A 144,179-nucleotide genomic window follows, 5' to 3' on the forward strand; every position below is an offset into this window, starting at 1 on the left:
GGGCCCTTCATAGTACCCGAGGGATCAGTACGTTCGTCGTCGGCACGATCCACGGTACATTCATAGCATGTAGGGGATGCAAAAGCGAAATTAGGGAATTTTCTCATTGTTTTCGTGTTAGTTAGCCCATTAATATTTTGTTGAACTACCTTTCAGTTCATTTTTCTTTGAAATCATTATGCGACCTTGCGTAGGTACCTGGGGGATTAGTACGTACGAAGTCGGTACGATCCATGGAGTATTCATAACATTTATGGGCAGCACAAGCAGATTTAGGCGATTTTCTCATTTTTTTCATGTGTGTTAGCCATGAATATTTTGGTGAACTGGCTTTCGATTGTTTTGTCTTTGAAACCATTATAGGACCCTCCGTAGGTATTCGGGGGATCAGTACGTGTAGCATTGTCACGATCCACGACGCATTCATAGCATTTAGGAGCTGCATAAATAGAATTATGTGATCTTCTCATTTTTTTTCGTGTATGTTTGCCCATTAATATTTTGGTGAAATGACTTCTAATCGATTTTTCTTCGAAATCATTATAGGACCCTCCGTAGGTATCCGAGGGATCAGTAAGTACGGGTCGGCACAATTCATGATGCATTCATAGCATTTAGGGCCGCATAAGCGAATTACACGATTTTCTCATTTTTTCGTGTGAGTTATCACATGAATATTTTGGTGAATTGACTTTCGATCGATTTTTCTTTAAAATCATTATGGTACTCTTCGTAGGTACCCAAGGGATAAGTACGTGTGACGTCGGCACGATCGACGGTGCAATCATAGCATTTAGGCACCGCAAAAGCGAAATTAGGTAATTTTTAGTTTTTTTTCGTGTGTGTTAACCTATAAATATTTTGGCAAACTGCTTTCAGTTGATTTTTTCTTCGAAACCATTATGACATTCTGCGTATGTACCCGGAGAATCAATACGTGTAGCATCAATACAAACCATGGAGTATTCATAGTATTTAAGGGCCGCACAAACGGATTAAATAATTTTTTTATTTTTTCGTGTGTGTTAGGCCATGAATATATTGATAAACTGGCTTCTGGTTGATTATAATTTGAAACCATTATGGGATCCTCCATAGGTGTTCGGAGGATCAGTACATACTGCGTTGACACGATCAACAGTGCATTCATAGCATTTTGGGGCATCACAAGCTCAATTAGGGGATTTTCTTATTTTTTGTCGGTGTTAGCCATTAATATTTTTGTGAACTGACTTTTGGTCGATTTTTCTTCAAAAACGTTAAGGGACCCTCCATAGGTACCAGAGGGATCAGTACGAGCGGTGTCAGTACGATCCACGGTGAATTCATAGTATTTAAGTGCCGCAAAAGCGAAATTAAGCAATTTTCTCATTTTTTTCATGTGTGTTAGTCCATGAATATTTTGGTAAACTGCCTTCTGATTGATTTTTCTTCGAAACTATTATGGGATGCACCGTAGGTAACTGGGTGATCAGTACGTTCCTCGTCGATATGATCCACGACACATTCATAGCATTTAGGGGTCGCACAAGCAAAATTAGGCAATTTTCTATTTTTTTCATGTGTGTTAGTACATGAATATTTTGGTGAAATAACTTTTGATTGATTTTTCTTCGAAACCATTATGGGACCCTTCCTAGGTACCTGGGGATTAGTACATGCAGCGTAGGCGCGATTCATAGCACATTCATAACATTTAGGCCTGCACAAGCGGAATTAGGCGATGTTTTATTTTTTCATATGTGTTAGCCTATGAATATTTTGGTGAACTGACTTTCGGTCGAATTTTCTTTGAAACCGTTAAGGGACGCTCCATAGGTACCCAAGGGATTAGTACATACGGAGTCGGCACGATCCACAACGCATTCATAGCATTTAAGGGCCGCACAAGCGGATTTAGGCGATTTTTTTATTTTTTTCATGTGTGTTAGCACATATATATTTTAGTGAACTAGCTTATGATTGATTTTTCTTCGAAACTGTTATGGGAGCTACTGTAGTTAATTAGGGGATCAGTACATGCGGCGTCACCATGATCCACGATGCATTAATAGCATTTAGGGGCAACAAAAGCAGAATTAGACGATTTTCTTATTTTATTAGTATGTGTTAGCCCATGAATATTTTGCTGAACTGGCTTTTGATTATTTTTTCTTCGAAACTATTATGCGACCCTCCATAGGCACCCCGGGTATCAATACATGCGGTGTCAGCACGATCCACGATACATTCGTAGCATTTAGGGGCCGCACAAGCGGAATTAAGCAATTTTTTTATATTTTTTTTGTATGTCTTAGCCATGAATATTTAGGTAAATTGACTTCCGTTTAATTTTTCTTCGAAATCGTTAAGGAACCCATAGGTACCCGAGGCATCAGTACGTTCGGTGTTAGCACGATCCACGGTGAATTCATAAGATTTAGGAGCCGCATAAGCGAAATTATGCAATTTTCTAATTTTTTAGTGTGTATTAACCTATGAATATTTTAGTGATCTGGTTTTCAGTAGATTTTTCTTCGAAACTATTATGGGACCCTCCGTGGATACCTGGGTGATCAGTAGATGTGGCGTCAGTATGATCTATGGCGTATTCATAGCATTTAGGAATCACACAAGCGGAATTATGGGATTTTCTCACTTCTTTCATGTGTGTTAGCCCATTAATATTTTGGTGAATTAGCTTCCGATCGATTTTTTTCGAAATTGTTATAGGACCCTCTATAGGTATCCGGGGAATTAGTACGTTCAGCGTCGGTACGATTCATCGCTCATTCATCGCATTTAGGAGTCGTATAAGCAGAATTAGGCTGTTTTCTTATTTTTTCGTGTTAGACCATTAATGTTTTGGTGAACTCACTTTCGGTTGATTTTTCTTCGAAACTGTTATGGAACCCTCCATAGGTATCCGAGGATCGGTACGTGCTATGTTGGCATGATTTTCTCATTTTTTTTCTTGTGCGAACGCCTATGAATATTTTGGTGAACTGGCTTCTGATCGATTTTTCTTTGAAACCATTATGGAACCCTCTGTAAGTATCCGAAGTATCAGTACGCGCGGCGTCGGCATGATCCACGGCGTATTAATAGCATATACAGGGGCTGCATAAGTTTTCACTTATGAATTTTCTTATTTTTTGTGTGTGTTAGCTCATGAATATTTTGGTGAACTGGCTTCTGATTGATTTTTTTCAAACTATTATAAGTTGATATGGCGTCAACATGATCTATGGCGAATTCATAGCATTTAGGGGTCGCACAAGCAGAATTAGGCGATTTTTGTATTTTCTTCAAGTATGTTAGCCCATGAATATTTTAATGAATTGATTTGCAATTAATTTTTCTTCTAAACTATTATGGGACCCTCCGTAGGTACCCAGGGTATCACTACATGCGGCATTGGCACGATCCACGACACATTCACAGAATTTAGGGGCTGCATAAGCGAAATTAAGTAATTTTTTTCGTGTGTGTTAGCCCATTAATATTTTGGTGAACTCGCTTCCGATCAATTTTTTTTCGAAATCGTTAAGTGATCCATAGGTACTCGACGGATCAATACGTACGATGTCAGCACAATTCACGGTGAATTCATAATATTTAGGGGTCGCACAAGAGGAATTAGGCGATATTCATAGCCTATGAATATTTTGGCGAACTAGCTTCCGGTCGATTTTTCTTCGAAACCGTTAAGAGACCATCCATAGGTACCCAAGGGATTAGTATGTGCGGCGTCGGCATGATCCACAGCGCATTCATAGCATTTAGGGGCTGCAAAAGCGAAATTATAGAATTTTCTCATTTTTTCGTATGTGTTAGTTAGCCTATGAATATTTTTGCGAACTAGCTTCTAATAAATTATTTTCCAAATAATATGGTACCCTCACGATCTACCGCGCATTTATAGTATTTAGGAGCAGCACACGTAGAATGAGACAATTTTATCATTTTTTCCATATGTGTTAGTCCATCAATATTTTGGTGAACTGACTTTTGGTTGATTTTTCTTTGAAACCATTTATGACCCTCCATAGATACCTGGGGATTAGTACATGCAGTATCGACAAGATTCACAGCGCATTCATAGCATTTAAGGGTCACACAAGCGGAATTAGGCAATTTTTCATTATTTTCGTGTATGTTAGCCCATGAATATTTTGGTGAATTGACTTTCGATCGATTTTTCTTCGAAACCATTATGGGACCCTCCGTAGGAACCCAAGATATTAGTATATATGGGCGTCGGCACCATCCACGGTGCATTCATAGCATTTAAAGCCACACAAGTGAAACTAAGCAATTTTCTCATTTTTTCATGTATGTTAGCCCATGAATATTTTGGTGAATTGATTTCCGATTGATTTTTTTGAAACCATTACGGTACCCTCTATAGGTACCCGGGGAATCAATAAGTGCGGCGTCAATACGATTTATGGCGCATTCATAGAATTTAGGTACCACACAAGCGAAATTAGGTGATTTTCTCATTTTTTTTCATGTGTGTTAGCCCATGAATATTTTGGTGAACAGGCTTCCGATCGATTTTTTTTCGAAATCGTTATGGGACCCTCTGTAGGTACTCAACGGATCAGTACCTGCGGCATCGGCATTATCCATAATGCATTAATAGCATTTAAGGGTCACACAAATGCAATTAGGTGATTTTCTTTTCTTTTTTCGTGTGTTTTAACCAATGAATATTTCGGTGAACAGACTTCCAATTGATTTTACTTTGAAACCATTATGGGACCCTACGTAGGTATTTGAGGGATTAGTACGTGCGGCATCGGCAAGATCTACGGCGCATTTATAGCATTTAGGGGTTGCACAAGCGGAATTAAGCAATTTTCTCATTTTTTCGTATGTGTTAGTCCATGAATATTTTAGTGAAGTGGCTTTCGAGTGATTTTTCTTTGAAATGGTTATGGCACCCTTCGTAGGTACCTGGGGGATCAGTGTGTACGACGTCGGAATGATCCATTGCGTATTTATAGCATTTAGGGACCGCACAAGCAGAATTAGACGATTTTTTTATTTTTTTCGAGTGTTTTTGCCCACGAATATTTTGGTGAACAACCTTCCGATCGATTTCTCTTCGAATCCATTATGGAACTCTCTGTAGGTACCTGATGGATCAATATGTGCGGCGTCGGCACAATTCACGGTGCATTCATATCATTTAGCGATCGCACAAACGGAATTAGACAATTTTCTTATTTTTTCGTGTGTGTTAGCCCATAAAATATTTTAGTGAACTAACTTCCAATAGATTTTTCTTCGAAACCATTTATGACCCTCTATAGGTACTTGAAAGATTAGTACATGCGGCGTTGGCACGATCCACGTCGCATTCATAGCATTTAGGGGTCACACAAGCGGAATTAGGCGATTTTCTTATCTTTTTTATGTGTTTAAGCTCATGAATATTTTGGTGAAATGGATTCAGATCAATTTTTCTTCGAAATCATTAGGGGACCCTCTGTAGGTACCCAAGGTATCAGTACGTGCAGCGTCGTCCCGATCCACGACGCATTCATAGCACGTAGGGGCAGCAGAAGTGGAATTAGGTGATTTTATCATTTTCGTTTCGTGTGTGTTAGCCTGTGAATATTTTTGTGAATTGACTTCCGATCGATTTTTCTTTGAAACTACTATGTGACCCTCCGTAGGTACCAGGGGATCAGTACATGCGGCGTCAGCATGATCCACGGTGTATTCATAGCATTTAGGGTCCGCACAAGCGAAATTAGGTGATTTCTTCTCATTTTTTCGCGTGTGTTAGCTTATAATATTTTGATTAACAAGTTTCCACTTGATTTTTCTTCGAATCCACAATGAGACCCTCTGTAGGTACCCGAGGGATAAATACGTGCGGTGTCGGCATGATCTACGGTGCGTTCATAGCACTTAGCGTTCGCACAAGCGAAATTAGGCGATTTTCTCATTTTTTTCGTGTGTGTTAGCCAATAAATATTTTGGTGAACTAACTTCCGATCGATTTTTCTTCGAAACCATTATGGGACCCTCCATAGGTACTCGGGGGATCAATACATGCGGCGTCGACACTATCCACGATACATTCATAGCATATAGGGGTCACACAAGCAGAATTAGGCAATTTTCTATTTTTTTCGTATGTTAACTAATGAATATTTGGGTGAACTAACTTCCGATCTATTTTTTTCGAAACTGTTATAAGACCCTCCATAGGTACCCAGGGGATCAGTACGTGTGGCGTCGGCACAATCCACGGTGCATTTATAACATTTAGGGGGCACAAAAGTGGAATTTGACGATTTTCTCAACTTTTTCAGTGTGTTAGCCAATAAATATTTTGGTGAACTGGCTTATGCTTGATTTTTTCTTCAAAACCGTTATAACACCCTTCGTATGTACGCAGAGGATATGTATGTGCAGCGTCGGCACGATCCACAGTGCATTCATAACATTCAGAGGCCACACAAGCGAAATTAACATTTAACATTTAAAGTATGATAGAGATAGTATGCTATGTAGGCTTCGTGTCTGCTTATTCAATTTTATACAAATTTAGGTGTCTACTTTCGTAGACCCAAAATTGAATGAGGTTGGAGTGCCAACATAGAACGAGGCTAAGTTGGAGTGTCAAAATGAAAAATGTTGTCGAAACAGACTTGTGCATGTAAATGACCTTGTTTATTATATTAAGAAATTTTGACACATGTATACCTCCGCCTCTAACTATTCACACCTCCACTATTCCACGAGATATATTCATCATCTCCGTACCTCATCACATAAAGATGTTTGAGTTTTTGACATTGATGAGACTTTGTTATCTCTAGCACCTTTCTTTGCTTCAAGAGATTGGGGGTAAGTAAGTCCATATATAGCTTTAATAATTTTATGTTCCTATTATCTTTACATAAAAACAATTAATGGTCAGAAACACAATTGAACTATTATTTTTTCGCGAGTTTTTTACTTCAACTATCAGTTGTTCTCTTTTTCTACCTAATCTATCACCATCTAGGTATTAGAACAAATCTAAATTATGAGTTGTTTCCTTTTCCTATCTGAACTATCATCATCGTTCAGGTAGGAAAAGGGAATAGTTGATATATAGATGGTGATAGATCTATGAAAAAAGGAACAACTTATAGTTGAAGTGTTAAACTCACAAAAAAGTGATTGTTCAGGTTGTTTCAAGAAGGAAAAGGAAATAGTTGATAGTTGAGGTGTGTTAAAATACATAGATGGTAATACTTCAGGTAGGAAGAAGGAACAATTGATAGTTGGAATGTGAAACTCGCAAAAAAAATCATAATTTAGATGTGTTTTTGACCATCATCTCATACAAAAATTGTTTTTTGGACACATATAGATCAGAGCAACATGAAAGAAAAAAATTGATTTAGTAGCAAGAAGAAGTTCTTCAACTAGCTTTACCAGCAAGTTTAAATTTGTACAATGAGCTTCACCAATTAAGATTCACATTGATTTTGATTACTGGTCGCTATGAATACCAAAGAAAATCTACTGAGAAAAATCTGCAGAATATGGGTTATACCAACTGGGAGAAGCTTATTTTAAGGTAAACATATTCTTTTTACTTCTTCCGTTTCATTTTATGTATCAGTTTGATGGATCACCGATTTCCTATGTTATATTTTACAAATCTCGTGTAGAAAAGGGTCATACTAACTATTGTTTAGGAGTGATTGCGTAAATATAAATGGATTGTTACAACTTGTAACAGGGATCTATCTGAAGTAGACACACCAGCTATTATTTACAAATCCAAAAGAGGAAGGAGTTGGATGATGAAGGATACAAAATATGGGGAAGCTCTGGAGATCAGTGGAGTGATTTAATGGGATTTTCACTCGCAAAACGATCATTTAAACTACCAAATCTTATGTATTATTTTGCATAGATTTTTACTTTCTATATCTCTGTTATGTCCTAGTATCTAAATAATATCAGGAGGTCAGTTCAAGCTGTGGAAACAACTCTTGCAAAAATGCAAGATAGGTTGCGTAAAATAGACCGGCCTTTTGGTTTGTCCCTTCCCTAGACCGCACACATAGTAAAAGCTTAGTGCATCCAGCTGTCCTCTTTTTGTTATCACTATCAATGATACTGTATATGTACCTACTATATCTGTTATGTACCAATTCTGAGGTGTGTGTATATATATTACAACAGCTTCTGATATTATTGATTAGAGTGTTTACTTTTTGCGTCGCAGTTTATTTATAGTTTTTGCAAAACACAAGCATACTAGAATTGTTTTAGGATAAAATTTTAAAAGAATGTCCTTCATTTTCTGATGACGAAAGTCCATTTCTTGGAATAAGCACACATTACTCCATCATGTTTCTGCATATATGTCAAAACTTCTGCATTTATATACCATCCTTATATCATATACAAGTAATTTGAGGGATTTAAGTTTCTCAGTAATATGACGGGCACATTTTTACTTCAAAATCGACAAGTATATAAGTAGATGATCAATTTTGCGCTTATCGTTAAATGCATACAGAGAGAGTAACATTGAAGACATATAAAACATGGCAATGAACCTGTGTGGTGAAAGGTTATCAAGCCAAAATATCTGCAACATCAAAGCAAATGGCCATTCCACGTAAAACCTACAAAATGGGAAGAAAAAAGAACAGTCAGCTACTAAATCATATTGTTGGCTCAAAGTTACCCTGCAACAGCTAGAAACATGAGGGAAATTGATAGCATACAAACGAAAAACGAATTATCAAGGTAAATGATGAAAGCAATATAGCCAGAAGAAAGAAACAAACCATCAAATTGTTGTCCCGCGTTAAACTTCAGAAAACATCTGTCATCCATTCTTTGACGTAGTTAATATAGCCTTCAACTGAGAATGAACTCTCAGCACATGCTCTTAAATTTTTGCTAAAAACTTCAATGACAGCTTCTCTACAGATTATTGGCCAGTTTGTTTGTTTTTGGGTCAAAGATAAAAGATTTTCATTATGCAAAATAGGCAAGTATACACAATTAGCTCTTTTGGACTCATGAAGTAAGTCTCAACAGAAAGAAACTAATACAACAATGAATCAAAATTTGAGCCATGCTTGGTTATCAGCAGACCTCGGGACAGCACCTTCTAGGAAAGGTCTGCCTTTGGACCTCGTCATTTAGCAGCATATAGGTCTAACATTAAAACAACAACATACACGGAGTAATCCCACAAGTGCAGTCTGGGGAGGGCAGTGTGTACGCAAGCCTTACCTCTACCTTGGAAGGTAGAGAGGTCTTACATTAAGCTGGAAAACTATTAAAACTATGAAGAACTTGATTCCGTTTGGTAACTCTCTGGCCAGTGATGTGTAGTTGGAGGAAACTCTCCTTGGCTCTCTGACTGCTGCATTGTGATTTACTTTGAAACCTTCTCATATTTCTTTCAGCCCATATATGGTATACTACAAATGCAAACATACATCCCACGGTCAGATTCTCTGGCTTCTTTCCCTTTAGATTCTTGAACTGCCCATTTTACTTCGTCCAGCCATTTCTCACAAGCTCTATTTATACTCAACCATCTCAACAAGGAGCCCCATAGTTGATGTGAGTGAGACTCAGCTTCATCGATAGTACATAGGACACAGCTCTGAGAAGCATGGATTCCCAACTTAGTCAGTCTATCCACCCTGGACAATCTACCATATATAGCCAACCATAACATGAAGAGATGCCTAGGTAGTATTCCTTTGGTCGGTATTAAATTCTTCCAAGGCACTCAAGGAAATGTAGGAGTGAGTGCTAGGTACGCTCCCTTAATATTAAACGTTCCAGCCACAACAAAACTCTGAAGAGTAGCATAGACAACCCCTGTGCTCACTAGCCATTCTCTAGCATCAAAAATTAACCCAACAAGCTTGCTTTGGCGTGTTCATATACATAACATCCCTCCCTTTCATATAAAAGTTATGTATCCATTTCACCCATAGTCTTTCTTTTGTCTGACTCAAGGACCAGAGCAGCTTGCATATAGCTTCCATGCTCCAGGTAAATAAATTAAAAGAAATGTTTTGCAAATGGTTGTCACTTTGGTGAGGATCCATTTAGGCAGAAGGAAGACCTGAGTCCAGTATGTTTGCATCGCAAAAAGCACACTCTTGATCAATTGAAGTCTGCCACTATATGAAAGAAACTTAGTGGTCCAGCTACTGATTCTACAGATGATACTATAGACAATAGGCATGCATTGTTGAACAGTAAGCTTCTTTGAGGATAACAGGTACCCCTAGATACTTAAAGGGCGTTCCACTCACAGAGAAATTCAATGCTAGCATTAACTGCTGCTTAAATTCAACATAAAGTGAACTCTTGTCCATATTAGCATGAAAGACCTGAAACCTCAGAGAAATGATTGAATGCTTTCATCATGAGGTGAATAGACAAGTTATCAGCTCTACAGCACATTAAGAGGTCATTGGCCAGTTTTTTTCCAAAGCATCACATTGACAATAACAACAACAAACCTAGTGTAATGCCACAACTAGGGTCTGGGGAAGAATAGTGTGTATGCACGAGAGGCTATTTCCGATAGACCCATCACACTGACAATAGTTCAACTAAATGAGGATACTTGCTGATATTAGACAAATGAGAGAATTTTTTGAGCTTTAGATTACATCTGCTTGTGTGAACGTATGAGGAAATCACAATCAAAACTAAACCTTGCATTTTGGATAATTGAAAAACAAACATTAAACAATCAATCCAAATATCTTTTGATGTACCCAAAACCAAAAATGGTACACATGAGAGAAAAGAAACAACAAAGAAAATACAAATTCTACCAATTCCTACAAAAGAACACAAACTATATAATGTAACACAAAACTCCATTTTTACTACAAATTTTTTTAGTTAAAAGAGTCTTCTTTTCCTTCTTCTTTTTCTTTCAATCTTGATGGTACCAAAAAAACTAGGCCATTTCTGTAAATCTTCTTTCAACAACAAACCTACCAATGCAGCACAACAACAAAACCCTAATGCCCAATCCAAAACCCCTCTTTTCCAAACATTAACTGAAAACCCAAAAAGGGTTAAACCCAAAAACCCCCAAAACACATCATTTTCCAATCTTTTCCATAAAATCAACCACAACCCAACACCAAGAATCAAAAAAGAGACAACCCCAAATCCCCAATTCATCTTCTTTTTACTTCTTCCTCTTCCCCACCCATCAAAACCACCCGACCCGAACCTAAACCCACCTCCACCTCCACCTCCACCATTTCCACCTCCAAATTCCCTTAAAATGGCGTCCAATGGCTCTGGCAAAATCTTGAGCTTTGATGCAATGAAGTAAGCTGATTCTAGCATGATTTTGGTTGATCTAACAGACCCAGATGCCTTTTTCTTTTTCCAAGCTGATACAATCGGTTTCTGCAAATGCAAATGGAAATGGGAAAGAACAGCATTTTTGGGAAATGGATCGGAATGGTTCACAGCAAGATTTTTTGAAGGGAAATCGTTGTTTTTTCGAATTGAATTTGATAAGAGGGAAATATACTTTACTTGACTGCTCTGCATTTTCGCTCTAAGAAAATTTTGAAGACCAAACCGCAACTTTACGGTCATTGGCAAAGAAGAGAGAGCAAAAGAAAAGGACCGTTGATAGCTTAACGGAAAGGATTTTGTTTTAATTATTCCAGTTAACTGTTAAAAATATATTTAAATTATCATATTTTACAAGTTTCGTATTTTTACTATTTATAATTTTCTGTATCTATTTATCAATCTACACTATATATTTTCTTTGTATGTGTATAGGCTAACTTAACATCGATGTATGTTTTTAATATAGAATAAATATTAGTTAAAGTATAAGATTCACAAAAAAATGATAATTTAAATGTGTTTTTTAATTATTAACTCAATTATACTCACTATTATGCGCTAGGAATTGACTAAATTTGGACGGGTTGAAAAAAAACGAAAACACATCACATGGATTCATTGAAAATGTTTGTGATCTAGTTCATGGCTTATTAGAAGGGACATATTTTCACAAACGAAAAAAAAAAGTTATAGATACTGCTTCTTTCACTCCGAACAAGGAAGTTTTAGATATGATGTAAAACAACTCTTATTCTATCCTACATTAGGGATTTCTTTATGAGAAATATGTATCGGAGTTTGAAAAAGGAGAGGAGAAAAGAGTTTTTGACATGTACAGAATTTATTCAATCACATAGTTTGAATTTTTAGAATATGACGTCCATTTATTACGAAAAAGATGAGCTCTAACGAAATTGATGATTCAAGTTCTTTGATCTAATTATCGATTAGAAAATTTAGCCTGTATGAATCATTATTTAATATAATAATGATAAAAATAAGTATTTTTTTACTCTTCAAAAAATTCATCAAATAGATTATAAAGACAATTGGGAATCAAAGTTGTAAGATATAATATAAATACATATTTTTTAATTTAGTCTTACCCGATATTTATATTTTCTAACCTTGGATATTTACAAGTAGACGTTTAAATTATCACAAAATTGAACAATTCACGCATTATGTTGTGTAGGATACATGTATTTACTTATACAATTTCGCGATAGTTTAAATGCCTATATATATATATATATATATATGAATCCTTTCCCCTTGTATATTCTATATACCAAACTCCAAACATATATACTTTCTCTCAATTTCTTCCAACCAATAATCACATGCAACTCACGTGACAGCTCCTAACTTGGACATTTCTGTAAATATCCTTAATTCCAAGCCTAAATTATTACCTTCATTGCTCTTATTTTCCACAATTTTGTTCTACTGATCCATTTTCCTCTCAAAGCTCGATCATTGATTCCTCTCAATTCAATCTTCGAAAATCCCCAATTTGCTTTCAATAATCACCGAATTACCCCTTAAACTCTCCATCTCTACAGAATCTCCTGCTTTTCCTCTCTCGATCGATGTAATTTTCACCCAAAATCGTTGACAAATCAATCCCCCAAAAGATTATTTTTTTCAATTTTAGGGTTTAAAATCTTTAACTGCAATCAGTATAGTTGAGTAAGAATCTTGGAAAATGAAGATCGCGTATGGTTTTTGTACAGTTTAATGTTCATTGTAGACCCCCAAGTTTTCGTTTTGATCAATTTTAGGGTTTAAATCTGTAGCTGCAATCGGTTTGTTTGATTGGGTTTTGGAAATGAAGATCGTGTATGTTTTTTTTACAGTTCAATGTTCATTGTAGAACCCCCCCCCCCCCCCCACACACACACAAGTTTTCGTTTTGATCAGTTTAGGGTTCAATCTTTAGCTGCAATCGGTTTGGTTGATTAGGATTTTGGAAATGAAGATTTTTTTCGTCTAACATCAGTTCAGTATTCATTGTAGAACCCCCAAGTTCTTGTTTTGATCAATTTAGGCTGCAATCAGTTTGGTTGATTAGTATTTTGGAAATGAAGATTTTTCGTCTAGCATGTGATAGATTTTTGTGATTTTTGTAAACTTCTGTATTCATTTTAGAAGCCCCAAGTTTTTGTTTTGATCAATTTAGGGTTCAGTTTTTAGCTTTGATCAGTTCAGTGGATTAGGAATTAGTGGAAATGAAGATAGTGGAATTGGATGACTCGTTAATGGATGGTGATGGTAAGTGTGTGAACACTGAGAGACGGGTGATTGTAGGAGTGGATGCTAAGAGAGCGTTGGTTGGAGCCGGGGCTCGGATCCTCTTCTATCCGACCCTTTTGTACAATGTTTTTCGCAACAAAATTCAGTCAGAGTTCAGATGGTGGGATCAAATTGATCAGGTTTACTTCTTGGTTAACATAAATTTACACTCTTTTCCTCAAAAAGAATGGGAGTCTAGAACACCAAAGGTCAATGCATTTTATTTTCCGTGATCCTGACTAAAATTGCATATTAAGGAATTATGTGAAGTGTGATTTCCATAGTTGTAAGATATTTAAAAGATGTTTGAGAAAATCATTGTAGAAAACTGGTGGACTCCCCAAAAAATGTCCTTATTGTCTTTGCAGATGGATGCTTGCCGGATAATGGGTTTTAACTGGTCCATTTTGACAGTTTTTATCTATGGAAATGCAGGGGAAAGAGTGAATTTTATTGGTCTGTTATAGTAATTTTCAATATATTATATGCTTTTGTATAGAGATGAGTTGTTGTGTGCATTAACTTATGTTTTAATTGCTTGCTCCTTTGCAAGTTTGAAGAAGGAAGGAGAGTGCCTCCCCCTGTTCCCCCCTCACCCACCCCGCTCTCAAAAAAGTCAAAAGGGAGAAATAATTAATTACTTCTCATTCGTCCTACATTAGTTTAATATGTTAAGGTCTATGCCTTTGTAACTCTGCTTTTTTGTTTGTTCAGTTTCTCCTCCTTGGAGCAGTTCCATTTCCTTCGGATGTCCCTCGGTTGAAGCAGCTTGGCGTTGGTGGTGTAATAACGCTGAATGAACCTTATGAAACTTTGGTACCATCATCATTGTACCATGTGAGTGATAACTGTGTTGAATATCATTCATTTTCGTGTGATTGATTGTTGTAAATTTGGTTGTCTTTAATTGTATAGTTTCTATAGTCATAATACGTGGGTATTTCTCAATAAGCTTTTTCTCCTGAGAAGCTTTCAGACTATGATGTTCGTTTTTTTCAATAGCTCAATTAAAATTTGCTTAGTTTGTTAATTGGTGTGTGCATATAGTAGGGTATTAGTTTTTGTTTGTCACAAATCTGACATTAATTTTTTTTCTTGTCAACAAGAACAAAGGTTTTTTTTTGTGTGTCCAAATGACATGATAAAATCTTTAGGGTGTTGCTCAGGATACCCAGAATGACATGCAGACGCATACCCTGTTTATAGGGTTGTAAAGATTTCTGTTTTTTCATGAATGATTAGACAGTTCATGAGCATCAAAGAATGCTCTGTCGTTGAAGCTTCAGAGTTTTTATCTCATACAGTATTGATCAATAAATACGTGTTTCTCTATTTCTTATATCCCATATTTCACTACCTGAGGTGGACACCACCTTCTGCCTGTATTATATAAAGACACGGAACAGTTTTCCCCCTTCCTCCCATCATTGCAACTACAATGTGCTGCAGATGTCGGTATCTTCACGAGATTCCTTGATACCCTTTACAATTTGTTTGATTCTTTCTTTTCCTTTTTAATTTGATACTTCTGTTAATGCATAGAAGAAATGGGTTTCCACACGTATTTGCTTTGTTGTGAAGAAGTCCAAGGAGTTATCACTATTCATATTTTTATCTCTTCAGTGTATTCACATCTCCTTTACTCTGATTTCAGGCGCATGGGATAGACCATCTCGTTATTCCAACCAGAGATTATCTCTTTGCACCCTCTTTCGTGGATATAAACCGAGCAGTAGATTTTATTCACAGTGAGTGATTGTCATTTATCTTCTATCTTATTGACTTATTGTGTGGCCCTTCCTCACTTCCTTTTTTGTTTCTCTGCGCAGGGAATGCATCCAGTGGCCTGACTACTTATGTGCATTGCAAAGCTGGAAGGGGAAGGAGCACAACGGTGGTGCTTTGCTATTTGGTAGCAAACTTAACCCGTGTGGATAATGCTTCTTGGCCAGCTAATTTTTTTTTACTATCAAAACTTTTAGCCAACTTTGGATTGTGTGATTAAAAAGTTGATATTTTCACTAATTTAGGTCGAATATAAGCACATGACTCCTGCTGCAGCGCTGGAATTTGTCCGCTCCAGAAGACCTAGAGTTTTATTGGCTCCTTCTCAATGGAAGGTAACTAATGTTTGGGTAAATTTGCTGCTCCATTGTGCGACATGGGAAGTTTCATCTGCGTGTAACATATCTTTTTCATTAAGTAGGCTGTTCAAGAATTCAAGCAGCAGCGAGTGGCATCTTCTCCACTCTCTAGTGATGCTGTGTTGATCACTAAAGCAGATCTTGAAGGTTATCATTCTTCTTCTGACAATAGTCGTGGTAAGGAGCTAGCCCTTGTGCACCGGATCGCAAGAACACAGCCAATGATAGCTCGATTATCCTGCCTCTTTGCGTCACTGAAAGTATCAGGTGGCCATGGATCCGTTACCAGGCAACTGACCGAGGCACGTGCCTGCTAACTGCTGCACACTCATTAGAAGAGCTTCCTTGTAAAGAGGACTGCTTAAATAAGTTCACAGGAGCTTTATATCTTTGAATCTGTGCTCAAGTTTAACATCAAGGGATTATGAAATATGAATAGATAAAAAAACAGTTGAAGAGTCCAACATTGTATAAACATGTGCAGTGTGTATGATTTTTGGTTTCATTTGTAAATATTTGGGTCATGATTATTTCTTCCGCTTCAATTTATGTTACATAGTTTGAATCCATACAGAATTTAAGAAAAAACAAAGACTTTTGAAACTTATGTTTTTAGACATTGTTTTTATAGCATTTGAAGCCAGAAAACTTTGAAACTTGGGACCTTTGAAATTTAGAAGTATCATTTTTTTTTAACGGATTAATAAAGAAAATGCCATATAAACTAAGAGACTGTTTAAGAAATTACTAATCCAGGGTGTTATTATATGTCACCATCTTTTAGGTTCCGTCAAGCAACACAATATTTTCGCTCAAATAACTTGCTTATACTTCGATTAATTCATTAAATATATACTATTTTCCATCAATAATATTTACCTAAGTATAATTTTTATTCTCTAATATAATTTAAGAAAAAAAAGGAAACAAAATAATTTTAATTTTACGACAAATAACCGGTAGCTGAGTAGCTACATTAAGTAAGGGAAGTACATATAGCCAACAGAGACTTTTCATATCTTTATCTTATCTTTACCTTGTGAAAAAGAAGTTTGTATATAATAATATGGAGTTGCCATAACTTTTAATTGTTTTGTAGCAATGCAATAATTTACACAATTTATTACTTGAATAATATATGAACAAATTTATATAAGCAATTATTGGTTGATTCTTTAATATTCTTGTGCAGGTGAAGGAAAATTTATGTGGAGTGTGTAGTTGAGACTTTGTGCTGATTATAAGTGGATTTGAAGGCGTATTAGCGCACTATAATTTCCTATAATTCCCTATGGTCTCATATCTATTATCATTTATTACCTTCATTACTTTTTGTACTTTGATTGCTCTATCTTGCTTTTCTATATCGCTTTGAACTCCTTATTCTTATTCTTATCTGACTTCTTTCTTATTTGATTTTACTGAGCCGAGGGTCTCTCGGAAACAGCCGTCCCACCTTGGTAAGAGTTAGGACTGCGTTCACTACACCCTCTCCAGACTTCACGTTGTGGGATTTCACTGGGTCGTTGTTGTTGTTGGTACTACTTATGTTGTTGTGGGCTGTACTAGAGTGTAATTTTCCCTAGAAAGAGTTTAAACCCAATAAATCATTTGTAAAAGAAGATAAAGTGAGATACAACAGAAAAAGCATATTTGAGATATGTAATATTTATTTATATCGTTTAAGTAGTTATAATATTTATTTTAATACCAACTGCTATTTTTAGTTATTTTATTTTTATATATAATTTTATTGATTAATGTGAAACACACGTGCACTTATATCAAACTAATAAATATTAAAAGTATAAAGGTCCTTAGAAATGTTGTTTGAATTTTTTTTCCTTCATTAAAAAACTTTCCCTAGACAAAATCCTTTTTTCACCATTTTTCTTCAATTATTACACTATTATTTTAATATGTTAATGATATTAAATATTGATTATAATAAACATAATAAAAAATAAATGGAGAAGATTTTCTTATTGTGGTTAAATTTCTACATGGAGATTTTTTTTCCAACTAAAATAGAGTTGATCAAAAAAAAATCAAAAAACTTTCAAAATAATAGACAAAAAAGAATTAAAAAAATATCCAAAAGAATAGTCAAAAAACTCAAAAAAGAAAAAGGTGAAAAGACTTGAATTTCTAAATTTATGAGACACTTCTAAATCAATTAACTTTATATTGTATAAAACAAATTCTAAAATTCTATTTTAAAAAGTCACAATAGACTAGATTAAAGTTTTATAATATTTAATATTTAAAAATTAACTACAACTTTTTTCAGATTTTTTGTGATTTATTCTGGTGAGTTTTCGATTTGATCTGACCTTACTTTGCTTATCTAAGGTGGCGTTGGAGGTAAACATCTTGTTGCTATCTTCACTGTTAGTGATAACTTTACATTTCCTTTATTAAAACCTCTACACAAAATTATCGTTTACAATTTTTATAAATTATTTAATTATTTTTTTAATATTTAAAATTAAAGATTCCTAAAAGGAAATTATATGGTGAGAGGTATTAAGAGAATTAATAATTAAGGAGTTCTAAAATATACGGTAAGAGGAAAATATATGGTAAGAGATATTAGGAGAATTAATAATTAAGTAATCCCAAAATATATGATAATAGTAAAATATATTTTAACTAAATAATCTTAATATAAATATATATATATATATATAGTAAGAGTAAAATATATTTTAAAAAGGGTAAAAATAAGGAGTTTAGGATTCTTTTAGATACAAAGAACAAAATTCAAACTAATTTAGGAATTATGATTATTACAGTATATAATTTAGAAAATAGTTAATTGTGATTTATGTTGGTCTACAATGCTTAAAATTTATCAACTTTTTCTTAGTCAATGTACAAGTATTGTCATTCATGATCCTCTGAGCATCTTTAATCCATGTGAGTTCTTCCGTGTATTTTAACATATTCATGTTTTTATAGCTAATTAATACTTTCTATTATTTGTTATAAATAGTTATGTTATACAATTATGCTAGTTCATTTTTTTGTCATTCTAATCTAGGTCATTTATATTACCTTATTGATTAGAGTGTGTTTCGTGTATCTATTGACGTAATTCTTTCTCCACGAATATTGGAATTGAAATAATTTTGACTTTTTATATCAATGGTGAAATTTTGTTACTATCACACTGATCATGACGCTGCAGATTTGCTCCATAAAGCTGTTAGTCGCTTCCAACTCACTAAATCATGTTGTTTTACCAACACCATTGATTATTACTAATAGCTAATCAACTTCTCTATTTTAATTTTTAAGTGCTTTTAAGCTAAAATAGCTTTTAAGCTCCTCTATTTGTTTGTTTAATAGCGGAATATAATGTAGCAAGGTCTAAAATGATTCTTGTATAATCCTTAGTTTTAGAGAATTCCTAATTTGTCCTTTGAATAGTGGAATTGAATGGAGTTTGTTAGAGTGGGGGAATGAAGTGGTGGTCTTCTTATATAGACTTGAGCAATATTCCCCCCATGAGCTAGCTAGGTAGCTTTTAGAGTTGAGTAAGACCCAGATATCATATTTTTATATTGTATCAGGACCAGATCCATCTCCTTTTGGGCTTTTGATCCACACTTAAGTTGAACCTGGTTGTGAAGAGAGTGTTAGAGTGAGTCAAAGTTCCACATTGGTTGGGAGAATGACCTGGTGGTCTGCTTATATGGATTTGGACAATTTTCCCTGCATGAGCAAGCTTTTGGGGTTGAATTAAGGCTCAGGTGGCAGAGAATTCCTTAGTTGTTGTTGTTGTTCTTGTAGGATCTATCAAAGATGAATTAATGTTTCATAAAGTATTAGATGCACATTAATCTCAAGTTTGTTGCTGTTGTATGATAAATTCCCAAATATTTGGTTTATTTTAAAGAGAAACAATTAAGTGTTTGTCAACAGAAAAAAGTGCACTTTTCCCTAGTAATTTTGCAAGTATCTAAAAGTATTTCTTGGACCTTGGAGGTTTTCTTATTTGGGTCACAAGTGAGAATTTAAAGACAGTTTCTTGTGAAGTTCATTGATGTATTTTGACTGATATTTACAAATAGAACATGAAAAAAAGCAACTGTATTTAGCTATGGTACTGGTGCAATGAAATTTAGGGACAAGTAATTTAGCCAAGGTAATTTACTTAGATGTAATTCATCAATGTACATTCTCTTTCATGTTTTGTTTATTTATTTATCCTTGATAATCGAAAAATCTCAAAAGGTCAGCTGACACAGAATTTGAAATTCGATGAATAATTATATCCACCATGCTATCATTCTCAATATTAGGCTTTTTTAGTTCGTAGTAGAGTTCTAGTGATGTGTGTCTAACCTACACATCATGAGTAGAAGCAATGCTTATTGCATGTATCTTAATGATGTAAATACATGTTCTTTTTTTTCAAACGGTACAAAACTCGGTGAATAGTTAGCCCACCATTGTATCATCCTCTACTTAAATATAAGACTTCTTTGGTCCGTAGCAGAGTTCTCGTGACATGTGTCTAATCTGCACTGCTGCACATGATGCGTTGGGCATTTTCCATTGAACCAAAGGCCTGGTTTTCCAGACTTGTTGTTTACTTAGCTCAGTAGATGAATCGAATATGAACCAAAGGCCTAGGTTCCAGAGAATTCCGTAGTTGTTGTTCTTGTAGGATTTATGAAAGATGACTTGCTGTTTCATAAAGTATTAGATGCACATTAATCTTAGAATGTTTCGCTTTTAGGGGATCGAGTTGGAGCAGTATATGTGAAATTAACAAGTTGTCATATGAAGGTAATTTTTTTTTATCATCTTCGTTATATTTTTCGTACGAAAACTTAATTTCTTAAACTATTTTTACTTATCTTATCATTTGGATCACAAACATGAGGCTGCTGGTGCTTACGATATTGCTGCTCATTGCTACAAAAAGATGAAAAATTTGAAAGGTAGTGTGTTGTCTTATTGTCCAAATCTTGTATGTTGCAGTAATGTCTTATGGATATATGTCTATTTCTTGCAGAGACAATATCATATCTAGAGCAAGCCGCACATATATTTCTGGACATGGAAAGGCTAGATGCGGTCACAGGACATTATGAGGTACAACTCTATTGTCCGTGAGAATTCAGATGTGCTCTTTGATGTTTGTACTGTGAGCTTGGTCAAAATTATTTTCTAGTATAAGATTCGATTTTTTGTTGCATTTTGAAACATACATAACGAATCTCTTGTGTTCAAAAAATCGCTAAATTATATGAACACGAGAACAATTTGGAGCTGGCTATAGTTTACTATCAGAAAACAACTGATCTTTTTCCAGAGTGTGGATTTAACATCATCTGCAAATCAGTGCAGGCAGAAAATTGCAGAATACTCTGCTAAAGTAGGAAAGTAAGATTCGTAGTAATACATTTTTTTTCATTGTTGAACATAGAAAGAATAACTAAATTGTTTTGCGTTCGGTATTTGTCACAAAGATATCAAAGGTCAATTGTGATGTTTGAGGAGATAGCAACATACTCCATCAGAAACAACTTGTTGAAGTATGGAGTTAGAGGTCATCTTCTGAATGATGGTATTTGCCAACTTTGTACAGGTGATGTTGTTGCAATTAACAACGCATTGGAGTGATACCAGGTAGAATAATGTTTTTCTTGTCTTGTCCAGCCTCTAAGAATGATATGTTTTAAGCAAATAATACATCCTAACTTGCAGATACTGGATCCAACATTTTCAGGATCGCATGAGCATATTTTGACCAATTCAAGATGAAAAATAGAGTGCAAATTGTTAATGGTATGCCATAGCTTGTATTAACTCAAGGATCATTATGTGTTCCAAATATGATTATATACAAATAATTTGGGAGAATACTTTTGCAATATTAATAGGGTCTGGCAGCTGCTATTGACAAAAAAGATGTTGCAAAGTTTACTAGTTGTCTCAAGGAATACGATAGCACCATAAAGCTGGTAAATTTAACACATTTTAAATTTGTACTTCCTTGTCTCAATCAACCTTTAACACATTTTACAAGACTTGGATAAAGGCACGCTTCTTAATCCTCCTTGTCTTTTAGAAAAAAAAAAAAGAAAAGGGAAGGTGATGTCCTACGATCAAGTCAAACGGAATCTTTGCGCCGGTTGTTGGAACGACGCGAGCCGGGCCGGGCGTATCTGGCCAACTCCTCGAACTGCTGGGTGCGGCATATTCATGGACTGGCGAATTTTGATTGAAACTATTCATAAAGTTTTGTTCATCAGGATGAATGGAGGTCACCGGTTCTTCTCAAGGTAAAGGACGCGTTGAAGGAGAAGGAGCTGGAGTCAATGGACGGTTCAGCTGGTTATTTTGTATTATACCATGTTCGCTTATTTTATTTCGTATGACCAAAATTAGACTTTTTGGAATAAAAAAGCATTGACACCTTTAGCTAGAGGATTAAGGAAGATGAATCTTACTTGTTACTTCTTTGAGCCTGGTTGTAAATTGCATTGTTTATGGTGTCATTTATTTCTACTTTTTGATTGTTTTCTTATCATTCCACATGGAGTCCATTACAATAGTGGGGTCAGAATTTTCATTAAGATGGTTCAAAATATAAAAAGTAAACACACAAAAAAGTCAAAAGAATAGGTTCAACATTTACTATATATGAAAATACGCTTTGCATAAGATGATCTAAGTGTTAAATCTACCATATTATTGTCATATATCATGAAGATTGATCCATTTTATTCAAACTATAGTACATACACATTGTTGCCTATACATAGACCACAGATTTTACAAGAAGAGTATCCTATCAAAGGGAACATTAATTTACATATAAATAAAATTACAACTTAAAGAGATTTGAAGTCAAAACAAGCCCCATACTACAAGTATGTGCATATTATTTTACAAATAAATAAAATTATTTTTTAACATGAATTTTATGAATTGTGCTTGATATTATATTATATTTATAGAATTAAAATGATGTGAAGATAAAGAGATTTGAAATCAAAACAAGTTAAAGATGAAAGGTTATAGAAGGAAATTAAGCAGATAATTTAATAAATTAAATTTTATAAAATAATATATATGTTGCTGGAATTGAAATTGCAATTGGCCACGTGGCAGCCCATAAATTGCCAAATCAAGTGAAAGCGGCTGGAAATAAAATATGAGACGGGCAATCCAAAACAGACTGTATTTTGGTATCCCAATTTGTTTTGAATTCAGTTATTTTATTTGAATTTTGTAATATCTATTAGTCTCTATGAATCGCACATCCATCCCTATTAACTATTATAAAGATTATATCATCTAAAGATAATAAACTTTCTGTTATTTCTTTGGTCTTAAAACATTTATTTTATAACTCCTGCCCAAGGTCATTTTTTTGGCGTACAAAATATTAGATTTCATTAAGATTGAGAATGTATATATGAATATTAAGATGTGTATTAAAATTTAGAGGTGTGAATCTGAATACACATCTGAATATTAAGAGGTTGCAGTAAAATTGAATACTAAGTAGTTAAGACTATTTGTTTTCTCAACATTTAAATGTATAAAATTTGTTTTTATTTTAAAAATAATTAATATATAATTTAAATAATATATCAAATTGATAATAATATTAAGACTTTATTATATATCTTAATTATTGAAACTTATTAAGACTCATTAAATGGTTTCCTCTTTATTCTAATCTTTCTTGATTTTAAACTCTAGAAACCTAAAGTATCTTAAACCCAAATAAGGAAAAACTAAATCTATATGCACCGCACTTTTTGTTATCTCCCCAAAAAACAATTATTAGTGATTGTGTATAAATCCTAAATAAAGAAAAACCAAAAAATCCTAAACCTGATTAAAGAAAAAGGTCAATTGTATCTACTCGGTAGTTTTGATTTTCTCAACAACAAAAAAAAAGTATTAGTATTACTACTGCTAATATGCTGGTAGTAAAATAGGATAATATTCCTCTTAATTCCTAACGTATATTGAGAAAGTTTCATTAGTTTTAAGAAGTATGTTCGATAAGAAATAGGATTAGGGGTATAAAGGTTGTTGTATATTTGAAGGATATTTTGGTCGATCAATATTTATATTTATATTTTTATAATATATATATAGATAGATAGATAAATAGTCCTTAAGAATAATTCTTGAGAGGGGAGACATAACTTAGAACTAAAAACTTGGGAACTTTTAACCTAAGAAGAGCTAGGAGCCGCCGTGAAGGTCGGAGAATTAAGGTTTCATCTCTTCTTCTCATTTATTATTTATTTTTACATCTTTTCTTTAAATGGTTTGTTGTAATTGCTTCTGTCTATGTGGAGTTAAACTTCTTGTTCTAGGATTATGATAACTAATTAATGATTCTTTAGTAATTCTTGATTCGAATATTTGTTTATCATATTAGTTGTTCTTATATTCTTGTGCTTATTATTTTAATGATTAGCTACAATTAAAATAAATCTATAAACCTTTTGTGAACTCGGAAGACGAAACCTTAGGTTAGAACAAAGGACATAAGGAATGAGATTGAATTTCTAACAAGATTTAGAGATAAATTTCTAGGATAGAGATATACCCAGATCGCCTCATCTGGTTCAAATACGGAAAGATGCGTTATGCTCCATAGTTGGTTAAATCTATCCCCGCTTAATGAAGTAGTTAGATTTTCAATTGTGCAGGGTAGACGGTTATAGGTCGGAAAATCATGACCATATTATCAACAGGGCATAATTAGAGGGCTAAAGTAAAATTTCAATCAGAGACCTAAAAAATAAACAAATTTCATATGTATTTATTTAAAATTTATTTTTTAAAATATTTAGATGCAAATTATTACTTAATATTTTTTTTTATAAATGACTTCTTCAAAACCCCCTTTTTATTTAATTATTAATTTTAGGTAAGATTTTATCAATTCAACATTGAAAACATCTCATTACATCAATTGTTAACATAATTCTATAAATAATAAGTTGACAAACTTTAAATAAAGATAAGAGTTAGAACCATAGAATTTGATTCAAGAAATTGATAACTTGGTATACCCTACTTTAATATGTTTGTTGTAATGTTTGCTTGAAAAATTAAAAAGAAATAAAAAATGTATGTACAATTCACTTTGTTTTTTATTCATATTTTTGACATAGTATTACTCTAATTTATCAAAAGATTGAAGAAGGAGAGTGCAAAAGGAGTAAAAATAAATAAATAATATGAGGGTTAGCGAAGAGCATGTGAGAAGGCAAAATAATATTTTATTGATTTCTTTTATTTGAATGGGGTTAAAGAGAATAAGATAATATAATTTTAAAAAACATATATATACTTTAATCATAAATAATTATTTTTTCATAAAAAGAAAATCACACATAATTTATTCTTGGTAAAAATTTGAGGCCCCCAAGCATATGCCTTAATTTTTGAAGACAAGAGCCGACCCTGATTATCAACCTCGTGAATCAACAATTAGATAATCAAATAAGTTGATGAAATTGATGCTAAACATGATTGTTAGTTAAACCATAATCCTAGTCGATTCATCCATTGGTTGGGTAAAAATCCTCTCTTTTCTTGGTTAATTGTTCATTAGTTTTTTTTAGTCTAGTTAATTTAAATTCACCTTTGAAATTCACCGCTTGAATAAATAATTATAATTAATTTAATTTAGTAAATAGTTAATCGATAAGTCCCTGTGGGTTTGATATCCAATTTCTAAAAAAAGTCACTCTATTACTTGCACGATTGCGTATATTTGTGTGTGCTTTTGAACGCAACAGTGACATGTGCATAATTTTTTTAAAATTGGTGTCGATGTTAAAGGAAGAAAAGATATAAACAAATTAGAGGGAAGAATGAATAATTTCTTGACCCCACCTATAAAATTATATTGACTATATTTTGTTGTTTTTGTAATGAATATTTTTTTTGACCTTTACGGTATTAGGTTTAGCTTGATTAATACAGTTCAAATTTGCGTTCAAGGTAATTTAGTGTTTTTGGTACGAGGGAAAATGTTTTCCACGGAAAATAATTTCCTAGAAAATATATTCTTGAAAAATAAGTAGTTTTTTTACTTATTTTCTAGTGTTCAATAAGTAAGTAAGAAAATATTATCCCAAGAGTATATATTTGTTATCTTGCAAAATACTATGAAATCGGGATGAGATGGAGAGTGAGGATTCAGGGGTGGGATGGTCGGGGGTGGACTCGGTTGCAGAAGAGGAGACAATAAATTTGAAATGTCACTTATGCAATTTATTTTTCTTACTTTCTACTCATTTTTGAAAAAACTATTTTTCTAAAAAATATATTTTTTAAACATTTTGACCAATCAAATATAGAAAATATTGAAAACATTTTTTTAGAAACACACCCTAATGTCCAAAGCTTGTGCAAAAGTTAATCTTGATTGATTGATTTGTTTGACTTAAAGGACTAATTAGGGGAGGTTTCGGGGGTTTGAATCTAATGCCTTGCTAATCTTTTTAGCAAAAGCTTACAATTATTTTTTTAAAATAACTTTCTACCAAATCACTTACAAAAAAACAAATTAAAAAATATATCTTGCCCCAATTGAACTAGTGCCATTTTATAATATACTGCTGGGATATATACTATTAATTATGGAATATATACATATATCATGAGTTTAGATATAGTATTTATTATAGAACAATTGCGTATTCAATTTTACTAAAATTTTAATAAATCATATATTCGTCTATGTGTCCATTTACTTATATAGTAGATGATTTAGTGTATAGAGTTTTAGTATACATAAAGGATTAAATCATCGGTTCTTATAAGTATAAAAAATTTTGTTCACAATCTAAGATGGAAATTGGACAAGCCATAGGTATGATTGTAGCACAAGATTATATGTAATTTATGTTGATTATGGGAACGATATAATTCCAACTTCTTGTGCTATTGTATTTTGTATGTACTGAACGAGACCGAGTAGTCATAGTTGTTTTAGACTGACTGACAAAAGCATATTCTCTAAACTGTTAGATGTACTTATATTCTCAATCCTGATATAACTATTATGATCTGTATATATTAATTATCATTTTGATTTATTAAAAAGTGAGATTTTGATATGGGTCAATATGTCTGATAGATTGGATGATAATAATATATATTGGTGAAGTAATAAGTTAGTTGATGGAATTCATGTCTCGATATAGAGATTGATGATATGCTTTTTTGAGAAGCTTATAAATTTTCATTGTGTCAAAACTTGCAAGTGTATTTATAAATTCGACACATGAAATAAGTTAAGCAGTGCTCTAAAGGAAATTAATCATTAAATTAAATTCGTCGATAATTTAATTTATTGATTAGTATTTGTATTCTTAACATGGTAAGTGTTTAATGGAGAATTTTGAAATATAAATAGAGGAGTGCAATTATGAATTTCTACTAGAATGATTTATAATTTATTATGGTAAGAATAATTCAAATTAATTATTTGGAATTATTTCCACAATAGGAAGCAAATTAATTATGTGCTCCCTACAGTGCTCATATTTAACTAGAACTCAAAATCATATTCCGAGTAGAAAAGGAGAATCATGTTTTCAATTTCAGATTTGGACTAGAAAAAGGTCCCCTACAAATAGGGTCTCCTAGGTTTTCTATGCGATATTTGCCCATCCAAGTATTGAGAGAGTACGGCTGTGAATTGCAGTCTAACTTGTGGATGTGCATATAATTTTTCAATAATTGGCATAAAGAGCTATGCTTGCATCTAAATAGATAAACTATACAAGATAGTATGTATGCTCTCATATATATGTTTCATCATTTTTTAAGTCTTGTTAAAAGCATGTGTTCAGTGGCGTGCCAAACGGGAAGGTAGGGTTCAAGAATATTTTTAAAGAAGCAGAATTGTATACACAGCTTCTCCCTATTATGATAAATATTTTTCTTTAATGCCTTGGATCTTTATTAGAATTAATTATGAGGCATTATTAAGCATATTTAGTATTTTTTTTTGGTAACTGGTACGGGCCAATGTTTCCAAAATCGACCAATCAAATATAGAAATATTGGAAAACATTTTTTTAGAAACAAATCCTAATGTCCAAAACTTGTGCAAAAGTGAATCTTGATTCACTGGTTTGTTTGAATCTAATGACATGCTAACCTTTTTAGCAAATGCTTACAATTATTTTTTTAAATAACTTTTTAGCAAATCGCTTACAAAAAAAAAAAAAAATATATCTTGCCCCAATTGAACTAGTGTCATTTTGCAATATACTAGTTACGGAAAATTCGTATTGTGCCAAGGGTCCAATATTTGTTCACAATTTTTTTTAAAGTGGTGTAAATTAAATAATTTTAAATCATTTCATTAAGTATAAAATAAATACCTAATAAATATTATTAATCATAATAAGTTTTAAGTTTAAATGATTTTAATTTTTTTCTCTAAAGTAAATTAGTAAATGTAAGTAGGGAGTATTAAATAGGATGTTGTTGAAATTTGGTTTAGAGAATCCACTTCACAATGGAGGATCAAATATCAGAGTTGGTGAAGAAAGCTGCTAATAGTTTGAAGCTTGATAAATCAGGTTTGTTTTACCAATAAATATTTTTTAATATTTTTTGTTACTACACACATTAATCATGTCATGTTTGCTTCACTATTATAGTGATTAACTTCTTCACAATGGGAGATCAAATATGGAGAGGAGAAGAATTTGTGAAGAAAGCTGAGAAGAAACTCAATGGTTGGGGAATTTTTGGGTCCAAATACTATGACACTGCAGATTTGCTTCATAAAGCTCTTAATTGCTTCAAACTCGCTAAATCATGTTTGTTTGTTTTACCATTTATTTATTTATTACAAATAGTTAATTAACAATCAATATTTTAGAATGTTAATGTTGTCTTTCAGGGGATAGAGTCGGAGAAGTATATGTCAAATTAGCTAGTTGTCATCTCAAGGTAAGTTTTTGATCCTCTTAATTCCTCATGTTGCCGGTTGGCAAAAAAATCTTACGAAAAATACTTCATCACAAACACTTGTAGGGAATTCTTATGCGTAATGCCTTCCCCTTTAATTTTTCATTCTTTTTCGTATCTTATCAGTTGGATCGCAGACATGAGGCTGCTCGTGCTTACAATAGTGCTGCTCATTACTACAAGAAGACGAAAAAAAGTTCAATAGGTCCCCTGTTGTATAAAATATAGATTCAAAATTAATCTATCAGATTTTACTTTTACTGAAAGAAAAGTATTTTTGTTGCAGAGGCAATATCATCTCTAGAGAAGGCAGCACACATATTTCTAGACATTGGAAGGTTAAATGCAGCCACAGGATATTACGAGGTACGTACAACTATATGTATTGTTTGATGTTTTCAATAGCACTACGGTTTGATTGATTGAAGCTTGGTTGCATTTAAAAGATACATATATAACTAATGTGCTTGTGTCTAGGAAATTGCTAAATTATATGAAAACGAGAATAATTTGGAGCTGGCTATGATTTACTATCAGAAAACAGCTGATCTTTTCCAGAGTATGGATTTAACATCATCTGCAAATCAGTGCAGGCAGAAAATTGCAGAATACTCTGCTAAAGTAGGAAAGTAAGATTCGTAGTAATACATGTTTTTCATTGTTGAACATAGAAAGAATAACTAAATTGTTTTGCGTTCTGTATTTGTCACAAAGATATCAAAGGTCAATTGTGATGTTTGAGGAGATAGCAACATACTCCATCAGAAACAACTTGTTGAAGTATGGAGTTAGAGGTCATCTTCTGAATGCTGGTATTTGCCAACTTTGTACAGGTAATGTTGTTGCAATTAACAACACATTGGAGAGATATCAGGTAGAATAATGATTTTTCTTGTCTTGTCCAGCCTCTAAGAATGATATGTTTTAGGTAAATAATGCATCCTAACTTGCAGATACTGGATCCAACATTTTCAGGATCGCGTGAGTTCAAGTTTCTAATGGTATGCCATAGCTTGTATTAACTTAAGCATCATTATGTGTTACAAAATGCTTTTGTATTTACAGGGTTTGGCAGTTGCTATTGACAAGAAAGATGTTGCAAAGTTTACTAGTTGTCTCAAAAAATATGATAGCACCATAAAGCTGGTAAATTTAACACATTTTAAATTTGTACTTCCTTTTGCTCAATCAACCTTTTAACACATTTTTTACAATGCTTCTTTTTTGTTCATCACACTTAACAGGATGAATGGAGGACACCAGTTCTTCTAAAGATGAAGGACGCGTTGAAGGCGAAGGAGCTAGAGTCAATAGGACGGTTCAATCGGTTAGAGTCAATGGAACGGTTCATTCAGTTATTTTATATTATACCATGTCCGCTTATTTTATTTTGTATGACCAAAATTAGACTTTTCGAAACAAAAAAGTATTGACACCTCTAACTAGAGGATTAAGAATCTTACTTGTTACTTCTTTGAGCCTGGTTGTAAATTGCATTGTTTATGATGCCATTTATTTCTACTTTTTAATTGTTTTCTTATCATTCCACGTCGAATCCAATACAATAGTAGAGTCAGAATTTTCGTTAAAGTGGTTCAAAATATAAAAAGTAAACACATGAAAAAGTTGAAAGAGTGGGTTCAACATCTACTATATATAAAAATACCCTTTGCATAAGATGATCTAAGTGTTAAATCTACAATATTATTGTCATATATCATGAAGATTGAAGGGTAATCAAGATACATTTTTGTTCAAACTATAGTACATACACATTGCTGCCTTTACTTGGACTACAAATTTTACATAAAGAGCATCCTTTTAAAAGGGAGCATTACTTTTTTACATATAAATAAATATTACAACTTGTGAAAGGTTATTTATTTAAAAATTTAATCATCGATAATTCGGAGTATACTGTATACATGCAACTCTCAGCATACTTCACCAAATCTTCAGGCTGGGGCAGACGTGTTGCAATGCCTGCTCGTATTATATAAAACAATCAAATCAATTAAAAGGTAATTATAAATAACTCTATATAATGGACATTAATTTATACTGAGGGTGTAAAATTTTTAGCGTTATCATCGATACATATAACTTAAATCCAATATAAGACGATGAAAAAGGAAGAAATTGGCTCACCGAGTTCATATACTTTAGCAGCAATATGAGCTAAGATCTTTCTGATATTACCAAAAGGAGGGTAAATCATCCCCTTGGCATAGTGCTCCTCAGTTACTTGACTGGCCAACGCTTCCGCTGTTTTGCATAAACATAAATTAAGACTAAAGTTAAAAACGGAGGGAAGGATGTGACATATTGGGTGGTTGGGGAGGCGTTGACTCAAAGAGCGTTTGTTGACTTTGTCCAAATTTGACCCAACTCGCCTATTTACCACCTTTGATGGTCAAATCAGCAAAATTTCTTCTTGACCCTTTAGCAACATGAAGGAGTCCTTCTACTTTTAAGTAGGAGACTTTTCCTTTCCACCACCTATGTGGGATCAAAGCTTATTTAATAAAGCAAGAGAGAACAAATCATTTTTCTCTCCACTTCTTTTTCCCTCAATTTCCCATTCAAACTATCAATTAAACCCAACAGTGTATAGAAGGGGGTTCACTTGAATGGAGGTGAACCTTGGAGCAGTGGTAAAGTTGTAACTATGAACATCCTATAGCTTTGCTCGTATGTGCAGTGTTTGTCTATAACAATTGACGTGGGAACAAATAATGAACACCTATTGAAAGATGAATTCTACATTGGGCTCAGACAAAAGAGAGCTACTGGCGAGGTCAATCTTAAAATAACATCACTCTATATCCTACCTGTTGTATATTACCACGTAGAAATATATATTGAAATTTGTGGCATGTTCTTGATTTTTCTCGTAGGAATACTATGACTTTCTTGACAAATTCATGAAGGCTGTGAAGCAAAACTACAGTGAAAAATTGTGTATGTTGTCTATAGACAGTGGCGGAACCAAGAATTTTATGAAGGGGGTTCAAAAAAAATTAAACATGCTAATTAGAAAAAAAAATGCTTATTAGAATTCGAACCCGCAAGTTGAGACAAGCTAAGGCGAAATATTAAACCCCATTTGCCACTGAGCTAATCCTTTGGCTTATGCTCAGGGGGTTCAATGTTATATATATATACACATAAATTAAAAAATTTATCGTATATATACAGTGTAATTTTTTAACGAAGGAGATTCGGATGAACCCCTCACTTGCACGTGGGTCCGCCCCTGTCTGTAGACAAAGGCCCCTGTGGAGGAAGCGTGTAAAAATATCTGGTTCGTAGACTCAAAGGTTAGAAAAATATACCATTTCCTAAGTTAACAACTTTACTGTTACTTCAAATCAGCAAAATTTCTCCTAAAACATTAATCAATTTTTTATGTACCTGAAGCTCCTGGGGTATAACAGCAGGCGGAAAAAGGCCTTGCAAGTAATGAACATCTCTTTCCTTCTCTGTGAACGCGAGCCCTTTGTTGTAACGTGGATCCCTCAATAAGTTGTAACCACTGATTTTTACCATCACAAAAATCAATAACTATACAACATTTTACAGCCAAGGATGTAGCCTAGCTAGCACCACACTCAAGGTGCATGTGGTATATTGGTTAATGAGGTACGTTGAAAATCATGAAATTTTAAATTTAAATATCGGTGGATACTACTCTCTTTATCCCAACTGATAGGGGACTTTTGGATTTCGACAATCATATAAACTTTTCTTTGACCATATTTTAAATATGCTTTAATTTTAAATAATCTAAATTATTAATTATTATAATTTATAATATTCTTTTTTACATAGTTTTCAATTTTTTATATTTTATTTGAAAATTTTCAAAAGACTTGCAACTTTAATGTCTGAATTCATAATTAAAATTTAAAAATTTAAAACTCTCGAAATAATTCAAAACGATAGTCACATAAATTGAGACAAGTCCAATAGGTGATTTTCTTGCTTCTCTCTACTCCAAACCCACATTTCCCTCTTCCTTTTTCCACTCATCCAATTTCTCCTTTTTTTCACTCCCACAATCTTAGCAGTTAATTATAAGTTTGAAATTCAAATTAGTTCTCTCTCCAATCAATCTATATCAACTTGCTCAATAGGCATTTTTTTTTTCTTTTCTTCAACTTACAGTTCCTTTTTGCTCGTCTCTTTTCACTTCTATATACAGTCTTACTCCATGTCGTTCGTAATTATCATTGGAGATGAATTGCAATCTACAATGTATTGGATTTCCAAATTTTCCCTCATCTCATCTATCTCTAATTCAACGGCAATGGCGGCTTTGAGATTCACAAAGGAAACTGATTGTCCAACAACTATTCCATCACTTTTGTTTCATTCATATATAACTCACCTTGCTTTCCCAAATTTATGAAGTCGCAACAAAATTGATACATTCATTATGTATCAGGTACGAATTGAATCTACTACGAATTTGGGGATGGATGGGGGAGAAGAAATTTTGAATTTTGAATTGTGAGAAGCTGTTAGGAAGGGAGAGATCGATATCAATTAGATTAGCGTGAAAATTAATTTTTACGTTTTAGTTCCTTTATCTCAACTGATTAGTTCATTGATGTATCCGTAATTATGTATCTCGTTTGCACAGGATGTATCCAGACAATCATATTTTGAAGGGATTTTGTAAAATGAAAAAGGATAGGGATAGATTGCAATTAACTCCTTAATTTATAATATTTCTTATGCTTTTTCATAATTTTTAATTTTTAACAATATTATTTCAAGTTTGATTTAGAATTTTGAATAGTCCAATAAAGGTTATATTGCATAAATATTAATAACTCTAATAAAGTTCAAATCAAAATCAAATCAATACTATTGCTAAAAAATAATAAACTCAATACTAAAAATGACAATAATTAATGTTGAATATTTGTTCTTTAGTTATATATTGGTTTAGATAATTAAAATACATAACCTAATTTTAAATTTTCTTTAATGTTTAGTCATATAATTAATACTTCTTAGACTTATTTTAGCACGGTTTAGTACTTTAAAATTATAATCATTTTCATTTTTACTTATCTATTTGCATATTTGTTTTATGCGATTACATTATTATATTTGTTGAATATTTTAGTGTCATCACTCATATGATATTTGTGCTATTTTCTTAAGAAACACCTTAGATAATTGTATTTGGGTAAGATTAAAAATATATTTGAAACACAAGTTAATTATATGTTTGTATGAATACTTTACCGAAAAAATCTGAAAACCCGAGAAACCCGAAAAAATTCGAAAAAAATCTGAGGTCGAAAAGCCCAATTTTTTTTTAGTTTGGTTTGATTTATAGATTTAAAAACCTAACATAAATAGTTTGTTTTGGTAATTAAAAAATCTAATCCAACCCAGTCCATGTACCCCTAATTGAAACAATAGTTTAAACTTCCTCATTAATGTAAAATTAAAATGCAGTAACTCTTTTATGGAACCCTCTATTATATATACTAGTTTCTAAACACGTATTTTGCACGTGTTTCCACAGTAAATTTTTATAGACCCATTAAAATGATTAAAATTCTATGAAAATATGTGTATAATGAATAATAAAATATAATTGTTAAAAGTAAAATTTTAAAAATGTGACAAGAAACATCAAATGAGGGGCATATTTTAATGTTTAAAACTAATTCCTTTTAGGCAACCAACGGTAAATTTTGAACTTTGGTTAGTAGTTAGCAAACTTCTAATAAAGTCACAAATGGCTAATTTCAGCCCAAATAAAAATATAGACTTACGACAATCAAAAATTCATAAAAAATTAAATTAAAGTTGTCTAATAGAGAGAGAAAAAAAATAAAAAGAGAAAAAAATACAACATACACATCCTTCTTAAAATTTTAATCATAATAATATAGATGGAAAAAGAAAACAAAATCAATACATAATTTTTCAAGTTCTTGTCAACACCTTCTTCCATAATCAATTAAAATTAAATTTTTAATATTATAGCATTTGATGATTTTCTTTAATAGATTGGGATGATTCATTAACATTTATATCAATTAGTTTCTAGGGCAAATGAGCTAATTCATTAGTAACATGATAAGGGATCAGTAACGGTTTCTTCCCATTATTATTGCTAATGAATGGTTACAATTTTGAATATGGAAAAATTAAATGCTCAAGTTCATATGCTTCATCAATGATTTGAGAAGCCCAAAGGACCTAATAAAAACTGAAAATTCCAATGGTCCCCATTTATATTTTTTTTCTAATTTAACCTGTACTATTTAAAATTTAATTAGATTTTTAATTATATTTAGATTTGTTTTAAGTAAAAATTTTATCTGGTTGTGGCTCATGTAACCTCTCCCCACGATGATACCAAAAAGTATAACTTCTAACAATTTCATGTACCAATAAATGTGCCCTAACCATCTCACTAGTTTTTGAGGATGCTTTACAACATTTCTGTCATGACCCAAGTCTAGGGCCTAGACATAACATGACGCGCGAAGATATCTCACCCAAGCCACGTGTAATAGTAGCTATTCTCCGTGGCTGGTTACATGCTATCATATAGCATGCACCAACCACCTTTACGTCTTCCAGAATATATTAGGAAATCTGCAAAATAAAACAAAAAATAAATGATGCAAAACATGATAAACTAAGTAGGAAACTGAGCTTGTACCACTTTTACCAAAATAAGGATTTGGTTAGCCAGAATGAAATTCGTCTTTGCGTCTCTTACTCTTTTTTGAAAAATGTGGTTCTTTTCAGAAAAGGATCTCCCAGTCCATTTGTTCATATTCATAGCTATAAAAATAACTTTTGCATATTGAAGTTATAAAGAAATGTCTTAATAATTGAAACTAGTCAATACTATAAAAAAATACATTTTGTGCATTTATCTTTCATTTATAACTTTGGATAGGAACTCTAATACTTGTTGAAATAAAACTCGTTAAAACTTACAAATTTAATCTTTCACTGCATTGATTTGCATATAATGGAGAACGAGGTACAATATTTTTAATTAACAAATAGAGTCTGCTGAATTGGGTTACAAAATTCTATGCTAGTGAAAAAATTAACCAACAAACTCTTAAAATTCTAATTACAAGATATAGAGAAACAAAGATAGAAACTTTTTGGGTTGAAAAATCCTTATGTGACATTTGTATGTTATGGTATCAGCTATGAAGATTACTACAATGTTATCTTTATCTCTGAACCTTACCAATTTGATGCAGTAAATTATTTAGCTAGGGAGCTACATAAAATGTCCATCTTGATATTTTAGTTCTAGAATTCTGATGAATTGGATTTGAGTGGAAAAATTAACCAACAAGTTTAATTCAGTTTTGAAAATTCCTAGTGTTGCATCTCTATGCTACTACATTTATCAGGTTTGTTTGGTTTGACGGATTCTTAAGTATCTCCAATAAGTCTATCCTTACTGCAATAATGAAGAGATCATAAGTTAACCTTTCAAGAATTTCATGAAAACGTAAAAAAAAAAAAAAAAAACATTGACAATAAGATGTAATAGTGAAAATGTAAAAAAAAAAACATGAAAAGGTAAAAATAAAGTTTCTTTTCTGATATTGGTTTTTCTTGATTTGGAAGACTAATAATCACAAGATCAAGAATTTCATTAAGTCTCATAGGTTAAAGTATAACTTTCCACATTTAGTTATTTTCTCACGACATAATTTGACAATATACATCTTATGTAAATATAGAAGTTTTCCCACAATACTTGCTTACCAAGTAATGAAACAGTCAGGCAATTAATTTGGATAGGTATTTATCGAATCAAATTTCAATAAATTTATGGAATATTTTCGTTGCGCATATGTTTTCCAACTGTTTACTGATCCTGAAAAGACAATTATGTTCATGTTGAAGATTTGTTCCAACATCCTGAAAAGAAAAGCATATATACACTAAATCGTCAACACATATTTTTACATGTCAAGACACTTATTTGATCCTCAAGTTCAATAATTTGTGCAATATAGAAGGTGACACAGCCATGACTTTTTGGCTATGTTCCTTTGCATGAAGCTCAGCATGAAGCTTGCAAAGGGCTGCACCTGCAACTTTCCATGCAAAACCACACTTTCTGACGTCGCCTGTAGCTTTTGCATAATCATAAGTCACGCGATAAATCGCAAGTGCATCATTAAATATGTCCGTTGTACTCCTTACGCTCTCCTCCATATCCGCTGCTTCATATAACAGCTGCATGAAAATTTGAAAAATCAAGGTAGAGAAATGAACACTCGTGGTTACTTATGGATTCGAGAAAACATGGGAGTGGAAGGAGAAATAGGGTTGGTGAGAATTGAACTCAGGATTATTGTCTTGAAAATCCAATCGATGCCACTAGATTGTGGTACTCAAGTTTGTTTTCTTACAAGGAAAAACGTCCAAATTTACCCATCTACTATACGAAATATCTAGTTTTACCCTCATCTAATACTTTTAAGTCTTGCCATCAAAGGAGCTCTAGATTGAACCGGGTTATCCTCAGTTAAACTTTAGTTAGGATCCATACTGGAGCTCTGTTGGGGCCAAGGATAAATATGAAACAATTTGCTAACAAGAAGGGTGTGAATGATCCCAAAGTACAACAAAAGTAACACTGAGATATTCAGTATAGTAGAGGGTATTTTTCACCTTTTCCCCTTCTTAAAATGATTGAAGGTTGTTATGGACTTTCAGGCCTAATTCAACCCTAAGAGCTAGCTTATGAGGTGGGCCGATGTGAGACTCAACAAAGAAATTCCTCAAAGATTGATAAAAGAAGGTTTTACCTGTTTGTACTTTTTAATAACCTGGTCAGCTAAGTCATTTTTTGATTCACTGCTGGTGTTCAGTGCCGCCTCCATCTCAAATCTGTAATTTATGTACCTTTCTTCCCATAACCTCAAACATGTCTCAGGGATTCCGACCTCAAAAGCTGAAAGTTTCTTAATTTCTGGACATACAAAATACGATATATGTCAAATGCACAACCAGTAAGCAATTGCAATATTCAATCAGTATATGGATCAAACACTTGCCTACAGCAGCTGGTTCTTCAGCTTTAAATTTCTCAACCCGGTCATAAATTTCTCCCAAGACTGAGGTAGAGTAATAGCTTTCTTTCTTTTGCAAGAAATGCGGAAACTTGTCTACTTTCAACCTCTTTGGGATGTAGACCTGTGGATAGAAGCAAGAGCGGTAAGACAAGAATTTGATAACTCAACAACATTAAGGGTCTGTTTGGAAAACCACCTAGTAATTGGAATTGGTGTAATTACTAGGGTAGTAATTACACAGCCTAGTAATTACATGGTGGCTTTTCAAACAGGCCCTAAGAATATTAACAAAAAAAATACTGAGAACGGTCAAAAACACACCTTAAGTATCCCAATTTTTCAAGTTCCCGACCTGATAGTTTAGGTATGAAACTTTGAAAAACCAGGGTAATTTAGGTGTGTCTTTGACCATTAACTCACAAATGTTCAATCAATATCTACTCTAGCTTTGGAAGCAAAAGTAGATTGTCAAATTGCTTATGGAATAGATGTGTATATTTTCTTCACAATATGATGGTGAATCTGAAGCTTCCAGGCAAGAGAAGCATCAAACTAATAGAAAAGATTTCGGGTACAGAAAAGTAGAAATACTCACTTAAAGAGCACAGTGATTAAGTATAGAATTGTTAACAAGGGAAATATCAAACAGAGATCAGGTTAGAGCAAGTAACCTTATTCCCACTTTTTGGGGCGTCTATAGCGTCATAATACAAATCAATCAACTCAAATAACTTTTCTTTCACGGACTTCGTCTCTTCATTCTCTGTGGTGTTATTTTTCCCCAATATCAGAAGTCTATCCATGAGTGCATACCAGTTAGCAGAAGCATCAGCCATGCTATAGCTGAAAGAGTAAACGAACTCTCGTGAATAAAACCGAAACATGAGCATTTTTTTAAATCAGTAAAAGCCAGAGGTGGATGGAGAGAAGAAGTAATGGGTACAACTGAACCCAGTACTTTTGACACAGAATATAAATATATATATATATATATATATATGTAAAAATCACTTAAAATATTCCAAATAGTAAACTATGAAACCATAATTATAGAAATGCAATGGTTCAATGGTAAGAATTCAAATGTTGAACCCATTAAATGTAAATCCTGGATCCGATCAGCAATACATGAGCATTTAATTCAGGATCTACAGATATTACATAAAGCTTAACCAGGTTAAATTAAAATAACTTATCAAAAAGATCCTGCTTTTCAGAAAAGATTTTCCACCGTCATCCGATGCTCATTAGCTGGGGACTTCCCGACTCCCGAGGATGAGCAACTCTTACCATTCAGATAATGGAACTGTATGTTGCACTCTTCACTGAGGAGACATGTTTCAGACAATATCAAAAAGACTATTCTAACTTTGGAAGGAAAAAAAGGGCATTCTAGACAGAGGTGATATTATAATATATACATACTTTGGCATCCTAGTTTCTAGAAATGTCTGAAAGAGTTCATGCTCCCTTTCCTCCGCAGAGAAGTTGTTGGGCTCCCTATGCAATGCCTTTGGTGTTGAACGGATTCGGCTCCACGGTCTACTTGCAGTGTAATATTTTAACAGCTGAAGCATACAACATAACATGCTCAAATTGGACGGAACTCGTTGAGTATTTTCATTCATTCAAGAAATGAAACGACATAAAAATATGTTCTTTTTTCTTTTCATTTATTGATTTTTCGTTATCATTTCTAGATGGGCATGTAGAGTACAAATGGAGGACCAAATCTGAGGCACTTCAATTAAATCATTAAGCAAAGAAATTAGAACAATTAGCCGGTAGTAGAAATAAAGTTGACCTGGGGGTTTTGAGAGACCCAATATTTATCTCCATCAAAATCACCATTAGCAATTTCAGTGGCTGCGGATCTTGGACCTTTCGTGGAGAAAAAAATACCATACTTAGCATTTCCAACTATGTCTCTGAGGTTCGTCACAGGGACAGCAAGTAATTTGTGGATATCACCAAAATGAAGTCCAGGATTCCTGTATACTAGTACCTCTCCAGATATTTGCCCATGTTCACTGCATAAAATGGCACAGTTTTACTTGGTATGTTTCCAGTTAAAAAATACAGGCTCTGCAACCTTGTCATTAAACTAATTCGCAAATGTGCATTGATGAGATCGATTCTAATAATCAATGGCTTAGTTGATGATGATAGAGACTGAAAGCGGCTAGTATATCTTTGACCAGTGTACAAATTCGTGGTGCATGGTACATGCACCAGCATCAGCTTTCACCAAACTGCTTTAGAGTCGAACAATGGAATCTGATGCCAGATTTCCCATAAGGGCATATCTTTTTTATGACAGAAAGCTGAATGGCTTAATACATAATTAACCCCTTAAATTTGCCAAGATATTCCATCTAGACACTCGAATTAAGCCTTGTTTCAGTTGAACACTTCAACACCTAATAAAGTGTTCCCATTAGACTTTCAGTTCAAATGTGGTTAACTGAACTATCCAATAGACAAATGAAAGCACACGCGAAAGTTTTTTCAGTATTTGACTTGAAAGTGTCTAATTGGAACACACTTTATTAGAACTTGACAACGTCAAAACAAAACAAAAAAGTTCTTTTGGTATAAGATACATTAAAACAGTATACTTACAGAATAACACAGACTTCATGAGGATTTAAAGTATCAGTGGGATCAGCTGTTCCCATTAGATAGAAAGTATCAGAGATAGGAAGTCTTCCTGCCTTTAGCCCATTTCTTTCTTCCTTTGCCAGGGAAGATAAACAACACCAAAGATATGGTTCTGTGAGAGGTACTCCAGCCATTATCATACTTGTGGCAGTAGAGGCATCATCACGATCTCTATGGTTTACCGCAACTGCATGGAGAAAACCAGTAAAACAAAAAAGTAAAGGTCTGATTTGGTAAAGCATTCAACAGAGACTTGGAACAAAGTAATGCATATTAAAATCAATGCAGGTAAGTGAATTAAAACTTCTGTACCAAATCTGCAAAGATGGAATCAGAAGGTATATAGGAAGTGATTTGGTTTTAGGCGATGTTGCTCGGATTCTCCAACAATGTCGGAGGGTGTGTGCCGGATCCTCCAAAAGTAATGCATTTTGGAGATCCGACATGAGTGCAACAACATTTTTGGAGGATCCGAGCAACATTGTTTCTACTTTCTAGGAGTTCATTAGAAAATTGGTAACGGCACCAGCTTGTTAATTGTTCATATAAACATGTCATGCCGTCAAGAGATTATTTGAAATTTTGAGAACAAAGACATCACCACATGCTGAAATTTAATCCAGATTGCACACAAGTTTAAAGTTGTCCCGTAACATCTGAAGGTCAACATTTCTCCATGTACATGCTAGATTATAAACCATAAACAGTTGCAGAGAAACTTAGTTGTATTATCATTTTTTCTAAAACTAGAATTACCTTTTAGTGCTGTCACCTCATCTGAGTATAACCTTTGTGTCTCCTCCAAAGTATTCTTGAGTATATCATAGAAATACTCCACGGGAACACCTCCATAGGTCAGCAGAGCAATAAGAGTTCTTGATAGATAAGTATTCCTAGGTTTAAGACTGAAAGAATAACACAAGGGAGTCAGTTGCAGCAGGTAAGCCCACAAGGACATATATACCTGAAATGTCTGTAGCTGCAGAAATTTTCACAGAAAATTCTGTAATACATAGCATGGAAGAATTCTTTTTAAAAAACAATCATTGGAAGGACGATATGTCCATTTTTAGAGCCAGTCGTAATAGGCAAGTAGATCCTCCAATCTCCATCAAAAAATCCTATGGGTAAACCTTGTTTTACTTTTACTTTTTTATTAGGAAACCTTTTTGCTGTTTTAATACTATAAAATCTCACAAAACAATTCACCTCCCTCACTTGGGATCCTACTGCGACGGATATGACAAATCAGTCCCCTAAGCAATAAAAATGCAGACTCGATTTCTGTCCGTAATATTGTGGTTCCTCCAACTTCTGGAATGATTTTAGTTTGTTTCTAAAATTTAGTTCACATCTGAACTGTAATTACTGTTTGCATTGAAACATAGTCTTTCCTTACTGTTATTTACTACCTACTGAAATGCATAATACCAGATTTTTCCTCATTTGCACACATGTACTTGCAGCTCTTAGTGTTAAAAAAACAGGCTCAACTATGATGTTTCTATAACAAAACTGAAAGGGTCATGAAAGTAGCAATTTCATGGACAAAAGAAGATTCCTACAATGAACTTCTATCTTTCTATTAACTGAAATATTGAATTGACTAAAAAGTTCCAAATACCTGGGTGTATTTATTTCCAATGAGTTAAACATGTGAGTTCTTGACAGTCTTGGATCTGCCTCGACCTTGATCATTGAGGGCCTAATCTGAATTGTGCGTCGTGGCAGCTAATATTTAAGAACGGAACATTGTATCCATCAGGAAGTTGACTTAGAGATCAGAGAAACTAGTTGAATAACCAGGTAAAAAGCTGCTTCAATAATGTCATCGCACGTAAGTATGCAATAAGCTAAAGATATTTGACCAAGCCAATTAAAATAAAACAGACTATGGTCGTCGGTGCTTAAAGGAAGAGAGTACCTTTCTATGGATTAGAAGGGTTCCCTTTACAGCAAGACCATTGAAGAATAGACGGCACTGCATCAACAGAGGCTAGAAAGACAAAGAGAAGCATGAAAACTAATCAGCAAAGAATCAAGCTGACCATGTTTAAAGATAACAAATTGCTAATTGCAGAGGTTTTGGATTCCGAATCAATTAGTAAACATTTACCAGTTCCCCACTCTGAAATTCCGCCTCTCCCAATTCGGATGAATTCTCCCCAAGTTTGACACCATTGGTATATCTCTGAAATGGTTAGTTCAAAATTCAATGAGAAGTTCAAAAAGAGAGATGAAGGACTCTGATACAATGAATCTGTCAGATAGTTTATATCAATACAAGCATGGAAGAGACAATATCTTGTGCACTGCCTAGTGCCTACAACCAAAGAAAATTAAGGAAATAAGAGAATTCAAATGAATTGAGGAAAAAAGAAACTATGAACTACCGACACATTCTTCCAAAAATTTTCTACAATATTCATCTCCTTGCCTGATCAAGAAGCTAGCTACTGGTCCTCAAGTGTTTATGTTATCAAATTGCTCTAAGAACTTTGAAGATGAGCACACTAAAAATTTGATAGGTATTTCCAATGGCTAAGTGACCAAATGCTGGAATAGCAAATATATGTAAGTTCAGCAAGAAATCATTTCTTTGATATTTTTAAGATTATTGATTCCCTCGCTTAGACATTTTCGTTCTTTAAGACTGTCAAGGAATTGCTTTAACTATATTGACATTTAAGCAGTGGCTTCTTCCCAGAGATGTGAACTTGGATACTTTAAGTCAGACGAGAATGTAAAATGCCTCATTTACAAACTTCCATACTAGTAGTGTGGGATCAATTGTGTTGCATGTGCATGGATACCGATTCAATCCGAGCTCTCCATGTCGTTGTTGTTCTGAAGAAAATGGAAGAGGATTTCTGACCTCCAAGCCAGAACTATCTGGGGGGGGGGGGGGGGGGCTGTACTCCAACTCGGTAGCTCATTCTGGATAAGCCATTTGATGAAAGCACTCCAGTCGCCTCCGATGTAGCCAGAGGAAAAGAAAGCAAAAGCAAGTCCCGTAGTAATTAGAAGGATTGCTTCTTTATTGCTCAGGTGAAGAGTTACTGAAATTATATCCGGAAAGACGACACATTTTTTAATAAAGCCAAATTATGTGCTTCTTGGGCCTCTAGTCTTGAAAGGAGAGAACTTACTTCATTGTTTTGTTTTTTGGGTTTTTTTTTTTAAAAAAACTAGTATTGTTGTATTCCTTATTAAGGGTCTGCTGGCCAACTCCAAAAAGTGTTACTCACTCCGTTTCAATTTGTTTGTCTTACTTTCCTTTTTTGCCTGGTTCAAAAAGAATGTCTCTTTCTTTTTTTTGACAACTCTTTAGTTTAAACTTTCCACATGGCATGTTTAAGACCACAAGATTATAAAACATTTTGGTACATTCTACTTATCTTTAGTTTAAGACCACAAAATTCAAAAGTCTTCTTTACTTTCTTAAAACCAAACAAACAAATTGAAATGGAGGGAGTACAAAACTTCATTGTTTAGGTTTTGCTGGCTTTTAATGCTATGCAAAAACATAATCAACCTAAAGAAAATGCTTCGTGAACTAGGTCTAATCAGATTACCTCTAAGTTGGCACACTTATGCTTCACATTGAAAAAATCTTGTGGACACTTTCTTGCCAAGTCTTCTGAAATATATCCAGTCCCATCTGTGTGTATAAGGGGTTTCCCATCTTCATCATAGAGAATTCGTCCATTCTTATCCTACAATTTTTTTCCCAAAGGAAGAGGCAATTAAATGATAAAGAGAATTCATTATCTTGAGACCATAGAAAGAGAAAAAATATAAAGATATGGCATATCAGAGAGCACAGGGAAAAAGAAACAGCAAAGAGTATGCATGATTATATATACACATATATTATATGTTTGATAAGTAATATACATGACAATATATATCTTCAATTCTGTCAATATTCACTGAATTCAGATCAACTTGAAGCTTTACTGTCGTGGATAAAATTAGGGAGAACCTGCATTATCAGAGTAACTATGCAGTTCAGAAAGAAAGACAGCAAGTATGCAATAAATATTAAAAAGTTAAAAGAGTCCAGGAAATAGAAAACCTGGCGATGTATTTAGCCATGCTAGAGACCATGTGTACATGCATGAAATGGCACCTTGCTTCATGGACTATCTTGTCATGCAAAATGTAAGTTTCTTTTTCATAAGGATTAAGAGATTCCATTCGAACAAAGTAGCATTTGACAGAATCGATCTTTTCCTCTTTGTCCTTTGAACTTCTCTTCTTCCCGTCATTCTTATAAACTGCTCAAATACCACAATGACACAAAACCTCATTGGCATCATAAACACTTGAAAACAGAACCTCTCAGGTACTTCCACCCCTGATTTTGAGTATAATAATGAGAATGACACTTCTATTTATTGGGAACATGATAATCAAACAGCTACTTGTGAAAACAGATGATCCACATTGACACAGGCCAATGCGAAGGCCATAAGACGAGAATTTCTTAAATACAAGTTGTTGCAGATAATAAGCGAAAATTTTGCCCTCTAAGTACAGTACTTTCATGTTATAGAAGACCATCAGTGTTGAATGGGAGCGAATGTTGGGCCTTACACCCAATACATCTATGCTGTAGCGACACATATGTTAGATGGATCTACTATCATTCAAACACAGACAAGATTATATATGTTCTTATACTTGTGTTAAAAGAAATATCATCAGCAGTCAAGCTCAACATTAAATGAACTTGATAACCACTATAGCAGCAGCACAAAAGTAGAATAATGTCGCCACATGCATTCCGAAATAAACTTCATAAAATGCACTGTCCATTGGGAAATCTATCTAAAATTACAGAGAGTAAAGGCAAATTCTGAATTTCTTCTTATATTTCCAAGACAAGATAGGAATTTTGAAATACTTTGTCGACATATATAAAAGGTAATTACCAAAAAAGCGATAGCGCCTCAAACCAACAAGAATTCCATTCTGAACAATCTCTTCGGGACACCCTGGGGCATTTTCCTCAAACTTGACAATCAATACATTCTCATCTCCTAACGACTGTTGCAGATGGGTTCTTTCTGCTTTCAGGTAAGGACCCTGAGGAGGAGGTAAATAAAACAAGTCAAGAAATGGATATTAATGCTTAGGGAGGCGTGATGCACTGTCCAAAGTGAATGAATGCTTCCCACTCCTTAATCAACATAGGCATTACAGTTATTGCTTTAGGGATCTGGTATCAGTATCAGGAGACAGTAAGCTTCAGTAGTTATGTATTCAACTTTTGATGCCTAAGAAGCTTAAGTGAATCATTTACAACCTAGTGCTACACAAATTAAATATCTGCATAATACAATGTTTACAGGAGTCCAAAATCTTGTTCAGCCAATTCAATCACAGGAATAACTTACAAAACACTTCAAAGGCTAAAGGAGTTACCTTGAATAATTTTTTATAACAAAAAGTTTTGAACCACAAGAATAACAGACCTTAAAAGTATAGCTTCCATCCGAATGAAAATGGCAATGATAGAGATGAGTCCTTCCTGAATCCCAATCAAGATACTGGAAAACACAGATATAAGGCAATTATTGGATTGGTCATTCAATAGTTTAGAGACTATTATGCAAGTACCTAGACCAAGATATTACTAGTCTCTCATCAGTGGACACTAACGATAAAAACACATCAAAAGAAAAAAATGAAATGACAGAAATATAAAGCCAATGTAGAAGTCTTTAAGTCTGGAAGAACAACATCAGTGGGTTGGGCTCAAGACCTTCAATCCGAACTAACTAACAGATGAAAATAGATTATACCAGTGGTAATTGAATAGAAAAATCACCTGCACCCGTTTATTGTATTCACAAAGGTGGCCATATTTATTCCAGATATATGACTCAAAGTGAGACATAGGCTGATATATCATATCCAAAATGTCACCAACATCATGGGGCATAATAACATCCTCCAACTTCCTCCTGCAACGGATATCAAATCAACTACCAACTTGTAGCAATGTAGAAGTCGACAAAATAAATATTTGAATAAATGCTAACTTTACCTCCCAATGTAGTTTAGAATCAAAAAGAATTTCCTGAATTCAAGCTTACTGAGTGCCAGCAACTGTTCACTTATTCCTCGTGTGCTGGCCCCATCTCTAAATTCAAAAGGCCTAGGATCGTAATGATCTCTTTGAAAGCTAGTTGTCGTTGGACTCATTGGAGGTGATGGTATTCGTGGAGCTGATGTCGGTGAATCAGATGCATCACCTACTATGTCTGCAGGCATTGGAAGACCGTCATTGTAAAACTAGAGTTCTTGAAAGTCTGAGTATGTTTACATGCTATGTTGCTCGGACTCTTCAAAAATGTGTGTTGACAACTCCAAAAGTAGTGCATTTTGGAGAATCGAACACAAGTGCAACAACAATTTTGGAAAGTCCGAGCAACATAGTTTACATGTAGACTTGTAAATATGCAAAAAAAGAAGAGATCACAACAAATGGAAATTTTGAACAAGTTCTTCATTAAGCCTAAACTAATGTCCAGATATATACTCGATTTATACGTGAATAAACAATACGGGAATTATTTTTTAGATATTACCTATTGTAAGGACATTTTCGTCTTTAGATACTCTTATTCATGTATTGTTAATACACGTCTTACTTGTTCCACCTTCTATTCCCCATAAAATAATATATAAATTCTCGTATAACTTGTACAACTATTGGTTATACTATAAATTTGGTTTCCAGTATTTAAATCCCCATATTTTATATGATTTTTAATACTGAAAATCAACTATGGTATAAAGCAAAACCAATTATATATCAAGATTAACTTGGCTTATACCTCAAACCAAACGAACCCAAGTACTTTTCTGTTACTATCAGCATTTTTCTATGGAGTTCAACAAATCTGAAGACATTCATAGAATGGAGGAAAAAGTCAAAATGAGGATAAACGATGCAGAAGAAAAGACCAGTTTAAAACAAATGTTTGGAAAAAAATCCCAAAAGAAAAGCAAGATGTGACAATTCAAGATTACAAGCAAGATGTGACTATTCAAGATTTTTGAAAAGAAGATTACAGTGGAAGATATTTTGAAAAGAACCTCTAATCTTATCAGTTGAAACTTTTGACCAACTTTTCTTTTGTCCAGCTAAAGTAAAAAGGAACCGATGTGAGAAACTTTCTTGATCTTAAAAAAACAGTAAAGGGTAATTTTACATGTATGCCGTCTCATACATCAGTACCACCTACTCAATTAAAGCCTCACATAAAAAAGAGGGACATTTTTAACTGTAAATGGCAATTGAAGTCGAATAGACAGAAGGAGGCGCATTTTTAAACCAAAAAAAAGGGCAACTTCAGGATTCCACAAAGAATGATTAATTTCCAGTTAACAAAGTAAAAGTGTATTCTTTTGTCAAATGCTCGGCATTTAGGCTGATAAAGAGTATAGGGATGCAATTATTAGTATTGACTAAAAAAAAAAAAAGTAGCCCGGTGCACTTATTAGTATTGACTATTGAGAATAATTAACTAAATAAAAGTAGTTTATCACTAACAACTCAAATTTTTAAATAAATAATCACACAATATAGATTTTTAGTTTGAATCTCATAGCCACCTTAGAATTTCCACCTGCTTGACCCATAATAAAGAATCAAGCTCACACGTGGCGACAACAAAGCTAGAGGGGGCAAGGAGGTTCATCCAGGTAAATTATAATAATGTGTTCCCTATTTTGTTGATAACAAAAAATGGCTTCTTTTAAAATTTAATTAAAATAAATACATAAAACATATTTAGTTATAATTTTAATTTAACTTTTAATAATTATATTTTAATATCCTTAGTTATGGTTATACCTCATATAGGATTTTTTTATAATATAGATGTAAGTACTTGATTTTAAAATACAAGGAGGTCGCATATTATAAGGTTGTTTAGCTTAATTAAACCAATTTATTAATGGGATAATTTCAAATATATACAATAAATATAATCATGTTTTATTTATATAAAAAATAGCCAAAATTATATAAAATATACAGTTATTATACAATATAGCTGGCCAAAAGGCATAGAAAATATATATTGAATATACAATATAGATTACTTATACATAAATTATACACTTAATATACACAATGATATGCACTCAAAAACTAAATATAGCTTAACTATACGTGAAATATACACAGACTATACATGCATCTACAGCAATGGCCATTTTTTTTATAATTACTTTGGCCGAATGGCCTTTTCCTGTAATTATCCCTTTATTTTATGCTATGAGTGCATTATAGAAACTATATAGAAGTTCAATGAGAACATAATTGAACCTTTTGCAACAACCTAAAAAATATACAAAAATAGAAAAACATACATGCAAGTATCACTTGTAACAAAAAATTATCACTTTATCATTACACTATCCAAATTTGAAAAGAAAAAAAAAAAGCAGACTTTTGAAGAATATGGGAAACTTACCATAATCTTGAAAAATCGGCCTATTTCTGGGTGAAAAATTGACAGAAGAACAAGATGAATTCGGAGAAGAAAGTGAAATTCTTCGAATCTGAGGCGAATGATAAAAACTTTCAGCAGAAGGAACTGGTTCTTCATAATTTTGCTGCTGATAAAACTGTTGAGTTTCCAATTGATAATATTTTTTCGCCATAAATACAATGAATCCACTTAGGGTTTTTTTGATCTGACATTTTGAAATTTCTTTCAAAATACAAAGCGAACGTTCTTCTCCGATTGCCAGAAGGAGTCTTCGTACTTTATCATCTGGTGATTTTTGTCTCTCTTTTTTGCAGATTTGGTTAATCATTTGTTCTACTGAAGCTGGAAGTTTGATTTCTCCATTGTTATAAGAAGAAAAATCTCCCATTTTTGCTTAAGTTGAAGTGAAGAAAACTGGGATTTTTGAGAGAGAAATATAGAATTGTTTTTTACTATTTTAAAGAGCGTTCCAGTGGGAAATGTTTTGTCTGCTTGGTTTAAGTGCTCTTTAGAAAAATAATATTTATTTGTTTCCCCCATAATATTTGATATTTATTTTGAAATTTAAATTATATTATATTAAAATTAAAGTCGCGCATTAAAAAGCTTATTTTTTAGAGTTAATTTCAGAATTTTTTAAATCGAAAGTTTGATTAAAAATTAAAAAATCTCAACCATTTTAATACAATTCATTATGATTTAAATAGGGATTATTAATTAAAAATGGAGAAAGTATATCACACCAACATGAACTATGGTGAATGATTGAATTTATTTTTAACCACTAATTTTATGTTTGAGTTTTTGTGAATGAAAAAGCTATATAGAATAAAGTATGTTATTTAATTCGATACAACATGCAAAATCTTATTATTCTTTTATGAAAAAAACATTATTTTAAAAAAATAAATCTCATGAACAAATTTAAAATTAATCGAATTATAATATAAATATAAAACAAAAAAGGAAAAAAAGGGAAATAAATCAGAAGAGAATCTTAGAACGGAAGCTTTTGAAAAATAAAGCCAAAATAAGAAATAGAATGCAAAGAAAAAGTCAAATTTTTTAAGAAAAAAGTTTGAAAATAAATCTCAAAAAGGAAAAAAGAAAAAAGAAGAAGTGACAATTCAAGATGTGACCCTTCAAGATTACAGTGATTCTTTTGGACTTTATGTGATGATATTTGCTTGAAGTTAAAAAAAGAATTATTATTTTTTAATTTTATGATCTAAAATAAGTTATTGATATTTATATGGTTATAAATTATCTTATTAAGAATAGAATAAATATTTTAAAATTAAATTGTTAAATACTAAATATTAAAAGGTGATATTCTTTTGAAATTCGATGAAGTGATTAGATATAATATGACAAATATGTACACATCAATATTACTACTATTAGGGTCGTTTGGTGCAAGGAATAACCAGAAATTGTTTTGAGATAAAAAAATAATTCAGGAATAAAATTTTGGTATCATGTTTGGTTGGCACGTTTAAAATAACTTATCCCAACATTTTTATCATAGTAATAAGATAAGTTATCTCGTATACAATGGTGGAATAAGTTATCTCACCATTATCCCAAAATAACTAATCTCAGGATAATTAATTTTGGGATAACTTGTTCCAACCAAACAACCCCTTATTTCCTTAACTTTAGTTATTCTCAATATATACTGTCTATATTTTCCTTTCTTCAATATTTTTATCTTAACATTTGAATCTTATTTCTTTCAAACCTTTTGAAAGTGATTTGCTTCAACCGAAGGTCTATAGAAAAACTCTACTACTTTCTAATATATTGGTATGTTGCTGTTGATAATCTTTTGGAACTGAATAATTAATAAAGAGTGTGGAAGGAAAGAATAGTTATGTTAACCTTATCAAATATGTGTCTATTAAACACAAAAAAGATGTGAGAAAACTGGGAAGGTAGGAACCTATGATGGTGGTTGTTAACCTGCGAGGCGAGTGAGCAACTTGTCTGGTCTTGGGCTTCAGGACTGCTTCAATCGTCACTCGTGTCGTCCAGCGCACTTGACCACTGCGATCGATCTCCAGGTCCGAAGGGATCCAGTGCCCAACTACGCCGGGGTTGGAGCTTCTTCGACCTCTAGCCATGACGCTCTTACAAATCTTATTGTTTTCTTTTTCATTTAAAGAAATAATTAGCTTGTTTATACACTATTACATGAAGAGATTATTTGCTTCCTCAAAGAGCTCTCATTTTGTTTGGTTATCACATTATCTTTGATATGCATTACTTGAACTTGAAGTTTTTTGTAAGGAACCTCATAATTTAATACCCAAGCTAAGAGTCTTTCGGAAGCAGTCTCGCTACTGGAGATATGAGCAAGATTTGGATACACTCTATCCTCCCTAAACCCACTTGTGGATGAAATGTGGTGTTGTTGAAGAGGTCTCACTTTATTGTTGACTTTTGCAGTAGAATTCATCTAATGAGAATCCTATATAAATCACAAGCACACCTTTACTGATAATCAAAGAGGTGAAAACACCCTTCCACAAAATTTCTTCGTATATACATTCATAGCAATGATTGAAATCATTTCCCTTCCTTACAAGGTAAAAGACAATTTCTGGAATTATGTATTCGATAGCTTACACCAAGTGTTCATGTATTGACAATTCCAATCAATGGAGTATCATATTTTGTCAGAAATGCAGAGTTTGTTGCTTACCAAATCCCCCCTACCCCACCCCCCCAACCCCAACAAAAAAAATGAGTGTGTTTGTATTTACTCGATGCTCTCCTCGTCAGTTTTCAGCTCCTACTTACAGTTTCTTTCCATTTTCTGATTCGTCGTAACATGCTGACATTCAATTACTGGAGAAGAATCAGTTGAAATCTGCCTAGACTTTGTTGATGTTCAATTTCTTTTTTCTGATGGACTCATCAGACTGCAGTTACAGTATAAATTACGCTACCTTCCAAATTGTGCTGAAAGCAAACCAAATGCAATATTCCTGCTTCATGCACTTTTGTGATTCCGCGATACTACTGATGCTAAAATGAGATTTGGTTTTATCGAGCAACTCAACAGAGCAGAGAAAACCTGAATGGTCCTCTAGCAGGATGGCTCATGGTAAGGTTTGGTTGCCGAGCCCCATTGATATTGCAACTTCTTTGGATGCAAATGTATCAGCTTGTTCCTGCAATGTCACAGAATCGATAAAATTAAACATTATTACATCATTATTCGCTTCTCTGTCTCTACACTATCATTGGAAATATTAAAAGAAGTGGAGAAATACTAGAGCACGTGCTTCTCTGCTGAGATATTTATATATCATTAGATAGATTGACTACGGAAATTCTAAGAATCAGTAAAACATAAAATAGGCATGAGAAACGTACATGCACTTGTACCTATATGAGAATACAGAACATCATATCCACATACAAAGATATTTTCTGTATAATTTCAAAATTTCAAAACCCAGTCTAAAATGCATGGGGACAGGGAAAGCTGCATTGACATGTACCTTTTATATGCTACAAATGGAAAACAAAGGTTGCACACTGTCATTGTTAAGACCAAGTAAATGGTAAGAGAAGTGGATTAAGAGACGTGTCATTGTCATACAACACCAACAACTATACCTCAATCCCAAGCAACTGTGGGATCGACTGTATGAAAACATAATATCCATTTCGCTCCATTTGGGCCGATCTCATTTCAAACTCAATTATATTTGTTAAGACATACTGGGGTTCTCAAAAAGTAGAGGTACCCTAAACTTTTTAGTGGCATAGAAATCTCTGGACAAACTAAAAACACTCCTAGAAGACACCAGGCGTGAAGTAAGTCCGACACGACTAAGCCTAAATTCCAACTAGTTGGTATCGTATATATGAACTTTTTTGCTATTGAGTTCTATTATTTGCTTTGTATGTATGGATTTTTGAGAGATACCGGGTCTTTTAAGAACACTTCCTTCCATGTAATTCTCGGCCTATCTTATTCTTTTTTAACACCTTCAATCAGCTATGTTTCATCAATTAACACAATATTATCCACAGAAATCATGAACCATGGAACCTCAATAGTTAAGACACTCAACTATCAATCAAACTTGGGCAGAAGCTCAAATAAGCATACCTGAAGGCGATGCAAGAGATACATCAAGAACAAATGGACAAATACCTGTCAACAGTACCATATACCTCGTTAAATAGAAGGTACAATTTTACATCAAGTTGCTTCAAACATTCAACAGACACTAAAGGTTTTTCAGAGTAAATGATCTGTTCTAACCAGATAAAAAAGCAAGATAACTCGAGCAGTTGGATATCGCCAGAGAAACCGTGTTGCCCTGACAGCCCCGGAATCCAGAAGCTTCGCTGCCTTCTGTAACTACACAGGCAAGTTTAAGTCATATACAAAAATAATACAAATATATGGCTCTCTTTCCAGTTAAGTACAAAACTTGTACTCTTTTTTTCATGTTTCTTTTTACCCCTAATGTGGGGAAGGAGAAAAATAGGAAAGAGCTTACCTGTACCGTCGCCCTTGTCATGTGGCGGTGATGTAAAGGGAGAGGCCTGTAATGTTAAATTGTTACAGAAAAGCACGTCATGTTCAGGCTCAGAGGAACTTAACAACTGGGAGGCTTACTTGTTTTCCTATAAATAAGATTTTGGAGACTTACTGAACAGCCTAATGAATTCTGATACTTGTTTCAACTGTAGAAGGCTCATAAAGAAATAATTGGTTTTTTTTATTGATCAAAAAGATTTTGAGGCAAATGAATTAGCCATTATTGTAACATAATTTTTTATATATAACATGACATTTTCAGTTGTCCTTCAGTTTAAATTAATGCTTGCAATGAACTTGAATTTTTTATTTCTTATTTTTTCATTTCTTATTTTTGATAATAGTGTGTCTGACCAACTAACCCACCTCGACTATTCCACTAGATAGTTGGATCCTCCCACTGTGCCCATTTGGTGTATTTATTTAACAAGTTCATTCTAATTCTTTGAAAATTTAGATTGCACCAAGCAATTAATATATTCTTTCCAACCACATTGTTCCTTCCTTCACTCTTTTGTTCAACCAGGTAGGAGATAAATGCAAATTTCTTCAACTCTTTGCACTTAAAAAGGAAAGGCTGAGCTGGAAAAAGAAGGTTCAAGAAACAATTTTAACACACCAATTTCACATTTTTCTAATGGACAAGGGTGGCCGATGTTTAATGGGAATCAGGGTCTGATAATAAAGGCAGAGATTCAAAAGCGTCTCCCAGAAGCATAAAGTAAATTCTTAATAGTAACATACTCAAGTGCTTTGATGTCAGTGTCTTCCTCCCACGAGGATGATGCTCGACGAGAAGCTCTGTTTCTGTCAGCTTCTAACTGTTGTAAGAGAAATTCTTTAGTAACTTAAACTACTTTATCAAACTGCAACTGTAAATACAAGGAGTAGAATGTAATGCAATGCCAAAATACTTATAAATTAAAGCACAAACCTGTACTTCCTGAAGACGCTTTGCTTCCTTCTCCAACTGAAACTCAGCCGCAGCTTTTTCACTGGCCATGGCTTCAAGCTGTGTTTGCTTGTAATACTGAACTTGCAGGCAAGAAATATAGCTTATTCAGTTACTACAAGTAAATAATGGGAACTATATAGAGCATACATGAATTAGTCCAAGTTTACTTACCAGTAGATCAGTTAATTCACGATACCGCTTTTCAAGTTCCACATGTTCCTATTACCAGCAGCAATAGATCCCAATATCAATATGGATTTAAGGTTTCATAAATGAGGATATGCAAATGGGTGGAAGTCATACAAAGCCCAAAAAGAAAGAGAGACAACAAGCAAGAATGAAAATTCCGTCACATTCATGTGTTAATTCATAAAAGCACAGACTTGACGGCTTACTATATAGGGGGCGCGGGGAGGGGGGGGGGATAACATATAGACACAATTGTTTTGAGATGATTGCTCAATCATTGACATATATAAGACTAAAAAAGCAAGGATGGGCACCAAAAATTGTGTAGCTTCTATGCTGCCTTTGCTCAAGGATAGCACTCTCGTTAAGTAACTTCATGTTGCTAATTTAAAGTATGTAATAGAAAAAGATAGTGTGTGAATGGCATAGCGATAAGATAATTAATGTCTTGCCACCTGTGGCAATAAGTCTTCTTACATTTCCGTGTTCTAAGTACAGGGGCGGATCTAGGTAATTGGGTGCGGGTTTCCGGGAACCAGTAACTTTTATGCTGACTCTGTATTATATTGAGAAATCTGTAAAATATTTAAGAAATATTTGTTTAGACCCAGTAACAAAGTAGGCTCTTGGTCCAGCGGCAGAAAGGGAAAGCTTTATTGGCATCTTGGATTAGGGTTCAAACCCCCTTGGGCACATATGATAAATGTTCCTTTTTTTTATTTGAGACTGATGGGAACCCATATACTTTAAATCCCAGATCTGCCTCTGTCTAAGTATTATTCACGTTACCATATTTACACTGCTCCAAACCTACATCAATCTACAACTAAGTTGAAATGATGAAGTCTCAAAATTTATCAAGCACCAAAAGTTAATGTAGACTATGCGCCTGAAAATGCTATAAATTACAATAAAAGTAGAAATTTTATGCCCATAACCAAATTAGGGCATATATATTCATCAAGAAAGACCCTTCATTAAATCTAAAGCAGAAAAACATTTGCAAATACAAGAAGATGCTTTTCCCCCATCAGCAGATTCCTGTTGCAATTTGGGATCAAAGTAAGAGGGAATGAGTAAAAGTCGATCAAAATTACAGTTTAGTAGTACCAATCAAGGTAAGTATTTAAGATCTGAGCTCCTCGTCCTCTTTTGAGTAGGCAAGGAATACCATGTATTGAAATACATTACAGTGATGCACCTTTGAGCTACCAAAGCACGGAAACAACTGTGCAACATACAATGCTTAAATTGTCAAGGGAAAAAAGAATTATTCATGCCTGAAAGAAAGAGCTCGCAGGAAATTCATATAGGAAAGACAATTTAAATGGCTGAGACAATCTGTGATCTTCCGATAGAATCCCATCAGTTTGACTGTGCGAGTTGTAAACTCCTTATATGATCTTTGGACAATTCTCCCTTGAGCTACTCCTTATATGATCTTTAGATAGTTCTCATCACTTGAGCTAGCTTTTGAGAATGAGTTTAGGCCGAAGGCCCATTTCCTTAACTTTGTATGAAAACCAGACTCATCCCTGATATTGGGCCACCAACATGTTGTTACTCCCTTCCATATGTCTAGCCTTAGACGTATGTAACAACGTTTAGAATCTCCTTATATGGTCTTGGACAATCCTTGTGACATGAGCTATCGTTTGATATTAAGTTAGGCCCAGAGTCCAGTTTCTTCATATGATATCAAAGTAGACAGAGGTCCCAGGTTCAATCTCATCACTAGGGATGGCAATGGGGCGGGGCGGAGCGGGTCTAAGTCTATGTGGGATGGGGTAGGTTTAATCATATGAGGGGCAGTTGCGGGGTGGATTCAACTAATTTTTGAAAGAAATAAAGCGGGGCGGGTTGAGTGTTGAACTTTTTTCTTTGTTCTCGGCTATCTCAATTCTGTCAGATTTAAGAGCTGGAGTCTCTTTCTCTAATGTTTTCAAACAAGTATTTTTCTATGATTTTAAAAATCAAAAATTTGTTTGTAGGCAGAACAAAATTGTTTCTTAGTTATGAAAATTTATTTGAAATAATTTATAAAGTAAATTGAATTTATTTATGATATATTGCCATGTAGAGGTCTAGACACTGGTAAAGTTGTTGGTAAAGTTGTTGCCATGTGACCAGGAGGTCACGGGTTCAAGCCTTGGAAACAGCCTCTGGCAGAAATGCAAGGCAAGGCTGCGTACAATAGACTCTTGTGGTCAGGCCCTTCCCCGGACCCCACGCATAGCGGGAGCTTTAGTGCACCGGGCTGCCCTTTTTTTTTAGAGGTCTAGACACTGTTAACTTTATGTGATTTAGCAAAATGACAACTGAGGATATAATTAAATTAGATCTTCATTCTTAGAAAAAAATAAATGAAATGTTAAATTTATGTGTTTTTACAAAATAACAAAATGAAGAACAAAAAATAGAGATAACATAAGCAAGGTGAGGTGGGGCGGGTCTTTGCAGGGCGGGTTAAAAATAGGAAAAAAAATGTTATGCGGGGTGGGGCGGGTTGAACTTTTGCGGGTTAAGCTTCAACCCGCCCCTCCCCGCCCCGCCCCATTGCCATCCCTACTCATCACCACCCATTATCAAAATAAATCACGTGCGGAAAAAAAAAATACAGGAGTCGCGCCAGCAAATGAGGAGAGTGTTCAAGACATAATCAAATATATCCTCTCTAACAGCTTAAACTTTAGATAAAATGTTCACACATTTTAACATGTATTAAGAAAATGGGCTTGGGTCCAACTACACTCCAAAAGCTATCTCAAGTTATGACGATTGTCACAAGCCATACAGGAATACAACCAATACACTTTCCCAATGTGGGATCATAACACCCGCTACACCCCTACTTGAACTGGACATTTGGAGCATGGAGTAACATAACATGGATGACCCAACATTACGCAGCTTAATATTAGGGATAGTTGTAGCCCTCATACCATATTAAGAAAATGAACATACGGCATACCTCCAACTTTAAAGTCAGCGCAGGTGGCGAGAATTCTCCAAAACTATACAAGGAGACTACAAGTTATGCACTTCACTGATGTGGAATCTAACACTAAACACCTCATAATTCTTCCAGGCAACATGCATAGGTATTCCAATCATGATAGAAACACCTTAAACACCCTCATAATTCTTTCAAGCTAAGTTGCTCGGACTCTTCAAAAATATTGTCGGATGTGTCGGATCCTCCAAAGATGCATCCGACAAGGATGCGGGAGAATTTTTGGAGGGGTCAGAGCAACATAGCTTTCAAACAACATGCATGAGTATTTTGATCATGCTACTATTCACCAACTTTGGCATGGCTTAATTTACTACTACGCCGCAAAAACTATACAAACTCTATATACTTCGTAAACATTGAATTGGGCATTGGAACCTCAAGTTTTTTATTTTTATTTTTGGGATATAATCAAGTACACTATTAAAGTTTACTTTATATTTCTAGCTTTTGAGACTAATAAATATCAGGACTGCAAATTAAGCTAAGCGAAGGGTACTATTGGAACAGAAACTAATGGTCCTTATCCAGAAAGAGGGAACCAAAACTGATGATGATCTACTTGTATCTAACTGGATAAGTTAATACCCACTTAAAAGCTGAAAATCGAGGTTAAACTAAGTAGAAGACGAACTGTGTGGAAGATCAGGAGGTCCCAAATCTTATCAGTAAGGGCAAAAGCAAGAGTTTAATCACCTGGCGAGAGTAATGTTCAGCATCCCTTTTCATGGCAGCCGTTTCAACTCTTAACTTTTGCATTTCAGCCTACAGTCAATAGAAAAATTACCCCTTAATGATCATCATTAAGGCATCAACTTAGAGCAAAAGATCATTATATTTACAAACAAAAACTAACAAGTACAATATTAGCACACACTAGTTAGTAATTGAGCCAAACAAACTATAGAGCAATAAACTTGCCTCCAAAGAAGCAAGCTTGCTTTCAGCCTCCCTCTGACCTTGGCGTGCACGCTCCACTTCTTCTTGCCATGCATGCATCTGCAAGTTCAGAAAATGAAGTTAAAACAGACATCTGGAGGGTGTCTGTTTTATCTAGCTCACTGTGACGATTCAGTTTCAAACAGTCTCAGGTTGCAACTGAACAAACAAATATGAGGCTAGATGGAAACATCTATGGATATCAAGGATCCAGTTGCATGTGTAAACTTTTTAACTGTAACAAGCAGGGCTGATAATGTCTAACACAATGTCCCTTGTCTTAGTTAAGAATTGTAAATTTCATATTTTAACGAGATTCAAGGCAGTTCTTCAGGCATAATATGTACAATAGGCATGAAATACCTAATTTTGCATGAGTTAAAACTTAAATATCAGGAGTATAACAATTTACTTAGTAAGATGAGAATTTCTATTCATAATCTTTTTCTAACTCAAGTGTCTTGCAGCCACCAACAAGATTAAGTTTACTTGTATCTTCAAATTCATGGTTCTCTCATGTTACTTCAAAATGCGTTCAGGTTAATAACAATTGGAGAACCTGAAGAACTTGATTTGCCTCTTCTGAGGACTTCTTTTGTCCACGGCGAGTACGAGCTTCCATATCTTGCATTTCTTGATTTAGAGTTGCACATTCAACCTGCCAGATTCAGACACCTTAGGATAAGTTGAAAAGTGCTGAAGAAATCCTTTCATTATTCTTTTAGGTATCTTCGTTTCCAATCAAGCCAAAGAGTCACATAAAGGATTTTTCTTTTGATAAGGAAAGAGTCATCTAAAGGATGACATCAAAAAATTATTATTTACCTCAAGCAGTGCCACCTTCTGCTCAAGCTCTGTTGCCTTTGCTGTCCTTTCATCAGCTGTTCTCTAGTGCCAATAGTCATACAAAAATTTAAAGACATATCTTTACTTCATTGAATTATCACAATCACACATGCAATAGTAATGAGAGATTATGTGCTTCCAAATGCAAGAAACTTATGATGTACAAGTACAAACAATAAACCAATTGCTAGGTACACAGGTATAATTAAAGAGAAGTTAATTGCTTCAGTTCTTTTAGGTTCCTGCTTAAGACAAAAAGGACAAATACTAGAATCTAGCCCACTTAAGCACAATGACTGAAGTAGTATGGACCAAAGTCAAACTGTTGGGGGGGGGGGGGGGAATGAAAGTAAAAGTAACCCTTTTTCTTTTCATAATTGACGACAATGTCTTAACAATGGGTGTTAAATGAGAAATAGCTACAATAAATTATTGTTATCGAATTGCAACGTAGACAATATGTTCACACCACAATTCTAGCTCTTAGAGTCGGCTCAAAGTCAACCTTTTATTATCAACTTATCACTACCATAAATTCACTCCCTAGAATTTACAAATTCTCGAAGAGCAGGATACTGCATCATAACCCAAGCAACGGATGACAAGCACTAGAACTTTTCAGCGAAAGTTCACGTCTAATTCTCTTCAGGCTAATACCATTCTGGCTTGTCATTATATGTGGAAGCAAACAGTTAAATCCCTATGTTATAAAAGAAATAACATGAAAGAACCAAAGGAGCATAAATGTATACTTCATTACAATTCATGATGTAACAGCATTAAAAATTATACTTGAAGATGGAGAATACCTGCGCCCTAGCCAAGGCTGTGGATGCCTCTAAAGCTCGGTGCTCCAGTTCTACCTCCCTTTCCATAAAAGCCTATTATTACAGATGAAATGAATTATCAAATTGCAAACAGCACATGTCCATTATCCTTCATCAACAATAACAAACCCAGTGTGTGGGATCCGGGGAGGGTAGAATGTACACAGACCTTACCCCTACCTTTGAGAAGGTAGAGGGGGTGTTTCAGATAGACCCTCAGCTGAATGAACAGTGAAACAGAAGCAGTAGAAACTACAGAAATATAATAAGATACCGAGGCTAAAGAAACAATAGGTAGTGATAGAAAATCTAAACATAAGGAAAGAAAGAATAATGCTAATACTCTGAGAAAGGGGATGTTGTGTATGCATTTTAGAATCAGAGGGGGAGCAGGGAGGGGGCATTGGAAACACATCTATGCAAATTAAAGCAGAAGCCTTATATTAGGGAGAAATGAGAAGTTCTCTGTTATTTGACGAAGATGAACCACAGACAGTGTGATTAAGTTGATGCAGATTTCAGGATATAAACCTGTTTGTTGCTTAAGACTTCTAAATCATTTTCAAAATCCGTGTACAAATATTCAGTTCTTTTTTAAAATGCTCAGCAAGTAAGTTTTCAGTTATGAACCTTTTTGGTAGCATTATGAGCAGCACGCTCTTCTTCTGATCTTCGCTCTGCAGCACCCAGCTCCTCCCTTAAAGCCTGAACACATAAAAGTTTCTCACCAGAGTCAAAAAAACTTAAAGTAATAAAGGTGTTCAGGAGCAGCAAAACAAAGTAAATAATATCCTAAAGTTGTTGTGAATAGAGAGCCACATACTTGCATCATCCTTGTCTCTGTTAGTTCCCTGTTTCTCATTAAAGACTCCATATTAGCCTGGAAAAAAAAAAGCAGACAAAACTTAGCCTTCCCTTCCATTTAAAATAATTGATTTCTCCACACACAGCGGTAAAAATGCTGATAGTTCAACAAGATCAGAATGGTAAAACTACAGAGTCCCCAAAGTCCTTTTTTAACTATAGAAGTTTCACTTGTATTGGCCCAGGAAAGCACCAATAGACACACAACTCCAAGTACCAGAATTATAAAGTGAAGTCATAACAATAAGTCAGACTGACATCGATCTCAGAAATAAAAACAGATATAAGGAAATGTCACTTTGCAAGTGCAGCAATACAAGGCTACCAGGTAGGTTTGAAATGAACCTGCAATGATGCCAGGTTTCCTTCAGAGAGTGCAGCTTGCTTCTTAAGTGCATCTGTAGAACTAACAAGAGCCTCAATTTCAGCATTCTTTGCAGCAAGAGCCTCAGTCATACTCGACCCCGCCTTCGACACCTCTTTTTTGGCTGCAGATAAATCTTTCTGAAGCTGCTTTATCCGAGCCTCACAAGATTTACTCAACTCCCTCTGTCACATGAGAATAAATGGCATATGAGACTTGAATACAGTGATTTTAGAAACTCGGGCACTCTCCAATCAAATGTCCATACTCACCTCTGCAACAAGAAGCTCCTCCAGCTGAGCATTTTCAGATTTATACTCCTGAAGACGTGATGAAAGTCCAGCACAAACCTGCACATTTGAGTTAAAGCACGATAAGCTGTGACATATAACTTTCTGCAGAACAAGAATCTGTTACACTGCAGCTGATTAAAAGACCAAAAAAGGAAAAAATTGTTAATTATTTTATGATCATGATAATGAATTTATTCTACCATTTACGCCGTTCACATAATTTTTCAAGCAAAGTACCTCCCAATTATCCATATCTGGAATTGTTTTTATAAAGCCGTACAGCAGTTTTAACCTGTTTTCATCTCTCATGATAGGTAAATTGGATGCAACGAGATTACTTATGTTCGTAACATTTAACATATTAACACTTCGAAAGACAATTTTACAGCATAACTCAAATTAGCAAGAAATACTGTTCTCTCCTTTTCTTTTCTTTTTGAGTGAAAGGAGGCCTTCAACTGATGATATTAATGCTCATTAATCTTTACAACATTAATATTAAACGTGCTTCAAACTAATGAGAAAGCAACATTGCTCAAATGAAGTCTGAACAAATCGTATTCATTAAAAAAAATTGGGTTCAGAAAGGTTCATTTAATTAAATAATTTAAAGGGAAAGACAGTACTGCATTCACATGTACTAACATCCAGCAACACTTTCCAAGTGTTTGGGAAAAAACCCAAACTGGAGGTAAAATCAGAAACTAATTGCCAGATTAAACCTCTATTTCTCTTAAGTTAAATAGCAGCTATTTCTTTGAAAAAAAAATCTGAAACAGCTTCTTCAAGAAAAAAGTTTTTTCGAAATACCTTTTGAGGAAACTTCTATAAAAACTTAAAACAAATATGTTTGTTGAATTTCATTTTGGCATGATTTTGAAAAAATATGCACAAATTAAAGCACCTTAGCATTCTAAATCAGAGGATAATGAAGTAATGAACTCTTACACGGGCCAACCGTGCTTCTTTTGAATGACCGGTAGAAGTTGCATTCTTAAGCAATCCCTGAGCCTGAAGAAATAAATGTAGTCAAGAAAAACTTATCAAAGACCTAGAAATACACCAAAAAATTAGCTTAGAAACAGAATCTACCTCTTCAAGTTGCTCTTGTTCTTTTATGGAAGAATTAATAGTTTTACGTTCAGGAAGCTGCTTCTCTCCTGGATTAACAGTTTCATGTTTCGGAAGCTGCTTCTGGTCTGAATTAGGTTCAGCCTTGGTTTTAGCATCCTTCATCTGCTTATCAATTTTACCATGTTCATCTGCAGTTAAAGATTTAGATCTTTCCTGCTGAAAGTTCACAGGAGATCCTGCATCAAGAAGAACTGTGTTTTGACTGGAATCTACTGGAGACTTGTCCTGCACAGTATCAACCACTTTTGCAATAGGCAACAGAGGAGTCTCTCCAGGAATATCTGAGGTGTTTCCACTTGTATGCTCACCAATAGATTCCGAACTCACGACTTTCACATCAACAGGTTCTGCTGCTTCCACATGATCAGCATGATGATTTAGCTCATTGTTAGAGGCTGTTTCAGATATAGGAGCATCCAACAAGGCACCATCTTCAGAAACTTTTAGCTTATCTTCAGTGCTAGTTTTGCTGCTAGGACTACCTGGATTTGCCCTACTGTCTTCAGTAAGTACGATAGCTTTATCTTTATCAGAGGCAAACTCTGACTGTGACATCCCTTGGCTAGCTTGTTCCCTTTCAAAATTGACTGTTTCTGAAGGTTCATTAGAAGAGAGTCGTTTTTGAGGCTGCAAACAACCTCATTGTAAATATTCTAAAAACTGTCAGTAGATAAATAGCATTGTACTGAGAATGAAAACACTACCTTCTTTTTATGCCTTGAACGTTTTGTTTGAGATCCTTTTTCATTCGGAACTAAGCCAAAGAAAAAACAAAAAGATGATTTATTCACCGTTCGCAAAGACTACTTTAAAAATAATAATATAATAAAATGAAAAGTTATAGGACGCTTAAATGAACACTTTTCTTTTCCAATCAGCATGATCACAAATAGAATCCAAAATGTGCATCTTGAAGTATCCTACTGTTTTCAGTTAGTGTATCAGAGACAAAATCTGATTGAGATATCCCTTGGCTAACTTGTTGCCTTCTCAGAATTGACTGTTTCTAAAGGTTGATGAGAAGAGAGTCATTTCTGATGCTAACTACAAGAAGTCTTATTTCTTAAACAGAAATGTTCTAAACCAGTTCAAAAGCAGAAACCAAATTTTATGAACCAGTTCAAAAGCAACATTATAAAAGTTATACCTGGGCTCCGAACATTGGGCTGTTCATCAGAATTCTCGCCTACTACACTCTTTGCCCTCTTATCTACAACTTCAAACAAATCTGATGCAACAAATTTCACCTTGTTAGGAAATTCTACAAGAACTGGAAAAATCCTCCATGTTGATGAGTTAGAAATCGACATAGTTGAAACGGGCTTCTTTCATCCATCCATCAAAACATGACCACGAAGAAGACTTACAAGTCAATAGGGTACATTTCTATTAGCGAAGGCTGGTTGTTAATTAATAATTTCTCATTTTTCTAATCAGATTGGAACAATGGGAAGTAGGAAAACTTTGAGAACTCATAATAGCAGAGAGTACTTAAACAACGGTTTGGTAGTGAGTGGAACCTGGATTTTTGTACAGCATCAAGTTTCATTTACGATTACGAGTGCATGCACAACAAACTTGCAATGCAGAGTTGTCTATTCCACATCTCATAATTCAATTTCAACACCAACCACTAAATAAATTCAAAACTTTATGCATCCCAGCTCAGCTACTGAGTCTGAAGCAGAAAGTGCATTCGCTAAAGAAGATAAGCAATACCCAAAATGTGCCAGACTAGTGGTCAATAAAATGGGTTGAAAAACATTAAGTCTCGGGTTCAAATCCCAATGGATACAACATTAGGCGATTTCTACCAATCTTTCCTAACCTTAGCCTTGGGGGAATAGAGTTACCTGCTACATGTTGCTAGTGGGAAGTGGCAAGGCGAGTATTCCCTAGAATTAGTAAATGTGTGGCGCGCAAAAGTTGGCCCGGACACCACAGTTATAAATAAAAAAAATTAAAAAAATATCCTTGATTTAATTGTTAAAATGAAAACTTAACACCTTAAACCAACACTACAAGCAACAACAACATACCTTACCCCTACCTCTACCTTGGGAGGTATAGAGACCAATAGATTACACACAAAAATGCAAACTAAATATCCAATTAAGATACACTCGCTAGTCCATGTCATGTAATCACATTTCTACAAAATCATCTTAAATGTATATAAATATATACCAGTACGGATCCAGCATAGACACTGATCTCACATGCACCTACTGCTACGAACACACATATATATAACAATTGATCAATAATTTTTAGATACCTACATACATTTAACAATGCCTCCACTCATTTCCACATTCTGGATCCGCCTAAATAATCTCACATCGAAAAAATTCAAAAAAAAAAAAAAGCATACCTTCAGCAGCTCTGAGCCACGAAGCCATTGATGCAATAACTGAAACAGTGTATATTCACCTATATATCAATCATCAAATGCACTAATACATAGAATTTAAAACTTTCTGCGAAAAAAAAATCTGCAGAAATTCAACAACGAAGGAGACAAATTGAATAGTGAAAAAATAAATGATGAGTTTTTTTTTTGCTTTTTTCAGATCGCAAAATGTATAGTTTTGCTGTTTCTCTGAATATGGAATCGTTAGTTAGGAGATCTCTGTTAGCAAAAGAGGAAGAAGGAAAGAGAATTGATTCGGTGTAGTCGCGAATATGGTAAATAAGGTAGGAAATCGTCGGAGAGATTTGGGAAGACCCGAGCCCGGGAAATAAATGGGTCGTTTGAGCCCATGTTAATTGGGCCTTGAATTTTGTATTAGATAACACAAGGAAAAATTACGCGACGTAGCAAATGTTTCCAGTGAATTTACGATATGTAGATATAGTTTTAAAATGATTATGAGACGTAGCAATTAGCGCTAATACATTATTTGTTGATATAACTTTTTCGCGTGATTTCAGTTGATACCTGTCTGATATAGGTAAGTTGATACCTATCTGATACAAGTTGTTTCGCTAATACAGTCGGGAGCGGAGCCAGCTTAGGCTAGGGGATTCATCCGAACTCTTTTTATGAATAAATTATACTATTTATACATGATTAAAATTATTATTTTCTTATGTAGATATTGAATCCTCGTCGACTAGTTCTCATATTTCTTTATATTTTGAACACTTTAGAAAAAACGTGGCTCCACCAGTGAATACAGTGATACAAAAATTACAATTATGTCTCGTAAATATGAAAATTGTAATTATATTTCATAAGTATTTTTTATATATATATAGTAGATGTCGAACCCCCTTTAAATTTTGTGTATTTATCTTTTCATATTTTGAATCCGCTTATTGAAAATTTTGGTTTCGCCTCTGCACATACGCTAATGTCTCGTGGAAAAGCTAATGGATCGAGACTCTATTTCTCCTTGTTGCTAGAGAGAGACATTATCAGCCCAATCTGTTTCTAGTTGGTCTGGGCCTCATTGTAGGATCAAGCAGATATCACCAGCCAACTATGGGCCCAATCACGTCATGGATTCACAACTTCAAAGTCATAAAAAAAAAAATCAAAACTACATTTTTTTAAAGTTAATAATAAGTATTTTTTTATTAAAAAATCTTTTTTATTAGTCTTTTAAGTTAGAGCCCGTTTGGATTGGCTTAAAAAAAAATAACTTTTATGTACAAAGTGCTTTTAGAATTTTGAAGTGCTGAAAGTTATTTTTATAAATAAGCAGTTGAGTGTTTGGATAAAAGTGCTTATGATGTAAATTTTAGGATTAAAAGAATAAAAAAAGGTAGTTTGAGAATTTAGTTAAAATATAAGGGATATAAAAGTAATTTCCATGGTCAAAGAAAATGACTTTAAGCACTTTGGAAAAAAAAGTTAGGAATCCTAACTTTTCATTTTTGACCGACTTTAAGAACTTTATGGCTTAAAGTCAGCATTAGGCAAACACGTCCAAAAGCTAAAAAAGGGCTTTAAGTTGATTTTGACCAACTTAAAGCCAATCCAAACGGGCTCTTAGTGAGAATGACGTTCGTATGCGTAAATATTTATTTATAAAGAAATTTGTGAAACTATTTCGTGTAATTTCTTTTATACCAAACTGATTAGTGCAAGATATGTGTCTTTCTTACATATATTTATTATACTTAATCATATTGTTAAGAAACAAAACTCTACTCCAAAAATTAGATCACGAGGTGATGATTGTCAGAATCATATAAAAAATTGTTACATCTCTAAATAATTGATGTAAAAAAACTTAATACCTCTTTACATGCCTAAATTTATCAACTGATGCGTGATTAATATAAACATGAGGTCTAAAATAATTGGATCAAGACGAAATTATCGACAATACATGGCAATTCAAAAGCAAAAGGAAAAAGAAAAAAGGTAACTAAAGAGCAATACGACAATACACTAAACCAAATAAAGGAGAATTACAAATTGGTACGACTAACAACCAATGCACATGATCTATATTACTTTTTCATCTTATTGTCATTGTCTATATTTACCACCAAAGTAAAATGGTCCTATGTTTAATCAAGGCAAAACAAACTATATTTTAAGTTTATATATAATTTGAATTTCAAATAATAAAAAAATCATAGAGTTTTGAACAAATTATAGTAATATATATACATATCAACTCTAGAAGACAATAATGGAGGAGCCATGCAAAAAAGGGACACTCTTTTGTTAGTTGAGTTGCATGTTTCTATTATAGATAATTACTGCCTAAACATTTCGATCAACTAATTTACGATAGATATAAAATGTGTAAGTTATATAAACTTTATATGAAATATAATATACAAATGTTATACATATAATATCTATATGTACCTATACAAAATATAGACACTGGTAGTGTATATGTTATATATATTAATTCTGATCATATTGATAAACTAATTAGCCAAATAAATATATATCCATAACTTTCCCTTTCCTTTAACCAAAAAACACGTAGAATATTCTCTGATTTAAAGTTACTAATTGATAGCATGCACTAGTAAATGTCCAAGGAAAAAAGCACTTTTTTTGTCTAAAACTTTTTTTGGTTTTATAAAAAAAAGTGAACTATAGTGCATTTGATTCAGATATCCACATGTAAATCTATGGTATATATCAATTTGAAAGCAAAGAGTTGCATATTGAATATTTTGAATAAATATGCATCTTCTTAATACAGATATATCATTGTTTCATAAGGGACCTCGAAATAAATTTAATTCGGCACACAAAACATTATGCATTAGTATGATTCAAGAAAATGCCGCGCTCAAAAACTTGTGACGTAGACAACCTACCTTAAATAGAAATTGAGGGACCAATAAATCAAAAGCAGAAATTAATTAGCTTCCAAATTTATCATTAATCCATCGCTAATAAATAATCCATAACTAATATGATTTTTCATACTTACAATAATTCATTATTAAATAAATTTAATAACATTTTTTTATTATTTAGCAACAAAAATTATCCATAACTATATAGAAAAATTATCTCAATTTTTATGGCTCACCCGATATCGAGTCCCTTTCTTACATTTCATGCTCAAGATGTCTAACTCTGAAAGTGAGAGTGGGTTTCTGGAAAACCAGTAACTTTGATGCATATCCTATATTAATATTGAAAAATCTATTAAATATATTTGAAATATTTATTGGAAATCCAATAACAAAGCAGTCATTTGGTCCAACAGTAAAAATCAAACTTGCTCTAGTTTCGCTACCTCTTGATGAGGAATTGATTCCTCTCAGACACATGATATACTAAAGATTTTTTAAAAAATAAATAAATTGAAATCGTTGAAAATTCATAAATTTCAAATTCTGAATTCGCCTCTAAATACAGGATATTGAGTTCCTATATCAGGTGGGATGTGAATATTTAGCCTTCTTATATAATTTAGATAATTCTCACTTTATGATTTTTGAATTGAGTTAGAGTCAAAATACATTTCGACTAATTTTATCATTGATATTGATATGATAATCCAAACCTCAACTTTAAAGAAACAAAAACCTAAAAAGAAGTATCATTTTCAAAAAATCATGTCTTGCAACTTGTACATAAATCTTTGATGTAGAATTGTTGGCTAAAACAATTGGATGAGCAATGAGTAGATGAGGAGTTCAAAATGTAAGAGAAGTGTGCGTGCATGCATGGACCCATGTCAACTTCATCAAATTCAATTGTATCATGAACTATTAAATATAAAGATAACACCTATACAAAGCAACCAGTACCACTAAAATTAAAATATCATAAAGTTTGAAAATTGAAGTTTAGTATTAGGAGTAGAAAATACAGATGCTAATAGAAAATTGCTAATTTTTTCAAGGAAAGTTTGCTACGCAATTCGTCAGAATTTGATTCATTGTTAATGTTTTCGATGGCTTTTTTATCAAAAATTTTAGACCGTCAAGTTAAATTACAACGGAACGACATCCATCGAAAAATTAACCATTTTCTGATATTGAAACTTGAAATCAAAGCTATTAAATTATTTTGAATTAATAATTAGAACTTCAGCTCCGTCCCTATTTAATACGTATGTGTGTATCATAGAAGTTGAGTTGTGTATTTAAAGTAGTGGATAAACATTAAAAAAAAAAAAAGGTCCAATCAACTTTGATTTAAAGAAGATAGAACTAAAGGGTATATATATATATATATATATATAAGTGGCATTATAGGAGGAAAACCTAGTTAGGTCACCACCTTTAAATGCATGAGAAAGACTCTTCACTAATCATAGAGAATTCATAACCACAATTTCTCAACCTACCACTAATCTCTCTAGTTATGATTTTTGTAGCTAGGTGTAATTAATTTGCTCTTCACCAACGAGGGTGGTGGAGTGATAACTACTTCTTCATATTCTTAACCAAGAGTTTTCGGGTTCGAGTCATATTGAGTACAGAGTCGTCTTTGTTAGGAAACGTTTTACTCTCAATGTGAGACTTTCCGACGCGAATCCAGATTTAGTCAGGCTCTAATGTAGGTACCAGACACTGGATGAATAATAATAATAATAATAATAATAATAATAATAAAAATTGCTCCTTACTTTCTAAAGAGCTAAGAGCCAACGTCTATTTCTCATGAATTAACAGTGGATAACTCTATTATGGGCTTGTATAAGGATATTGAGTAGATAGTCAATTTTTACGTTCGAACAAGAAGTCAAACTAATATAATTTCATTCATCCTAGTATGATTCGAATAGATCGTGTTGAATAAATTGATCCATTATTGTATGTCGTACTTTTATGTCTATTTATTCCTACTCGAACAACGACAAAAGAATTGTTGCTAAGTTTATATAATGATGAATGAGCAACGAATTAATAAAAATTTTATTAGCTACTAGTTCTTTAGTGATCAATTAGTGAAAAATGCGTTAAAAATGTCTTTTTTTCTTCAATTTCCTCTATTTATATATAGTATGTTCTCCATTTCAACTTTGCTCACATTTCCTTCTATATGTAAAAGAAAGCAAAAGGGAAAATCGATCAATTCATTGACTGATCGTAAGCTGCTCACATTTCCATCTATATAAGAAAAAAATATTAGTCCCTTCTTAAAATTTCTTAAAAAGAAAAAACTATAACAAATATGTCATATTACCCATATTGAGATGTTTATTTAAAACTAATAATAAACTTTTTAATTTACCGAAGTTTTAAGTTTTTCTTGTTTAATTAATGAAGACGCTGCAGCCAACAAGAACAAGCACTGAATTAATAAAATAATTATTTTGAGTTAATAGCATTTTCGGTCGCTTAATTATTGCAATTAGTTTAATTCTTGTGTTTGATTATGTACATTTAACACTCAATTACTAAAAATGTGCAATTTTATCCCACTGTTCGTGAATATTCACAAGTTTTAAAAATGATTAATTGTAATATCATTAATTATCCCAATGTTATATTAAGCTTAAACTTATAGAATTGTTACTTTAATTTGTATTTAAGGGTTATACACTTCTAAAATATTATATTCAAATGTAACATATTATTTTATATAAAGGATCAAAAATATATATTTTAATTAATTAAATATTAAATATATTGAGTCGTATCTAATAAATATCAACTGAAATTTATAAATAATTGAGTGATCGAAATTAAAATGATACTATTCCAATTATTATAATTTCACCTAAAAACAAATAAATTAAAAAGAAAAGGTAGGATTTCCACGTACGAGTAGAAAAAGTAAATAAATATTTGCACGACTCGTACGGTGGGGTACATATATATTACAAAAAAATAAAAATAAAAACTTATACTAATTCCTTTATGTTCTTCTTAAATAAATAAAACATTGCATTATTGATCCGACAACATTAGTCCAATATTCAAATAAAGTCGTTTTCAATATAAGTTGATGGGACTAAATAAATTTACATGGCTATTTTTTAGTTGAGGGGGTGGGTGGATTTTGTGGGCATATATATATATATATATATATATATATGTAATTTCGATGTGTTTGCTAACCATCTCAAGAAGATTGTAAGTTTATTTTAAGAGGTTTTGAATATTAAAAATGGAAAAATCTTTTGATATGTTAATTTTTTAGTGATGAATTTAAATTAGTCGAATCGGTATACGCTATGTACATATGAGAGGAGACGACTGAACTCCATATGAAAAAAAGAAGTCATTCTAAGTAAGTTACTAGTTAAATTATATGTACTATAGAAATTTGCTTCATCTTTTTTAATTTAAGGTTATAATCATATAATGTTTGTATACATAATTGAGTTTAAGTTTTAATTAACATTACATAATTATAATTCAATGATATTTCATAAATGAGATTTTAGAAAGATGGTATGTATATAAAAACTATTTTCGATAGATTTTTGATTCAAATAAAATATAATAAAAATAAGTATGAAAATAAAAGATACAACAATGAAGCACTCATGTATATCATAATAAACAAAATAACAATAGCAATTTTATAATCGAAATAGAGAAACAACAATTAATAACAAGATTTATGCATTGTGCATACATACTTTTTTTTTTATAGAATTATTAGAAAATGACAGATATATCTCACATTTAATGTTCATAATTTAATAAGGCAAGGTCCTTCCTCCAACTCAAAATTAACTGATGAATGCCACATAGCCACATATAAATTTGGTTGGCTGACATTTAAATACATTCTATTTTTGCAACTGATTTTCTCTACGAGATAAAAATAAAATTTACGTAAATTTTATTTTTTTTAATTTTATTTGTCTGATTACATTATGTTATTGCTGTCGTCGTCATCTTAATTTTCATTTTTTTTTGATTGGTTGCTCATTATGTGGATGAATTTAAGTCTTAATATTCAATTTTATTTCAATTTTTTTTATTGGTTGCTCATTATGTGGATGAATTTAAGTCTCAATATTCAATTAAAATTGCTCCTCATTATGATTTTATGTTCCTTTCCCTAATTGAATGACTATGAACATAACAAATACTCAAATACAGTATGAACATAACAAATACTCAAATACAGTATACACACACAAAATAACTAATTTTCAAATTAAATATGATTTTTTCATGTTCTTTTCACCAATTGATTCATGAACTCGCCTTAAATTTGAATTAATTTCTTGCTTATTTTTTTATACTCGATATATAAATAAAAAATATTATCTCAAAAATATTTTTCTAGATAAATATATTATGGGTGGTTGATGTTTGGAGGTAGGGGTGTGGGGTGGGAATGGGGACTACATGGAGGGGATTAAGATGAGGTTTATTAGATGGTGAAGAGTACAACACAATTGATATAAAATGTTACTCGTTAAACTTATTTATCGTACTTCCACTTAAAAAGTCATAAAAACATTTTCTTCCGCATATCGAACATACCTTATATATGGAATTTTTTTTCCTTTTTCTTTTCACGTGCTTATTGTAAAGATATATGATACTTGGACCTAACTCAAGGTAGTTCAAGAAGGAAGGATTATCCAAGTCTATATAAGCGTCACCGTCGGTTCATTCCTTAACCAATGTAGGATTCTAACACACCCTTCACGCTCAAGCCTTTCTAGAGCGTAGATCGAAAGCCCAAACATTGATGGAGCAGATTCTGATACCATCTATACATATGACATCTAATTCAACCCCGGACAAAAGCTAGCTCTAGAGGAAAGGATTACTCAAATCAGGGGCGGACCCACCTTATGTCGAGGGGTTCATCCGAACCCCCTTCGGCGGAAAATTATACTATTTATATATGATTAAAATAATTTTTTATGTATATAAAGTAGATGTCGAACCTCCTTCGACTAGTTTGTGTGTCTAGTTATTTAAATTTTGAACCCCCTTATTTAAAATCCTGGGTCCGTCACTGACTCAAATATATATAAACGTCATCACTAATCCATTTCTCAATCAACCTGAATCTCCAATATTTACTATCTTTCGATAAAAAATCTGACTTCGTCGCTACCAAAAACATTAATGTCTCATCAAATTATTAGTGTGGGTATATTGACAAGCTGGACTCACCAAAAAAATATAGCCAGCAACTGACCAAGAAGATGACTTGCTAACCTTTTTTTTTTTTGTAATAAAAGTTGTACATATATAGGACCAAAAATAGATTCTTTACAACCTATAAGCCACTAAAGGGTATCCTACTTGCAACATATATAAAGGTATCTTAAGTATCTGATTACTTACCCACAAACATGAATATAATAAATTGATTTTTTGTTTGGTAAAGTATTTTTTTATAATATTAACTAAAATCTTTGTCTTTATTTATTTTTTCTTTTGTTCCAATAGTCCTTTATGATAATTTTTAATCATTTCTTTCACGCGTTTGTGGACACATTGATACCGACAAAAATATATATACACTTCCCTTAAACTTTCTGAATTTTATTTATATTCTAAATGATAATTATTACAAAAATACTCTACTAATATAAGTGAAAGAAAAAGGGATTACATATTATATTCAAGAGAGAATTAATTAATTATACAAGGTTTATGGATGTTATAATATTTGTATGTTATTTAGAGGATTGTCTGGGTGTTCTTGATGAAATCATTACTGTGAATTCTCAAATTCTCCTATTTCAATAATAGACGTGTTTGGGCCTTGTATGTTATTCAGAGGGTTTAACAATAAGTAAAATAATTTTATCAGAAAAAGATCACTAGCGTAATATTTTTTTATTCGATGTTCGATAGCCACATGGAGATCGAGTAATTCAATTTGTACAGAAAATCTCACTTTGACAATAAAACGCTCCCTCCGAAAAACTACTATTTTACATAATCCGAATCTCAAGATATTTGGTTAGAGATAAAAAAAATAATCTTTATTTACTATCCCACCACAATCTTTAATTTGATGGTCATCAATCTAATTCTTAAATGTACCTTTAATGATCATTTATTCAAAGAGGATTAACATTTATTTTAATTAACAGTTATGAGTGACACTTAATATTTAATTAATGAGATAATTTATGTAAAATTGGCTAAAACAGAAACTATTTCTCTCTTAATTAAAACACTAATAACTACGTTTTAAATAAGTAGTTATCTTTCTTCTCTACTAGAGTATTTGTTTGTTGAAATTCACACATAAAACGTATCCATCATTTATTATTGACTTGTTCAAAAGCTTAGCATATATTAATCATAAATTGTATAATTAATATTATTATTGTAACGTATTAGTTTTTCTATTCATGACAGGTGACCTTCTAACTGCTCAAATTGACCACCACAAGAGGCACAAATTAATCATTAATAGACCGTTACTAATGGAGAAAACAGAAAAAAGTGACAAAAGTTTCCCAAAAAAATAATTAAAGATAATGATTTATTCCAAATCCTATAGTTTCTTCTTATATGTTATTTTATTTTATTTTTTCAAAAAAGTTCTCAACTTAGCAACAAGAACAATACTCATATAAACTCTTAAAGATGGAATAGATATGAATTAATTCACCTTTAACCAAAGTTTTGAGACTCGAATTACGACACAACTAAAAATAATACCTCTAAAGATGGCAAAAAATCGTCCGACAACAATTGACCCAATGATCTCTCAGTAAAATTGATCGTGATAAAGTAATATACGAAAAGCAATATATTTTGCGTGTCTATTTGTAAAGAATAGGTGAAAAGTGATACATTTTATATGTCTTCTTTTAAAATATACGAAAAGTGATATATTTTACTCAATCGTTTTTAAATTATATGCGAAAAGCGATATATTTTATACGTCTATTTTCAAAACGACACGCCCATATGTGTTCCTACCCCCCACACCCACACGGCCACACCCCCAAAAAAAGAACCAGCAACGTGTAGCCCTATCCACCATACCAACCAGAGGTTCAATGTCATAATTAATGTGTATAAGGAAATTAAAGAGTTGGCCGTTTGTTGGTTTAAAATTCAAGCATATACATCTCTTTAAGCAAAACTAATGTCCCACCTTCAACTTCTAACTGAAAAAAGAAAAATCCTGAAAAAGTACAAATGTATTACTCATGTAATCAAGAAGTCATTAATTTGAGCGGTAAAATTGTGTTTAATAAATTTTTGTAGTTCTTCCTTCCTCGAATTTTGCGCATAGCGAAAGTATAGTGTATCAAACTACTTTTTTTTATTAGTTTAATTGGGCACAAATTTAACAATATAAAATACTTTTAAATCTTATCATTATAATTAAAACTAAAAATGTGCATAGCATAACAACAATATTAAAAACAAAGGTATGATTTACAAATTTACTAAATATAAAAAGGTGAAATTCTTTTTCTAACAAACTAAAATAAAAAGTAATTAAGATACATAAATTAAAACCAAAGAAAGAAGTAATATAAAAACAAAAAGTTGGCCTTTTTTGGATTAGGATCAAGCACATACATCTCTTCAAGCAAACTAATGCCCCACCTTCAATTTCATAACTCAAAGAAAAAAACTTTTAAAAAAAACAATAGGAGTAACATAATTTTGATTTTTCTTAATTTCCATCTGCTATTCGATATCCATCTTTAAGTCCTCCGACTAATATAATTTTGCATCAGATAAAGCGCTTCATACAAAAGCGCCAAGAAACTTTGACTTTGTGTGTCATTGAAGGTAATGGTCAATTGTTCCAAAATAACAAAAAACTTAGAAAAAAAAAATTCACTAATTTATTGCATCTTTTTTTTTTCTCCTCATCTAGCATAAACATGATATGGAGATGGAGATTCAAGAGATGCTATCTTTTTTTGTTGCTTTAAATCTTTATAAAACTTGTTAATAAACTCTTCTGCATCTTTATCAACTTGTGAATTATAATTTTCCTCTGAATCTTTTAATGGAAATGGTGAATCAGTAACTCTTAATTTCCTCACATTATTTGGACTTTTTCCAAATCCAAGTAATGCCAAAGGTGAAGCAGCCATAGTAGTAGTAGTAGTAGTACCAGCAGCATCATAAGTTGTACTTGTAGTATTTAAAATTTCAAATACTTTTTGTACAACAGCAATTTCCTCTGATTTATACGTACGATTTCGCCTACGTATATTGTTAGCGAAATACAGGGGAAATACAGGGCTATTACTGCAGCTGAATTCGTATTCACGACGTGTAATGAATGACATTGCAACGTCGTTGTTGTTCGATTTACAAGTGAATGAAGTTGAAGAATAGTGTGGAGGATGTAACATGAGGTTGCTTATAGCCTTACCAGCTATTTTACCTTTTTTTAACATGTCTTGAAGGGCAAATTGTATGTCAACAATGACTTTGCTCTTTAACATGCCTTTTCTCAACATGTAGAGCATAATTCTCACTATGTTACATAGTTTTTTCGCAACGATTTGAGGTGTACTAGGCTCGATTTCCATATTATATATGTGAGACAAAATTTGTCTGACTGTGAAATCGACTAGTCAAGAGGAAGAGATTCTAATAATGGAGGTGGGCAAAAGAATAAATTGAAGGTAAGATTATGTTTGTGGATGAAACACTGTGAAATCGAATGGGAAGGAGAGAGATGTGTTTGTTAGGTTGTGAAGAGAGAAAAGGATTAAAGAGGTGTATATATAGGACTGTAAAATGAAGGTGAGAGGCCTCAATAAATATTATTTTTATTTTATTTGGAGAAAAACAAATTATTATTATTGCACTCTCTTTCAATGATAGTGACTGGGTACAATAATATATTTTTTTAAAAAAGAGAGAAAAAGATGGTAAACTGATTAAATTAAATCAGTCCAAGATATGTTGTAAGTTCTCCAGAATTTTGGGTATCTTCCTACCCTCTTCATCCCTTTTGGGGAAACAAAAAAAAGTATTGAGGAATAGTATTTTTGATCCATAAAGTGTTGATATATTTTATTTTTCGTTCTTGTGATATATTGGACTAAATATATTGGTAGGTCAATTCATCTCAAAAATATGTTGAACAGATAGACATACACGTTCAACATGACATATACAAATCAGCTGCATCTCAGGTGAATCGTCACGTAGGACGCATGTGTCTATTTTTTCAACGTTATACAAGTTTAAGTATCTAGAGGGTATAAATGTCAGCTAAGACCAAATTAAATGACACGTTTATGTATTATATCTTGACTATTTATAGAACTATATAATTACTATCAAATATGAAATGACAATACAAATTTAACATAAGACATGAATAGTTAAGCGGTAAAGTGGTTAACAATTACGATAAAATTGTGAATATTTATTAGCAAAGAAATCAAAAAAGGGCACACAATGCAATTAATTGCAAGACTTGATGTGCTTGAAATGAAAAAAGTTTGATGTGCTTAATCATATATTATAGAGAAAATTGTGAATATTCATAAGCAAACGAACTAAAAGTGCACAATGCAATTAATAATTGGAAGGGTTTGATGTGCTTTGAAACACAAAAAAGTTCAATGTGTTGAATCGTATATTATGAGGACTAAAATTATAATTAATAATAATTGAAGGATCAAAGGTGTTATTAATCCGATTTTTTATTAGAATGTAAATAATGTACTATCTTTTTTTCCTCTGATTTTCTTGGCTTTATGTATGCCATAAAGAAAGTATGTTTAATTTTTTGTGTAAAATGTTTTTTTACTGAAAAGGACTTAGCATAGTTGATTTTGGAGAAATAAAAAGATGTGACCAATGATGGAAACACCCATCTAATAATTCAAGTGTTTACGTCAAAATCATAAACGTATGATCAGAATTGATACAAAAACAGAGTGAATCTACTAATTCTTGGCTCTAATCATATATGTGTTACAAAATCAACTAAATAAGTACAAATAATAAATTTCAAATCAAAGAACGATTATGGAAAATTCAGAACACAATCAAATTCGTAATGTGTAAATCCCAAATTCAATTCTAAGCCTAACATATTCAGCACATATTACACTTTATTTTTTTTCACTAAAAATAGTCATATATCACATATTCTCACCTTATTAGAGTATTTAATAACGGTAAGTTATTATTATTTGATATAAATATTTGGTGTGGATTATTTTTACCCAGACACAAAACCACACAAATATAGACATTTTTTTTTGCCTCTCTAATTGGAGAACATTCATTATTCATGTGTGAAATTGTGGTGGAAACTTCTTTAATTGGATTATTTTTTTGTAACATTAATTATTTGAAAGTTACTTAAATTATATTACTAGAAGCTGTCTTCCAGCTTCAAGGATATTTTAAATAATGCCTAAAAAATAAAAAAATAAATAGTATATGAGTTGAACAAATGATTAGTATAGAGGGAGCTTGGATTTCAATGATTGAAGTAAGTAATTGTGTCAAATATTTTTTATTTAAAAGTAAATTAGCTTTAAATTTCTCATTAGTGACATACATCTAGAACCAGATAAATAACATGACCTATGCATGACAATAATTTTTTTAAAATAAAAAATAAATTGTGTTTAGTCAAATATCATCACATAAATTAAAATGGGAGAGAAATTAAATCGAAACTTGCACCTAGATATAAGAAATTAAATCATCATTTTCTCATTTTATTTGTCGAGAAATAATACAGGTTGTTGGAAAATATGATTTAGAATGTTTTCTTTTTTTAATTAAGAAATTATTATTAATATGGATTGTGGTGGAATGGTTGAGATCCCTTCATAATTTACTTTAAATTAAAAGTTTTGAATTCGAGCTTTTGAGAATGAAAAAAAATATTGTTGAAAGCATTACTCCTAAATATAGACTCTGTAATATGTAAATCCGAATTGAGTCGAATCCTGAATTCTAAATATCTTGTGGAGAACTTAAAAACTTAAGAAATTATTTTAAAAAATGTTCGAATCACATCATAGTACGGATGTTTTCAAATTATGGTGTATGGTGGAGTAAATGTTTATTTGTCAGTGGGTTTTAAAAAAAGAATTTCATGTAGGTCATATAAAAAAGTAGCTGCAATAATAATTAATTAATGTAACGTGATAATTAAGTTGTGTAAAATACTTTTCATTTTTTAATACACTATTTAATTACTTAAATTTTAATTGTAATTAACTTTTTAATTTTTTAATTAAGAAGAAGTTAGAAGTATGTTTTAGTTCAAATATAAAATGAAAAGGAAAAGAGCAAGATGTTATGACCCGCCACTTGATCTTGAAGAAGGTAGAAGAATCTAGAGTCTTGGAGAGGTTAGTGGAAGACTCTAGATCCTTATAGAAACTTGTAGAGAAGTCTTGAAAGACTTAGAATTCTCTAGAGTGTGTAGAGAATTCTAGAGATGGACTTCTTTGTAAATATGGAGGGACTTGTCTAATAATTTTTATTTACACTTGAGCCCCTTAGGAGTAGTATAAATAGAGGGGGCATTCATTTGTAGCAAACCATCAAGCAAACAAGCATTCTTCCAAAGCAATATAAAAGCCTTCTTCATAAAAGCTCTCTTGTCTTTTTTACTATATAGCATTCCCTTAGCGATCTAATTTTAAAGGCTTACTTGAGCTTGCAAGATTGTGAAACATTCGTGAGTAAGTTGTCAAGTGCCGCACGGAAGTCTTAGTTGAAGTCTAAGTCCGTGACAACGTGGTATCAGAGCCAGGTTCTACTAAGGGATATGGCAAGTGAGGGAGACATCAATGCCACTACCGCCACCAACGTCAAGCAAGATGTTGGAAGGAAGCACCGCAAGGGAAAGAAAAACTCTAAGAGAAATGAGGAGGTGCCGCCTGAGCCTACACCAAGCGAGGCCCTAACATCCTACTCACCCTCGGCCACTGAGGTGAGTGACGACGAGCGAGGCGAGGAGCCCGTGGACGTCACGCCCGGCATGGAGTGGATTGCAAGGGTGGATGCTGCCCGGCAAGCTGTGGAGATATTAGGCAAGCGCTTGAACAAGGTCGACGGCAAGTTCAAGTCTCTAGAGGAGTTCACCCTTGAGGAGAACGACAACATCCGGAAGGAGTTGGAGGTGCGCAAGGCTGCCGAATACGAGATGAATGAGGTGATCACTTCCTTAGAGTGTCGGCTCATGGACGCGCTAAGCACGATGGAGACCATGAAGGCCGAGATAGCGGCACTCAAAGGAGACATAGGTGCCGGGAGATGCATGACGTCCAGTGCGGACCGGGAGGCTAAGATTGAGGCTCCCAAGCCACCAATGTTCAAAGGTGCCCGTGATGCACAAGAGGTGGAGAACTTCCTTTGGCGCTTGGAGAATTACTTCAAGTGTAACAAAGTGAAGAGCGACGAGACGAGGATCAACACGGCCGTGCTATACCTCTCGGAGATGGCCATGTTATGGTGGAAGCGCAAGGAGTCCGAGATCGGGAAGGGTCTATGCACCATCAACACCTGGGAGCAGTTCCGGGATGAGTTCAAGAAGGCCTTCTTCCCCAACAATGTCATCTATGAGGCCAAACGCAAGTTTCGGGAGCTGAAGCATACGGGTAGCATACGTGCCTATGTGAAGGAGTTCACTACCCTTACGCTTCAAATCCCCAACCTTACAGATGAAGATATGCTCTTCCACTTCATGGATGGGCTGCAGAGTTGGGCCAAGACGGAGTTGGAGCGCCGTCAAGTCAGCACCATCGATGAGGCCATCACCCAAGCCGAAGCCTTGACGGACTTTAAGCATGACAGGCATGACAAAGGCAAGGGCAAAGAAATTAGGAGTAGTCATGCCAAAGGTGGGGGAGATCGTGGCAAAGGCAAAGAGCAACATCCTCCACCCAAGAGCCATGATTTCAACAAGTCCGACGGTAGAAGGTTCGGGCGACAGGGCTACGCCGAGAGAAAGGAGCAGACCTCGAAGGGCAGCGGCTGCTACATATGCGGAGGTCCTCACGGCTATGCCAGGTGTCCGGAGATGAAGAACCTTGGTGCCATACTGCGGGAGCGAAAGGACAAGGAGGTGGACCAAGGGCAGGGTTCGGACACGACTCAGCTAGGCATGATCGGACTATGTGGAGCCATCGCGAAGCAAGCTGAGAAGGCAGGAGACTACTCTGCCCAATATCTTGACATATCCATCAACGGACGACCAGCTCGTGCCATGGTGGATTCTGGAGCAGAAGCCAACATCATGACCAAGACGGCGGCAACAAGGTTGGGGCTAAGTTATGGGCCAAGCAACACCCGCCTGAAGACGGTCAACGCACCATTGACTCCCGTGTGCGGAGTCGCTCATGGAGTGGACATCACGCTGGGCAAGTGGCAAGGTAAGACAAACTTCACTGTCGCCCCCTTAGATATCTTTGATATCATCCTTGGACAGGAGTTCTTCCAACGGTACCACACGATGATCGATCCCTACCTCCAACAACTCTTGGTGATGGAGCGAGAGGGACCCTGCATGGTACCTCTAGTCAAGATGCCAAAGAAGGAAGGACAAACCCACCTGTCGGCCATGCAGCTTGTGAAGGGCCTAAAGAAGGGGGAGCCGACGTTCGTAGCCACCATTGCGAGCTTGGATGAAGGCAATGGTGCTAAGGAGACATTGCCACCTTGCATAGAGAAGGTGCTTGAAGAAAACAAAGATGTGATGCCCGAAGAGTTGCCAAAACACCTACCTCCAAGGCGCGAGGTAGACCACAGGATCGAGTTGGAGCTAGGAGCGAGGCCGCCCGCATACCCACCATACCGGATGGCTCCACCCGAGTTAGAGGAGCTGAGGAAGCAGTTGAAGGAGCTCCTCGAGGCCGGTCATATCCGTCCATCTAAGGCACCTTATGGCGCGCCGGTGTTATTTCAAAAGAAGAAGGATGGCTCGTTGCGCCTATGCATAGACTATCGGGCGCTCAATAAGGTGACCGTGAAGAACAAGTATCCCATCCCGCTCATTGCCGACTTGTTTGATAGACTTGGACAGGCCAAGTACTTCACCAAGGTGGATTTAAGGAAGGGCTACTACCAGGTACGCATAGCAGAAGGAGATGAACCGAAGACCACATGTGTAACAAGGTATGGAGCATACGAGTGGTTGGTGATGCCCTTCGGCCTAACCAACGCACCCGCCACTTTTTGCACACTAATGAACAAGATCTTCCACCCCTACCTAGATCAGTTTGTAGTAGTCTACTTGGATGACATAGTCATCTATAGCAACACCTTGGAGGAGCACGTGGAGCATCTAAAGAAAGTATTCCAAGTCTTGCGCGAGAATGAACTTTTCATCAAACGGGAGAAGTGCGAGTTCGCCCAACATGAGGTGCACTTCTTGGGACATGTTATCAGCCAAGGAGAGCTACGGATGGACGAAGCAAAAGTTCGGGCCATCAAAGAGTGGGAGGCGCCCACAAAGGTAACCGAACTTAGATCTTTTCTTGGACTTGCTAACTATTACCGCAGGTTCATAAGCGCCTACTCCGCTAAAGCCGCTCCACTTACTGAGCTATTGAAGAAGAATAAGCCGTGGGTTTGGAGCGAGGAGTGCAAGGAGGCCTTTGAAGACCTCAAGGCTGCCGTGACAGAGGAGCCGGTCCTAGCGTTGCCTGACTTCTCCAAGACATTTGAAGTGCATACGGACGCCTCTGACTATGCCATTGGAGGAGTATTGATGCAAGAGAGGCACCCTATCGCCTTCGAGAGCCGCAAGCTGAACGAGACAGAACGGCGGTACACCGTGCAGGAGAAGGAGATGACAGCCCTCGTCCATTGCCTACGCACGTGGAGACACTACTTACTTGGCTCCAAGTTCTTAGTCAAGACCGACAACGTGGCCACTAGCTACTTCCAGTCACAGAAGAAACTCACCCCGAAGCAAGCTAGGTGGCAAGACTTCTTGGCCGAGTTTGACTATGAATTGGAGTACAAGCCGGGCAAAGGCAATGTTGTGGCCGATGCCCTTAGCAGGAAGTTCGAGCTGGCGGCCATCACCACAGCACATTGCGACATCCAAGACACAATCAAGGATGGTCTACAGCATGACCCAGAGGCGAAGAAGCTTATGGAGTTAGCCGTTCAGGGCAAGACAAGGCGCTTCTGGGTAGAAGATGGACTCTTGCTTACCGCCGGGCGAAGGATCTATGTGCCGAAATTCGGGACTATCAGGCGACGAATCATGAAGGAAAGTCACGACACATTATGGGCCGGACATCCAGGGCAGCGTCGCACGAGGGCATTGATTGAGGCGATTTACTACTGGCCACGTATGCGGGACGATATTGAATGCTATGTGCAGACTTGTCTTGTGTGCCAGCAAGACAAAGTAGAGCAGCGCCAACCAGGAGGACTCTTGGAGCCCCTGCCCATAGCGGAGCGTCCATGGGAGAGCGTGACCATGGACTTCATCACATGCTTACCGAAGTCCGACGGGTACGGGACGATTATGGTCGTGGTGGACAGGTTCTCCAAATATGCCAGCTTCATGCCCGCCACGGCAGGTTGCACTGCTAAGGAGGCTGCCAGGTTATTCTTCAAGAATGTGGTGAAGTATTGGGGATTGCCAAGACATATCATTAGCGACAGAGACCCACGCTTCACCGGGAACTTTTGGAGAGAATTGTTCGAAATTCTTGGCACAAAATTGTATTTCTCCACTAGTTTCCACCCGCAGACAGACGGCCAGACGGAGCGAGTCAATGCCTTACTGGAGTGCTACTTGAGGCACTTTGTGAGCTCCCATCAGAAAGATTGGGCGAGACTACTGGACGTAGCCCAATTCTCTTACAACCTACAGCGGAGTGAGGCCACAGGGCGAACACCATTCGAGTTAGCCACGGGCCAACAGCCACAAACTCCACATTCACTACCGGCCGCGTTCGAGGGCAAGAGTTTGGGGGCCTATCACATGGCCAAGGGCTTTGAGGAGCAGCTCGACACTGCCAAGTCTTATTTGGACAAGGCAGCGAAGAAGATGAAGAAGTTTGCCGACCGCAAGCGTCGTCCCACGGATTACCAAGTTGGAGACATGGTCTTGGTCAAGTTCAACCCCAGGCAATTCAAGGCGTTGCGAGGCATGCATCAAAACTTGGTGCGAAAGTATGAGGGCCCGTTCAGGATCGTTGCCAAGGTTGGCAAGATCTCTTACAGGTTGGAGCTACCACCGCATATTAAGGTTCATCCAGTCTTCCATGCCAGCGTCCTCAAGCCGTACCATGAGGACAAGGATGATCCTAGCCGAGGAGAATCAAGTCGGGCGCCACTCACAATCACCGCCTCCCATGATCGAGACATCGAGGCTATTGTGGACTACCAAGCCAAGCGAAAACAAGGACAACAGGCCACTGCTATGTTCTTAGTCCATTGGAAGGGACAATCTCCGGAGGAGGCCACCTGGGAGAGATATGAAGACCTGTGGCAGTTCAGGGACAAAATCCGGGAGTTCTTGCAGCAGCAGTGCGCCGCGGTCGTCGCCACATCAGGTGGGGGAGAGTGTTATGACCCGCCACTTGATCTTGAAGAAGGTAGAAGAATCTAGAGTCTTGGAGAGGTTAGTGGAAGACTCTAGATCCTTATAGAAACTTGTAGAGAAGTCTTGAAAGACTTAGAATTCTCTAGAGTGTGTAGAGAATTCTAGAGATGGACTTCTTTGTAAATATGGAGGGACTTGTCTAATAATTTTTATTTACACTTGAGCCCCTTAGGAGTAGTATAAATAGAGGGGGCATTCATTTGTAGCAAACCATCAAGCAAACAAACATTCTTCCAAAGCAATATAAAAGCCTTCTTCATAAAAGCTCTCTTGTCTTTCTTACTATATAGCATTCCCTTAGCGATCTAATTTTAAAGGCTTACTTGAGCTTGCAAGATCGTGAAAGATTCGTGAGTAAGTTGTCAAGTGCCGCACGGAAGTCTTAGTTGAAGTCTAAGTCCGTGACAAAGAGCACCTTAAATGTTCTCCAAAAATTAAACCATGTATATTCTTATTATCCACTTTTTAATTTATCTGGTGCTTCTCTTATACTTATTATAAGTGTCTAAAAATGAAAGAAAAAAAATATTTAAATAATTTTTTGGGGTTGTAGAATCATAATTAATTCATAATTTTTTACTCCTACTTAAAAGGATTTATATAATTCTAAACATATGTGTTGATATTTTCTAGTAAATTGTTTAGATTAGAGAGTATTATTTTCGATTATTACATCATTTTGTTATTATATGTTACTGTTCCTTTTCAAAATATACCGTACTACCTTCTTTATTAATTGTCATATTTTCTTCATCCTTATTAATTGTCATATTTTCTTCATTATCATTTTCCTTTTCCCCAATCACTTTAATTTATTCCACTTGGACCAAAAATCCTTTAGAAATAGACTCTATCAAAAAATAAATTATTTTTTTAAAACTTCACTTATAAAATTTCACGAAAGACTAAAATAATCTTTGTTTCTGGAAAGAATACAATATTAAGGAGCAAACATAGGAAAAGTGAATGATAATTGGCTGCGTCTTTTTATTGTGGTTTCTTTTTCTTTATTACTTTTGCTCTTTTATTTTGCCATACTGGTCTGATATTGACCCTTTACTAGAAAATATAACTGGGCCATAATCCAAAAATAAATAAAAATTAAATAACAAATTAAAAATATAAGAATTTGAAATCCTTATTTTAATGGATACGCCAAATGTAGAAAAATATTATCCAGTAATTAATTAGCTGTACAAAGTCAAAATTACTTTTTTTTATATATATTTATAAGAAAATATTTTTTTATGCATTTATGCTTTTACTGAGCCGAGGGTCTCCAGGAAACAGCCGTCCTACCTTGGTAGGAGTAAGGTCTGCGTACATTCTACCCTCCCCAGACCCCATGGTGTGGGATTTCACTGGGTTGTTGTTGTTGTTGTATATTTATAAGAAAATATATAAAATTTTCTTGATTTTTTTTATGTACTTACTTTTTTATATTTTGAATCCCTTATTTTATATTTTGAATTCCTTAGGGATAATCTTAATTCTGTTATAGCTATAAGGACAAGTTGACCTACACAAAATTACTTTACAACGTGAGATATTTAAATTAAAATCTTAAAGAAAAAAAGTAAGATTTTGTGCATGATAAGAGCATTCTTAACTCTATAGTACTACTATTCTTTACGTCATTAGAGGTTGTAATTAGATAAAGATTGCCATAATTAAAATCTAGTTGTCCTACGCATAATATTGATTATTCAGGCGGAACCAAGTAGGAGTACGGGGGTTCATTCGAATTTGTAAAAAATTATACTGTATATATATAAAGTTAATTAATTTTTTTTTTATATATATAGTGGATATTGAATCTATTTGACTTATTTGTGTGTTCAATACTTCATATTTTAAACTTTTTTTAATGAAAATTCCGACTCTATCTGGCTATCAGTTCAAGAAAACCAACCAATGGTTTTCTTCTTCTATTAATTGACTTAATGAACATATCTTCTAGTTGTCTTAAGATATATTTTAATTAACTCATGAAGATCCAAAGATTCACAAACAATGTGTCTTTGTTGCTGCATTAGGTTCTATTAATAAATTTAGCCCAATAGCTAGATAACTAAGTGGCTAATTTATAAATTAATTAATCATTAAAGTACTAAAAGTGCCAATATAATAATCACATATTGTACAATTATTGGAGTATTTTAAATTAAATTGATAAGACCACTTTCCTCATGAAAGTAAAAGAAATTAAAGAAAGGCACTTGATGTTAAACATTCCAATAATTCATGTTGAGGACTTTGCTTTAGTGAGGAGCCAAGTATATATTGTGGATTGGTTAATTTCTTTAGATATCATAATGGGATGATTAAGATTTCGGATTCAAATTTTGGGAACAAAAAATATCGTGTTGGGAGTGCCCCAAAAATAAGCCCCGCAATACACATATTCAAATTCAATATATTTCTATGAATATCGAACAGACGAACACCGATCAGGTGAAAAATCATTTAAAAAATTCTATATTTTGTTAGTCAACCTAACAAATATTTATTTATTTGGTAATACTAAAATAGTGTGATCGACCTAACAGATATTTATTTTTGGTAACACTAGAATAGATACTACTACATTATCAGGGGCTAAGTTATAAGAAATTATTTATATAATTATTGTTGGATATATAATTACCTGTTACTTGTTGAATAAATATTCTTTTTTTACTTGTCCACTTTAGTTAATTAGAAAATTAGTTTTTATTAAATTTTACACGTATTATTAATTAACATTTCCTAAACTCAATAGAGTTCTAGTAGTTAAATATAGATTTATAAAGTATCATTGATAATGATAAAATAGTAAAATAATCAATTAATTAATATTTTTCTAAAAGAAAGTATTAACTATTGTGACTTATAATACATTTTAAGATGTTTTTCCATATGTAAATTTGATATGTAAAGATTTAAAAGAATTTATATATTTGAATTCACACAGAAAATTAAGCAAGTTGACGTTTATACTCCAGACCTCATCACATAAAACTCAATATATTTCTACAAGTGAAGTATGAGGAAGATGTTGTGTTTGTAACCTTATTCATATATCTTATAACAGTAAAAAAGATGTTTTCGATAAACCTTCGACCAAAAAAAAAAGTTATTAATTATAAAGATATCTGAATTATATTATTGGTGGTCAAGGCCAAAAGACATGTTATTTTCAGTTATTCATATCTCCCCTTAATGCTTCAACAACTTGTTTGCATAGGCCAGGCCACAAATAAAATCCCCTATGTAGTTTCCCAATTTCAATCCATATTTTTGTTTTTTACTTTAATGTTCATCTTTTCACATGGCTACAAGTGTAACCATCTTCTCATAGGCCTTGAATTTTTGTCATTTGTGGCCCAATTCAATGAAGTGCCAAACATGGGCCTTTTGATATAGAGCCCGAGCCCGAGCCCAACAAAGAAATCCTTTGATGCTTTAATTTGCATTATTGTTAACAACTAAGGTTAAATTACTTGGTTTAGTGTAAATATTTGATGCGGAAGATAGAAATTAGATGCAATCCTAGTGAAAAATTTATCACTAATTTTCATATTTCAGAAGAAGACTTTATAGGGTATTTATATTTAATGTAACAAAAGACTATGGAGGATATATGCGGTGGAATTGGTGTCGGCATAATGAATTCATATTTTGGTAATTCGTCTAACTCGTCTATATTTTAATGGATTGGGTGAGTAATTTTTTACATAAGTAAAATATGGGTTTAAATTCATATTCAACCCATGAAAATATGGGTATGGATAAAATTAGGGGTGTGCATTATTTGGATTAAACCGAAAAACAAATCAAATTACACCGAATTTTAATTTGGATTGGTTTTTTGGTTTGATTTCGGATTAAAGTTTTACTTTTCTTGGTTTGGTTTCGGATTTAGAAAAATCAAAATCGAAAAAAATGAATTATATATATATATATTACTAATTACATATATAATATTTAGGTTAAGAATTAAAGTTATAATTAACCACTTTCATCCCTTTCTTTTAGTTAGATGATTTTTATTTGGGTTAGGTTATAATATTTTAAAACTAGAGTTAGTTTCATTATGATTTAGTTTAGATTTTATGTTTGGGCATATATTGGTATAATTTAAGTTATTGTGTTTTAAAGTTTTACTCGTGACTTATATTAAAAAGTATATTTAAAAGATTTAATATTATTACTTCCCCTTGTATGTAACTTTTATTTTTAGCATGCAAATATAACTTTGATTATGCTATTAATTATTGACATAACAGAATAGCTAAATTGAAAAAAACCAAACCGAAAAGAGAAAAACCTAACCAAAATAATTTTTTTGATTTAAATTGGATTACACTTTTTCAAAATCGAAAACCGAAAAATCAAAACCGAATAACACAAAATCGAATCGAAAAATCGAATGCACACCCCTAGATAAAATATGGGTTAGCCTAATGGGTTAAGCTTTCAACTTTATTCTATCAAAATTCATTATGAGTGTGTTTGGACCTCACACCACACACCTCAACTTTCCACCGCAACTCAAGACTCGGGTATCGATTCTTGATACTTATTCAAAATTCGACTCATAATTCTCGATAAGGGATCCAACTACCGACCTTGATTCAAGACTCAAACTCTCGATTTCAAATCGAATCAGAGTCAGATCTTGGATCAGGTGTCGGAATTGGGTCTCGAGTCAAGTGTCTGGGTGGAATTTCAAGTTTAGTGTCAGAGTTGAATTTTGGATCGAGAGTTTAGGTTGAATCCCACATCAAGTGTCGAGTTCGAGTCCTGAATCGATCATCATGATCCGGTGTTGGAGTTGAATTTCGATTCAAAAATTGAGAACCGAGTTAGATGTTTGAGTTGGGTCCCAAATTTAAAGTCGGATTCCGAATTGAGAACCGGGATCGGATCTCAGATAGGGAGTGGAGGTCAGTCTTACAAATCAACTTATGAAGAGAGGGTACAACTGTCATTGCAAAAAAAAAAGGGTATACAAACCGTTAAAACAATAGTGAAATATTTGTCATATTCTCACCTAGACATGAGCAATTAAAATGAGTAGACAATAGTTTATATATTAGATTAGTTTAGGCGCTATACTATCCTTTTCTTCTTACATTTGTTTGATGCTCTTGAATTTTAATGTCTCTGATAATTGTGTATTTGATATCTGGGGTTTGTCCTTTTCAAAGCAAAAATGCTAACTTGTTTTAGTAATGTTGATGAACCTGATTTACTAAAAGATATATTAATTTATCATAGATAATCTAATTAAGAAATAACAAAGTACTACTACAAGTATTCTAATTGATTCTCTCAGACTTTGTTCACTCATACATAATACTAGTTTCATGTAAAGAATCAAAAGAATTGAATTTGATGTTTTATTTGTGAAGTATATTTCTAGGTTTTTTTATTGGCCCAGAAGGCTTTTATGACAAGAAAATGTCTGAGAGGTCCTTTTTGTTGAAAATGTAGTGTGGTACCAACTTAGTACCAAATTTCTTTTATTAATATATACAATATTTTACCATAGTTTGTATGCACTGTATCCATCCTATACCCTATTTTCCCTCTTGCTGTTCATAATATATGTGAATCCAGTGACTTTATTTTCTGTAGAACCAATTTATCTTCTAGCAATTATTCGATTCTGAGAGAATGGAAGAGGAAAAAGGTGTGAGGAAAAAAGGAATTAATTAGGAGAAAAGAGATTTCAAAAGTCGTGGGGTCCCAATCATACGTGTTCAGCAGCTCAATGTGTGTATACAAATATTTTTATTTATCTAGTTTATGTGGACACATCACTGTATAAGGGTCACTAATAAAAAAATTAAAAGGTTCACGGGGGTCATAGGACTCCCGTGAAGATAACGTGTGTAGTTGAAAATTCGACTATACATTGGGAGGGTATTTGGCTATTTTCTCAAATATTTAAATAAAATGACAATGATTTCAAATTGAATTCATGCAAACAAATCTTTACTTGAAGCCAAACCTAATAATTATTATTAAGATTATTTTATTTCTGAATTTGAGATTTGATTAACAAGTAGTAAACACCATATAATATTGTTTTTTGATATTTATGTTAACATTTTCAAATTAGAATTTAAATTTTAAAAAATATATTCTTTTAAAAACAGTGGGCTGGCCCGGCGTAACCCATAGCCCACGTAGTTGAGGATTAGACTGACTATTTTTTAGCCTACCAAAATAATAAGTCAGTCCAACCTGACGCGTAAAGTTTCAAAGCCTGGATGGACTGCGCCGGCCCATATTGTCAGCTCTAAAAGTCAGCAATAAGTTTTGTACTTTTTCTGTTTTAATTTGTTTGTCTTATTTTTCTTTTTCAAATTATTATATATTTGAAAATTACGTTAAAAAATACTATAAATCACAATAATTAACAACTTAACCTATTAAAAGACACATAATATTTTTGATTGACTTTTAAAATTTTATCGGTACCACATAAATTACGACAGAGGAAGTAACATATATTATTTTAAATCTAAAAATACTATCAATCATCATAATTAACATAAAATTTTTTAAAAAAACATATAAAAATTTTGATTATCTCTCAAAATTCTATCAATATCACGTAAATTCAGATTGAGCAAGTAACATATCTTATTTAAGTTTTTGTGCATGATGTGAGCCTTTTAACTCTATAGTACTACTATTCTTTACGTCATTAGAGGTTTTAACTTGTAAGATTGCCATAATTAAAATCTAGTCGTCTTACGTGTAATATTGGTTATTCAGGGCGGAGCCAAGTAGGAGCAAGGAGATTCATTAGAACTTGCAAAAAATTATACTCTATACATAAAGTTAAAATAAATTTTTATGTATATATACTGAAAATAATTTTTTATGTACATATAGTGGATGTTGGATTCATTCGACTTATTTGTGTGTTTATTTCTTCATAATTTAAATTTCTTTAATAAAAATTCTGACTTCGTCTATTACTATCATGCCAACAAAACTAACCAGTAGTTTTTTAGAATAAGCCCAACTTAGGCCTTGAATTTGTGTCATTTTCGGCCCAATTCAATAAAGTGCTAAAACTGACGCCTTTTCATAAAGAGCCCAACAAAGAAATCATTTGATGTTTTTACTTGGTAGAACTATACACATTAAGCGATAAATATTTACTTTATTATTAACAGCTAAGGTTAAATTATTTAATTTGATATAAATATTTAATGCAGAAAACATATATTAGGGTGCAATTCATTACTATTTTCCATATTTCAGGAGAAGACTTTGTAGGGTCATTTCTGTCTAAATTGTTACTGATCATTGAAGACCATTTTCTCTTCGGCATTTGACATTTATATGTAATATAGCAAAATATTATAGAGGTCGTATGTGGTGGGATGGTCAAGGGGTAGGGGTGGGTGGGGAGGAGACTATGAAATTGAAATATCACTTATAGAACTTGTTTTCTCTACTTTCAAAAAATTATTTTCCTCTTTTAATCTGTAACTCGACACATTTTGACCAACTAAACATTAAAAAATGTATTTTTTTTCCTCCATAACAGACATACGCATTATGTTACAATATTTTTCTCAAAATTATTCATATTTCCTTCACTAAAAGGTCTAGGAAGTGTGAGCCAACTACTTTGTCATGTTATAATTGAGCCTATTTGCATTTGAAATATCACCTACCTAAGCACTTCTGTTTATTAGCATCTTTTGTCTCAACTTACATTCAATTAGTTGAAATTTTTAGAGGGTAAGTTTGAAAAGTCCTGCTTTAGCTTTCGTTTGGTCATAGATTTTGAAGTTAAAACTTGAAAAAATTAAATTTTTATTGTCACAATCTGATTAAATTTCATGGTCAAATAGATATGTGAAGATAAATTTTCAAAATCTGATCAAATTTCATGGTCAAATAGATATTTGAAGATAGATTTTCAAAATCTAAGTTTAAACGCTAGCTTATTTTCAATCAAATATTTGGCATTGTTAACCAGTCAACTCCCAAAAAAAAACACATTAGAATCACGCAACATACATTGTTGGTGTGCTTTCTATTCAATAACAGATGGTTTTGGAAAGAACCTTTCATTCACAGAGGTCAGTTTTTTTGAAGTTTCCTGGCGTAAAGAACTACTTTTACATCGGCTTTCTCTCATTGGGTAATTATCGAGGCAAAAGCAGCTCTTTCGGAAGTCAAGCATGAATAACACCTCAGTTAGTAGCTGGAACCAGAGAGTTAAACCAGCTAAGGCCAAAGAAGTTTTTCAGCTTATATTCGTCGTAATTGTTTGCATCTGGTTTCTGTATCAGATTCGAAATTCCCAAAATGCTGATTATAAACATGAAGACAATAGCCCTATGGAGAAATCTGAATTTGTTATAAACAGGGCTGAAGAAGAATTTCAGGCCAATGAAACAGAAATCGAAAATTTTAGTAATGAATTCCATACCTTCCATGATGAGAATGGAATTCCAGAAGATGTTCGCGATGTAAACTACACGAAGAATGAGTTGAATGATGAGCTTAAGACCAATCTGCACCTGGAAGTAACATCAAGTTTGGATGGTGAAAGACTCAGAGGCGGTGGTTTCAGAATTTAAATTTGACGTGTTCAACATTTAAGTACTTATATGTTCAAAATAGAGTATTATTTTGAAACTTTCATGATTGTTGACATATATATCTATATTCTATGTCGAAAATGTTGTATGATTTGAACTCTTTTATGGAAAGTTTAGGTAATGGAAATTTAGGACCAATCCTCATCTATTCCTCACCCGGAAGTAACATCAAGTTTGGATGGTGAAAGACCTCGAGACAGATCCAGGATTTAAATTTGATTGTGTTCAACATTTAGGCACTTATGGGTTCAAAACATAACCAAAACATTTGTTTTAAACACAAAAAGAGTGACCGTGTACATTGTACCCTCCCAGCTGACTCCACTTGTGAGACTACACTGAGTAAGTTATTGTTGTTGTCATGGTCAAACGGACGTTAAATATCTGTTTAAAACACACAAAAAAAAACGCGTTTAAATGCTCTTCTTTGTTTGAAGATTGTTGAAAAGATTTAGCATATATGAATGAAATAATGCAGTTTAGGGTACATATTTGAACTGAATATTGAGTTGAGAATTGAATTTTTTTGTTATTCAATCAATTTATATAGAACTACTTAACTTTGATGATTGATCACTCTATGATATTCACCATTCAAAAACATAATAATACAGGATGCTTGCAACTTAGTTCTATCCTAAAATCATCAGCTATAATTTCTTCATCCACAAACTAATTCAAACAACCTATTGGGATAGATTCATATAACGTGTTGGTTACTCATACGATCACTCAACTAATAGTAAAGTCACATTTCTTCAACAAAAAAAATAATTTTCTGAAATAATAACTACCGTAGTATTGAAGTCTTCATATAATTGGTGGACGAGGAGTCTCCCGTACATCAATAACATCTTCTTTACTATGCATAGCGAAAAGACTCGACATCAAATGGACTAAATTTAGCTGACTTGACATGATCCAAAATGCCATAACATAAGGCCTCTCTGTATAGTTCTCCTGTCCTGAGTATGTTAAGAAGGACGGTGAAACAATCAGGGTCTCTGTCAATGAAATGTTCAGTGGATGCACAACAAAACATTGTTCCTAATGGTGAATTCTTGCCAGAATTCCTTACTGTTGTGGGCGGGAGTTTTAAGACACCGAACTGTCCTTTTTTTCAATGTATAAGTAATGTCAAAGGTTGTCATTGAAATTTAATTGTCATAGACACTGTTATATTTAAGTCTTGGAGTCTATTCAAATCATGTGTATTTTAGAGTTGATTTTATATTGTGATCCAAAATTGTGGGTTTATAATCCAAAATTAGGGTTATTGAGATCTTTATAGATGTACTCCCTTCATTCCAAAATAAGTGTCGTTTTAGCTCATTTCATGTCCATTAAGAAAACCAATAAATGAAAGGTATACTTACTAAGTTACCTCTATTTATTAGATACTTATTGATAATTGCACACTATTTAACAGAATAGTTAGTTGGAAACAATTATAATTGTTGTCTTGAATTCCTAAAACAACACTTATTTGGGGAAAAATTATTTTTGCTAAAAGATACATATTTTGGGATGGAGAGAATACATCTCGTTTGTGTTTCTCCGGGTGATTGGTTTTATGGCATATTATAAATGTTCTTTTAGTTATATAGTCTTTTTCACGAAGATCGATACAATACAACAAGCTAGATTGGCAAATAAATCATGTGAGATCTTTGTAGGGTTGTTTTCTTGTGTTCAAATTGTGACTGGTTATCGATGATCGCTTCCTCTTCACTATTTTACTATACTTTAGAGGAAAAAATGCTTCATTCTTGCTCAAAAAACCAAAGTCTTGTCAAAACAGGCACTTCATGTTTGGTTGTTTGGAAAATGATGAATGGTGAATTGGTGATCATCATATTACAATACACTTTTATATGGTTAGTAATATGGATTGCATCATTAAAATAATTTGGTGAAATAATGTCGAGTACAAAAGAAACACTAGAATCACGCAACACACTCGACTTCTAGACACTCAAAGGCATTAGCATACTTTAGTATCTCTCTTCCACTCTAATATAAAACGTAGTTAGCAGAGGTTAGTCTCATTACTTGGGATCAGTTGAGGTTAGTCTCATTATTTGGGATCAGCTTTCTCTCGTTAAGTAATTACCGAGGCAAAAACACCTTTCTTAGAAGTCGAGCATGAATAATACCTCAGTTAGTAGCCGGAACCAGAGTTAATACTCGCGTGATTTCACCATGGTATTTTAGCGACAATTTTTATTACGTAGAGAGTTTAGTACTCTTTTTAAAAGAATTAATAGCCTTTCACATATATACTTATACTCCGTGTCAAAAATGTTTGTGTTCAGTTGAAACTTGAGAGGGTTGATAGTATGCTTCATCTGCTACATGTGGAATTCAGTAGGGGCGGAGCTAGTGTATAGTTTCCAGGTTTGGTGGAACCAATAACTTTGGTTAAAATTATGTATTTGTCTCGAGTTGAATATGTATGTAGACATTATTAATACAGAACCCAATAACAATATTGAGGTCCACAAATTATTTTCTTCTGTTCCTTCCCTTTTGTGATGCAATTATCTGGAGTATAATGCTCTATATAACTCTACTGATACAGAGACACCCCTGGCCATCAAGATTATTGTGCAAAGAGTGAGTTTAAGACGGAAGCAAAGTCCATACACCAGAAAACAAAAAACCCAAAAACTTCCAAGAAATTTCACATATCCAAACAAATAATATTCATATCCAACTATGTCAAAATCGCGTATCTCAATTAAGCGATGGATAATATCATCTTCAAAATCTAAGAAAATCACTGTTTCAAGGCAGAAAAGACTTAAAAGCAATAATTAAGAGATGATGTAATCTTCTGAAGTATGCATGAGTCGGCAACTTTAAAGCTCAAATTTCAAGAACATAAGATACGTTACGACAGCATGAAGATTGAGGAGTAGTTGACTTATGCAGCCAAGATGGACATATAAAAAGATGGGCACACAGACAGACAATTCAACGCCCTTTGTCGAAAGCAATACGAGTTCTGCTTGATGTTTCATAGCCATCTCGCGTGGAGCCAGCACTAGCCTTCATGGTACCTCCACTACCAACATTTGACATGGCTTTCTTCCCCTTCTTAACCTCTGTCAAGAACTGGTCTAAACCAAATGGATCAGCTTCCTCAGCTTCCTTAACTTCTTTCTCAAATGGCACAGGCCCATCTCTGGTACTAGCCCTCTCAGATGTTCCAGAAAATGCTTTGTCAGGTTTAAAGCGCTCTGTCTTCATGATCTTCTCCAGCTGCTCATCTGCACCTCCATACATTTCAGAATCAGCATCTTTCTTTGGTCTGTATAGAGTAGAAAGAGTGGGCTGAGCCATAAATAGCCCCTTGTCATAGACGTTGTAGGAATCATCCACTGCAAATCCAGAATCCATCCCTTTTTCCTGGTTGAACAATCTCTGATCATACATGACCTCTCCTTTTGATGTGCCAGTAGAAGCCATCCCAAGAGCCACTTTTTCACTGACATCACGGTCTCTATCTCTTGTGATCTTACTCTTCTTACCCATTGCAGCATCTTTTGCCTCCAATCTCCTCTCCCTCTCCCTCTCCCGGCGCCGCTCCTCACGTATCTTCTCTCTATGCAATCTTTCTTCCCTTTCCTCCCTTGATTCTTTGGGCAAATCTCTTGCTCGCTCATAATCCACATTCATATCATCAACATTCCTGGTGTCCCTCTCAGAAGGCACAGGTGCAGCAGTTGAAGGTGCCCCAACCAATCTATCAGATCTTGCCTTGCGGGCCAACTCCAGAAGTTCCATCTCTTTCTTCTCCTTTTCTTTCATCATCATCTCTTTCTGAACCTTTGACCGCATTGCAACTGCTTCTCTGGCTTTCTGTTCTGCAACATACAGAGCCTCTGATAGTTTTGCAAAATTATCATTGATCTGAACTTCTTGAAGTCCCCTGCCATCAGCAGCAAGACGCTTATCAAGTGGGATTGTGTAACCTTTGGGGTTCTTCCAGTTTGATATACAAGGCGGAATCTTCCAATCCTGCTGGTCCTTCACTGTAACAGGACGAGGAGGAGAATGCATAACAGGCACAGGTGGAGAACCAGAGGCCCTAGGGACCCTCTTGTGTTTGAACTTTGGTGGATCCAGAGGGTCCACAGGCATCTCTACCATCCTAATAATCCTCTCCTTTGCACCCGAGTTAAAAGCTGCCGCTTGCTGGGAAGGCTTGTACTTAATAAACTTGGACTCTTGAGATTGTGTGGGAACATTTTTGGGCTGTGCAGCACTCAACCGCACATTTACAATCTTCTCAAGTGCTGCCTTAGTCTCCTCCATTGTTTCATCGATTACTTTCTGCTTCTCATCCTGATCCATCTCTTCGTCACCCTCGTCCTCCTTCACAAACTTGGGGATAAGATCTTTATGCTGAGAATAAACAATTTTCTTTGCATTCTCGCCCTGCCTCACAATTGCATCATATCTCACTTCACCATGCTCGTCCACAGTAACAGGCAAATTCTTTCCCCCGGCTTTCCAGTCTTTCTTTCTGCCCATATCAAGTGGGTATTGTGCATAATGGATTTCAGGGAATGCTCCTCCATCCCCAAAGTCCTCAAGCTTGGATGGCCTAAATCCAGCACGTTTAAGATAAGGGGGTACCGGATTTGCCTTGATTACTGCAGATTTCTCTGCCTCAGTTGCACTGTATCTATTCTTGAACCATGGGTCACTTGTATGGTCATAGACTGTACTGGTAGCAGACTTTGCTGCTGGGAGAAGCTCCTTGAGAGACGCCATGCTGAAAACCCAGATTTATAATTCCTACACCCACTGTATACACAGAGAAAACAGGTACAGATCAATCTCTCAACCATGTCTCAATGAACCTTTTAAATATGCTGCTGATAAACATAACCAACAAAATGCAAAGATCAATATCAACCATATAAAAAAGGATTAATTACTTAATTAACAGGCTCTAACATAATAACCTGAACTCATGCCAGTGTTGATAAATCAATTGGAATGATATAGAATTTTTGTTAATCAATTAGTTGATTGTTGAAGCTCAAAATTAGTTGTTCGAAATAATCCGGGAACAGACTTGCAATGACTTTTTTTGTTGAAAAATAAAACAGACTTGCAATGACTTTAAAGTGATAACTTCAATTATAACTGCTAAATCACACAAAGTAGTCGTAAAGATTCCAGCTTTTATGGCCTTACTCCCTTTGGATTCTTAGGGGTCTGCATACATCCCTCCCCAAGCCTCACTTGTGGGATTACTTTGGGTACATTATTGTACTCCCTTTCCCCTTTTATTGCAAGAGAAGTTCCTGGATATTGATTCATAATATTATACCACATAAGAAGCAAAAAAGAGGACTTTTGTTATGCACCAAGAGTAAAAGAAAGCACAACGATCAACTATCAAGGGCGGCTCAACCCTAAAGCCCCCAAAAAATAAGGGCATCCAAAGAAACAAAAACCCCCAAATTCAGTTCGCTCAAATACGAAAACATACCGAAGATGCACAAAAAGGAAATAAATTCGACCGATTAAACGAAGAACCAAATGAACTGAGCAGACAAAAGATGAAGGAGATACATACCTGCATACATAAACGAAACAACCAGATCTGATGAAAGGCGATGTAAAATGTTAATATTAATTGTGAGAAGCACGCAACAGCACACTTCGAAGAAACCCTAAGTAGAATATAAGAAAATAATTTATTTATTGTCACAGCAACAAGCAATACCCATATTAACAAGCAATTTTAGTATCCATTGGAGCATCTGACGCACCCAATGAATTTCCCAGAGGCTTTTAACTCACATATTTACAAGCAAACATACAAAGTACTATTACAAAATAGATTGAAGCTTTTCTTTACTCATCAAAAGCAAACTAGGGTTTCGAGCTGATGAGAGAAGGATGTAGGAAAATACAGAGAGAGAACTATAAGATACTTACAAATCGATTACTTAGCCGTGAGTTCGCCGGAGAAGGAGGCAAAGAAGAGTAACCGCCGGAGCTTCGCCGGGGTACTATTAATCGATGCAATTGGAATTCTCTTTTTCGGAGTAATGGTCGCTTTTGCCTTAGTTATATTTTATTTTTGTATATATATATATATATATATATCCCAAAATATTTATCATATTCATTCTCTTATCGCAAAACAAAAATGTTAAAGCATGTTCTTGTTTCCTTAATCAAAAAACTCAAATTCGAGCCTGGTATGAAAAAAATTGATAGAGAGGGAGCCTTTTTTCTGAATGGAGCCTTATGTGGTACGAATTAAAAATAATTGAGTTCTATTGTAAATACTGAATTAGGTGGGAAACAAAAATAAAAAAAGTTAAAAGTCTTTTGAATTGACTTTTTAAAGTGTTTTTGAATTAATAATTATTAAAACGTTTTTGTAGAAATGGAATAGAATAATGAAAAAGGGTCAAAACTATCCTTCACCTATTAGATATAAATCAAATATACCATTCAACTATTTTTGAGCTCAAAACTATCCCTCCAGTCTAACTATTTGATCACTTCTACATTTTCTTTTAGCAAAATAAGATATGACATCCAATGTGAAAATTATAACGCCACATAGACGTCCACCTAAGTAGATCTACCTAAGCCACATCCTCTATTGGACAAGTATAGTTGTAGTAGAGAAATAGAAAGAAATCGGAGGAGGAGAAGAAGATGAACAAACATTGAAGAGTACAACAATAGCGGCATATGACTACGAAAATGATCCAAGATGGCAAATTATTGATAATTGATCGATTGGTATATTCAAAATCATTGGAGTCCGGATAGGATTGAGTGGAAAACTTTGTTTACTACTCCGTGTGTCTGTCAGTTAATTTACAAGTTTTAATTAGTGTTTTAATCTTTAGAATTTTGCTCAAATATAAAGAAAGCTTCTTGAGGAAATGAGATAAGAAATGGAGTAAGGATGAAATTAGGGTTATTAAAAAGGTTGAATTTTTTAATTGGTGGGGTGAGTGTGCTTAGGTGGACATCTATGTGGCGTTATAGTTTATACATCAAATGTCACATCTTCTTCCGATAAAAAAGGGGTAAAAGTTATCTAATAGTTAGACAAAATGACTAGTTTTGAGCCCAAAAATAGTTGAAAGGTATATTTCAAATAGTTGGAGGATAGTATTGACATTTTTTCATGGAATAAAAAATATTTTTGAACCAAAAGACAGAAACAAATCAAAAGTCATACATTAAAATTTCTAATTAATGATTTTTGACTAAGTTTAAGTGCGTCTAAAATATCTTAATGCTTTGATCAATTTTTTAACATATATATTTGTTTCATCCATTAATACAATTGTGATAGATATTATTAATTTTAAATACTTTTATATCCTCAATTTAAAAGATCTTTTTTATGTAATTTTAAAGAAAAAGTCAAAATTGGTGCAAATACAAATTACATCTACCATATCCTTTTATTTCACACAGTACAGAACAAACTCATTTATTACTCCCTTTAATTTATACTTTTTTTTCTTAGATAAAAATGAAATTTAAACTCAAAAGAATATTTATGAAACCTCACCTTATCAGTTATGCTTTTAAATTATTGGTAGGGACTGGGGAGTAGGGGTTGATTCGATTTTATGTATTATTGATTCAGTTTATTGATTTTTAATTTTTAAATATGCTAAGTTAATAAGCAAATCAATAAGATATTTTTTATCGGTTTTGGTCCTCGACGATTTGGTTTTTGGTTTAACCAATAAAAAAATGCTCATAAATTAATTATATGATTTTTCCAATAATTTGACGCGACAAGACAATAATGTAACTTTATAGAATGCTCATAAAATATATTCAATAATAACTAACATAAAAAAATCTATACAAGTGCAACACAAATAAAATCGCTAAAACAATAATATGAATTAAAGACTAAGAGCCCGTTTGGATAGGCTTAAAAAAAGTAACTCTTATGTATGAAGTGGTTTTAGAACTTTGAAGTGATGAAAGTTATTTTTATAAATAAGCAGTTGAGTGTTTGGATAAAAGTGGTTAAATAAGGAAAATGATGTGAATTTTAGGGTTAAAAGAATAAAAAGGATAGTTTGGAAATTTAGTTAAAATATAAGGGATATAAAAGTAATTTCCATGGTCAAAGAAAATGTCTTTAAGCACTTAGAAAAAAAAAGTTAGGAATCCTAACTTTTCATTTTTGACTGACTTTAAGAACTTTATGGCTTAAAGTTAGCATTAGGCAAACACGTTCAAAAACTAAAAAGGGGCTAACTGGCTCTAAATGACAAAAGTAGTAACCAATAATGTATTGATATTAATATCTAATATTTATGTAATGGTAAAGTCGTAACTTAAATATGTTTTAATGGATTATCGATTTATCTCATAACTCAATATTAAAAAATCAATATCGAATCAATACTCGATAATTTTTTTTTACAAAACCATTAACTCAATAATATTTTTTTCGGTTCAATTTTTACACACTCCGGATAGGCACACCCCTAGTAGGGAGCGTTTTTCTATGAATGGGATTTTACGCGGCATGAATCCAAAATAATCAGGCTTTAATACGGAAATCGAACACCGAATGGAAAAACGGAAAAATTATTTTCAATTAATGGAGATGTTACTGTAATTAATAAAAGTTATTGGACCAAAATACAATTTCTTCTATGCAATATAACATGATCTTCGATTTTTACCCTCTAAGCAAAACAGTAGGACGAAAAACAAGGCCAAGTATCACTAACAAATAAAAGCTTGCCACGTTGCACTATGTCCGAGGAAACCAATTAAAAAAAACTCAACCAAAAAATTGGTTAAAATATATAAGGGTATAGCAATCATTTCACATTGATACACAAGGTCAAATTCGTCTTTTTAAATGTCAGCTTCTACAAAGTCATCCTCAAATTTCATAGATCAAAAACCCTTTAACCCCCACACCCACAACCCTCCCTCAGTCAGTCAGTCTTCAACTCCAAACTCCAAAAGCTTCAGCTGGCCGTTAATGGCGGCCTCTACAGATACCGTAACGCCGTCAAGCCTCCGTTTGGCTTTCGGCAATGTCTTCTCCTTGTTCATTCTCATTCTGATCGGAGTTCTCGCTTTCTCGATCCGAATTTTCTCCGTAAAATTCTTCTCATTCTAATCTGTTATTCGATATTTGTTTTTCTTGTCACGTGAAAATTAGATCTGATTGTTGATATGCTTAATTCGTTGTTGTTGTTCAGCATTTTACATTTTGATCAGGTCTGATTGCTTTTGTGTTTTTTTTTTCAACAGGTGATTAAGTATGAGAGTGTGATACACGAGTTCGATCCTTATTTCAACTATAGAGTCACTCAGGTTTGGATTTCATTTTTCATTTTTTTTCGCTTTTTTGAAATGTGTATAGTAATTAATTTATTGTTGCGATGTTTATTTGATTCATTTCTTTTAGATGATATCTCGTAGCATAAAATGTATTAGGAAGTGATAGAGCGAGGACTGGATCCTACATTTTGGTACTTATCTGGACGATGCTCCTAAGAAACTATTTGAATTGAGCAGAATTTGGGCAAATGATGCATGACAAGAATTTAACGTTCAAACGCAATAGATCTGATGACACCTAAAAGTGAAATGTATAATGAAGTGAAATTTAAGCAGGTCAATCATTAATGCATTTACATTATATGTTGTTTTGTCTGGAGCGCTTTGATATGGTACTACAAAAAAGGATCAACATAGAATATGCTCTGTTTTCAGTCCACAATCATTCAATCAAGTATGCTTCAATACTCACTTTACTTACAGTGGAATAGGATTTGTAAAACATAGGTGCACCACTAAAGAAAAAAATTATTTAGTGGGACTTGATCCCTAGTCCTCAAGGTAAATGACTCAACATCCAACCAAGTGCATCATTTAGTCTTCTTGTAGTATGTGTGTCAGTAGATATATTATACCATTTAAAAAAAATACATACATAAAATACCTAGTTTTCTACAGAGACCACGGGTTCATGTGCCCCATATCTTAGCTATATATATGCCCCTGAGAGGAACCCATTTTCTCCACATTTTTTTGGATAACCGTAACTAACTCTAATTCAGTTAATAGTTGGCCCACTCCTCTATGCTCTCCACTTAAAGATCAGACTCAGTCTTCGTGTAGGGCAGTTTGGTTGTGATGTTCCATCCTAGTTCAAACTTCGAACCCGTGACATGTGCCTACAGCACATCTCATGCTACCTTTAATGTTAAACCTACCCATGCATTTTTTTTTCTCCACACTCTTCTATATGCTACAATATCTTATAAAAGGTATCATTGGGTGAGCTTTGATACCATAAAAGGTTAAAACCATTAAAAATTGGTAAATTTTGTTTTGGATCTATCCTATTTAAAAATAAAATACTACAATAGAATTCCAATCTTGTCTCAATAACGTTGCCCAATTATTGGGTACTTAAGTGGAAAGGGGTGAGTAATTAGAACTATATTGACGGTGTCATTAGTGGCACCCTTGTGTACTATCAATAATAAGAAGTTCATGAAATTTGTACCGTCCTAAATTTAATTCGAGGATAGACTTGATGATGGTACCTCATAGAAGATAACTATGCGTTGACCTATCAATATGACATGAGAAGACCATAAAAATTTCAAGAGTTGATAAAGTCCATTATGTACATTTGTATGCCTCACAAAGCTACATAGGTCATATTATTAGGTGAATTTACCTTCTGTAGGTGTTGGATAGAATGTCTAGTTCAGGGGGGCAAAAGTGGGTCATTCTTACCATCAATTACACTATTATTCATGGAAACCAGTAAATTGGGTACTTTAGAAGAACTGGAAAGATAAAGTTTATTTCCTCTTTGGAATAATGGAATTAGACAACTTGTAAGTTAATATGAGCTTCTTAACTAGAATAATCTGTCGGTATAGTGCAGTTAATAGTAATAATTTGATTATCCAAAAAAAGAAAACATACTGGTTTTTGGAAGTATGATGTCCATTGAAACTAACCTAACCTTGTAGTAGGTTAGATGAATTTTAGTGTTCCTTCCTAGTGTTTTGACGAAGCAATCCTGGAAAAATATTGTTTTAGGTCATCACTTTTGGATTATGCTCTAGATTCTTCATATTTTACACTGTCAATTTGTGGTGCTAATCTTGGATATCTTTGATCATGAAGCTGTTGCTTGCCGCTAATTTTGGATATCTTATCATCTAGTTTTGGATATCTTTGATCATGGAGCTGTTCTATTCTTGTAGAGCATTTCCTTGGATGGTGATAATGATCATATCATATCATTATTGTTGTTTTACTATTATACATATGTTTGTCAGTACCACAAAACTATGTGAAATATAACCATGCTATGTCAATTGCAGTTTCTGACCAAGAATGGAATTTACGACTTCTGGAATTGGTTTGATGATCGGACCTGGTAATTATGATTGTAGGAGTGAATTAGTTACTCCAGACAATGTTGTCATGACTTGTAGGTTCTTAATTGAAAATGACTGGTAATTAAGGTTTCCTTGTCTTATAGGTATCCACTTGGACGAGTGATTGGTGGAACTGTTTACCCTGGTCTGACATTGACTGCTGGCACCTTGTGGTGGTGTGTATTACAGATCATTATTTTTCTAGTCTTCTAGCTTTTTTTCTAGTTGCCAATCTTCAAATTATGGGAATCTTTGTTGTTTGTTTTATTTTATGTATTGATCTGTTCAGCCACCAAAGGAATAATGGAGTCTATGCATATGTTTGTTGGCAGGATACTTAATTCCTTGAATATTCCTCTTTCTGTGGAAACTGTTTGTGTGTTTACTGCTCCTACATTCTTTTTTCTAGTCTTCTAGCTTTTTTTCTAGTTGCCAATCTTCAAATTATGGGAATCTTTGTTGTTTGTTTTATTTTATGTATTGATCTGTTCAGCCACCAAAGGAATAATGGAGTCTATGCATATGTTTGTTGGCAGGATACTTAATTCCTTGAATATTCCTCTTTCTGTGGAAACTGTTTGTGTGTTTACTGCTCCTACATTCTCTGCCTTTGCTGCTTGGGCAACATACCTTCTGACAAAGGTTTGTTCTCTGGCTTGATTAAATCTTTTCTTCACTTTTACCAAATTGACGTAGATACTCCTTGTTTCTTTTGTTCTCTTGGATGTGTAGCAACCTAAAAACATGTCTCTGTTGTGAAGCGAGAGCTCTAAGCCATACGACTCTGCTTTTGTAGGAAGTTAAAGGGGCTGGGGCTGGACTAACTGCTGCAGCTCTTTTGGCCATGGTAAATTCTCTTGCACACATTTTCATCGGATGACTCTAAAATGTGTATAGCTCTGATTCAGGACAAAGTAGCATATTGGCTTTACAATATATTTGTCTGTCTAGATTAACCTGTTCCAAAAAGAAAACAAATTGCTAGTGTACTTCTTTACAATGGTGAATTTCATTTTCATGCTGCCTGCAGGTTCCATCATATATATCTCGATCAGTGGCCGGCAGCTATGACAATGAAGCTGTGGCCATATTTGCGTTGATCTTCACTTTCTATCTCTATATAAAGGTTCAGTCTACATGATGTTCAGTTTTTAACTTAGTGGGGTTACATGCAATATTTCCGGTGCCTATCCTTCTATTGTTCAGATTTTTGTGTTCCATTTTCACATTGTGCAATGATGGTGAATGTTTGGTGCAGACACTGAACACGGGTTCCCTCTTTTATGCTACTCTAAATGCCTTGTCATACTTTTACATGGTAGGCATTTACTTTATCCATGGTGATTGTTATTTTTCCCTCTCATTCCCTTCTTTACCATAGCTTTTCTGTCTAATTTACTGTCTCTCCATACTCTTTCAGGTTTGCTCCTGGGGAGGATATACCTTTATTATCAACCTTATTCCAATGCATGCCCTACTTTGCATCGTAACAGGGCGTTATTCTCCACGGCTTTATATTGCCTACGCTCCATTGGTAAGTACTAGCACCTGGGAACTTTATTGATAAACAATTTGTAGTGTTAATTAGGGGTGGGCATTCCATTTTCTGTTTCAGTTATTTTGGTTAATGAATGAGAAAACTGAAACTGAACCATAAATAGTTCACTTCAGTTTTTTCGATTGGTTTCTTTTGTTCAATATTTCGGTTTGAATCTTCTATTTTGGCAAAAAAGTTTGCCTATTCTTTTTTCCCAAAAATGAGTTGGTGAAAAGGAAAAAAATTGGGCAAAATAAAAAAATATTCCGTTCAAGCAAGAAATTGTTTAATATGATAGCCTGGTGGGAGCATTCTCTTCTCATTTCTATTAAGAAAGTATTTTATTGAGTAATTACTAACTACGTACTTCAGTGAACCTCTAGCTTTTGATAAGTTTTAAAAAGGCGACCTTCATTCATTTGAAATATCACATTTTAAATGAAATAAATGTGTAATCATCACCTGGGTTAGTGCTTGATAACCGAAACACCATCAGTTTTTAGCACGGCGGAACTATATGTAATAACTAGGTGATATAGGAGATAACGAGATATTAATTTGTATTGAAAATCATATGAAGATGATTGAAAAAAATAATCAAATCTATAACTGTTGAATTCAAAGAATTACTTGTGGGTTAAACCAAAACTTTTACTCTAATTTTTTTCTTAAAATAGTTATAAAAAATTATAACCTTGTATCTTATGAGATTCCTGCAGTCTTTTTGAACATGGATTTTGATAGTTGTTTTATAATTAATCGTGCCTCTGACAGAAATGCAAGGTAAGGCTGCGTACAATAACCCTTGTGGTCGGGCCCTTCTCCGGACCCTGCGCATAGCGGGAGCTTAGCCCCCCCTCCCCCCCGCACCCCCACTGTTTTTAACAAAAAATTATGGGCAAAACTTTGGAAAAAAAAAGCTAAAAATATTCAATGAGTTTCCTTCATCGAGGGCTTAAAATCTTCTAGTCTGAATATTTCCCCATTTACAAGTTTTTCTACAAAGTTGAGTTTGTTTTATTCTTCTAACCATCTGGGATATCGGTGCAGGTTATCTTGGGAACACTATTGGCTGCTTTGGTCCCTGTTGTAGGTTTTAATGCAGTAATGACATCAGAACATTTTGCCTCATTTCTGGTAAGGTCATTTCTACTCTTTTAGTAGTTCAGTCATGATCGGAATATATGATTGATGATGTGTTCTTGCATAATACCTACCTAATTTAATATATTCTCAAAGTACCATATTTCCTTAAAATAGCCTTGGCTGTCCTTATTGCATGATTGAAGTGTTAAGGATATTAAAAATCCTCAAGCTGAAAACAGCTTGCTGCATTGAGTTGGCATGGTTGGGTTGCATATAATGATATTGGATATGCTACTGTTTCATTACCACTTCCTTTGTCTCCATCTAATCCGCACATCATTTCTTAGTACATGTGAAAATTCCATATACTTAATGTAAAGCCTTTTTAAACAAATAGCCAATAAATTCATTGAGAAGTATACACTATTTCTACTTTTGCTCTCAGTCACAGTTAATATACTAGCATGAACTACTTCAATCTCTCTAAGTCGAAGTAAAGCCCTTTTAATATGTGGTGCAGGAGCATTAGATTAAACATAGTATTAAACACTATACCAGTCTAGGTCTTATTCTACTATGGTTTGTGATTATCAGCTTCTATATAGGGGTCAAATGATCAGGCCTAGTTTTCGTCTTTGTTGGAAAAAGGAATTAGGAAGTTCATTATCATTATGAAGGAAGGAAGATTGCTCGAGTACTAGAAAAGTAGCTTAGTGGCCTTTATTGTGTGGGATAGTTAATTGGATGGCAAAAAGCACTTGTAAATGAAAATTAAAAGATTATATTTGTGATGATAGCGAGAATACAGAGTAATATTCTGTGTTTTAGAAGTATTATGGACATTTTTGGGTCCTAATTAAATTGACGTATGCACTTAAGGGTGTCAAATGTGGGCCACTTGGGCTGAATTTGGGTGGGTTAAAATGAGATGACTTAATAACTGGACTTTCATTAACCTGGCCAAAGGTTATTTGGGTTGAGATGGTCTAAACAATGAGCCATAACCCAATCCACTCAACTCTTAAATGAAGTTTTAATTTCTCTATTGGTTTCTTATAATTCGCTTAATTACTAAACAAAACTAATAGAACCTTTTTTTCTAACTATACTAATATATATCAAGCAAAAAAAGTATTTTCTAATTTTCTTTGACAAGGTTTCTCATGGATCCATTTAGGCTACATATTTAGCCTAAACCAGTCCATCTAAAAGATGGGCTGAGTTGGGCAAGTCAAAGTGGGCGGGTCATGTTTTCATAGGCTGATTTTGCCACCCCCATGTGCACTGAAATCTCTGATGGTTATGTACAGGTGTTCCTAATTCTCAATGTTGTGGGGCTTGTCTATTACATCAAAGGGATGCTCACACCAAAAATGTTCAAAGTAGCTGTGACTCTTGTTGTATCTGCAGGCTTGTAAGCTCCTCTAATTTATATGAATAGCTTGTTATATTGATGCCTAGTGGACATGGATTAATGAAATTAATTGGATCAACCCCAGTTCATTAATTTATTTCTGTTTTGAATTCAGTTATTTGTTCCAGTGATTATTGTTTCTTCTTTTGTTATTCAGGATTGTTTGCTGCGCTGTGGTAGCCGTGCTAGTTGCGCTTGTTGCCTCTAGCCCAACAAAGGGATGGAGTGGACGAAGCCTTAGTCTGCTTGATCCGTATGCTCCTTGCTTTATGAATCATGTTGTCATGTTATATGGTTACTTTACATTTTCTTTAGTTTTCTACCGTAAAAAGAGGACACGGTGATATCTTACTTTTATTTTCCCTAAAGAAATCTAGTGACATTTTCTAGATAAAGTTGTGACCTATGATTTTTGATGCACATTGGTGCACAGAATCCAATATCTTGAAGCAGATGACCAAATATGAATTATTTCATTTGGGTGTCTGGAGGGCTTGATGTGATTGCTACATATACTTCAGTTCTCTTCCTTTAACAGTGCAGATAACATTTAGTCTTGGTACTAAGCTCCCAAGGAACTTGTATAACCTGATTATGAGATGATCGTGCATGAGCCTTTAAGAAACAAATTGTGATCTTTATAAAACTATCCATGCTTCTCCTGCATTTGCAGATGCCTCTATTACGAGCCAAAAGAATCTGTGTGTGTGTGTGTATTAGTTAAGAACTGCACGCTTGAGATAGTGGGACGTGCGCAAAAAGGATCTATTTTTCGAATTTAACTTTAAAAGGTGGAAAAAGAGAAAATAGGAGAAATAGCTTTTGCTATCTTTGTGTCAGGACTCCTCTCCAAGTCTGCTTCGGTTTTCTCCTTGTTGTCTTTGTTATCGTCTTCTTTCTACATTGCCATGCAACTACTCTGTCTACAGCTGTGACTCAACTTTATTGATTTACTTTTATTCTTTTTCTTCTCTATGATGATTCTTTCTTCTTTTTGAATTAATACGATCCTCTTTTACTACCCTTTTTGGGCTTCTTATCTTCTATGTCTCTTAGTACAATTCTATTTTTTATATTTCTTTGATTGTTTAAAAATAGTAGTAGTGATTCTTGTTTTAATTATTGCAGTTACTTGAGCAATTTTTTGATATTGATTTATGCATGTTACTCCTTTTGATAGTTAAAGGTATAGTATTGATATCAGCAGCAAGAAGGTGCTGTGAAATAATTACAAGAAAAAGCTAATTATGCATGATTGCTTCTTTTAAATTGAATAATGCCTGTTACTTCTTTTGATAGCCGTTCACTCTTAAAAAAATCTTGTCATTTCTACTTTGTGCTTTTTTGAGTTTTGTCCCTTTTTAAATTCTTGGGGAGTTGCTACTAGGAGTTAGGATTCCACAATTCTTATCTCATTGATTTTTAGTTTCTGATGATTCCGGGGCCATAGCTCTTTCTATACCTATATTTCCCATGCAACCAACGTACTGAAGAAACTTTCTGTTTTTACTTTTCTTTGAATTGAGACAGAACTTATGCGAGCAAGTATATACCAATTATTGCCAGTGTTAGTGAACATCAACCACCTACTTGGCCTTCCTACTTTATGGACATAAATGTATTAGCATTTTTGGTCCCTGCAGGCATTATTGTAAGTGTAAATTTTCAGCTCCATTTATCTCGATTTTCTCATGTTAATTTTATCTTTCTCTGGGCTTCCAATTGATCTTTACTTTTGCCATGTGTAGGCATGCTTTTTGCCTCTGACTGATGCTAGCTCCTTTGTGATTCTTTATTTAGTGACTTCAGTGTACTTTTCTGGTGTTATGGTAAGGATTTCAAGTTTTTCTGCCTTCTTCTGTTTCCTTTACGCTCCCCAGTTTCTGAACATCATTCCATTTGCTGAAACACAGGTCCGCCTAATGCTTGTACTGGCCCCAGCGGCCTGTATAATGTCTGGGATTGCTCTATCATCAGCTTTTGACGTTTTTACTCGATCAATCAAATTTGCATCAATTGGAAAACAGGTTGATGTATGTGTCTTTGTTGTTCTTCCAAAGGCAATTCCAATCATTAGCTATTTTGATAAATCTGAATTAGTTCTTGTCATTTTATTCACCATCAAGGCAGGGGATAGCAGTGATGGGGTTACACAGAATGATGTGGTGAAGCCTGATAGAAATGTAGAACCACCAAAGGAAAAAGCTTCAAGAAAAAAGAAGAAAGAAAAAGAGAATGTTGAAAAAGCTCCCATTGCTACTAAAAAAAGTGAGAGGAGGCTTCTGATGTTACCCATGGAGGCTTCTGTTGTTGCTATTCTATTGCTTATGTTGCTGGGTGCCTTTTATGTGGTATGTACCTTTTCTTTGTCCTGACTGAACTACTCGCAGCTGTATCAGTCCCATTTAGTAATTCCTTTATTATGTTTATACATGGAATTAAGCTCTTTTTCTTTTCCTTGTTTGATAATGATACATTTTAAGAGGAAACATGTCCTAATAATTTGACTTGGTGAGGTACTGCTTTTTCCAGTGGATTAATCATTAGATAAACGACCTTTTTTTAAAAAAAAAATCATAGCTACAATTCTTAATTGCTACTTTTTTCTTTTGATTCCCTAACTAGGTTGCTTGGAGAAATCTAGCTCTTAAAAGTGTTGCCAGTTTTTTTAAAAAGGGAAATCTGGCTCTTAAGACTAGCCAAGCTTCAAACTCAGGGCTCACATTACTAATATGTGGGGGATTCTATTCCACTGAGAAGGCTCACACCATTTCTTTTTTCCTCAAGAAAAGAAGAATTACCCCCTCATTGTGGATGCTATATCCCTTTCCATTCATCTGTCAGCCATCTCTATTCCTAGTTGCTGTTTGTGGGTGTATAAGGGAATGAGTGAGTGGAAGGAATTAATTTGATCTATCCTGAATTGGAAAAATATAGATATCAAATTCATTATGTCCTTCCTCAGTACAAGTTAGTTAACTTTGGTAGTGCATTCCTTTGTTGATAGATTTCAACTCTAAGGCTGACAAGTAACTTGGATCAGTAAATTAAGTGCACGTACACAGAGAGAGATTTGTGAAAGGGATTGTAGGATGATATTTTTTTTTTGAGAAGGTAACATATTTCAGTATATAAATATAATCATCTTTGTGCTAGAAACCAAAATATGGTGTTGCAACAAGAAAATCTAGTTATAATCCTTGTACTTCTTACCAGGAGTGTAAAACTTCTAGAATTGAGTCCAGATCATCAATATATTCTGGTTTATACCAAAAATATAAAAAGAAGAACACAGTTCATCTTGATATTCTGTACTGTAGGATGATTGACTACCTCAGGCACATAGAACAATCCAACAGGCTACCCAACTTAGCTGTGGGTAACAATCACTTTCAGTGGGAACTGTTCCCTGAGAATGATTAGGAACATATGTCCTAAGTTAATCACTAACAGTTGTTTACTTGCTTTCAGTGAAAACTGTGCCCTGGGAATGATAAGGAACATGTGTCCTTGGTTGATCCCTGTGTGAGCCAACTTTTTTTTGTTGTTGATAGCAATATAGAGGTAGAAGTAGCTGCAAATGAAGGATTATGTGTTATGTCATAGGTAAACATTTTCTCTCCCCACAAAGGTAGGGGTAAGGTCAAAGTACACCCCACCCTCCCTTGACCCCACTTGTGGGAATATACCGGGTATGTTGTTGTAGGTAAACATTTTTTCTGATGGGTTTACCGTATATGTCATAGGTAAACTAAGAAAGTAAATGAAAAGTTCCAGGGACTCACTATTGGTATGAGCTGCACTCCTCAAATCCTAGTGGTGGAGCATCTTAAACTTATGGCTCAGTAAATGACAGATACGGAAAGCTCTTATTCTTTTTCTTACTGCATGAGATGCAAACCTTGTTTTAAGGCAAGATGAAATACAATCTTCTGTAGCAATACATGGTCTATCAGTTTGTAGATGAAAATTGATAGCCGTCTTTGATGACTATCTCAATTTGATATGTTTGAATAGATTGATTGTCCCATTCATGTGCTGTATTTTATTTTTGTTGTACACAACTATTTTGGTGCCATAGCTAACTGTAAAGTGTTACTCAAATTCCATATGAACCAACGAAATACCTCAAGTAGTCATATTTCCTCGCAACCTTTTTAAAGGCCTTTTTCCTCCTTTATTTCTTTGTTGACTTTTTAAGAGAAAAGGTAATGGTATTATAATTTCATTTCCTTGTTGACTTAATCGGATTTTTTTTTCCTTATAGGTTCATTGTGTCTGGGCAGCTGCGGAAGCTTACTCAGCTCCTTCTATTGTCCTAACATCACAGTCACATGACGGACTTCATGTTTTTGATGACTTCAGAGAGGCTTATGCATGGTTGAGCCACAATACTGATGTAGATGATAAAGTGAGTTCTAATATCCTTTCTCCTGATTTTATAGTTTCCTTCTGTTAATGAGATGGTTCTAGAATTTGTAATTTGGTTTCCTTTATGCACAAATTCTGGTTTACTTTTGGAATGGTTGTGGTGATGGTGCTGTTATTTGATTTATGGTGGTGCAGTAGGATATTGTAATGGTGGCCATGAATTTGGTTTTACTTTGCTTAAATTGTATTTTCAGTCTGAAATTTTAACGTCACTTGCTAACTTGTACCAGCTGAAAATATCAATTTAGACAACTCTTAGGTAACTATTATTAACTTGAAGAGCTTATTGGCAGAACACTAGCCAAGATTGTATTGGTGCTTTGTTTTCTAAATAAGAGGAATACTAGATAATGCATGATCATGATCTAAATATTGCTGTTCAAACCCAATTAACATACAGGGAGTAATTAGACCCTCACAGCTGATGTTGAAACATTTGTTTTTGAGTTGGCTTCATATTTAACTAGTGTAAACCATTCTTTCAAAGTGTACGTGAAGTTTGCTTAAGCCAAGAGGATAGGCGTAGTGCAAAGTGCAAACTGGGGTTTCTCGGACTTATGTGTGCTTCAGTGAAGGTGCTGACGCATGCATCTTAGCAAACACCAACCAACCAACAGCTTATATTATTTTATTTTATATTAAGTTTATAAGGTCCATAAGTTTCTTCTTGAAATCCTTACTAAAAGAGAAGGTTCCTTCCTGAAAGAAGAAGGCACACAACAATAAAGCAAAACAATATATTTTAGAAAATGCCATGGATGGATATGTTAGTGATTAGGGATGTGAAATTAGAAATATTGTATGATCAGGTTAGTCAGTAGATCTAAAATTTACAATTTATGCATTTGAATCAAAATTAAATATAGTTTTAAATGTGATTGAAATGCTTTTTTACTTTGTTGCTTCCGTTTCAATTCTCTTATAACCCATGTAATTATTTACTGTTTGTTGTTATTTTCCTGCTACATACATGTTTGTGCATGTGTCTGTCTATGCCTGTGCAAACGCTGATGTATGTGTTATTCTGCTAACTCTTTTCAGGTGGCGTCATGGTGGGACTATGGCTATCAGACGACTGCAATGGCCAATCGCACTGTTATTGTTGATAATAACACCTGGAACAATACACATATTGCAACAGTTGGTACAGCCATGTCCTCTCCTGAAAAAGCAGCCTGGGAGATCTTCAACTCTTTGGATGTAAAATATGTTCTTGTTGTCTTTGGAGGTTGGTACTTTAGCTCAATCGAGACTTGTTGTTTAGCAATAGCCTTTTAAGTCTAATGCCTACCATCAACTTCAGGTCTTGTTGGGTACCCCAGTGATGATATCAACAAGTTCCTCTGGATGGTTAGAATCGGTGGGGGTGTCTTTCCTCATATCAAGGAACCTGATTATCTGGTGTGACACCGTCCTTTAGCTACCTTCTTTTTGTGGTCAAATACTTGACTGCTCTTTGTTTCTGAACTTGATATAGTTGCCATTAATATTTTACTTTAATGAGCAACAAACATTGAGGTTATTTTTTGCTTCTTTTATATAATATATTTTATGAGGCAAGTCCTAGGCTGATTGAGGATCTTCCTTCTGGAACATTTGCAGGGTCTTACATTGTGATTATATAATCTTTTACATTTGCAATTTCCAGATTATGCCTAGTACAAGTAGATAACTCTGATTTTATTCATAGGCTGCAGTTTCCTTTCTTTAAGAGTTAAACCAATATTTGACCCATTTATAAATTGTTTATCAAGTTCATTTCTCTTTGGCACTAAGAGCTACACCAATTCTTTCTTATCGTGTTATTGCATGTTCAATATCTGTTTATTAAGTTCATGCTCTTAGGCACTAAGAGGCTAAGAGCTAGCAAGCTACATACTTTATGTTTGAGTTTGTCGATTCATAGTTTCAATTCCATTTATAATTTCCTTCTCTTTTGAAAAAGAGAGATGGCCAGTACCGGATTGACTCTATGGCTACTCCAACCATGCTGAACTCCCTTATGTACAAGCTATCTTATTACAGGTGCTAAATTCTTGAGAACATGCAAGTTTATGTTTTGGTGGGCTTCAGGCATGAACTTCAAATTATTCACATCATCTCTACCTTGTGCTGTAGGTTTGTGGAGACAGATGGCAAAGGTTACGATAGAGTAAGGCGGACTGAAATTGGAAAGAAACATTTTAAGCTCACCCACTTTGAGGAGGTAAGCATGAGATCCTATTTTGTTGAAAATCGCATGTGTATTAAGTGAAGCAGTGCAGTGTGTGTTTGAAGCTATATCATGTTGAATCTTTGGAACTCCGAGAAGGCTTAGTTAATGATCAACCAATTATAATTTTGATTTCTAACTTGGTTATCGGGAATCGATAATGAAGAAACAAAAGTTTGTTATATTTTTGTGCACCAACTCACATGGTTCATTTGCGTCATTGGACTTATCACTATGGCCCTGATCGTATGTTTTGAGGCAAGGATTAATCTGGTGCTGTTAAAGGAAATTTGTCCATGACCTTGCCTAAAAATGAATATAAATTTCATAAATCTAAGATCATACATATAACTATTCTAGAAAGCCTACCGTAGATGAAGAATACTAATTTCTCTACTTGCATTTTTATACTTGCTCCCACTTCACAGATCTAACATATTTGATACCAAGAGGTTGAATTTTCTTGCTGAAATAATCCATATTGATGAGATATTCAAATCTTTTTGTATATTCTTAATACTATACTATTCTAGATAGCAGTCTTCGAAAGGTGTTGATTTTTCCACTTCAACTTATCATTCTGCTCTCCACCTTGCCGCTCTTGTTAATTTGATAGAAAGTGTGAACCTTACAAGGGTGTGAGCTATGAGCTATTCTTGGAAGTCAAAATCTTGAATTGGATGGAACAAAAAGAGTTGAAAGGGTGAAAACGGATGGAAGATTTACTCAGAAAATTAACTCCCAATTAATAGTAGAGTGGTGGAAGGCCTTCATTTTGCTCTGTGCAAAACATTATGAGTGTTGGACACAGGAATACCCAGTAAAGAATAATTCATATTCTCTGTTGTGTGTGATGTACGATTTCGGATCAACCCAACTATCTCATTCTTGCTTTGCTTTTCAGTTAACATGTGAATGCTGCTAACGTGCTGCATAAATCGATTGTTTGAGAGCTGATTTGGCTTATGCTACTATATGTTCGTGGCTTTGTCAATATGTGGGTCAACTCTTGCAAAATAGATCCTGAGATCCTTGACCAGTCAGTTTTCTGGAAATTGTAGACCGAACAATGAGAAAAGAAAAATGAGTTGTTCCTTGATTGGAAATATGAATGTTTATCAGAAGTCAGAACTGTATGTGCCCTACTTTGTTTCATAGGATGCCCTAATGGTCCTAATCTGTTGTAAAATGCACTGCATCGAGAACAAAGACAAAGAGGAGGAGTTTGTTGGTTCTCCTTATTCTGTTTTTTCTGGGTGGTGGGTGGGAAGAAAGGAAGCCATATGGAACACAAAGATACTGGTGAGAGTTAGGTAGGGGGGATGATGGGAAATCTCATCATGGAATTAATTAAGACAGTGAAGTCGAGTGCTTAAATTAGCACTCTGACAATTGTCCACAGTTTTTTGATTTCCCATATCACTAATGTTTATGTTAGCTCAAGATGTACTTGAAAACACACAGAAACACACATGCACATTTCTTTTGTTGTTTTAATCTCTGAAACATTGATGTGAAATATTAGATGGATTTCAATGTTTCTGTTGCTGAATATATCAGAATTTCAGATAATATTTCAAGAATCAGCACTTTCTGATATTCCATGATCATCACTAGATAGCATTTAGTGCGATGTAGATTCTAAATATTATTGGATATAATTGGAAGGCTCAAGGATGTTGGCTGTATAACCTGTTTACATGCTAAGAATTTCTAAAAGATATTTTATCGGTGGATATGCATTCGTGCAAACATTGTTTGAAGTACTTGTCATTCACCTGTTATTTTATGCGTTGACATACATTCATGCAACTTAGTGAACTACAAATTATTCACCTTCTGGTATATGTATTGTATGCAGGTATTTACTACTCACCACTGGATGGTTCGGTTATACAAATTAAAACCTCCTAAAAACAGAATGCGTGGAAAGACAAAGAAGTCTAAATCGGTATGTGTGGACTCCTCTGTTTCCGAAATACGTGCAACTTTAGATATCTGACGGCAGTACTTTTCTTGTGAAAATTGGCAGAAACCTACTTCTACTAGCTCAAAAAGAAGTGCAACTCGAAAGAAGAATCCCTGGCAATAAAGGGCTACTCATAACGAGTAACTTCTATTTATCAGCTTCATTATAGGAATACTTCATACGATGAGTAGCTTCATGTGAAAGGATTGTGCTTTAAACGCAGTCCTCTTAGCTTTTCCTTCAAGTTTTGGATTGCATTGATATTATACAGAGAAGACGATTGTCCCGGAGTTCCTTTTTTGATATAGACTTAGCAAGGAATCACATGTATTTAATGCTCACTAGGCTCATATCTATTAGTCTACTTTTGAAAATGCTCATCTGAGTTTAACACCCTACAGTTGTAACTAAGACTTTTGAAGTATTAAAACTATTGGCTGAGATTAGTGTTATACATTTTTTTTTCACTTTGCCTGTATTCCAAGTTTTTTTAGGGTTGGTAATGATTTTCGAATTTGATTCTATAACATTACCAACTCCAACATCTCCTTGATAATATCGTTGGGGATGGGATGGATGGGGGATAGTAGAGGTTGAAGAGGAATTCATATTGAAATAAATGTTCTTTTGCTTCTTTCTACTTAGGATACTATTTCTCTGCCTTTGATTATAGTTTTCGGGTTAGAGTTGGATTTTATATTATAATTTCTGCAATCGTTTTCTTGAAAATTTTGATGTCTCGATTAATAGAGTATTACATATCTTTTTTTGTATAGTACTACATAGCTTTATTTGCGCTATTGGATGAATATTTTTTCCAATGTATCAATGTCTTTTCAAAATGGAAAAGATGAAACCTGCGAGTCTATTCATCCCTTAATTTCTTTTAGTATTTGTCTTAGAAAAATTTTGATGTCTCAAATAATAGAGCATTGTATAACTTTTTACGTGTTATTACATGATATTTTCTTATTATAATATTAATAATATTTCACAAACTATATTCGGACATAACCTCAAGTTCTAAAGAACTTATGCTCCGCTTCATCCACTAGGCGTAAGTTCCACTGTTAAAAAAGGATAAAAATTAAAGATTAACATATTTAAAAGACAAAAATTTAAAACAAATTCATTTAAAGGACAAAAACGTGCAATTTTATGGATCGATAGCTTTGATTCCTAATTTCCTAGGTAGCCTTTGTCTTGATAGCTTTGATTCCTAATTTCCTAGGTAGCCTTTGTCTTGTAAACTTTGATGTCTCAAATAATAGAGCACCACTACATTATTGTGCTATTAAATAATACTTGTATGGAGAAACAATAACTTTTTCGTTCGGGGTGTAGTGCAGTAGTCAATAAAGAAAATTAAATGTTATATATGTAAGTTGGTTTGGATATCACAATTATCGGGAAAAAAATAGAAAGATAACTGTCACGATCTGAATCCGGGTGTGATGACACTCATCTCAACCCACCGAGACAAGTCAGCCTAAAATTCAACGGAAAGTAAATGCGGAAGTATTTGAGATAAAACAAGGTTTAACTTAGTCAAAAAAACAAATAAATAATCTCAAAATCCCCCAAGACTGGTTGTCATGTGTACAAACCACTAATACATTACCGAAGTACGAAAGAAAATACAGTCACAATGTCTTTGTCTCTAAAATAGGACTAAAACATATTAAAGGAGTAAGAGGTGTCCGCTAGATGGATGTAACAGCTACCTCAACACTCGAAACGATAGCCTCGGATGTGTTAGAAAGCACTAGGAGATCAAGCAGGTCCGGGCTCACAACCTACACAAGTGTAGAAGCAAGGGGTGAGTATCAAACAACACGGTACTCAGCAAGTGGATAACTAAAACTAAGCAAAGCTCGATAAATAGAAGTACTCCTGTCATCCCAACCGAACCTCCTCAACTACAACCTACATAAAACCAGCCCAACTCTACACTCTACACAATAATAACAATACAGTCCACGAATATTCATCGGTAGTCTTATCAAGTGAATCATATCAAGTCAAATTCAACATATACAGAGCAATAAGTGGTAAACATGAATTCACAAATATCAACAAAATGCGATGCAATGCAATGAGATGATGCATGTCTGTCCTATCGGTACACATCTGCTGAATTACAGTCCGAAATCCATGAGGGACATTTTTGTCCATGTTACCTGCCATGGAGCGTGTGGCCCGTCCCCTCAATATACATATCTTGCCATGGAGCGTGTGGCCCAACCCTTTTGTTTCATAATACCTTCCACGGAGCGTGTGGCCCGACCCCTTTGTTTCATATCATTTTCAGTCTCAGCACATGTCGAAACTAAACCCATAATCACAACATATCAATTCCACTAATACATGTCATTAGATCACCATTTTATATCCTTCATCTCCATTTTAAAGGCCAATCATACAGTCAATAATCCAGTCAAATTCTCATTACTCTCTAGTACACATAACACGAAAATACAAGCATCTACAAGCTTAAACTGAGGTTTAGAAATTCACTTGCCTCAATTAAATTGAATGATCACTTTAAAACTTGAGCCTTTCGTAACACTTTTGAACGATCAAAATTTATTCAAATACATAATCTTCATAAGAATACGAATCCAATGACACCCATATTGCTATATTTATTTTCGGATAAAAAATTAGGTCAAAAAGTCATCCCAAGTCATTGAAGTCAAATTTGAAATTTTCTTTCCGATTATGTTCACTCATGATAAAATAAACTCACATATCAAATTTCAGCTAAAACGGATCGTTATTCGACTCCAAATCAAGATTTTATGTGCAGAATCCTAGGGTCATATTTTTTTATTTCACTATTATTTCTCCACCAATATACCCTAAAAATATGTTCATAATCACATAAAAATTTAATGAAAAGGATGAGAATAATTACCTTGACGCTTTGGATTGAAAATTCTTATTTTTCTCGTCTCCTTTATTTTTCTTTTTCCCTTTCTTTTCTTTCTTCCTCGGTGTTTTTTTTCCAGCTTCTGCTTTCGTCGTTGTTCTCCTTTTTTTTTTTTTTCTCAAACTAATTATGTATTAAAATTTACAAACCCTACTAACCTATTTTAATAAATATAAGAAAAGTGGAATAGAGTATTAAATAAATTAACACTTTAGCCCACCAATTAAATTAATTTTCTAAAATTATCCCTCAACTAATTAATCAAAATTACTGAAAGGTCCAAAATTTTCAACTTAAATTTATAAAAAGGGTCTTCTATGAAAGGAGGAGGACTCGTTCTCAAAATTACCTAACGGGTCATTACAATAACTTTCTAATGTACCTTTTTTTTTCAAGAGAAAATTTTCAAAACAATAATATTTTAGTATTTAATAGGACTCTTTAGCTACATTTCAACATTTATTGAAAATGACAATATTTTAAGTTGCTATTTCACCTGATTTTGAATTTTTTAAAAAAAAATTAAAAGAATACAACTAATAAATAATAAAATGGAGAAAAATATGGGAGAAAATCTTTCAACTATGGTAATGTTTCCCTGAAAATATTCATTTAGTTATGTTTTCTTTTAGGAGAGCAAAACAGGTGACTCAATTCTCTTTTTTCTCTCTTCCTCCATTAACGAGCTTAAATCATCTTTTCAACCTACATTAACGTAATTCAACTCTTGTATAATGCAATTCAATTGATCAAGTTTGTGCTTGAAAAAAGGAGATCTATATTAACAAATTAAAATCGTGCTAAAATCAATAAAAAAAAAAAGGAGATCTATATTAACAAATTAAAATCGTGCTAAAATCAATCAGGTATTTCGGATTCAAATTTTGTTTGAAATTCTATTTGTTTTGAACCTCCAAATTTGATTTGAATGTGTTGTTTCGAATTCAATTTTGTTTCAAATTCTCTCAGTTGATGGTGAAGGCAAAACAAATATTGTATGCATTGTGTAAATCTTATGTGATGCAGAATTTGCTTCGTCGTATGGTTTTTTATTAGAAATCAGAACTGTGAAAAAATAATTTTGATACAAATCGCTTGTTGAGTTCGTTACACTTTGTCTGGAAGTCAAATGAAATATAGATACATTTTGATGTGTATCTTATAATTGTATTTTTTCTGATATCAAATTTGTATCGTGAATTTACTATCACATCAATTTTGGTCATAGTAAAAAGTAAAAACAATTTAACATATGCATATTAATCAGTTGTGCAGTGTGGATTATGGATACAAATCAAATGTTGAATCGTTTTGAATATTTGTATATTAATCATTTTGAAATACAAAGTGATTGTGAAACATTTTATTTTGGAATACGATGTGCTTTACATACATTTTTTTTAATCTTATTTAAAGTGATTGTGATACATCTTGTTTTGTGATACGTTTGAAATATTTGTATATTAATCATTTTCTTGATTGATCTGATTTTGAATACAAATAAGATGTTGAATGAATTTGAAAATTTGTATATTAATGATTTTGGAATACAATGTGCTTGTTTTCTATTGAAATACACTTTTTGTCTAATTGTAATATACTTTTCTGATCATGCATTCGGGAAAGATGGAACGAAGATAATTTCTATGTTGATTACACGATAGAGGCTATTATGATTAAGGAGCATGCAACATTTAGAGATTTTGTGGAAGAGGTTGCTAAACAAATTGGTGCTGATTCGAGATACAATTGCATGAAGCTGAAATATAAGATCGAAGGTAGCAATGCATCTTTGAAAATACACAACGAGATGGGAGTACGTGTGTATGTGTCATTGAAGAAATATAGCAAAGATTTGTCAAAGTACCCTTGTGTAACTGTTTTTGTGAAGGATGCTTAGTTGTTTGAAAGAAATCATCAGGAAGAAGGGTTTTATGATAGATATGTGAAATCTGAAGTGATATAAATATAAAAAGCATACAAATTAAAATGAATAGAATTTCAGAACGGATACAATATTATGATCGAATACAGTTGTTATAGATATTTCATACATTTTTTTTGAAAATGTGAAATCTCTCTTTGTATAATTTTGGAGTGAATACAAACAAAAAAGAAGTACAAGATTCATGAAATATGCATGATTTTCCAATTTAAAATGGATAGATATACAAAAGTGATACGTATCAGAGTGAATACAATTGTAGAGTACTATTTTATGCAAAAGTAAACAATTTGAATACGTAATTAAACCATTTAAAGAAAAAAATACAATTCTAATTGGCATTACTTTGGAGTGGATACAAATTAAAGAGAAAATAAAAGAAATAAATACAAACTAAAGAGAAAAGACTACAATTTTCTGAAAAAACAACAAATTAGATACGTAATACAAGCATTTAAAGAAAAAAAATACAATTCTAATTGGTTTGGTAAAAACTCTGTATTCATTTACTTTGAAAAAATATGAGTATTCATATGAATACAAGAAATGGAGATACTAAATTCTGTAGCTATTCGAATGAAGGATTAAATGGTTACAGAATTGCCTAAAAATATAAATTTTAATATAAAATACAATTCTAATTGGCATTATTTTGGAGTGGATACAAATTAAAGATAAACCAAAAGGAATAAATACAAAATAAAGAGAAAAGGCTACAATTTTATGGAAATAGAGAAAAAAAAAATGAATACACATGAAAAGAAAACGTAGAATATTTCACCTTTTAGTTCATTTGAATTTAGATGGAGAAAGTATCAGATAATTGAAAGAAAGAGAAAAAAATCAAATTGTGCATAAAATGAGGGATAAAAATCAGATAATTTAGGAAGGAATTTAGTATACAATTAATTTGCTACTTGACTAAACTATTATTCTTTTTACTAATATGTTTAAAGTGTAGTTATTTTTAGTGAATAAGTTGTAAAATTTGCCTAATTAGCTAATTTTTTTCTTTTCAAATGGAAAAAATAAAAATTATGAGTCGACCCATATCTTATTAATTTCTAATATATTCTCTGTCTTAAGAATTTTAATGTCTGAAAATGATAGAGCATTATGTAGTATTTTAATGTCTGAAAATGATAGAGCATTATGTAGTTTTTATTATGCTATTGGATGATACTTTGTAAAGAGAAAGGAAATCACTTTTCCTATATATAATTTTTCTTTTCGTGCTATCATATTGTACTTTTAGAGATAAGTGTCAAAAATATATTTGAACTATTCCTCTTTTTTGAGTTTCATACCTAAATTATTAGGAATGTGAGTTTCATACCTAAACTATCACTTATTAGTTTGAGAAACACACTTCTCTTTTTATTCCACTCTCATCATATTGTGTGTACTACACTCTCTCTTTCATTAAAATTTTTTTTGTCACATTGCACTCTTCATGGATAAAACATTTCATCTTAACAAAAATTGAATAAATTATTATAATTAGATTAAAATTAAATTAAATAAATTATCTCCTGACCAAAATAATTATAAAATAAAATATAAAATATTTTTCTTACCTCATTCCATCACTCTCTCTCACCTTACACCCCCACCCCTTCCAACCCCAATTTTTTAGTTTTATTTTTATTTATTAAATTTCTTTTATTAAATTTTTAAAAAAAATTCTTACTTCATTTCCTCCCACCTCCTTCAAATAATAATTTAGATATTTTTATTTTTAGTTTTAAAAAAATAAATTCTACCCTGCCTTACCTAACACTCCACTTTTAATTTTTTTTTCTCCTTTTGTGTTTTATATATATATATATATATATATATATTGATTTTGAATCCAAATTTTGTTTTTATTTTATTATATATATTTCTCAAAAATCAGACGCCCTCCATTTTCTACCTTGTTAATATTAGTGGAAGGAGATAACTTCTACAATGTATTGATTTCTTTTTTGAAATGCAAAAAGATGAAAACTACGAGTTATCTTAATAGTGTCTTTGTCTAAAAATATTTTGATGTCTCAAATAATAAAGCGCAAAGGGCCTGGTTGACCCATGAATTTTATGATATGAAGCTGATATATTCTCTATTTAAAAACTAGCTCATATATATCCCTGCCGTTATTGAAATGACACATATATACCTCTCTCCATCCCCCACCGTTAAATTATTTTTTACTAAATTAGAAATATTTTTTTTACTAACCTATATATAATCTTTTTCACAAATGAATTATTCTTGAAAAAATATATATACCCATACATATACCCTTTTCTTCTAACGGAAGTGAAAAAATTATTTTAAAAATTATTTTATTAAAAAATTAATACATATAGGGGTATATTTGATCTTTCTCACACATAATTTATTTTTTAATTTTTTTGATTCAACGACTAATTTGAATTTATTATTTAGATGGTCAAATTTATTTTTTTCACTACTTTTATTGTAAAATTTATCATACATGCCCCAATTTTTTTATAGATACAAAAACTAAATTGCAATATAGTATCAAAAAAAATAGTTTTAAATTACAATATAGCTGCAAATTTTTTTAATTTTTTTCTTATTTTTTTTCTCTTTTTTCCATTCACAGTTTTTTTATTTCTCTTATATTTACACCAAAGAATAAGAAAATAAAATAAAATAAAATAAGAATTAGAAACTCAAATAATAATAATTAAAGAAGTCAAAAAAAAATTATGTGTGAAAAAGATTATATATACGCCTAAACTTTGCTAATTTTTTTTTGACATGTATGAGAATATAAATTTTAATTTTTAATTTTTTTACTTTCTCAAAAATGATATATACCCATACATGAATTTTTTTTAAAATTAAAAATCAAAAAAATATTTTTTTTACTTTTTTTAATTTAAAGGGGTATATGTAAGCTATTTTAAATTTATAGCAATATAGGGTATATATATGTTATTTCAATAACAACATGAATATATATAGGTTAGTTTTTAAACGAATGGCATTTCAGCTCCATATCATAAAGTTCATGTAAATCAAGCCTTTTGACACTATATAACTTTTCTAATGTTACAATTGAATGATATTAAAAGAAAGAAAACTTTTCCAATGAATCAATTCTTTTTTGAAATAAAAAAGATAGAAAACTACAAGTCGAGTACTCATTCATCAATTGACCAATAAGCTTTTTTTAAAAAAAAAAATTTGAAAAATAAAATACATAATTTAAACATGCTTGGAATAGTAGGAATGTCAATATCATAATCACCAATAGTTTTTAATTTTTTTACTTTCTCAAAAATGATATATACCCATACATAATTTTTTAAAAATTAAAAATTAAAAAAAATATTTTTTTTACTTCTTTAAATTGAAAGAGATATATGTAAGCTGTTTTTAATTTATAGCGATGGAGGGTATATATGTGTTATTTCAATAACAACATAAATATATATATATGCTAGTTTTTAAACAAATGACATCTCAGCTCCATATCATAAAATTCAGATAAATCAAGCCTTTTGACACATATAACTTTTCTAATGATATAATTGAATGATATTAATAGAAAGAAAACTTTTCCAATGAATCAATTCTTTTTTCAAATAAAACCAGATTGAAAACTACAAGTCGAGTACTCATTCATCAATTGACCAATAAGCTTTTTTAAAAAAAAATTCTGAAAAATAAAATGCATAATTTAAACATGCTTGGAATAGTAGGAATGTCAATATCATAATCACCAATAATAAAGTTGTATAAAAAGTTATTTTCCTTTTTGTCGTCTAACAATTAGTTCGTGTGGCGCCTGATATTTTTGTCTACATCATAGTATTTACTGAGTTAAATTAATGTGAAAGCTCAATTGCACCAACACTTTAATAACTTTCATATTTTTCCTTCTTTTTTTTAAAAAGTATTTGTTCTCTATTTGAAATCTGTTTCGAAATTCAATTAAATTTAGATTTATAATTGCAGGATCTATTTTTGAGGATTGGCGCTTCCAACAAGTTTTATTTTTCATTTCGAGAGTTTCAAACCAGTCAGACCTATGATTAAATATAGAGAGATTTCAATCATCCCACCACAACTTACATTAGTTATTTTAAAATAAGTGTCGCTTCTTTTCCTTTTTTTCTAGAGTTAATTTAATTAACATTCAAAGCTAAATTAATCAAAGTTTACATATTTTGAATTTCGAAAAATGAATAAGAAAACAAATAATTTGAGATGTACAGAGTGAGCACTTGTTTAAACATCTTAAGTTAATCAAAATATTTATAATTATAAGATTATATTTAATGAATGTGTTTAGTAAACACTCAACACAAGCAAATATATTTGGTAGTCGGATTCAGAATTTAATTTTCATATACTCAAATTTTATCTTTTTTTCTTCTTTTGATACTTTTACTATGGATTACTTTAAATATGATTCTCTTTGCATTTCCAGCTCATTTGTTCATTAACGTACTATTTTGTCACCTTTTATTTATGATGTATGGACTTGATATTACTTGGGAAAATGAGTTAAAAGGGATCTTTGCCCATCAAATTGAGTTGTCAATTTTAAAGTGAATTTATTGCAAGATGTGTGCATTATAATAATTAAATTTTACCTAAGTTTTATAGTGATTTTTTCTAATTTTTTTTTGTTTGGTTGAATTCGGATACAATATATACGTCTTGATACATCACGTAAAATAATATATTCGATCGATTCATCGTGCATTTATGTGATGTATATGACGTCCTGATACATCACGTAAATAATGTATCCGACTGGTACATCATGTAAAGTGATAGATCTGATATCCTGATACATCACGTACATTGATATATCAGAGAATAAGAAAGAGTAAGATTTTTTATAATTTTTTTAAATGATAAAGAATATAATAAAATAAATTATGTATTTAGATAATTTTTCTTTATAATAATCAAATCTTAAATTCACCTTCGAACCATTTCCTTTTTAAGTTGTCAACTTCAAAGTGAATTTATTGGGGAAAGAATGCATTATAATCAAATCTTTTTCTTTAATTTTTTTTCATAATCATGACGTAATTATGTCATAGAAACTTTTAAAGTAAAAAAAAGAAGACTATATCAAAAAGAAAAAGGCTATTAGGTGGCCAAACTCCAATGACCACTATCCCCTGAGAATATGAACACACGTGAATTGACGAAAAAGAAATACAATTTTTTCTTAACTAAATATAATTTAAGGAAAAAAAGTTATTCGTGTTTTTCCTTTTTGTCTAAAGCATGTTTTTTATGTTTGTGATTATAAATCATTCTATTAAGAATAAAGTAAAATTTTTAAGGTTAACTTATTTATATATATAGAAAGTTATATAGTATTTTTTTTGAAATAGACTTAAACGAAAAGAGTATGTCATGATCATGTAAGAGGGTAGACTGATAAGGGCGGGTTAAAAAAAAGAACTGTCAGACTTCTAGATTGTCAAACTTCTGAAAATAGGCAGACAATCTGATACCTTAGGCAAAATCTCAAAAGTAAAAAACTCCATAAGATATAACATAAAATCACATAGTCGCATACTTTCATGCTCATGAAAAACAAAAAGAGTGTGTCACGCCCATGAAAAAGGATAGACTGACGAGGACAGATCAAAGAAAAGAATTGTCAGACTTCTATATTGTCAAACTTCTGAAAAAAGAGACACACAATCTGATAGCTTAATCAAAATTTCAAAAGTAAAAAACTCCATAAGATATAACATAAATTCACATAGTAGCATGCTTTCATGCTCATGAATAATGGCATATCCCGAGGAATAAATCCATGATGAAACCTATTGAACAAGAACAAATCATACATGTTATCAACTTAAACATTATCGTATATCACATAAATTAAGACATATAAAATACATAATATTTAATATTTATAAAATTGAAAGTGCACAAATTTTAGTCAGTGATGATGGGCTGATCAAGATAATTTGATTCTTAAAAAAATTATAAATTTTTTGTCTGCAAAATCTAAAAGGGGTCCTCTCTATGTTCCTCAACAAAACTACAAATCTATTTCCAATTCCACCGCCCATAAATTAATTTAGATTCTTATATTTTTATTTTTTGTTTTATTTTCCAGATACAGACATTCCAAACCTTTATATATAATTTAATTTTTAGTCGGCAAATATATGCCAATACAACAGTCAACTCACTGCATGGGTAGACTATTTACATATTTGACTATCCTTTACTTTTAGGTATTCGATATTCGAAATTTATTACAATAGCTGAATTTAATGACATGGAATCTCAGGTTTAAAGTCAAGAAATTCCAAATATATCACAACATTTGGTAAATTTGATTAGTAACCAAATTACTATATAAGGAGACCAAAATTATATTATTCTCAAGTATGGACAATATAATATGGGTATTTAATATTAGGTAAATAAAAATTTGGAATAAAGCTGACTCTGATACATATCATATATATATATATTAAGAAATGAATTTTGGCTTGACTCAACATCAAAAGTTATTTCATGTAATAAAACTATAAAATAAATTTTTTCCCGTCTCACTGATGTGGGACAAAGTCAACACAACACCCCCCTCCCCCTCTGACACACTCAAGTATATCTTCTGAAGCATAAACAATATAATATAGTTATTCAATATTAAATAATCAAGAATTACAATGAGACTGATTTTGATACTATATTAAAATTAAATATTGAATCCAACTCAATTTTAAAAATATCTACTTAGGCAAGATTATCCAAAATCATATAAGAAGACCAAATAGCCCGCATCCCAATGATATGAAACAAACTCAACAACTATCATCTATTTGCCTTACATTGGAATTATGTATATTCTGTATATTATGTGTCGACAAGTGCCTTTTCAACTTATTTCAACTACTAGGTCCTTTCCCTTCTCTTTCCATATATCTAAAAAGTTTATTTAAGTGGTGAAAGTAGGTATGAATTATTATTATTATGATGATATATAAACATGTCAATATTGTGCTACTTTTTGTTCTTGTTCCAATTAATCCAATGATCGTATTTTTGATATATTTTGTAATGAATGAAAAATATGTGGACCCTTTTTACTTTTTTATCTTTGAAAAAAATGTTTCATCTAAAAATAATAATTGAATGTTTAGAAAAAGACGTGTCAATGTGGTTGAGGGACAATATCTATTGTGGCTAATATAGAGTCCAAAAACTATTCATCTTCTAAGGTTTTGTCGGTACAAAACTTTTTTTCCACGTTCAGCATTCGATATTTGTATTAAAATTTGATTGAATTTGAATTCATGTTGAAAAGTTTATATTGAAGTAAAGAGCTATATCCTGATTTCGGATATGTAATATGTTGTTTTATGTCACTCGATAACTTGATTGAGATATTCTTGTTTTAATATATCATGAATCTAACAAAGGTAATTCCATATTCAGTAGGGTTCAACTCGAAATCTCTGATTAAGAATGTTGAAGAAGTAATTATATATACATCACTACACCATAACATTCAAAATGAGTACCAAACATTGAACAAAAAGCTAAAAAAAAGATGTGAAAAGTTCAAATAATCAATCAACTGAACTACTAAGATTTTTCAGTAAAATGACTATTTCTTTATTGCTAGTTATTATTACTTGATCATATATGTGAAAAGATTTCTATATTAATATGACAATGTTTGTTCTTCTTTAACTTCATGATTCATTCTTCCATAAAGCATATGAGAATTTTCTCCAACTTTATTAGCTGTTAAAATTAAAAGGACAGTAACCCTACATATAGACTATAGGACAATTCTCTTTATGTTAAAGATAATGTAGTACGTACTTTTTCTTCTTCTTTGGTAGACCCCAATGATTATCTCATGTTTTTTAATTAGTTTTAAAGTAATTAAAAAATAAAAAGGAAAAATTATATAAATCTCACTAATTTAACAGCCAATTTTTTAGATATACTCTAATTTACAATATTACGAATCTTACCAAATTTTGGTGCGTTCAGATACGTCCATATATATATATATATACCGGGATATATAGGGTCATAATTAGATGTAATTTGTTCTAGATGTGTATTTAAGTAAATTTACATGTATCTGGAACACATAACATATATCGCTTGCCTCTCTCGACTCTCTCTCATCTCGTTCGTCACTTTTTATGTATTTGGTATACCAGATACATGTAAATCACACCAAATATATGTATCTGGATATATAACAAATCTCATTTGCCTCTCTTTCTATTTTAGTATATCTAAGAGCAAAAATACATGTATCTAGGTGTATCTTATTCAATATATAATAGAAAACTCTTAATTAGTAGTAAAATAAAGCCCCACATAAAGGATGTTTTAATCACTCAAATGTATAGCGAATCACTACCCAACCACAAAAGTTTTTGTAGTGGGTATTTAGTTTCGTATTATTTTATTCTTAATTAGAAGTGTTTGAGTTTGTTAACTTTGAAAATGAAATAATACTTATCAAGCGGCATGTTTCAGTGCAAATTGGAATTTGTCGGGTATCATAAGTATAGTGGCAATCACTAAAGATTGTAATAATTAAGGTGATGAATATCTCTCTCTATGATTAACCAAATATTTTAGGTTCAAACCATAAAAATAGAGTCTAAATGGATGCTTTATTCCCAGAGCAGAATTTTTTAATGCAAATCTCAATTAGTTGGATCTCAAAATGGATACCAATACTAGTAGAAAACAAAAAATGAGCTAGCCTACACAATAAAAGTTGTAAATAGAGTGATAAGTATTATCCCTACATCCTTAAATTGAAGTTTCGAGTTCGAAATACTTGATATTGATGAAAAATAAAAATATCAATATGATGGTAAATACTCCGTCATTATTAATTAGCATTGTTGGATTGTATCTTGAAATAAAGTCGTCTTCGATAGTAATTATTTTGCCTCCAAATTGACACTTATCAACTCGAATTCAAACATATTGAACCCTAATATAAATATGAACATCGATTACTTTTTCTTATAAGATAAATTGTGCTAACTATTTTTTTCAGTGGACCATCTTTTTGCATGTCCAAATTAAAGAATTTTATAAGAATTTTCTTTGATTTATATGGTCATGTACTGTCTTTATCTTCTTTTTTTGTTTTTAATATTGACTGTACTAATTATTTTAGAGCTAAAAAAGGTCAAAATATTTAATTAAAGTTTCATTATACTTGGGGCCAAATAGTTGAAAGCGTGGTGAATAGTGTCGGCCTATTTCAAATATTTTTTTTTTTTAATAAATAAATGGTTTGGACTCTTAATTTATTTCATAAGAAAAAATGGTATAAGAAAATCTCAAATTGAATAGGATAAGATGGGATATTCCGATTAAGTTTATATAAAATTTATGCCATGTTTAATTGATGGTAAAAATTAATCCCGAGATTTTAGGCTTTACTTTCTAGTCCAAAATTAGTAATAGGAAAAGTACAATCTAATATTTTGGATCATCAATAGTTTATTAAATAAATATTATGTATAGATAGTGCATATATATATATACACACACAACACATAATATAAAAACTTTGTGAAGTTACGTCGAATTATATTAGTGGTTAGAGAACAAAGATATAATTTATAGTATAAGTTAATTTCTTAGATACTTACTCAATTAACAATTTTCATCTCAAAAAGTCGTTTATTTTGTTTTGTAACAAGAAAATAACTCAATTAATAATAATTATCTCTAAAAATTACTATATTTTATTTATAAGTGAAAAATCACGTAACTATTATAATCTCACCATTTAAAGAAAATTTACACATTTCGTGTATATAATTAAATTAATTTATTTTTAGAATATTGACAAAAGCGTTCCCATTTTTGTATTTCTTATGTATTTAGCTAAAATGTAGAAAAAACATAGAGTATTAGGCCCACTGAGAGAGACTTGGAAAACACCATATCCATATAAACCTTAAAGCTAGTACTATCTTCAATTATTATTATTAGACAAACAAAAAAACAAACAAAGCAAATTGGATATGCCGACAATTTCAATATACACAATTTTTAGTATTAAAAATATATAAAAATATTCAAAAATTATTTGATATTCCAAATAAGTGATATGAGGAAATTAAGCTTTATATTTTGACAGTACAAAAATTATTTACACATTACATAATAAAGTAGCAGTGGATTTTGTTGGTCATAAATGCTCAAAGGATGATCAGAAGCGGTTCAAATACATTAGCAACGTAAAGTCAAATTTGAATATAGATCTTAAATTTTAAATTTTTTTTAATAAAGTTTATTATAGCCAATTCATTTAATTATTGTTGAGATAATATACAAAATTTGTCAAACTACTATTATTTTTTTTCTCTTATATGAAAAATTGATATTTCTACAAATGAAACTCAATATTTTTTAAAAAATAACTATAACATATTATTACTTAAAAAAATGAGGCCCCTAAAATTTTGGGGCCTAAGGTAAACTGTCTTATTTCTTTAGCCCGTAGAGCCTCCCCTGAGGATGATATGGATGACACATAATTAATCTCTAAATTAGTTCATATATTGTGATGAGCTATAGAACTTAGTTTAAAGGGGAAGATTGTTGGGCGTATGAACTATTTTCCATATCAGAAGTCGAAAAGAAAACTAACCTACATTCAAAGTGTAGGATCTCTTAAGGCCTTTAGGAGAAATCGTGCGGACTTGATCCAAAGCGGATAATATCACATCATATATAACAGTATCTTAGAGCTATTTGGGCCCAACATATGTCTCAGTATATGTATATGTTTTCAAAGCAAAAGCTAAATGTATGTGTGGATAATTGTGTGTATATGTATATGTGGACAATGATGATTAGGGTGTTTAGACACACACAAACACACATACATATATTATAAAATTACATAATCTCATTATGCTATGTAATGTTTTCAATATACCACTAAAAAGAGTAATATGTGGACTGCGATCTCTAATTTCAGTAGTTTTTTCCAAGTTAATTTCCTCAAATTATTTGCAATTCTCAATGTAATTAGATTGATCAACCCAATCTGAGGAATACTTTGTGGCCTAAACTTAAAATGGCCCAATATCAAGCTATTATGTTCACTAATTAGCCCATTAAATTGCTCTAAACACACTCTTAAGCCTATTAAACATAATTTCCTATTTTTCTAATCCATGGGCATTAAGGATAAATTTCACAAATAGCCATTTTTAGAGTATGCAATTGAAAATATATGCATATTCTTCAAAAGTCATTAAAAATAGCCATTTTTAACACAAATAAAATTTGCAAGAAAACATCAAACTAAAAAAAGGTAGGGACCGACTTATTTTTAACTTATTTTAAATTTCTGAGAATTATCATGAAGTTTCACTAGTCAGAGATTTGAGCTCTTAACATTTTTATCATGGACGTCTGCATTGTTCATGAATTCCAACATTTTTTTTTCTAAATACCAACATTTTGTTATTAACCCCCCCACCCCCCACCCCCGCATTTTAACTATGGATGATTTTATCTCACGATAAAAATAGCTATTTTTCAATGCTTTAATAACATATTGAGCCGCTTGATATTCAAATATTAAAAAAGGAATCTTAATAATTTTAGTCGATTAACTGAAAATATTTAAAGCTGACCTCACGTTCACCCAAAAATTCACTTCTAGGTCTAAATGATCATAAAGCTTCCATATATTTAATGACTAAAACGTGTGTACATCAATTAACAAGTCTTAATCATGATTAACACATTTGATCAATTAAAAGATTATACTTAATTGTTGGCTTCATGGTTATTTGTTAATTCTCCATGGACCACATAAATTGTACAAAAGGCTTAGAAATTGACAAAATGCTTATCTTAACTAAACAAGAGAAAAGGCTGCCCTCATAGCTAGGTAATAATGTGTTAAGGTTTGAAGTTTTAATTTGATTTATAGACCATTTAGGATGTATTCGGTACGAAAGAAAAAAATCTAATATTTTTTAAAAGTTTTTCATGTTTAGTTAATTAAAATATTTTAAATAACATAAAAATAAGAAAAATAATCTCTCTAATGTTGAATTTGTAGGAAAAATAAATTTTATGAGTAACATTTCATATGGATCGTCTCTCTCCCACAATGCTCTACCCACCGCATTTTCACCCTTCACACAAACACACCCCACCCGCTCTACCCTGACCACCACTCCTCACACCCACCACCCATGACCTCCCCCTGCCCCCCCCCCCACCCACCCACAAACTGATGCCCACCCCCAACTCAACCCCACCCCACATCCAGCATCTCGCTCCACCCCTATTACTACACCAAAAATGATATTTAGCGGCAATTAATTAACGACAATAGTTTAATTGCCACTAAAAATATCTTTTTAGAGACAATTAACACTTTTTGTAAATGTCGCTAAAGTCTATAGCAACATTGAATCTAATGACAATTAACTAATGCCGGTAAAAGTTTTAGCACTCTTTATTAATGTACATATTTATTGTCGCTAAAAGTTGTTTTTGTTGTAGTGCAACCACCCACCTTCACCCTCAATGTTTTACCTAAAACTGTATAAATATTAATGAGATAATATTTTTTGTATATTTATTAAACAATATTAAAAAATAAGTAAAAAAATTGCTTATTAATATTATTATTTTTCTCCGTACCAAACGCACTCTTAATAGGAAGGAAAAAAAAACTATGGACCATCCATTGAAATATGAGGTACATAATTGAAAGGTGGCTATATTTTCATAGGGTAGAAATTAATTTCAACCCCTAAAAGGTTTCCTATGAAACATATTGATAGATGACATTTCAACTACTTGAGAAAAAAAATTTAGATTTTAAAGCCTCTTGAGGAAGGTGCAATTTCCATTAACTTCTTATGAGCCCAGAAAAGCAACAATTTTACTACAAAATGTCAATATCTAATCTTTAAATCACTATATACCTACCATTCCCACATGTATGTTTCTTGATTCTATTATACATGTCAATGTCTAAATTTTAATCCAAGTATCCAATCTTATGTCACTTATTATAAGGCATCGAAAGAGTGATAAAAAATAATCCACAACCTCGTGTATAGTGAGATGATTAAATTTTTTAAAGACATATAGTGAATTATTTGATCTCGGATATTTATTTATTACATTTAAATTTTCTGTTTCTCTTTGTTCTTCTTATAGTCTTGTTGAACACAGTACCCATCAGTAGCATCTTGATATTGGTTGACAGTTGACACATTATTATATATAAGTACTCAATATGTTTTATTTTATGTCGCGTTGTTTCTTTGTGCACTTATTTCAGAAATAATGATATATTTTCATATCTGCAAATAATTTTTGTTTTTAGTTGTTTTATATTAAATGACATGATTTATTAATCATACAATTGTCATTGCCGTGTTTAAAAAGACTACAAGTTTCATAAGAGATTCTTTCTTTTTAAAATTTTGAGTTCAATCAAACATTGCCGTATAAAATAAAATAAAGGACTTTATGGCGATTCTCTTTCCCACCCCATCCCCCACAGATTCAATCCCTCCTACCCTTCTCACCTTACCCTCCTACCCCCACCGCCAACCACCTTAAAATTCATTCCGAAATATTATATTTAAATATTCTTGAAATAATATTTTATGTTTACTAATTACCAAACATAAAATTAATATTCTCCTTTGAACCAACCTCTTCACTTAAATTTCAAAAAAAAAAAAATCTTTGTTGTGTGAGAAATATATATAGTCATTCATCTTAATTGACACTTCATGTCTCACATCTTACATACAAAAAATGATTATTTTTTTTGTTCATTCCTTTCTTTATTTATTATTCTGAAATAGATTTTGTGTAGATATTTTAATTATTAAATTATATAAATGTTTCATTAATTTGACTCCAAATATATGTATCTTCAAAGTGGACTCCATTTGTTTTGCATGAAAGTTAGAGATTATATAATTTAAATCACGTGATTAGCGCCTAGTACGTTGATTAATTAGAATATTATTATTTGAAAAAAGAGAATATTGTACATGTCAAACCGGCCTAAGTTAGTTTCATACATAACACGTAGGCTACACGATAAATATAAACTGTCAAAATATTTATAGGAATTTGAGCTAAATTTTACATTAAACTAGTCTTTCTGTTTCGATTTATGTATGAAAATTTTTTTTCCTTATTTTTGAATATCAAAGGTGTAACCTAGGCAACAAAAAAGGAGCTCTCTCGAGTCTTCATGTCTACTTTTCTCCGCATGCAAGCCTAAATGAAATTGTAAGGTCCCTAAAGGAGCTTACGATTTCCTATTTGTAGTAGGAGCATTAGATTGTCCCTTACGATTTCCTATTCATAGTAGGAGCATTAGATTTACTCCTCAGAATAGTATGATTCAAATATCTGATAAAAAATAAACAAATAAAAAGATCAAGATAGTCGAAGCATAATAATTTGAAAATTTGAGTAATAAACTAATGAACAATGAAATGAAAAACGAAGGAATTTGAATATCATCATACAAATTGAGATACTTTATCTTTCTTCAACAATCTTTCAACTTGATGCCGTTTCTGAATATACAAATACTAACTTAATTATTTTCTAATTAAGGAATTTGAATATCATCACACAAATTGAGATAATGAGAGTAGTAACTAATTGAGTCCTTTAATTATTTTTTGGTTCCCAATTTAATTCCTCTAATCGTCTAAAATGTCAACTCCAGACCATGGTGTCACGTGTGTGATGTCACAAAATCCAGGACTTACATAAAATATAGTTTAATAACTCTAATTAAGGATTAGAAATTCTTGCACATCACGAATTTAAATTAAAAGAGCCACAATAAATTGCGAAGATCAAACAATTATATATGTTCTTCACCAAGACTCACAATTTACATATTAAAGTTGAAGTTCTACGTATTAATAACGTATAAATCTTTTATATTATTGTATCACTATAATAAATAAATAATTTAGCGATAATTATTTAGTAATAATAATAAAATTATTATTATATTATATTTCGTGATAATAATAAATATGATATTAGTAGTTTATATAAATGCCACTAAAGATTTTAGCAACTTTAAATGTAATGACATTAACTCAATTCTTGCTAAATATTTTGACGGATAATAAATATTGTCACTAAAAAACATCTATCGCCACTAATTTTTTTTTTGTCATTTTAAGTGTATTAATTTAGTCACAACTCACAACAACAACAAATTACTTTTTATAGACTGCAATTTAATTATTTATTGCAATTGCCTTCTTTAGAAGTAATACATAGGTTTGTCTAAGGCCATAAAAACTATATTTTCCAACACTAAAGCTCAATTAATTAAAATTTTACAAAAATTGGCAAAAAAAAGGAAAAGGAAAAATTTGGTGATGCATATCAAGAATTTAATTGGAGGAGGGGCTCGGAACAATACATGGTGAAGTTTTTTTCATATGATTTATAGGTGATAAATTCGAATCGAAGAAATAATCACTAATATTTATATTAGAACAGATTGTTTGCATTACACCTCTTGAGATGCGATCCTTCTTAGACTCTGCTAACGTGGAATATTTTGTGTACTGAACATATTTTTCTTGCAAATTAAATTTGATTCTAAAATTTTCTTTTGAACTAAAAATTTATTGAAAATAACCTCTCTGATTCATAAAAATAAAAATAAGATCTAGGTACGTTGTTATTTTTCTTTAAATTAAAGGCAGAAAAAGACAAAAACATGAGGGAAGTAATTAAGGTTTGTTTGACTTCATCTCACAGCTGTGTTCTGATGGGTTTACTTGACTTCAATAAATAGATCAAAGATATTTATCAAACGAAGTATATCTTTAAAAGTTTTCAACATCTTTTGTTTGTTATTATTTTAAATTCAACTATTTTATCTACATTATTTTTTAAAAATAAATATATTATTAATACCAATGGACATTATGTACATAATAAAATTGTACTAGACAGATTCTGAATACAATACTATATCTCAGTTTACAAGCTATCTTTCCTCTACCAGAGTGTTATATTTTAGGATAGAAATTCAACTTATCTAAACGTGATTGAAGTTGTGGCCTCGTAGATCTCTGATGTGCACTTCTTGGATAATTGTTTTTACTATACTTGTTTACTTAAATTCAATTTTAATAATAAGTTATTTAAATTGCCTCACAAACACTAGTCATCAATATATACTTTTCTCTCACGCGTTTCTTCTTCATTCATGATTTGATGTCTTGATATTGTAAGCAACTAAGCATATTAATTCATTCTGAACTTAGTTGTTAAAATTCTACTATAACGACGATATTATAGGAGAGGTTTTGCAAAAACAAAAAGTTCTACACAAGGATTGATAAAAAACTTAATAACACCACTTATTCTTATCGCTTTTTCAATATGAAAACACAAACAAATGAAAAATCAAAAATAAATTTTTTAAATCCGAAATGATATTTAAATCTAATAAATAAATATTGTGAAAACAAGGACAACAAAACCATCAAATTTAGCAGGCTAGATATTCGGAGAATATTTGGCAAGATAATTTATTCTTTTAAATTAATTTAACTTTATGCTTGTAGATGATGTTGAAAATTGAAACCAAACTATTATATGTGCATCTTTCCCTAGTTGGTCAAACTTGTAATGTCATTTTAAAAGCTTTATAAATAATTTTTTTTAAAAAATAACATGTTCATTTTCCAAACAAATACAACAACAACAACCCACTGAAATTTCACAACGTGGGGTCTGGGAAGGATAAAATGTACGCAGACCTTACTCCTACTAAGGTAGGACGACTTTTTTCGAAAGACTCTCGGCTCAATAAAAGCATAAAAAGAGATCAGATAAGGCTAAGAAGTTCAAAGCGATATGGGAAAGCAAATAGCGAAAGCGATACAGATAAAATATAATAATCAAAGTACAGAGAATACAGAGAGTAATAGTTAGTAACAGAAATCAGAGCATAAGAAATTATAGTGCGCTAATGCGCCTACTAATAAGGAAGAATAACGAGACTATGTACTAGCCTTCTACCCTAATGTGGGTCCTCCACACCCTCCTATCTAAGGTCATGTCCTCGGTAAGCTGTAACCGTGCCATGTCCTGTCTAATCACCTTTCTCTAATATTTCTTCGGCCTACCCCTACCTCATCTGTTTCTCTCCTCTTCACATGCCCAAACCATCTCAGTCGCATTTTTTACATCTTATCTTCCACCGATGTCACTCCTACCTTGTCTCGAATAGCCTCATTTCTAATCCTATCGCTCTTGGTATGCCCACACATCCATCTCAACATTCTCATCTCGGCAACTTTCATCTTTTGAATGTGAGAGACTTTAACTGGTCAACACTCCGCCCCATATAATATAGTCGGTCTAACCACCACTTTGTAGAACTTGCCCTTAAGTTGTGGTGATACCTTCTTGTCATATAGCACACCGGAAGCGAGTCTCCATTTCATCTACCCTGCTCCAATACGGTGTGTGACATCATCATCAATCTCCCCGCTGCCTTGCATGATAGACTCAAGGTAATTGAAACTACTTTTCTTTTGGATGGCCTGGTCACCCAGCATAACTTCTGCGCCAACCTCCTGAGGTGTCTCACTGAACTTGCACTCTAATTACTCTGTCTTGGTCCTACTCAGCTTAAACCCTTTAGACTCCAAGGTATGTCTCAAATCCTCCAGCTTAGAATTAACTCCGCTACGAGTCTCATCGATCAGGACTATGTCGTCCGCGAAAAGCATATACCATGACACCTCACCTTGAATTTATCGCGTCAGTCCATTCATCACCAAGGAAAATAAAAATGGATTAAGAGTTGATCCTTGATGCAACCCCATCACAACTGGAAAATGCTCTGAGTCCCCACCAACTGTCCTTACCTTGGTTTTGGTACACTCATATATGTCCTTAATCACTCTAATGTATGCCATAGGTACACCTTTAGCCTCCAAATATCTCCATAGTATCTCTTGTGGAACTTTATTGTAGGCCTTTTCAAGGTCGATAAATACCATATGCAAATACTTCTTCTTCTCCCTATATTGCTCCACCAGTCTCCTCATAAGATGGTTGGCTTCTGTAGTTGAGCGTCCTGACATAAATCCGAACTGGTTCTCTGAAATAGACATGCCTCTCCTCACCTTCATCTCCACCAGTCTTTCCCACACTTTCATAGTATGGCCTAGAAACTTGATACCTCTGTAGTTGTTGCAGCTCCGGATATCCCTGTTATTTTTATATAGAGGGATCATTATACTCGACCTCCATTCTTCGGATATCGTTTCCGTCTTAAATATGACATTAAATACACTAGTCAATCATTCCAAACCTACCGAGCTCGTGCTCTTCCAAAATTCTCCAAGAATCTCGTTCGGTCCGGTCGCTCTTCCCCAACGCATTCTACAAACAACACCCTTAACCTCCTCGATCGTAATACTCCTGCAACACCCAAAATTGTGACGTCTCTCTGTATGGTCCAATTCTCCCAACACAATCTCTTTGTCCCCTTCTTCATTAAAAAATTTATGAAAGTATGACTGTCATTTTTATTTAATGAGGGTCTCCTTTCTCAATACTTTTTCATGCTCGTCCTTAATGCACTTCACTTGATCCACATCGCGTGCCCTTCTCTCCTGCGCTCTGTCTAGCTTGAACAATTTTCTATCCCCATCTTTCTCTTCTAGTTCAGCATAAAGGCATTTAAAAGTTGTTGTTTTTACCGTCGAAACCGTCGACTTCGCCTCTTTCATCGCTATCTTATAAAGTTCCCTATTCGTCCACTTCTCCACCTCATCCTTGCTTTCTATCAACTATGCATACGCCATCTTCTTTTCTTCCACTTTTCCTTACACTTCTCCATTCCACCACGAGTCCCCTCGATGCCGACTACGACTACCTGTCGAGACTCCTAACACTTCCCTTGCTACAACCCTTATACAACTAGCCGTCCTATCCCACATAGTGTTCGCATCCCCACTACTATCCAAGCCCCCCATATCCTTTAATTTCTCTCCCATCTCCAAGGCATTAGCCGTGGTCAAACTCCCCCATCTAATTCTAGGTCGGTCATCCCCGACCCTCTAATTCTAGGTCGGATTGTAAGGTTGTCGATCGAAATGACCTTATAGTCTGTGCACAGACCTTTATCATCCTTTCTTAGGAGTAACAAATCTATCTGAGTCTTAGCCATCAAGCTACGGAAGGTTACCAAGTGGTCCTCCTTCTTTGGGAAACTCGAATCACCAATCCAAAAGCTCTTGCGAAATTTAAAAGTGAAACTCCTCCTTCATTTCTGTCCCCGAAGCCAAAGCCTTCATGCACATCATCATACCCTCCCGAAATAGACAAATAAAGGATTAAAATTTATTTGGAAAATTGCACTATTGGTCCTTTAAATTTTCACAAATATAATTTTTTGTCTGTATAATGTCTGACCAAGTACGTATAACCTTCACTTATTTGATATGTGTCCCTTAAATATTTCTTCTTGGAAATCTTCATTAAATTATAACTATTAACGATGACAATATTTAATCACCGATATGTTTATCTTAACTATGTATTGCTAGTTTATATTTGAGGGCATTTGTCTATGGACAATTATTATTGCTTTCTAATTTGAATTGCATCAAAGTTATTGAAACTTCATAAATGCAAATTTTAAATAAGACCTTTAAACTTGAGATGAATTGATCAAATGAAGGTTCTTTCTCATGGCGTAAGAAAAAACACGTAAAAGATAAATCAAAAAAGAAAATGTATTTCTCATCGAATGTGTGCTTACCCTAATATATATATATATATATAAAAGGACTGAAACATATATTTTTAATAGTTGAAAGTTAAATATATTTCACCATATATTTCAAGGATTAAAACTAAAATTTAATAATAATTAAGGACTAAGAGAACTATTATCTCTAATTTATTATCACCGAAGTATGTGTTGTAATTAATAAGGACAATCCTTTATCAAAAATTTTGATTTCGAATGTTGAGAATAAAATGTTCATATTTGGTAAAGAGTGCTACAGTTTGAATCTGAATGAGTCAGACTAGTAATTAAATTTCATATACAAGAGGCTTGAACAAAAAAGTAATTATACTCCTATTTTACTGGGAAAAATAATTAGATTTTCTGGTTAAAGAATTATAGAAGGAGAACAATATTTAATCATTTTATTAAATTAAAATAATTGTGTACAACAAAAACAGAAAGAGGATAGTAAACTTCATGAACCTGCAAGAATAAAATATTTAATACTGTTAGGTGGTACATACCTCAAGTATAAATGCCATATGGAAAATTATTATATTTATTTTTAAGGGATCATTTATTAATAGTTCCTGAATATATATAATTTCAACTACTAAGAATGATTCATAAATATGATACATTTTCCTTAACGACCATGATATTGATGTATGGACATGCACCATATTAAATAATACACAAAATGCCAAAAATATCTTTAAATACACAAAATTATAACTTTTACCTTTTATTAAGTAGTTATATAACATACTAACAATAAAGAAGAACGGGTCTACAAGGTAATATATGAGTTCTCTTAAACTCAATAATTTTGCTCATAATTTATATTTGTATTGAATTTAATATATATTTATGTGACTCGATTATTATTACATATTAATTTGATGTCATTTTACGATGTTATGAATCTCATAAATTTTAAATTTTTGGAACTATCTTGCAGTTAAGGAACCTTTATAAATTATTTCCCCCATTTTAAATTACTTCTTGTGGTTTATAAAAAAAATTATTATTTTAAATTATTTATCATTTTTGAAGTTCTAGATGAATTAATTATTCTTTTTTTTATTTTATCCTTAATAATAATTGTTTCTTCCAAAACTGCAAAAGCTTCAATTATGAAACGATAACACAGATAGGTAAATGTTTAATGAAAAATAATTATATCTTAAAATATAAATAAGAACAAAATAATTAAAATTTCTCATAATTAATATTTTCTTTTAAAAAGTGTAAAAAAAAAATACGACAAATAATATGATGACGGAGGCAATATTCATTTCTATGCCGGAATAAATACTCCACTATGACTTGAAATCCTAACCACCATCAATAATCCTTATATAATAACTTTTCATTTAATTTATTTTTATTGGAAAATCTTATTTATAATAATTATTTTAGTGCCAAAATCTTATGTGTGACCAATTTTTATTTAATGAACTTCCCCCACCAGTAACAATTAAGTATATTTGGGACGTTATACCGCATGCATAACTCATAATTAATTAATTTTTTTCATCTAATAATTTAATTAAGATTTGGTATTTAGAATTTATTTTATGAATATTGTGTTTATGAAGAAGTAGTGGTAGTTGAAGGACCAAACCTCTCAAATAGATTAGTGAAGACCTTTATGGTTTATTATTTTATCATCAACACTTATAATTTAAATGTATACTAAGTTTAACACTTAAAAAGTACTAAGAATGATCATATTATAAAATGGTTAAGTCTTTAATTTTATACATGCATGGTTATATGGTGAATAAAAA

At 33.1% G+C, this 144,179-nt stretch overlaps 8 protein-coding genes and 1 pseudogene across 15 annotated transcripts; 4 read left to right on the forward strand and 5 right to left on the reverse strand.

The window, feature by feature from the left end:
- Positions 1-10,593: 10,593 nt before the first annotated feature.
- LOC129870248 (uncharacterized) lies at positions 10,594-11,684 on the reverse strand. Its single transcript, XM_055944949.1, has one exon. It carries the CDS (start codon positions 11,611-11,613, stop codon positions 10,897-10,899), a length of 717 nt encoding a protein of 238 aa, XP_055800924.1. The 5' UTR covers positions 11,614-11,684; the 3' UTR covers positions 10,594-10,896.
- Positions 11,685-12,805: 1,121 nt separating this feature from the next.
- Positions 12,806-16,357, forward strand: LOC129870247 (phosphatidylglycerophosphate phosphatase PTPMT2-like). Its single transcript, XM_055944948.1, has 6 exons — positions 12,806-13,808; positions 14,383-14,505; positions 15,323-15,416; positions 15,498-15,580; positions 15,699-15,788; positions 15,875-16,357. Exons 1-6 carry the CDS (start codon positions 13,605-13,607, stop codon positions 16,127-16,129), a joined length of 849 nt encoding a protein of 282 aa, XP_055800923.1. The 5' UTR covers positions 12,806-13,604; the 3' UTR covers positions 16,130-16,357.
- A 2,602-nt stretch (positions 16,358-18,959) lies between these two features.
- On the forward strand, positions 18,960-22,207 carry LOC129870948 (alpha-soluble NSF attachment protein-like; annotated as a pseudogene).
- Positions 22,208-23,972: 1,765 nt separating this feature from the next.
- LOC129870630 (alpha-soluble NSF attachment protein-like) lies at positions 23,973-30,313 on the forward strand. 3 transcript variants are annotated; one of them, XM_055945455.1, is made up of 11 exons: positions 23,973-24,067; positions 28,330-28,408; positions 28,490-28,567; positions 28,735-28,784; positions 28,929-29,007; positions 29,089-29,168; positions 29,280-29,431; positions 29,517-29,676; positions 29,756-29,803; positions 29,868-29,948; positions 30,047-30,313. In XM_055945455.1, exons 2-11 carry the CDS (start codon positions 28,345-28,347, stop codon positions 30,233-30,235), a joined length of 981 nt encoding a protein of 326 aa, XP_055801430.1. In that variant the 5' UTR covers positions 23,973-24,067; positions 28,330-28,344; the 3' UTR covers positions 30,236-30,313. The 3 variants fall into 3 exon arrangements, with proteins under 3 accessions (XP_055801430.1, XP_055801429.1, XP_055801431.1); XM_055945454.1 differs by lacking the exon at positions 23,973-24,067 and adding an exon at positions 27,494-27,689 and having other exon boundaries at positions 28,490-28,651; XM_055945456.1 differs by lacking the exon at positions 23,973-24,067 and having other exon boundaries at positions 28,388-28,408; positions 28,490-28,583.
- Positions 30,314-36,667: 6,354 nt separating this feature from the next.
- LOC129870025 (probable RNA-dependent RNA polymerase 5) lies at positions 36,668-49,556 on the reverse strand. Of its 2 annotated transcripts, none has more exons than XM_055944591.1 (19): positions 49,054-49,556; positions 46,614-46,830; positions 46,395-46,530; positions 46,039-46,113; positions 45,496-45,649; positions 44,637-44,838; positions 44,456-44,543; positions 44,134-44,274; positions 42,675-42,749; positions 42,483-42,554; positions 42,183-42,289; positions 41,315-41,463; positions 40,520-40,745; positions 39,702-39,927; positions 39,323-39,465; positions 38,569-38,740; positions 37,880-38,018; positions 37,631-37,794; positions 36,668-37,055 (listed from the first exon to the last, which is right to left on the reverse strand). In XM_055944591.1, the coding sequence occupies exons 1-19, from the start codon at positions 49,457-49,459 to the stop codon at positions 36,795-36,797; spliced, it is 3,153 nt and encodes a 1,050-aa protein (XP_055800566.1). In that variant the 5' UTR covers positions 49,460-49,556; the 3' UTR covers positions 36,668-36,794. The 2 variants fall into 2 exon arrangements, with proteins under 2 accessions (XP_055800566.1, XP_055800567.1); XM_055944592.1 differs by lacking the exon at positions 49,054-49,556 and adding an exon at positions 47,407-47,472.
- A 2,038-nt stretch (positions 49,557-51,594) lies between these two features.
- Positions 51,595-65,720, reverse strand: LOC129870022 (golgin candidate 1). Of its 3 annotated transcripts, XM_055944586.1 has the most exons (22): positions 65,434-65,701; positions 64,207-64,287; positions 63,764-63,813; positions 63,018-63,686; positions 62,874-62,936; positions 61,905-61,982; positions 61,614-61,817; positions 61,228-61,284; positions 61,035-61,109; positions 60,387-60,458; positions 59,557-59,619; positions 59,291-59,389; positions 58,714-58,791; positions 58,489-58,557; positions 54,762-54,809; positions 54,570-54,665; positions 54,380-54,456; positions 53,595-53,640; positions 53,354-53,452; positions 53,198-53,242; positions 52,151-52,247; positions 51,595-52,061 (listed from the first exon to the last, which is right to left on the reverse strand). In XM_055944586.1, the coding sequence occupies exons 1-21, from the start codon at positions 65,459-65,461 to the stop codon at positions 52,176-52,178; spliced, it is 2,169 nt and encodes a 722-aa protein (XP_055800561.1). In that variant the 5' UTR covers positions 65,462-65,701; the 3' UTR covers positions 51,595-52,061; positions 52,151-52,175. The 3 variants fall into 3 exon arrangements, with proteins under 3 accessions (XP_055800561.1, XP_055800560.1, XP_055800562.1); XM_055944585.1 differs by having other exon boundaries at positions 51,595-52,247; positions 65,434-65,720; XM_055944587.1 differs by having other exon boundaries at positions 51,595-52,247; positions 53,354-53,446.
- Positions 65,721-75,929: 10,209 nt separating this feature from the next.
- Positions 75,930-77,103, reverse strand: LOC129870563 (uncharacterized). The gene has a single exon (XM_055945386.1). The coding sequence runs from the start codon at positions 76,949-76,951 to the stop codon at positions 76,277-76,279; it is 675 nt and encodes a 224-aa protein (XP_055801361.1). The 5' UTR covers positions 76,952-77,103; the 3' UTR covers positions 75,930-76,276.
- Positions 77,104-96,284: 19,181 nt separating this feature from the next.
- Positions 96,285-99,704, reverse strand: LOC129870173 (SNW/SKI-interacting protein A). 3 transcript variants are annotated; one of them, XM_055944822.1, is made up of 3 exons: positions 99,558-99,704; positions 99,193-99,219; positions 96,285-98,411 (listed from the first exon to the last, which is right to left on the reverse strand). In XM_055944822.1, the coding sequence occupies exon 3, from the start codon at positions 98,376-98,378 to the stop codon at positions 96,573-96,575; it is 1,806 nt and encodes a 601-aa protein (XP_055800797.1). In that variant the 5' UTR covers positions 98,379-98,411; positions 99,193-99,219; positions 99,558-99,704; the 3' UTR covers positions 96,285-96,572. The 3 variants fall into 3 exon arrangements, with proteins under 3 accessions (XP_055800797.1, XP_055800795.1, XP_055800796.1); XM_055944820.1 differs by having other exon boundaries at positions 99,193-99,289; XM_055944821.1 differs by lacking the exon at positions 99,193-99,219.
- A 2,817-nt stretch (positions 99,705-102,521) lies between these two features.
- Positions 102,522-118,147, forward strand: LOC129870162 (dolichyl-diphosphooligosaccharide--protein glycosyltransferase subunit STT3A). The gene is made up of 23 exons (XM_055944800.1): positions 102,522-102,735; positions 102,891-102,953; positions 104,990-105,045; positions 105,151-105,222; positions 105,583-105,688; positions 105,843-105,893; positions 106,077-106,172; positions 106,305-106,364; positions 106,467-106,580; positions 107,634-107,720; positions 108,980-109,083; positions 109,241-109,336; positions 110,614-110,734; positions 110,832-110,912; positions 110,997-111,116; positions 111,210-111,434; positions 113,351-113,494; positions 114,556-114,742; positions 114,818-114,915; positions 115,460-115,539; positions 115,633-115,720; positions 117,588-117,677; positions 117,759-118,147. Exons 1-23 carry the CDS (start codon positions 102,616-102,618, stop codon positions 117,816-117,818), a joined length of 2,319 nt encoding a protein of 772 aa, XP_055800775.1. The 5' UTR covers positions 102,522-102,615; the 3' UTR covers positions 117,819-118,147.
- Positions 118,148-144,179: the final 26,032 nt, after the last annotated feature.

This window comes from Solanum dulcamara, chromosome 10 (genome assembly GCF_947179165.1).
Source record: "Solanum dulcamara chromosome 10, daSolDulc1.2, whole genome shotgun sequence".
Lineage (NCBI taxonomy): Eukaryota > Viridiplantae > Streptophyta > Magnoliopsida > Solanales > Solanaceae > Solanum > Solanum dulcamara.

Bases quoted from the DNA above. Each gene is read 5' to 3' on its own strand.
- LOC129870247 (XM_055944948.1), top strand. From the start codon at position 13,605: ATGAAGATAGTGGAATTGGATGACTCGTTAATGGATGGTGATGGTAAG. The intron at 13,809-14,382 runs GTTTACTTCTTG...TTGTTTGTTCAG, and splicing joins GGTGGGATCAAATTGATCAG to TTTCTCCTCCTTGGAGCAGT. The intron at 15,789-15,874 runs GTAACTAATGTT...TTCATTAAGTAG, and splicing joins TGGCTCCTTCTCAATGGAAG to GCTGTTCAAGAATTCAAGCA.
- LOC129870563 (XM_055945386.1), bottom strand. From the start codon at position 76,951: ATGGAAATCGAGCCTAGTACACCTCAAATCGTTGCGAAAAAACTATGT.
- LOC129870248 (XM_055944949.1), bottom strand. From the start codon at position 11,613: ATGACCGTAAAGTTGCGGTTTGGTCTTCAAAATTTTCTTAGAGCGAAA.
- LOC129870025 (XM_055944591.1), bottom strand. From the start codon at position 49,459: ATGGGAGATTTTTCTTCTTATAACAATGGAGAAATCAAACTTCCAGCT. The intron at 46,531-46,613 runs GTAAAGTTAGCA...TATCCGTTGCAG, and splicing joins ATTCTAAACTACATTGGGAG to GAGGAAGTTGGAGGATGTTA. The intron at 46,114-46,394 runs GTGATTTTTCTA...TGTGTTTTCCAG, and splicing joins AATACAATAAACGGGTGCAG to TATCTTGATTGGGATTCAGG.
- LOC129870162 (XM_055944800.1), top strand. From the start codon at position 102,616: ATGGCGGCCTCTACAGATACCGTAACGCCGTCAAGCCTCCGTTTGGCT. The intron at 109,084-109,240 runs GTAAGCTCCTCT...TTTGTTATTCAG, and splicing joins CTTGTTGTATCTGCAGGCTT to GATTGTTTGCTGCGCTGTGG. The intron at 111,117-111,209 runs GTATGTGTCTTT...TTCACCATCAAG, and splicing joins CAATTGGAAAACAGGTTGAT to GCAGGGGATAGCAGTGATGG.
- LOC129870630 (XM_055945454.1), top strand. From the start codon at position 28,345: ATGGAGGATCAAATATCAGAGTTGGTGAAGAAAGCTGCTAATAGTTTG. The intron at 29,432-29,516 runs GTAAGATTCGTA...TTTGTCACAAAG, and splicing joins TACTCTGCTAAAGTAGGAAA to ATATCAAAGGTCAATTGTGA. The intron at 29,804-29,867 runs GTATGCCATAGC...TTGTATTTACAG, and splicing joins GTGAGTTCAAGTTTCTAATG to GGTTTGGCAGTTGCTATTGA.
- LOC129870173 (XM_055944821.1), bottom strand. From the start codon at position 98,378: ATGGCGTCTCTCAAGGAGCTTCTCCCAGCAGCAAAGTCTGCTACCAGT.
- LOC129870022 (XM_055944585.1), bottom strand. From the start codon at position 65,461: ATGGCTTCGTGGCTCAGAGCTGCTGAAG. The intron at 61,285-61,613 runs GTTCATTTCAAA...TTTTTTTTCCAG, and splicing joins GAAACCTGGCATCATTGCAG to GCTAATATGGAGTCTTTAAT. The intron at 54,457-54,569 runs GTTTGTGCTTTA...CTCTTACAACAG, and splicing joins AGCGTCTTCAGGAAGTACAG to TTAGAAGCTGACAGAAACAG.